Source organism: Leucoraja erinacea, chromosome 3, assembly GCF_028641065.1.
Source record: "Leucoraja erinacea ecotype New England chromosome 3, Leri_hhj_1, whole genome shotgun sequence".
NCBI classification, from domain to species: domain Eukaryota; kingdom Metazoa; phylum Chordata; class Chondrichthyes; order Rajiformes; family Rajidae; genus Leucoraja; species Leucoraja erinaceus.
This window is the reverse complement of record NC_073379.1, coordinates 11108673-11252851: the sequence shown is the minus strand read 5'-3', so window position 1 is coordinate 11252851 and position 144179 is coordinate 11108673. Positions and strand designations below refer to the sequence as shown.

General features: G+C 50.2%; 3 protein-coding genes across 4 annotated transcripts in view; all 3 read right to left on the bottom strand.

Moving 5' to 3' along the window:
• LOC129695276 (FYN-binding protein 1) overlaps positions 1-11613 on the bottom strand; it is a 99071-nt gene extending 87458 nt beyond the window's left edge. For both annotated transcript variants that reach the window (XM_055632071.1, XM_055632072.1), the window contains exon 1: positions 11443-11613. In XM_055632071.1, the coding sequence (XP_055488046.1) occupies positions 11443-11445 (3 nt within the window). In that variant the 5' untranslated portion in view covers positions 11446-11613. The remainder of the gene's footprint in view (positions 1-11442) is intronic.
• A 20725-nt stretch (positions 11614-32338) lies between these two features.
• Positions 32339-57260, bottom strand: LOC129695273 (complement component C9-like). The gene is given in 12 exon segments (XM_055632065.1): positions 32339-32398; positions 32400-32482; positions 33169-33400; positions 37552-37730; positions 39736-39858; positions 44930-45170; positions 48778-48951; positions 50393-50531; positions 50787-50928; positions 54096-54237; positions 56312-56438; positions 57108-57260. Coding segments are annotated over 12 exon segments (1734 nt in total). The 5' UTR covers positions 57200-57260.
• A 5132-nt stretch (positions 57261-62392) lies between these two features.
• Positions 62393-121436, bottom strand: LOC129695272 (disabled homolog 2-like). Its single transcript, XM_055632064.1, is given in 16 exon segments — positions 62393-62860; positions 65384-65455; positions 67917-68002; positions 71420-71711; positions 71713-72011; positions 74458-74575; positions 75260-75778; positions 81460-81522; positions 82210-82260; positions 84048-84065; positions 84431-84517; positions 85236-85367; positions 86133-86231; positions 89237-89376; positions 99276-99439; positions 121232-121436. Coding segments are annotated over 14 exon segments (2049 nt in total). The 5' UTR covers positions 99355-99439; positions 121232-121436; the 3' UTR covers positions 62393-62860; positions 65384-65389.
• Positions 121437-144179: the final 22743 nt, after the last annotated feature.

Here is a 144179-nt window from a genome sequence, read left to right as displayed (position 1 = left end):
TGCTCCACTGAGAGCATACTAACATACTGTGTATGCGTGTGGTACACCAGCTGCACAGCGGCTCAGAGGAAAGCGCTCCAGAGGGCCATTGACAACGCCCAGAGGATTGTCGGCTGCCCTCTCCTTACCTTGGAGGACTTACACAGTTCCCGCTGCACCAAAAAATCCCAGAGCATCATAAAGGACATTTCCCACCCCGGACACTCCCTGTTTGAACTGTTGCCGTCAGGCAGACGGTACAGATCCACAAGGACAAGGACGAACAGACTAAAAAACAGTTTTTACCCCACTGCTATAAAAGCACTATATGTAGCCGCCAAGGAACGCAGGGGCGAGACATACTAAGGGACTGTGGTACACTGTGAAATCGACAGAAGGATGGAGGGTTGGGTGTTTATGCGTGCTATTTTCGTGATATTTATTTAGTTGTTTATCTTTTAATATTTTACCTTGTATGTATCGTTAGCTTTTAGAAATGTTTGAATGGTGCACTGACTGGCTGACATTTTTAAATTTCGTTGTACATGGTTCATGTTACAATGACAATAAAGAAACTATTCTACTATTCTAAGGTCTAAAGTTTAATGGTTTGAGGAATCTCCATACTTCAGAGATACACAGGCCCTTCGGCCCATTGAGTCCGCGCCGATCAGCAATCTCCCCATACACTAGCACTATCCTACACACTGGGGACAACTTACAATTTGCAGAAGCCAATTGTAGCCTACAAATCTGCACGTCTTAGGGAGTTCGAGAAGAAACTGGAGCACCCGGAGAAAACCCACGCGGTCACAGGGAGAACGTGCAAACTCCGTACAGACAGCACCTGCAGTCAAGATCGAACCCGGGTCTCTGGCGCTGGGAGGCAGCAATTCTACCGCTGCGCCACCGTGCCGCCCCTGGTCTTACAGCTCCAGTGATCTTGCATCAACATCTTGTACAGTAGGAATTTAGTGCCCAAACGCTGGCACTCACAGTGAAGTAGCGGGTAGAGCCGCTGCTTCACAGCGCCAGAGTCCCGGGTTCGATCCTTACCTCTGTGTGAAGTTTGCACGTTCTCCCAGAGACCATGTGGGTTTCCTCCTGGTGCTCCGGGTTTCCCCCTACATCCCAAAGATGTGCGGGTGCGGGTTTGTGGGTTAATTGACCCTCTGTAATTTTCCCCTAGTGTGTCGGGAGTGGATGAGAAAGTGGGCTAACATGGAACTAGTGCTATCCCTCTAAATTAAAAACTTTAAATGTGGAATTGGTTGATGTACTGGTGTGGATTGAGAATCGATGTTCAGCAGAAAGGGAATAAATGATTGTTCTCAGGATGAGAATGAACAGGCGCGGATTAGTGAAGCCCCTGTCCCACTGTACGAGGTAATTCAAGAGTTCTGCTGAGTTTTCCCCTGATTCGAACTCCGAGAATGTCCGTAGCGGGTCCGTAGAAGTTCGTGGATGGCTCATAACGGCTCATACGAGTAAAAAGTAACAGTATTTTTCATCACGAGTATTTTTTTACTCGTGGTCATATTTTTACAGGGATGAAAAAAGTTTACCGGACGTCCTGAGTACCTACAGTTAGCATTACGAGCCGCTACGAGACATCCACGACTCCTACGGACATTCTCTGAGTTCGCATCAGGGGAAATCTCGGGAGGACTCGTGAATGAACTCGAACAGGCTATAAGACTGCTAAACGGTCTTTGCCCCCTGCCAAAGTAGCGCGCACCAACCACCAACCTGGACACACTGCAGCAGAGCCACTGTCGTGCCGCTGCCAATCGGAACGCCTGTTGAATGTTTAGTAGAGTGTTAAATTTGTTCATGATATATGTATTTTTATTTCTATTTATTTTTAATGCACACTGAATGGACACTGGTTGAGCAACGTTTTTTTGTTTCCTCTGGGTATGTGAATACTCAGGAAATGACAATAAAGATATACAAAACTGTGGGACAGGAGCTTAAGTTTGCAAATGACATTAAAGTGGGTGGTGTCGTAGACTAAGAAGACCGTTATCAGAAATTACAGCAGGATCTTGATCAGCTGGGCAAGTGGGCTGAGGAGTGTATTAATGCAGTTTAGTGCAGATAAGTGTGAGGTGCTACATTTTGTTAAAATATACCAGGGTAGGACCTTCATAGTAAAAGGCTGGGTCTTAGGGAGTATTGATGAGCAGAGGGATATAGGAATGCATGGACATTGTTTCCTGGCAGTGAAGACATGGGTAGATAGTGTGGGCAGAAAGACTGTTGCTACATTGGCCTGCATCAGTCAGAAAATTGAGTGTAGAAGTAGTTTAGAGATACCAAGAGGAAACAGGCCCTTCAGCCCATCGAGTCCACGCCGACCAGTAACACTATCCCACACACTCTAGGGACAATTTACTCTTATACCAAGTTCAAGAATGTCCCTTGCAACCGCAGGAGATGCTACACTTGTAGCTTTACCTCCCCCCTCGACTCCATTCAAGGACCCAAACAGTTGTTCCAGGTGTAGCAGAGGTTCACCTGCACCTCCTCCAACCTCACCTATTGCATCCGCTACTCTAGATGTCAGCTGATCTACATCGGTGAGACCAAGCGTAGGCTTGGCGATGGCTTCGCCCAACACCTCCGCTCGGTCCGCATTAACCAACCTGATCTCCCGGAGGCTCAGCACTTCAACTCCCTCTCCCATTCCGAATCTAACCTTTCTGTCCTGGGCCTCCTCCATGGCCAGAGTGAGCACCACCGGAAATTGGAGGAGCAGCACCTCATATTCCGCTTGGGCAGTCTGCACCCCAGCGGCTTGAACATTGACTTCTCCAATTTCCGATAGCCCTTGCTGTCTCCTCCCCTTCTCAGCTCTCCCTCAGCCCTCTGGCTCCTCCTCTTCCTTTCTTCTTCCCGATGTTGGCGGAAGGATGGAATGAAACTGGAAAGAGTGCAGACAACATTTATGAGGATGTTGCCAGGAGTTGAGGGCCTGAGCTGCAGGGTAAGGTTGGGCAGGCTAGGACTTGCCTTGGAGCACAGGGGTGATCTTATAGAGGTGTATAAAAACATGAGGGGAATAGATTGGGTGGATACACAGAATCTTTATCCTGCAGTAGGGGAATCATGAACTAGGTGAGGGGAGGAAGATTTAATAGAAACTCAAGAGGCAACTCTATTTACACAGAGGGTGGTGGGTGTATGGAATGAGCTGTCAGCGGTGGTAGTTGAGGCAGGGACAATAACAACATTTAAAAGACATTTGGACAGGTACGTAGATAGGACTGGTTTGACAATAGGTGCAGGAGTAGGCAATTCGGACCTTCGAGCCAGCACCACCATTCAATGTGATCATGGCTGACCATCCCCAATCAGTACCCCGTTCGTGCTCCCCATATCCTTCTCCCCATATCCCCTGACTCCGCTATCTTTAAGAGACCTATCTAGCTCTCTGTTGAAAGTATCCAGAGAACCGGCCTCCACCGCCCTCTGAGGCAGAGAATTCCACAGACTCACAGCTCTCTGTGTGAAAAAGTGTTTCCTCATCACCGTTCTAAATGGCTTACCCCTTATTCTTATAACTGTGGCCCCCTGGTTCTGGACCCCCCCAACATCGGGAACATGTTTCCTGCCTCTAGCGTGTCCAAACCCTTAATAATCTTGTATGTTTCAATAAGATCCCCTCTCAACCTAAATTCCAGTGTATACGAGCTCCATTCTCTCAGCATATGACAGTCGCGCCATCCCGGGAATTAACCTTGCGAGAGATATGTGCCGAACTCGGGCCAGCTGGGACTGGTGTAGGTGGGACATGTTGGCCAGTGTGGACACGTCGGGCTGAAGGGCCTGTTTCCACGCTGCATCACTCTATGACTCCAGATTCAACCCCTCAGACACACACTCGGGGGGCAGTTTACAAAGGCCAACTAACCTACAAACCCGCACGTCTTGGGATGTGGGAGGAAACCAGGGCACCCGGAGGAAACCCACGCAGTCACAGGGAGAGCGTGCAAACTCTGCACACACACCCCGTCAGCAGTCGGTATCGAACCCGGGTCACTGGCGCTGCGAGCAATGGCTTTACCCGCTGTGCCACCGTCCCGCGGTTGATGTGTTATCCGAAACTGAATCTGAAGTGGTGCAGATTTGGAGGCTAAACCAGGCCAGGACCTTTACAGAGAATGGGTACGACCTTGGAGAATGTTGTAACAGGGCGAAGGCTGCGCACGTCAATAGGATCAACAAGCTAATCAGGAAGGTACACAAAAATGCTGGAGAAACTGAGCGGGTGCAGCAGCATCAATGGAGCGAAGGAAATAGGCAAAGTTTCGGCCCGAAACGTTGCATATTTCCCTCGCTCCATAGATGCTGCTGCACCCGCTCAGTTTCTCCAGCATTTTTGTGTACCTTCGATTTTCCAGCATCTGCAGTTCCTTCTTAAGCTAATCAGGAAGGCTGGCTCCGTCCTGGGGGCAGAGTTGTAGTTGGATTCACGGGGAGGTGGGTCTTGGAGGGGAGGATGCTCCTCAAACTGCGGAGCATCCTGGACAATACAGCTCACCCACCCCCCTCCATGGCACACTGGTCAACCTGAGGAGCTCCTTCAGCAACAGACTGGTTCGACCAAGATGCAGCACAGAACGCCACAGGAGATCCTTCTTCCCTGTGGCTATCAAACTGTGCAACTCCTCCCCCTTCTGTCGTGGGGTAGACCGAGTCCCCCCCCCCCAATCTTTGCACATCCTCAATCCTTTCCATATAACCATATAACAATTACAGCATGGAAACAGGCCATCTCGGCCCTACAAGTCCGTACCGAACACTTATTTTCCCCTAGTCCCATCTACCTGCACTCAGACCATAACCCTCCATTCCTTTGCCATCCATATACCTATCCAATTCATTTTTAAATGATAAAATCTAACCTGCTTCCACCACTTCCACTGGAAGCTCATTCCACACAGCTACCACTCTCTGAGTAAAGAAGTTCCCCCTCATGTTACTCCTAAACTTCTGTCCCTTAATTCTCAAGTCATGTCCTCTTGTTTGAATCTTCCCTACTCTCAATGAGAAAAGCTTATCCGCGTCAACTTTGTCTATCCCTCTGATCATTTTAAAGACCTCTATCAAGTCCCACCTTAACCTTCTGCGCTCCAAAGAATAAAGCCCTAACTTGTTCAACCTTTCTCTGTAACTTAGTTGCTGAAACCCAGGCAACATTCTAGTAAATCTCCTCTGTACTCTCTCTATTTTGTTGTCATCCTTCCTATAATTGGGCGACCAAAATTGTACACCATTCCTCTTTCCACTCGTCACTTCAATGTCATGATTCATGTATCTTGTTGTGTTTTATGACTGTTGGCCGATCGGTTTCCCTCCTGGGATAAATAAAGTTCTATCGTATCGTATCATAGTTTAGCTGTTTAAAGCTTACCGTTCCACCGACCGCACCACTGTGCTTTCGAGTTCACCAACGCTTTCGATACCTGGCTCTGTACCTAACACAAGGCTTCTTCACTTCCTCCTTCTTGCCCCTTGGGAACGAGGACAACTTCCTTCACTCTGGCCCCATGGGTGGTTGGTAACGGAAGAGGTTAATGTGGTAACCGCAGACTAAACCACCCCCCCCCCCGGGACAGGAGACATCTGACTGGGGGTGGAGTGATTCTAAAGACACAGTCACAGAGACACAGAGAGTCACAGTCACAGAGACACAGAGACACAGTCACAGAGACACAGAGACACAGTCACAGAGACACAGAGACACAGTCACAGCGACACAGAGACACAGTCACAGCGACACAGAGTCACAGTCACAGAGACACAGACACAGAGTCACAGACACAGTCACACACAGAGACACAGTCACACACAGAGACACAGACAGTCACAGAGACACAGAGTCACAGCGACACAGAGTCACAGTCACAGAGACACAGAGACACAGAGTCACACAGAGTCACAGCGACACAGAGACACAGAGACACAGAGACACAGCGACACAGCGACACAGTCACAGAGACACAGAGTTACAGTCACAGAGACAGAGACACAGACAGACACATAGACACAGAGTCACAGTCACTGAGACACAGAGTTACAGAGTTACACACTGAGACACAGTCACACATAGACACAGAGTCACAGTCACAGAGACACAGAGACACAGAGACACAGAGACACAGTCACACAGAGAGACACAGAGACAGAGACACAGAGACACAGAGACACAGAGACACACAGAGACACAGTCACAGAGACACAGTCACAGAGACACACAGTCACAGAGACACAGTCACAGAGACACAGTCACAGAGACACAGTCACAGAGACACAGTCACAGAGACACAGTCAGATACAGTGTGAAAACAGGCCCTTCAGCCCAACTTGTCAACACCAGCCAACATGTCCCATCTACACCAGCTCCGCCTGCCTGCGTTTGGCCCATATGTGACTAAAATTTACAGGAGCAAGCATATGCAACATAGAACATAGAACAATTTGAGTTTAGAAGGATGAGGGGGTGCCTCATTGGAACGTACCGAATAGTGAAAGGCTTGGATAGTGGATGTGGATGTTTCCTCTCTCCCTCCTCACTCTAACCCCCTCCCCCCTCCTCCCCCCCTCCTCTCTCCCCTCTCCCCCTTTCCCCCCTCCCCTCTCCGTCTCCCCTTCCCTCGCTCCTCCCCTCCCCTTCCCTTTCTCTCCTCCCATCTTTCTCTCTCCCTCACCCCTCTCCTCCCGCTCCTCCACCTTCCCTCTCTCCTCTCTCCCTCTCATCGCTCTCCCTCCCCTCCCTCTCCCTTCCCCCCCATTTCCCCCCCATCTTCTCCCTCCCCCTGCCCCCTCATCCTCTCTCCCCCTCTCCCTCTCTCCCCCCTCTCTCTCTCTCTGTGAGGGGAATCCAGCACGGTACATCCCAGAGCAGTGTGTGATCAACTGGGATAATTGAGGGTGTGAAGCTGTTCCACAGAGAACTATCAGCACCTCTCGTCTCACCTTCCAGCTGGGAGGCTGTGAAATGCTTCCTGTGATGTGGTGGGTGGATGGAATGAGCTACTGAAGGAGATAGCTGAGGCAGGGACTATAGCAACATTTAAAAGACACTTGGACAGGTCCATGGATAGGAAAGGTTTAGAGGGATACGGGACAAACACAGGCAGGCGGGACAAGTGTAGATTTAGACGAGATACAGCACAAAAACAGGCCCTTCGGCCCACCCATTCCGTGCCGACTTTAGAGATACAGCGCTGAAACAGGCCCTTTGTCCCAACGACTCAGCTCCGACCAGCATCAAACCATGCACTACTTCTGTCCTACACACACTATGGATAGTTTACAATTCACAGCAGCCAGTTAACCTACAAACGTGCACTTCCTCAGAGTGTGGGAGGAAACTGGAGCCCCCGTAAAACCCACGCTGGTCACGGGGAGGACGTGCAAACTCCGTACAGACAGCACCTGAGGTCAGAATTGAACCGGGGACCTCTGGCGCTGTGAGGCAGCAACTCTGCCGCTGCGCCACCGTGCCGCCCCAACTTGGTCAGCATGGGCGTGTTGCGCTGAAGGGCTCGTGTCTGCGGCTCTATGAGTGTACTGTGGGTGTGAATCTACAGCTTTCCAGGAGTGTAAAGTGAACCAGGGGGCAGCAGAGAGAGCCGGTGACTGTGTCAGACACCATAAGGTGGGTAGGTGATGTTTCAGCTCAGTATAAGTGATAGGTCATAAGAGATATCTCTAGAATTAGGCCATTCGCCCCATCATCTACTCCGCCATTCAATCATGGCTGATCTATCTCTCCCTCCAAACCCCATTCTCCTGCCTTCTCCCCATAACCCCTGACACCCGCACTAATCAAGAATCTATCTATCTCTGCCTTAAATATATCCACTGACAAATATCCTCCACAGCCTTCTGTGGCAAAGAATTCCACAGATTCACCACCCTCTGATGAAATAAATTCCTCCTCATCTCCTTCCCAAAAGCACGTCCTTTAATTCTGAGGCTTTGACCTCTAGTCCTAGACTCTCCCACTAGTGGAAACATCCTCTCCACATCCACTCTACCCAGGCCTTTCACTATTCCGTAAGTTTCAATGAGGTGACCCCTCATCCTTCTAAACTCCAGCGAGTACAGGCCCAGTGCCGACAAACGCTGATCATTGGTTAACCAGAGGATATAAGTTTAAGGTGGTGGAGGGGGGGGGGAAATATTTAATAGGAACCTGAGGGGCAACATTTTCGCACAGAGGGTGGTTGGTGTGGTGTGAGCAAGTTGGGCCGAAGGGCCTGTTCCCATTTTGTAACGCTCTAGGATGGGGGTGGCACGGTGGTAGACTTGCTGTCTTACAGCGCCAGAAGACCCAGGTTCGATCCTGACCTAGGGTGCTGCCTGTGTGGAGTTTGCACGTTCTCCCTGTCACCATGTGGATTTTCTCTGGATGTTTCTTCATGCATCCTAAAGACGTGCGGATTTGTAGGTTAATTGGCTTCTGTAAAATTGTCGCTAGTGCGTAGGATATTGCTAGTGATCGGTGGTAGGAGCGGACTCGGTGGGCAGAAGGTCCAGTTTCCACACTGTATTTCTAAAATCTCAACGTTCTGGCTAGAAGTCTCAAGTAAACACTAGAGGGGGCAGGGGAGCAGGAAGTATTGGTTAGCCCATCAAGGCTAGGTTGAATGGCCTCATACTATGTCACAGAAAGCCCCACAGATTAACGATAGAGACTCCACAATTACGGCACTGCATGAGTGTTTACTGTGACTAATGTAGACTCCTCAAGATTGCACTTGCAAACGTTTATACGGATGTTGTCAGGACCCGAGGCCCTGAGCTACAGGGAGAGGGTGAGCAGGCTGAGACTCTATTCCTTGGAGCGCAGGAGGATGAGGGGTGATCTTACTGAGGTGTACAAAAATCACGAGGGGAATAGATCGGGTAGATGCACCGAGCCTCTTGCCCAGAGTAGGGGAATCGAGGACCAGAGGACAAAGGTTCAAGGTGAAGGGGAAAAGATTTAATAGGAACCAGAGGGGGCAACTTTTTCACTCAGAGGGTGGTGGGTGTATGGAACCAGAGAAAGTAGGGATTCCAGATTCAGGGACAGGTTCTTCCCGGCTGTTATCAGGCAACTGAACCATCCTACCACAACCAGCGAGCACTCCTGAACTACTATCTACCTCATTGGTGACCCTCGGCCAATCTTTGATCGGACTTTACAGGCTTTTTCTTGCACTAAATGTATAAGCTCCCTTATCATGTGTCTATACACTGTAAATGGGTCGATTGGAATCATGTATAATCTTCCCGCTAACTGGTTGGCACGCAACAAAAGCTTTTTACCTCGGTACACGTGACAATAAACTAAACTGAAACTGAACTGAAATAGATGGGGCAAGTATCGTAACAGCATGGAAAAAGGCCCTTCGGCCCATTTTCAAATTCCCATCCCACTCCCAATCTGACCGCCCTACAATCTGTGGATCCCTCTGAAGGTGGTGGGTGTGTGGAACGAGCTGCCTGAGGAGTTAGTTGAGGCAGGGACTATCCCAACTTTTATAAGACATTTGGATGGGTACATGGATAGGCCAGGTTTAGAGGGATATGGGCCAAATGCGGACAGGTGGGACTAGTGTAGATGGGACATCTTGGTTGGTGTGGGCAAGTTGGGCCGAATGTATGACTGTGTCTCAATGAGCTAATCATACCTTACGCATGATCAACGAGTCCAATAGGTTTCAGGTGTATCAGTGTAATCAGGTGTATCAACAACTTCATCAACAAGTTCGCTGATGACACAACAGTGGTGGGTCTCATCAGTGACAATGATGAATCGGCGTACAGGATGGAGGTGGAGCTGCTCACAGGTTGGTGCAAATCCCACAACCTCATTCTTAACGTGGGAAAAACTAAGGAGATGGTGGTTGACTTCAGGAGGGCGGGGAAACAACACCATACACCTCTGCACATCGACGGAGCTGATGTGGAAAGGGTCAGCAGCGTGAAGTTCCTAGGACTACATCTGTCTGATGACCTGATGTCCACGGCCAACACCACAGCACTGGTCAAGAGAGCCCACCAGCGACTACACCCTCTCCGAAGACTACGTAAAGCAGGTCTCCCCACTACACACCTACGGACTTTTTATAAGGGGACAATCGAGAGCACATTGACCTACGGCATCACTTCCTGGTTCGGGAGCTGCAAGGCGTACGAACGGCACCAACTAGACAGGATTGTGAAGACCGCCAGCAGGATTATTGGTGCTCCACTCCCTTTCCTGCTGGACATATACAGGAAGAGATGTATCAGCAGAGCCATCTCCATCATCAAAGACCCCTACCACCCATCGCATGACATTTTCTCCATCCTGCCATCTGGGAAGAGGTACAGGAGCATTAGCTGCAAAACCAATGCTCCTCAGCTTCTTCCCACAGGCTATAAGACTGCTAAATGGACTTTGCCCCCTGCCAAGTATCGGGCACCACCTACCAACCTGGACACACTGCAGCAGAGCCATTGTCGTGCCGCTGCCGATCGGAACGCCTGTTGAATGTTTAGTAGAGTGTTAAATTTGTTCATGAAACATGTATTTATATTTCTATTTATTTTTAATGCACACTGAATGGACACTGGTTGAGCAACGTTTTTTTGTTTACAATAAAGATATACAATACAATACAATAATACACCCTCTGGGTGTAATAAGTCTTTAGACATTAGAGATGCAGGTGGAACAGACCCTTTGGCCCACCAAGTCCACGCCAACCAGAGACCAGTCACTGAAAGTAAGCATGCAGGTACAGAAGGCAGTGGAGAAAGCGAATGGCATGTTGGCCTTCATAACAAGAGGAGTTGAGTATAGGAGCAAAGAGGTCCTTCTGCAGTTGTACTGAGCCCTAGTAAGACCACATAGTGAGACACTGGAAGTGCGGGAAGGGGAATGGGGGGGATGAATTTGGGGCGAACATTTCAATTCCACCCCCCTCTCCACCCCCACTTTCAGTCTGAAGAAGGGTCCCGAGCCCAAACGTCACCTATCCATGTTCTCCACAGATGCTGCCTGACCCGCTGAGTTACTCCAGCACTCTGTGAAATGTTACCTATCCATGTTCTCCACAGATGCTGCCTGACTCGCTGAGTTACTCCAGCTCTCTGTGACCCGCTGAGTTACTCCAGCTCTCTGTGAAACGTCCCCTATCCATGCCCACTGAGTCCGTGCGTTTGTGTGCGCTTGCATGTGTGTGTGTGTGTGTGTGTGTGTGTGTGTGAACAAGCCTTGGCATTTGGCTCGGCTTACACTCTGTCATTCTCGATTTGAACACGGCATGCAAATCCCAGCCAGCCCCTTGGATCTGTGAGTATAGACAGAGGTGGGGAAGGGTGGGTCAGCGGGCAGGGGGTTAATGACCAGGGGGTGTGCCAGCAGTGCACCACCACGCCTCAGGACAGCCAGCGTCCGTGTCGACACACACTCACCATGGCTGCAGCCGACCAGAGTTCCTGCTTCCACCTCCTCCTCTCACTCCCAGCTCAGCATTTCACAGTTCCTCTTCGAGTACAGTCTTGCCGACACTTGCAGGAAACTATCTCAGCGCACCGTGACTTTGGTGGAGGCTTCCCGGCAATAACATCACTTGGAATTGCCCACTGCTGTGTGGGCTGATGTGGAGGCGGGGTTATAGGAGGGGCAGAGTTCTACATTCACCAGCAAATAGGCTCTGTGATAAAACACTACCCACATGTTGACACAAAGACTGATGCATAAACTTAGTGTAGACTAATATAAAAACTCGTTTAGATTAGAGATACAGCGCGGAAACAGGCCCTTCGGCCCACTTAGACCAGCCAACCCCCGCACACTGACACTATTCAACACACACTAGGGACAGATGCTGCCTGACCCGCTGAGTTACTCCAGCACTTTATTTTTTTTTTCGTAAACCAGCATCTGCAATTCCCTGTTTCGACACATATAGACTTGCAGGCACAAACACACATACATTCAGAGATGCGTACAGTACACAAACACACAGCTGGTGGAGTCATTGACTCCCACAACCCTGGTTCGATCCTGACCTCAGGTGACGTGTGTGCGGTGTTTGTACTTCTCCCTGTGACCATGCGGGTTACTCCAGGTGCTCCGGTTTCCTCCCACATCCCAAAGACGTGCAGGTCTGTTGGTTGATTGGCGTCTGTTTAGATTCAGATGAGGTTATAGTCCTGTGCGCCAAGTTCCTTGTCGGTGTGAATGCCCCCCCCCCCCCAGGGTGAGGGGTAGGAACTGGGGGGAGTTAATGGCAGAGTGGGAGAGTTAAAAAAATGGGTCAGTGTTGAGTGTGTGGGCCGAAGGGCCTGTTTCCCTGCTCTTTCATTCTAGGACCACGCTTGTGTGAACGCACACACATAATCACACCCTTGTGCAGACACAGGCATACAGGAGAATTAAGATGAATTCAATACAGCTCATTATGTCTACTCTCAATCACATGTAAGGCATTGATATCAGCTTATTATCGTCACGTACCCTGAACTGCAAAGAGAAAGAAAAAAACAATATATGCATTATATAGTGTTACAGCGGCAGAGTAAGTGCAGATTTAAAAAAAAGTGCAAGGGCCGCAATGGGGTAGATTGGAAGATCTGGACGACACCCTCAGCAGATGAAAGGTTCGTTCAGAAGCCTGATAACAGAGGGGAAGACGCTGTTCCTGAGTCTGGTGGTGCGCGTTTCAAGCTTCTGCACCTTCTGCTGGACGGGAGTGGGGAGAAGAGAGAATGACCAGGGTGGGACAGGTTTGCTGTTTTCCCGAGTGCTGATGGGGTCAATGGTGGGGAGTCTGGTTTGTGTGATGGACTGGGCTACATCTACAATAGTGGGGAGTGTGACAATAGACAATAGGTGCAGGAGTAGGCCATTCAGCCCTTCGAGCCAGCACCGCCATTCAATGTGATCATGGCTGATCATCACCAATCAGTACCCCATTCCTGCCTTCTCCCCATATCCCCTGACTCCGCTATTTTCAAGAGCCCTATCTAGCTCTCTCTTGAAAGCATCCAGAGAACCTGCCTCCACCGCCCTCTGAGGCAGAGAATTCCACAGACTCACCACTCTGTGAGAAAAAGTGTTTCCTCGGCTCCGTTCTAAATAGCTTACTCCTTATTCTTAAACTGTGGCCCCTGCTTCTGGACTCCCCCAATATCGGGAACATGTTTGCTGCCTCTAGCGTGTCCAAACCCTTAACAATCTTATATGTTTCAATGAGATGCCCTCTCATCCTTCTAAACTCCAGAGTGTACAAGCCTAGCTGCTCCATTCTCTCAGCATATGACAGTCCCGCCATCCCGGAAATTAACCTTGTAAACCTACGCTGCACTTCCTCAATAGCAAAAATGTCATTCCTCAAATTAGGGGACTAAAACTGCACACAATACTCCAGGTGTGGTCTCACTAGGGCCCTGTACAACTGCAGAAGGACCTCTTTGCTCCTTATATTCTATTCCTCTTATTATAAAAGTCAAGTCAAGTCAAGTCAAGTCAAGTTTATTTGTCACATACACATACGTGATGTGCAGTGAAATGAAAGTGGCAATGCTCGCGGACTTATTGTGCAAAAGACAAACAACAAAACAACCAAACAAATTATAAACACAATCATAACACACATATTCTTTCACATAATAAATAATAGAAGGAAAAACGTTCTGTAGAGTTAGTCCCTGGTGAGAAAGGCGTTTACAGTCCGAATTGCCTCTGGGAAGAAACTCCTTCTCAACCTCTCCGTTCTCACTGCATGGCAACGGAGGCGTTTGCCTGACCGTAGCGGCTGGAACAGTCCGTTGCAGGGGTGGAAGAGGTCTCTCATGATTTTGTTTGCTCTGGAGTTGCACCTCCTGTTGTATAGTTCCTGCAGGGGGGTGAGTGAAGTTCCCATAGTGCGTTCGGCCGAACGCACTACTCTCTGCATAGCCTTCTTGTCCTTGGCAGAGCAATTCCCGAACCAGATGGTAATGTTCCCGGACACGATGCTTTCCACCGCCGCTGCGTAGAAGCACTGGAGGATCCTCGGAGACACTCTGAATTTCCTCAATTGCCTGAGGTGGTAAAGACGCTGCCTTGCCTTACTCACCAGTGCTGAGGCGTGTGATGACCATGTCATATCCTCAGAGATGTGGACTCCCAGATATTTAAAACAGTTCACCCTATCCACAGGATCCCCATTTATACTCAATGGAGTGTAAATGGTAATAATTTACACTCCATTGATAAAAGCCAACATGCCATTCGGCATGTTAAAAGCCAACATGCCATTCGCTTTCTTCACTGTCTGCTGTACCTGCATGCTTACTTTCATAGACTGATGTACAAGGATCCCCAGGTCCCATTGCACTTCCCCTTTTCCCAACTTGATGCCATTTAGATAGTAATCTGCCTTTCCGTTTTTGCTACCAAAGTGGATAACCTCACATTTATCTGCATTAAACTTCATCTGCCATGCATCCGCCCACTCTCCCAACCTGTCCAAGTCACCCTGCATTCTCATAGCATCCCCCTCACAGTTCACACGGCCACCCTGCTTTGTGGTCTGTGTGATGGAGTGGGCTACATCTGCAATGGTGGGGAGTCTGCTCTGTGTGATGGACTGGGTTACATCTACAATGGTGGGGAGTGTGGTCTGTGTGATGCACTGGGTTACATCTACAATGGTGGGGAGTGTGGTCTGTGTGATGGACTGGGTTACATCTACAATGGTGGGGAGTCTGATCCGTGTGATGGACTGGGCTACTTCGACAACTCTCTGCAGTTTCTTGCGGTCTTGGGCAGAGCTGTTCCCAAACCAAGCTGTGAAGCAACCCGAGAGTATCAGTATCAGTATCAGTATATCTTTATTGTTATTTCCTGAGTACTCACATACCCAGAGGAAACAAAAAAACGTTGCTCAACCAGTGTCCATTCATTGTGCAGTACAAATAACAACAAGTAAATAGAAATAAAATACATATATCATGAACAAATTAAATTAAACACTATACTCTCTACTAAACATCAACAGGCGTTCCGATCGACAGCTGCTGCAGTGTGTCCAGGTTGGTGGTTGGTGCGCGATACTTTGGCAGGGGGCAAAGTCCGTTTATCAGTCTTATAGCCTGTGGGAAGAAGCTGAGGAGCATCCTGCTGGTTTTGCAGCTAATGCTCCTGTACCTCTTCCCAGATGGCAGGATGGAGAATATGTGATGCGATGGGTGGTAGGGGTCTTTGATGATGGAGATGGCTCTGTTGATACATCTCTTCCTGTATATGTCCAGCAGGAAGGGGAGTGAAGCACCAATAATCCTGCTGGCGGTCTTCACAATCCTGTCAAGTTGGTGCCGTTCGTACGCCTTGCAGCTCCCGAACCAGGAAGTGATGCCATTGGTTAATGTGCTCTCGACTGTCCCCCTATAAAAAGTTCGTAGATGTGTAGTGGGGAGACCTGCTTTACGTAATCTTCGGAGAGGGTGTAGCCGCTGCTGGGCTCTCTTGACCAGTGCTGTGGTGTTGGTTGTGGACATCAGGTCATCTGACAGGTGGAGTCCTAGGAACTTCACGCTGCTGACCCTTTCCACATCGGCTCCATCGATGTGCAGAGGTGCATGGTGTTGTGTTCCCGCCCTCCTGAAGTCAACCACCATCTCCTTAGTTTTTCCCACGTTGAGAATGAGGTTGTGGGATTTGCACCAACCTGTGAGCAGCTCCACCTCCATCCTGTACGCCGACTCATCATTGTCACTGATGAGACCCACCACTGTTGTGTCATCAGCGAACTTGTTGATGAAGTTGTTATTGAGTCTAGCAGTACAGTCGTGTGTAAGCAGACTAAACAACAGGGGGCTTAGGACATAGCCTTGGGGCGAGCCAGTGCTCACAGCTATGGTTTTTGATGTCCTACTGCCCACCCTGACTGTCTGCTGCCGTTGTGATAGAAAGTTCAGGACCCAGTTACATGTGCCAGCATCAACCCCCAATAGCTCCAACTTCTCCACCAGCTGCTGCGGAATGATTGTGTTAAACGCAGAGCTGAAGTCTATGAAGAGGATCCTGGCACAAGTATTTTTCCGATCGAGGTGTGACAGTACGAGGTTCAGTGTTGTTGAGACTGCGTCCTCTGTGGATCGGTTGGCTCTGTAGGCGAACTGCAGTGGGTCTAGGTCGGCAGGTAGACTATTTTTGATGTGCTGCATAACCAGTCACTCAAAACACTTCATTACAATGGGTGTTAGAGCCACTGGTCGAAAGTCATTATGGCAGGCTGGGTTTGGTTTCTTCAGGACAGGGACGATGGTGGCACTCTTGAAACCCCCTTTTCACGGGGCGACTTGACGCAAGAGGTAACCAGAGTTTAACATCGTGGGAACCTCGTGCGATAACAGTACGGCATTCGTGGACCACCGTGGCGCTAACGGCAGGTAATCGTGTAACTTGGGTACTCGGGAGAAAATTCAAACATGTTTGAATTTGTCCAAGAGTGACTTGTACACTTGTGGTTGAGCATTGCAACATTTTATGAACGTAGTGGCCAGTGCGATATCCGTAGTAACTCTTGCGGTCACCGTGGGAACTCCTGCGAACGGTGAACCCGGAAGTTGGATAGAGTGAATCCAGCCAGTTTGCTATTTACATACAAATCTAACAAAACTAGCTAACAAGCATTTCATTAATGTCAGTGTGTCTCTTTTTGTCTGAAAGCACTTTCTAACTGGAGGAACTCCACGGGCCATGCAGCATCTACGGAGGGAAATTGACAGGCGAGCCGTTCCTCAGGCTGCCTTATCTATCTACCCCCCCCCCCCCCCCCCCAACTCCCACCCACACACACAAATGCTGGAGAAACTCAGCGGGTGCAGCAGCATCTATGGAACGAAGGAAATAGGCAACGTTTCGGCCCGAAAAGTTGCTTATTTCTTGTGTATGTGTCGGAAGGAACAGCAGATGCCGGTTTAAAGAGAATGAGTTCGACGGCAGGCAGCATCTGTGGGGAGAAGGAATGGGTGACATTTCGGGTTGAGACCCTTCTGATATGCTGCTTGTCCCGCTGAGCTACATGTTGTGTCTATCCTCGTTTTAATCCAGTATCTGCAGTTCCTTCCTGGCCGAACCCGATTGAAAGATGAGAGGCTGGGCGATAGAAATCATTAATTGAATTTTACTTCGGAGTCACGTGAGTGATTCCGTGAAGACCCCAGCTCCAGTGCGCAGGTGCGGCATTACGCACAGCGTGCAGAACGCGGCCAGCGGGAGTCGGGCTAGCTCCCGCATCCAGGGACGAGAGGTAAGTACTTACCTTAATCGGGCCTTGTGATTTTTGCTCCAGGGGGAGCAAAGTGAGGCATGGTGAGCGGGCCCCGTTTCGACTCCAGCGTGGGGCCGACAGTGACGGGGAAAAGGTGCCACCCGGACCGCTAACGCTGCGGACCGCTGCTAGGAGCTGCGCTAATGCCGGTCCGCTGAACAGCTGTTCCGTACAGCCGCGGACCGGCGGGAAAATTTTAAAAAACCCGACCGGCAGCCCTGCAGACTCCTGACCAGGAGAATCACCGCCCGGGAACCGCCACAACGCCGCCTGGAAAACGGCAGGCAGCCTCTACTTACAGGTAAGGGGAAATCTTACCAATTTACAGGTTCTACAGGAGCCATCTTCCTCCAAGCTGGAACAGGTTGGAGAAGGCAAAATAAGTATGTCTGTCTCCCCAAGCCAGAGGAGGTCATGAAGTTCACCTCCAGGAGAAGGACTGCCTGCCCAACTCCACACGAGCGTCCTTATCTGGGAGGCAGCCACCGGTAGCGGTGGAGCTATTTCAATGCTCCCGCTCACTCGACACCGAGCCGCTCCCTGTGCCGCCGGTGTAAAGGGGCACTGGCTGAATGCCAAGGGAGCTGACTCCTACCCCAGTGCTATTGCACTAGCCATCTCCCTTGTCGAGGGATTGATGCAACAGCGGAGTGGAGTGCTTTGCCTCCTCCCATTTAGCGCATCCTTTATGCTCCTTTTTTAAGGGCTAAGGAGGCCAGGGCTGGGCTGGCTTAAGCGCTGGGCAGGCGGACGAGAACAGCAGTATGCCAGGGGAGCAGGATCAGGAAGAGCCACTGGGTGTCGTGGGCCACTACATGGCTCCTCCACGCGACCATCTTCCCAACAAAAGCCCTGCAGGAGCAGGCCTTTCCAGAGGCAAATCCGCAGGCAGCTGGGTCTCGTAGACTCACAGACAAGCAGCGAATTCTACAGAAGGTCAAGATGTTACCACCTTTGCTCGCCTTTGGTGCTGACGCCTAAGATGTTCCCATATTTGGGATACTCGACTGAACGATGGTGCATATAGACCTGCCCGCAACCCCGAATATATGGGGCTATGCAAACCGCTGCTGCAGGGAAGAGGGAGCAGGCTATGGGACGAGCAGGACATCACATCCAACACCCAGCTGGCAGCACCCCTCGGCATCCACCAGCAATATCAAACAAGGACTGGTGAAAGCCTGGTGACCGCTGCAGATCCCCCATAGTTCTTTTTAGACGGGGCCCAGAGCGGAGCCGTGGGAAGATGCGCCGCCCCACCGACAGCACCAGCATGCCAGCAAACTACGCCTTCATGAAAAACAACAAGCATGGAGGTAGGTAGTCTGGTTCCTCCCAGTTTACACTAAAACAAGGGTGTTCTACTAAACTGCATGGGGAGTGGGCTAAGCATGGGATGCTGTCACAATTAACCAAAATATACTCAACAGCATTAGAGGATAAAAACGAATTCAAATTGGGCATTTTACTGCCAGTTCAGCAATGCGCCCAAAGGGCTGTTTCTCCCTCTAAGAAAAGAGAAGTGAGAAGGCAAGCTGAACTAAACAGGCACATTACTAAACTGATTGGAATTTGTATCGAATATATTCACCAAAACTATAAAAGATGATGAATGTAGCATCATCATTGATCTAATATCACTAAATAAATCTGTTGAGTATATCCACTTTAAGATGGAGGTGGAGTTTTGTCACTGCCAGACATCTGATCTCCCTAGGATACCTATGGGGAGCATTGATATGGGAGATGCTAACTATCTTATACCATACACTAGGATCATTATAGATACCTAAATATATTTACCTGGATCATGGATATCCCGGTTAGGGCAACCATGGGAGCATATAGCATTTCTTATGGTCTAAACCTCAGCCCTAAACTATTATAAATGGCCATGAAAATATTAAGAAAACAAGCATAATCATGGCACATATTGGATGAGATCCTCATATTAGGGGAAACAAAGGAATTAGCTGTGGAGCAGTTCTAGCTACGAAACAGCTCCCTAAAGCTGAGGTTCATCCCACGCCCAGATAAACCAGAATTGAAGCGTTACTACCAAGGATTATCTGGGCTTCAATAATAATTCCGTCCATATGACTGTTACTTTGCCAAGATACTTGGGTCACTATAATCAAATCATGAATGTACCCACTGAAGCTATATCACAATTAAGGTGGTGGGCAGACATATATTTGGCATAGTTTTCAGCCCTATTATCATCACCAATCCCAACTTGGTTATTTTAAAAACCAATGCCAGTACTTTAGGCTGGGGAGCAACTAAACTCCATATCCAGCACAGGTAACAGATGGACCAAGTCACAAACATCGTTACTACACATACCGGGCATCAACTTCTTGGGATTGGTGATCGCCTATTGGGCTAAAAAGCATATGCATTTCAAATGCAGCACGTACATATGTGGTTACGGATTGATAATACTATGGTGGTGGCTTATATCAACCATATGGGGAGCATAATAATCATTATTGTGCAACAAATTGGTCAAACAAATCTGGCAATGGTGTGTCAAAAGACATTTTAACTATCAGCTCCCTATGTCCTAGGAAGCTAGAACACAGTGGGAGACACCATGTCACGGGGTAAAATTTATGATTACATTGAATAGATGTCATAACCCAAAATATCTGCTAAATTTATTAAGCAGTTTGAAAGCCAGATATCAATTTGGTTGCACAAGACGGAATCACCAGTAACCCATGTATGTGACTTAGGAACCAGATTAGAGGCAGCAGCGATAGATGCCTATATGCTGGAAGGGGGAATTTCTGCTTTGCCTTCCTCCCTTCTGCCTCATCAGTCGGGCACTTCGCAATACAGATGGGATCTGTCTCCGAGATATTGAACGTGCCCGACCGGCCTACAGCCATGGTTCCCAGTTCATCACGACACGGTGGGCGAGTCACCTATGGATTTCCCTAGTGGACCATGGTTGCTGACTCAACCCAGTATCAGGCATAAGCCACCCATGCCAGGGAAACATCAAACTCCTGGGTGCAGGTTTTGAATAGACCTTACCAGGGACTGGGATTATCCAAAGGAACCATTACCACCATGTCGGCATCCCTGCGAACAGTCACTAAAAGCTAACATGGGTAAAATACTGCCACGACGCAGGGACAACGAACTATTCAACCACTGACGTATTGGAGTTCCTGGAACATCTACACCATGACTAAAAGGTGAGTTACAGTGCCGTAAATACAGCATGGAGCGCCTTATCTGCTTATCTAAAACCGCATGTCAGCAGAGCATGGGATCCCATCCACTGAAGGTAAACTTATGAAGGGCAACTATAATATAAGCCCCAAACACCCAGGTATATACCCATGTATGGGATATTGGTGTGATATTGACATACCTCAGAGAATGGCACCAGCCAGATCCCTCAGCTTGCTTAATCTATGTTTTAAAAAAGGCTCATGCTTATGGCTCTCGTACACGCTCAAAGAGTCCGGTCACTCCATAAACTAGACTGGATACATGGTGATTACCCCAGACGCATCAAGTTCATATTTAGTTCTGGTGAAATCTAACTCGCAGGTATATGGATTCGGCACGAACTAGCAGGGTCGAGATCGCCTGTGTTTTCCGTGCTGTAGTCGTTATATGGCTATATGGACCAGGAACGCCCGATTCACTGGTGGGATTCCGGGCCTACCCACCAGAGTCCAGGTTGAGTGTGGTGACCCATTTACTACTATATATAGACACAACCCACTATCTTAGAGGGAGAGGAAAGCCTATGGGTCAACCACAGTAACCCAAGACGGGGTACGAGCCAAACCACTCCAAGGTGGCTCAAACAGGTACTGAAAGCTGCCGGAATAGATAATAATACATTTAATCCCATTCCACTAGGGCAGCATTGGTATCAGCGGCTGAACGAATGGACATCCCGGTTGACCACATTTTCAATACAGCAGAATGGTCAAGGGAACCGCGTTCAGAACATTTTTTATTATAAACCGTTGATAAACCTGATTTAATTGCAGGAGAATATTACAAACTGCAATATTAATTTAAGCTCAGAGGAGCTCTTTTATGTTGTTATTGTTAACAAATACCTTTCTGTTTCTTTTGAAAGCAGATCCACTGGTTGATTACGATAACACTTCCTCCCTCATAAACTTCGGCAGTGAGTGAAATAAAAACTGTTACACGGTTTGAAATCACAGACCTTTGAAGTCTTCACGGAATCACTCACGTGACTCCGAAGTAAAATAGTAAGATTAAACGAGTACTTACCAGTACGAAGTTTGATCTGTATTTTATGAGGAGTTACGGTGAGGGATTAAGTGCCCGCCGCTCCCACCCTCATTATACAGATCAAGCTAATAAACTGATGTCTCGTGATCTTTACTATCTTACTTCAAATATTGTGTCTATTCTGTGATTTCACACCGCTGCTTCGAAGTATGCCGCACCTGCGCACTGGAGCTGGGGTCTTCACTTAATCCCTCACCGTAACTCCTCATAAAATACAGATCAAACTTCGTACTGGTAAGTACTCGTTTAATCTTACTATTAAATAACTAGATACCTGTCTAATCGTATCTACAGGATTGTACAGGCTAGATGGAGGAAGAATGTTCCCGATGTTGGGAGAGTCCAGAACCAGAGTCCCAGTTTTACAGTCTACCGTGGGAACTCTTTAATTACAGCGGGAAACCTTCAGTTTCCCAGGGGGTCGGGACGGGACTGGAGTTGGGAGGGAAAGGTGGGGGAGTCGAGGGAGAGGAGGGGGAGACAGATGGTGGTTTCTTCATTTACTGGCGGTGGGTGTCTGTCACTGAAACAGGCAGGCGAGATTTCACATCCACCTTGTGTGTACCTCTCTCTCTATCTCCCTCCCTCACTCTCACACAGGCATGAATGGAGGAACTCCGCGGGCCAGGCAGCATTTACGGAGGGAAATGGACAGGCGACCCATTCTTCAGGCTGCCTTATGTCTCTCTCCCCCCAACTCCCACCCACACACACGAATGCTGGAGAAACTCAGCGGGTGCAGCGGGGCCGAAACGTTGTCTATTTCCTTCGTTCCATAGATGCTGCTGCACCCGCGGAGTTTCTCCAGCATTCGCGTGTGTGGGTGGGAGGAGGGGGGGGGGGGAGAGACATAAGGCAGCCTGAAGAATGGGTCGCCTGTCCATTTAGAGAGGGAGAGAGGGAGAGAGGGAGAGAGGGAGAGGGAGAGAGAGAGGGAGAGGGAGAGGGAAGAGGGAGAGAGAGAAGGAGGGAGGGAGGGAGAAGGAGGGGAGAGGGAGGGAGAGGGAGAGAGAGAGGGAGAGGGAGAGAGAGAGAGAGAGAGAGAGAGAGAGAGAGAGAGAGAGAGAGAGAGAGAGAGAGAGAGAGAGGACTTCTTGCACATATTGAGAGAAGGTGCATCACACCAAACAACATTTGTCTAAAAAAACACAGATTATTCTTCAGCTCATTAAAGAGCTCGGGTGAAAAAAAACAATATAGTGTGTGACAACAAAGTAACATCATTTGTGCCACGTGATTAACTACACTACAGTCCACGATGTTCATTCACGATTAACGGGAAAGTCACTCGCACAAATGACAGAATTGCCGAGTACCGTGGGAACTCTTTACTCTACCCCCGTTATATCGTGTGATATCGTGCTAGACCACGACCACTCCACTCTGGCTACATCTTGCGTCAAGTCGCCCCGTGAAAACTAGCCATAAGACAGTTGGGCACTACTGCCTGGCTGAGTGAGATGTTAAAAATGTCTGTGAAGACATCTTTCAGTTGCTCGGCACAGTCTCTTAAAACGCATCCAGGAATGTTGTCCGGCCCTGCAGCTTTGCGTGGACTGATGCTGGCAAAGGCCTTTTTAACTCCGGCTGCGGACAGCCTGAGCGACTGGTCACTGGGAGATGGCAGTAGTGCACGTGTCTGGGTGCTGTTTTTAACCTCAAACCGCGCGTAGAACTCGTTCAGTTCATCTGGTAGAGAGGGGTCGTTTTGGCCTATCCGCAGCGGGGGGGGGGGGGGGGGCCTTTGTAGTCAGTGATGGTATGAAATCCCTGCCACAAGCGACGTGTGTCTTTGTCATTTTCGAAGTGGCTATTAAGTTTTTTCACATACAGCCTCTTCGCTTCCCTGATCCCCCGGGATAGTGTACTCTCTACGGGGCATCTGTAGATGTTGATAAGGGTCATTGGAGACGTGCTGAAGTTGCTTACTCTTCTGAGGATCTAGAGACGTTGGTGTGACTTCTTGACCACATCGTCAATGTGGTTGGACCAGGACAGATATTTGGTGATATTTATGGCCCAGAAGTTCTCAACCATCTCCACTCCATCTCCATCTCCATGGCCATTGATATAGGCTGGGGTGTTTACTCCACCATACTTCCTGAGGTCAATGACAACTCTTTTGTCTTCCTCTCATTAAGGGGGAGGATGTGGTCTTAACACCAAATTTACTAAGCTTTCGCTATCCTTCCTGTAGTGGGTGGACAAGTAACGTCCACAAGTTTAAGGAGTAGAATTAGACCATTCGGCCCATCGTGTCCCCTCCGCCATGCAATCATGGCTGATCTGCCCTAATCCATTTCTTCAACCTTCTCCCCATAATTCTTGACACCCGTTCTAATCAAGAATCTGCCCATCTCTGCCTTAAACATATCCACTGACTTGGCCTCCACAGCCGTGGCAATGTTCTGCAGATTAACTATCCTCTGGCTAAAGTAGTTCCTTCTTTCTAAAAGAGCGCCCTTTTCGAGCTATTAAAATGTCAGGCAAAGTCCATCTCCAACAAGGGTGAAAGTGCTTTGTTCCGCACCTCTTCTCTTCCAAACCCCCCCCCCCCCCCAACCCCCCCCACCCCCCACCCAAAACATCCCACCACAATCAATCTGAAAAATGGTCCCAATCCAAAACATCACCTACCCACATTCTCCATAGATGCTCAAGAAAGACACAGAATGCTGGAGTCACTCTGGGGGTCAGACAGCACCTCTGGAGAATAAGGAATAGGTGACGTTTCGGGTCGGGACCCTTCTTCAGACTGAGAATGGAGGGGAGGGAGGGGGAGGGGATTGGATGTAGGAAAAGGCCGGGTCAAAGCAGGGCCGGCAACAGATGACCAAGGAAGGGTGGAGCCCACAATGGCCCATTGTTGGCTGGGGAAGGGGTGATAACAAAGGGTTACAGGTATGCAAACATCCCTCCAGAGATGCTGCCTGACCCCCTGCATCTATATATATATATATACACACACACACTAACGTATCCTCGTTTATTGTATTGTTTACAGTGTACTATGTTTACATATTTTACATCGGTAGCAAAAACAGGAAGGCAGATTACTATCTAAATGGCGTCAAGCTGGGAAAAGGGGAAGTACTACGGGATCTGGGGGTTCTTGTACATCAGTCTATGAAAGTAAGCATGCAGGAACAGCAGGCAGTGAAGAAAGCGAATGGCATGTTTACCTTTATAACAAGAGGAATCGAAGATAGGAACAAAGATGTCCTTCTGCAGTTGTACAGAGCCCTAGTGAGACCACACCTGGAGTATTGTGTGCAGTTTTGGTCCCCTAATTTGCGGAAGGACATTCTTGCTATTGAGAGAGTGCAGCGTAGGTTTACAAGGTTAATTCCCGGGATGGCGAGACTGTCATACGTTGAGAGAATGGAGCAGCTGGGCTTGTACATTCTGGAGTTTAGAAGGATGAGAGGATATCTCATTGAAGCATATAAGATTGTTAAAGGGCTTGGACACACTAGAGGCAGGAAACATGTTCCCGATGTTGGGGGAGTCCAAAACCAGGGGCTGCAGTTTAAGTATAAGGAGTAAGCCATTTAGAATGGAGACGAGGAAATACTTTTTCTCACGGAGAGTTGTGAGCCTGTGGAATTCTCTGCCTCAGAGGGCGGTGGAGGCAGGTTCTCTGGATACTTTCAAGAGAGAGCTAGATAGGGCTCTTAAAAATAGCGGAGTCAGTGGATATGGGGAGAAGGCAGGAACGGGGTACTGATTGGGGATGATCTGCCATGATCACATTGAATGGCGGTGCCGGCTCGAAGGGCCGAATGGCCGACTGCTGCACCTATTGTCTATTGTCTATTGTCATATTCTGTTGTGCTGCAGCAAGCAAGAATTTCATTGTTCTATATGGGACGCATGCCAATAAAACACTCTGGACTATTTACTCTTTTCCAGCTCTTTGCATCTTTCCTCTTGGGAAATCCAGTCCACTTCCCTTTACTATTTAATGGCATTCGCTTGCTCTCTGCCAGCCTGCCACGCCAATGTGGATGAGCCTCACATTAACTGTGGGCATCAAGAACAAGGTTGAGGCTGGGGCTCCTGTGGAGAGAGAAGCTTATCTCTTCGTAGCTCGAGAGAGTGGAGATAGTTGGTTGAGACAGCTCCTATTCTTAGACTTTAGAGATGCAGCGTGGAAAGAGGCCCTTCGGCCCACCGAGTCCACACCGATCAGCGATCACTTATCCTATGCACACTAGGGACAATTTACAGTTTTTACCGATACTAATTAAACTACAAACCTGCACGTCTTTAGATGTGGGAGGAAACCGGAGCACCCGGGGAAAACCCACGCTGTCACAGGGAGAAGGTGCAAAGTCAGGATCGAACCCGGGTCTCTGGCGCTGTGAGGCGGTGACTCTGCCGATGCGCCACCGTGCCGCCCCACCATCAGATTCAGGATCTTTATAAAAGGACTGGACAAGCTAGACGCAGGAAAAATGGTCCCAATGTTGGGCGAGTCCAGAACCAGGGGCCACAGTCTTAGAATAAAGGGGAGGTCATTTGAGACTGAGGTGAGAAAAACCGTTTTCACCCAGAGAGTTGTGAATTTGTGGAATTCTCTGCCACAGAGAGCATTGGAGGCCAAGTCACTGGATGGATTTAAGAGAGAGTTAGATAGAGCTCTAGGGGCTGGTGGAATCAAGGGATACGGGGAGAAGGCAGGCACGGGTTATTGATTGGGGACGATCAGCCATGATCACAATGAATGGCGGTGCTGGCTCGAAGGGCCGAATGACCTCCTCCTGCACCTATTTTCTATGTTTCTATGTTTCTATCTCCTCTTCTAGACCTGGCCTTGTCTTCACCGTGCCTTGCACGACATGTCCACTGCATTTTCAATCAAATACCTCCTTTTCCTTGTCTCAAATCCAACACGGCTGAGATGGTTTAGAGGGATACGGACCAAAAACAGGGAAATGGGACGAGCTTAGATGGGGTATCTTGGTTCGGATGGACGAATTGGGCCGAAGGACCTGTTTCCGTGCTGTATGACTGAATGAGTGTGTGTGGTACACTTTGCCTGGATAGCACGCACACGATAGATTTACACTGCGTCTCGAAACACGTGACTGCGAGAAACCAACACTAATAATTGGACCAAGACCCAAACCCCTTTTATCTGTAGGCTTTGCAATCTATTTACATCTATGGAGTCACACATTGTGGAAACAGGCCCTTCAGTCCAACTTGCCCACGCCGACCAACATGTCCCTTCCACACTAGTCCCACCTACCTGCACTTAGCCCATATCCCTCCAAACCTGTCCGATCCATGTACCTGCCTAAATGTTTCAAATGTTTCTCCCCCCCCCCCCCCCCCCCCCCTCCCTCCCACCCCCCCCCCCCCTCACCTTAAACCTATGTCCTCTGGTTCTCGATTGCTCTGGGCAAAAGACTGTGTATTTACCCTGCCTAATATCAAATTAATCCCTTTATCATGTATTTGTACACTGGCTGGATTGTAATCATGGACTCAGCTCAGTTGCAGTTTAGTTTATTGTCACGTGTACCAAGGTACAGTGAAAAGCTTTTGTTGCGCGCTAACCAATCAGTGGAAAGACAATACGTACAAGATAAGAAGATCTTACAACCGATCCATTTACTGTGCACAGATACATGGGAAGGGATCTTACACGCAAGGGAATAACGTTTGGTGCCAGGTAAAGCCAGTAAAGTCCGATCAAGATTAGTCCGCGGGTCCCCAATGAGGAAGATCGTGGTTCAGCACTGCTCTCTGGTTGTGGTAGGATGGTTCACTGCCTGACTTTCTGCATTCCATGTTTAGTCTTTCCGCTGTCTGGTTAGCATGCACCAAAGGTTATTCACCGTACCTCAGTTCACGTGACAATAAACTAAACTCAAACTCAAATTATACACCTTGATAAGATCGCCCCTCATCCTCTTGCGCTCCAAAGAATAAAGTCCTAAGATGACATGTTGCATTTTGGGAAGTCTAACATGGGCAGGACCTACACAGTGAATGTTAGAGCTCTGTGGAGTATTGCAGAACAGAGGGATCTAGGAGTACAGGTGCATGGTACTTTGAAGGTCGAGTCGCAGGTAGATAAGGTGGTCAAAAATACTTTTGGTACATTGGCCTTCATCAGCCGGAGTATTGAATATAGAAGTCGGGAGGTCATGTTGCAGTTGTATAAGATATTGGTGAAACTGCATTTAGAATATCGTGTTCAGTTCTGGGCACCATGTTATAGGAAAGATGCTGTCAAGCTGGAAAGGGTACAGAGAAGATTTATGAGGATGCCACCAGGACTAGAGGGTGTGAGCTACAGGGAGAGGTTGAGTAAGCTGGGACACTATTACCTGGGGTACAGGAGGATGAGAGGTGATTTTATAGAGGTGTGTAAAATCACGAGAGGAATAGATCGGGTAGATGCACAGAGTCTCTGGCCCAAAGTAGGGGAATCGAGGATCAGAGAACATAGGTTCATGGTGAAGGGGAAAAGATTTAATAGGAATCTGAGGGGTAACGTTTTCACAGAAAGGGTGATGGGTGTATGGAACAAGCTGCCGGAGGAGGTAGTTGAGGCTGGGACTATCCCAATGTTTAAGAAACATTTAGACAGACAGACAGACGATCAGAGGGGACTGTGTAGAGAGGGTGGCGGATCTCCGCTTCCTGGGAATCCATATTGAGGAGGACCTGACGTGGAGCGTGAACACCACTGCGCTGCTGAAAAAGGTCCAGCAGAGACTGCACTTCCTGAGGGTGCTCAGGAAGAATAACATCACTCAGAGACTGCTGCTGTCCTTTTATCGGTGCTCCATTGAGAGCATCCTAACATACTGTGTATGCGTGTGGTACACCAGCTGCACAGCGGCTCAGAGGAAAGCGCTCCAGAGGGCCATTGACAACGCCCAGAGGATTGTCGGCTGCCCTCTCCTTACCTTGGAGGACTTACACAGTTCCCGCTGCACCACAAAATCCCAGAGTATCATAAAGGACATTTCCAACCCCAGACACTCCCTGTTTGAACTGTTGCCGTCAGGCAGACGGTACAGATCTACAAGGACAAGGACGAACAGCCTAAAAAACAGTTTTTACCCCACTGCTATAAAAGCACTAAATGTAGCTGCCAAGGAACGCAGGGGCGATACATACTAAGGGACTGTGGTACACTGTGAAATCGACAGAAGGATGGAGGGGTGGGTGTTTATGCGTGATATTTTTGTGATATTTATTTTAGTTGTTTATCTTTTAATATTTTACCTTGTATGTATCGTTAGCTTTTAGAAATGTTTGAATGGTGCACTGACTGGCTGACATTTTTAAATTTCGTTGTACATGGTTCATGTTACAATGACAATAAAGAAACTATTCTATTCTGTTCTATTCTATGGACAGGCCAGGTTTGGAGGGATATGGACCAAGCGCAGGCAGGTGGAACTAGTGTAGCTGGGACATGTTGGTCAGTGTGGGCAGGTTTGGCCGAAGGGCCTGTTTCCATGCTGTATCACTCTATGACTCGATTTAGATAATATGTTTTAGTTTTACTGTGAATGTGGCGTTACATAATCTTTCACTTTAGAACACTGGTCAAACTTCCTCACATCCTATTTATATCCTATCTGTGATCTCCCTACATCCACGGCTCACTTCCTCACCCACAATGACTCACCAGCCAAGTTAGCAACTGGGTTATCAGTGTTAAAATAAGCCGGGCAGAGTTGCGTTCCCCAATACCCATCCCTTTAACAGAACGACAGCGTGGAAACAGGGCCCAACTCGCCCACACCAGCCAACATGTCCCAGCTACACTAGTCCCACCTGCCCACATTTGGTCCATATCCCTCCACACCTGTCCTATCTGTACCTGTACCTGTCTAAATGTTTCTTAAACATTGCGATAGTCCCAGCCATTGCGACATTGTGATAGTCCCTGCCTCAACTACCTCCTCTGGCAGCTTGTTCCATACACCCACCACCCTTTGTGTGTAAAAGTTACCCCTCAGATTCCTATTAAATCTTTTCCCCTTCACCGCAAATCTACTTAAAATACACTCTGCTTAAAGTAGAGTGATACAGCATGGAAACAGGCCCTTTGGCCCAACCCGCCCAAGCAGACCAACATGCCCCATCTACACCAGTGCCATCTTCCCGCATTTGACATATTCCTCAAAAGCTCAATGGTACAGTGAAAGTCCTTTTTTTTGCATCCAATTCACTAAAAATAATCAGCATAATCAATTATTGGGAGAAGGCAGCAAAATGGGGTTGAGAGGGAAAGATAGATCAGCCGTGATTGAATGGCAGAGTAGAGGGGCAGGCGGGACTAGTGTAGCTGGGACATGTTGGCTGGTGTGGGCAAGTTGGGTCCTGTTTCCACGCTGTCGTTCTGTTAAAGGGATGGGTATTGGGGAACTCAACTCTGCCCGGCAGAGAGGTGTTCCTTTGAATAAAATTCAAGAGAATATTTCTTGAACTCACTGTCAGGGCTACCGGACCGCAAGCACGGGCTCAGGTAAAGTCACATTATTTTATGATTCCTCCCCCATTGGGTCTCCCTCCCCCTATTCCATCCCCTCCCCAAGCATGACCACTCCTCCCCACTGTGAGCCCCTCCCCCACTGTGACCCCACCCCACAGTATTCCCTCTCCCCCACCCCCCCCCCCCCCCCCCAGCAGTGACCCCACAACCTGCCACTGAAACCTTGAGCAAGGAGCAGAGACCTGGGTGATTTTGCAACATTCACCCTACGGTCAACAGTTTATTGAGGGGACGGAGCGGTCACGGTGGGCGTTTCTCCATCTGTTGACCGTGGGGGGGGGGGGGGGGTGTTGTGGGTGGGGGGACAGACCGACTCCTCGCTGGAGCTCTGCGGCGCTCAGCATCTGAAATGGAAGAGATGTAATGATAATGAAACATCCAGCCACCGAGGTAGACCCCAAGGGGCATGTAGGTCAGCATGGGCAAGTTGGACCGAAGGGCCTGGTTCCGCGTTCTACGGCAAGAAAACAGGCCCTCCATGCTCACCAACATGCCCCATCTACACTAGTCCCACCTGCCCACGTTTGGCCCAGATCCCTCTAACCCTTTGCTATCCAAGCACCTATCCAAATCCTGTTATAGTACCAGCCTCAACTACCTCCTCCAGCAGCTCGTTCCATGTACCCACCACCCTCTGTGTGAAAAGGTTGCGCCTCAGGTTCCTATTAAATGTTCCCCTCTCATCTTAAACATATGTCCTCTGGTACTTGATTTCCCTACTCTGGTTCAAACACTCTCTGCATCTCCCTGATCTATTCCCCTTGTGATTTTGTCCACCTCAATAAGATCACCTTTGTCCTAATGGGACGGGCTGTTTTGTATATGTTTACTTTAGTTTAGAGATACAGCGCTGAAACAGGCCCTTCGGCCCATTGCTCCCGCACCGACCAGCGATCCCCGCACACTAATAATACCCTACACAGGGGCAATTTACATTTACATCAAGCCAATTAACCTACAAACCTGTACGTCTTTGGAGTGTGGGAGGAAAGCAAAATTCTAAGAGAAAACCCACACAGGTCACGGGGAGAACGTACAAACTCCACACAAACAGCACCCATAGTCAGGATCGAACCCGGGTGTGTCTGACGCTGTAAGGTAATAGCTCTTCTCCCTGCGCGCCCCAGTCTGTAACCTGGTGCTACGGTTTCCTCCCACACTCCAAGATGTACAAGTTTTGTAGGTTAATTGGTTTTGGTAAGAAATTGTAAATTGCCTCTACTGTGTAGGATAGTGTTAATATACGGGGGTCGATGGTCGGCACGGACTCGGTGGGCCGAAGGGCCCGCTTCCGGGCAGTATCTCTGAAAAAAAAACCTTGTTTCGCAACACACTGGGCAACATAAATCTGTAGATTGGGAGGCTCCAACCAAACTATTCAGCACTCTCTCTGTAGAAGGAAGCCCCCTCCCCTTCTAGACTGACCCCCCCCCCCACACCCCCCAACCACCTCCCCCCCCTCCAGTCTGACCACCCCCCCTCCCAAAATAACCTCCCCCTCCCGACCTGACCCGACCTATCACTCCCCCTCCCAGCCATGAACCATGAACTCTCATCGTGAACCAACCCCTCCCCCTCGCGATCCATGCCTTCCTCCCACCCTCAAACCCAAAACCCCCCCCCCCCCCCCATTCTGCACCTCCACCCCGCCCCCCCCATCCAATTGACCCCCTCCCCCCCCCTGGCCCACCCGTCCCGTTCCCGACCCAGCCCCCTCCCCTTCTGCCCTACCCCTCACCCGCAGGGCGAGAGGGAGAGGGGATAGGGAGGTGAAGAGAGGGATGGAGGGAGGGATGGAGGGAGGGATGGAGGAATGGAGAGAGGGATGGATGGATGGAGAGAGGGTGAGAGAGAGGTGGCAGAGAAAGGGAGATGGAGGGAAAGTGAGAGTGGGAGAGAGAGGGATGGATGGATGGAGAGGGGGAGGGAGGGATGGAGGGGAGGGATGGAGGGATGGTGAGGGGGGAAGGAGAGGAGAGAGGAAGGAGAGGGAGAGGGATGGAGGGGAGGGATGGGAGGGAGGGATGTAGGGAGGGATGGAGGGAGGGAGGGAGAGAGGGAGGAATGGAGAGAGGGAGGAGGGAGGGAGAGGGAGGGAGGGATGGATAGAGAGATGGATGGATGGAGAGGGGGAGGGAGGGAGGGATGGAGGGAGGGATGAAGAGAGGGATAGAGAGAAGGATAGAGAGGAGAGGGACGGAGAGGATGCAGGTGTGGTCCTACCTCAGCAGTACATGGAGCCAGTGTTCTCCCCCAGGCAGGTGGCGCCCCCTCCCTGCTGCCCCATGGCACTGCCGCTGCCGCCGCTGCTGCCCCCCCTGGCACACGCTCCATGTGCCCCAGCACCCCCATGCCCCATCCGTGTAACCTGCAAACACGGCACATGCTTAGTGCACGCCTCCTCACCCCACCTCACTCCCACCCCTCACGTCTCTCACCCCCCATCCAATCCCCCTCTACTTCCCCCTTGCATCCCATCTCATTCCCCCAACCCCCTCTCTCTCCCTCTCCCCCTCCCTCTCACACCCCCCCTCAGCCCCTCCCCCATCCTCTACCTCCTCAAACCCCCCCTTCACCTGCCCTGTCCCCCTTCCCCTCTCCCCCTCCTCTCAGCCCCCACCACCATTCTTTTCCCCCATCATGCCCAATCCACCTTGTGCCCCTTCCCCCTGACCCCCCCAATCCTCCCTTCCCTCCTCCTCCCCTCTCTCACCCCCCCACCCCGTCCTCGTCCCCCTCACACTCACCGCCCCATGCCCCTCTCCTTCCCCTTCAGCCCCCCCCCTCCCCCATCCCACTCACCCCTTCCCTCTGACCCCGCGCCCTCCATCATGCCACCCACTCATGTCCGCCCCCTCCCCAAGCCACCTCCCACACGATGGGCTGGTGGGACAATCAATGGGTTGGTGGAGGTGACAGGTCCATGGGATGACCCTCTACAGTCTGGTGTGACAGTCAACAATGGGATGGTGGGACATTCAATGGATTGGTGGGACATTCAATTTGTTGGAGTAACCTCCCAAAGGATGGCTTCCCCCCCACACACACACTCACCTGGGCGGGCCTGGCTGTTCTTTGGGGTCTGGCAGGCATCCCCCTGGAAGAGAGGGGGGCAGAGGCAGAGGCAGCGGCCGTGGAGGAGGGTGGTAGTGCCCCCATTACGGCAGAGCTGGCACTTGCACACGTCGTACTCCGCCACGTACTCGCCCAGTGCACGGTCCAGGTTCCCACGGACACGCGGGCTGTGGGGCAGGGTCAGTGGCACCAGGGCGGAGATGGGCTGGAGCTGGGGAGGGGCGGGGGTGGGGAGGAGGGAGGAGGGGAGAGGGTAGGGGACAAGAGGGGAGGGGAGGAGAGTGGTAGAGAGTGGGTAGGAGAGGGGTAGAGAGGGGAGTGGAGGAGGGGATGAGAGGGGAGGAGGGGAAGGTAGTGGAGAGGAGAGCGGTGGTGAGGAGACGCGGAGAGGGGAAGAGAGGGGAGGAGAGGGAAGGAGAGTGGAGAATGGAGGAAAGTAGAGGAGAGGGGAGGAGGGGAGGAGGGGAGGGGAGGAGGTAAGGAGAGGGGAGTGGGAGGAAAGGGGAGGAGAAACAAAGGAGGGGAGAGGGGAGGAGAGTGGAGAGTGGAGGAAAGTGGGGGAGGAGAGGGGAGAGGAGGGGAGTGGTGGGATAGATGGGAGGCAGGAGTGGGAGAAGGGTGAGGTGGTGGGGTGGGGGAGGGGAAAGAGCATCAGTTAACCATGGAAAGGTTCCATCAACACCACCCATGCACAAGTCCCTTCCCTGGGCGATATGACAGCCTAGCGACAATTTACAATTTTTACCAAGCCAATTAATTGGCAAACTCGCACGTATTTGGGAATGTGGGAGGAAACCAGAGCATCCGGAGAAAACCCACGCGGTCACATGGAGAACGTACAAACATAGAAACATAGAAATTAGGTGCAGGAGTAGGCCATTCGGCCCTTCGAGCCTGCACCGCCATTGAATATGATCATGGCTGATCATCCAACTCAGTATCCCGTACCTGCCTTCTCTCCATACCCTCTGACCCCCTTAGCCACAAGGGCTACATCTAACTCCCTCTTAAATATAGCCAATGAACTGGCCTCGACTACCCTCTGTGGCAGAGAGTTCCAGAGATTCACCACTCTCTGTGTGAAAAAAGTTCTTCTCATCTCGGTTTTAAAGGATTTCCCCCTTATCCTTAAGCTGTGACCCCTTGACCTGGACTTCCCCAACATCGGGAGCAATCTTCCTGCATCTAGCCTGTCCAACTCCTTAAGAATTTTGTAAGTTTCTATAAGATCCCCTCTCAATCTCCTAAATTCTAGAGAGTATAAACCAAGTCTATCCAGTCTTTCTTCATAAGACAGTCCTGACATCCCAGGAATCAGTCTGGTGAACCGTCTCTGCACTCCCTCTATGACAATAATGTCCTTCCTCAGATTTGGAGACCAAAACTGTACGCAATACTCCAGGTGTGGTCTCACCAAGACCCTGTACAACTGCAGTAGAACCTCCCTGCTCCTTTACTCAAATCCTTTTGCTATGAAAGCTAACATACCATTCGCTTTCTTTACTGCCTGCTGCACTTGCATGCCTACTTTCAATGACTGGTGTACCATGACACCCAGGTCTCGCTGCATCTCCCCTTTTCCTAGTCGGCCACCATTTAGATAATAGTCTGCTTTCCTGTTTTTGCCACCAAAATGGATAACCTCACATTTATCCACATTATACTGCATCTGCCAAACATTTGCCCACTCACCCAGCCTATCCAAGTCACCCTGCAGTCTCCTAGCATCCTCCTCACAGCTAACACTGCCCTCCAGCTTAGTGTCATCCGCAAACTTGGAGATATTGCCTTCAATTCCCTCATCCAGATCATTAATATATATTGTAAATAGCTGGGGTCCCAGCACTGAGCCTTGCGGTACCCCACTAGTCACTGCCTGCCATTGTGAAAAGGACCCGTTTACTCCTACTCTTTGCTTCCTGTTTGCCAGCCAGTTCTCTATCCACATCAATACTGAACACCCAATGCCGTGTGCTTTAAGTTTGTATACTAATCTCTTATGTGGGACCTTGACGAAAGCCTTCTGGAAGTCCAGATACACCACATCCACTGGTTCTCCCCTATCCACGCTACTAGTTACATCCTCGAAAAATTCTATAAGATTCGTCAGACATGATTTACCTTTCGTAAATCCATGCTGACTTTGTCCAATGATTTCACCACTTTCCAAATGTGCTGCTATCCCATCTTTAATAACTGACTCTAGCAGTTTCCCCACTACCGATGTTAGACTAACTGGTCTGTAATTCCCCGTTTTCTCTCTCCCTCCCTTCTTAAAAAGTGGGGTTACGTTTGCTACCCGCCAATCCTCAGGAACTACTCCAGAATCTAAAGAGTTTTGAAAGATTATTACTAATGCATCCACTATTTCTGGAGCTACTACCTTAAGTACTCAGGGATATCTGGCCCTGGGGATTTATCGGCCTTTAATCCATTCAATTTACCCAACACCACAACACAAACTTCACACAGACAGAGCCCGAGGTTAGGATCGAACCCGTGTCTCTGGCGCTGTGAGGTAGCAACTCCGCAGAACGAAATGGACAGGCAACATATCGGGTTGGGGCCCTTCTTCATTCTGTCCAATTCCTTCCACAGACGCTGCCTGATCCGTTAAGTTCCTCCAGCACTTTGCGCTTTGCTCAAAATTCTGGCACCTGCAGTTCCTAGTGCCTGTAACATGCTGAGGGTGATGTTAAGATGTGTTGCGTTTCCATGCTCAGCCTCCGGAGGCTGCACCATGACAACAGAATGAAACCATTCCTCACCAAATGTGTAGGAAGGAACTGCAGATGCTGGTTTAAACCGAAGACAGACACAAAGTGCTGGAGTAACTCAGCGGGCCAGGCAGCATCTCTGAAGAGAGGGAATGGGTGACTTTAGGGGTCGGGACCCTTCTTCAGACTGACTCCAGCATTTCGTGTCTATCCTCAACTGAAGCCACTTGCTCTAATTGTGGCACAGAGTCTTGACTACTAAATGTTTAACATGCACTGAACAATGTCGCTATTATAGGACGGTGCAGCGGTAGAGTTGCTGTCTTGCAGCGCCAGAGACCCGCGTTCCATCCTGACTACGGGTGCTGTCCATACGTAGTTTGTACGTCCTCCCCGTGACCTGCGTGGGTTTTCTCCGGGTGCTCTGGTTTCCTCCCGCACTCCAAAGACATGCGGGTTTGCAGGTTAATTGGCTTTGGTGAAAAAAATTGTAAATTGTCCCTAGTTTGTAGGACAAACTGTTAGTGTACAGGGAGATGGCTGGTCGGCATGGACACGATGGGCCAAAGGGTCTGTTTCAACACTGTGTCTCTAAAGTCCAAAGGAAGTCCCAGTGGATGGCCCCAGACTCCCTTTCTCTCATCCCCCCACTCTTTCTCCTCCCCTGTATCCATTACCACACTTACCCCCCCCCCCCCCCCCCCCCCCCCCCCCCCCCCCCCTCATTATAGTGTGAATTCTCCATCCAGTGACAACTCAACCCACTGCCAGAATCCCATACAACATCAGGTTGGAGACACAAGGAAATGCAGATGCTGGCTTACACAAAAAGACACAGAGTGCTGGAGTAACTCAGCGGGTCAGGCAGCATCTCTGGAGAACATGGACAGGTGACGTTTTGGGTCAGGACCTTTCGTCAGAACAGACACAGTTCATAGAAGATCATGGTTGCTGTGGTTAGTGTGGTGTTGTATTTATGAGTTTGGTTTGCTTTAATTTTCTCCAGTTACTCCAGCACTCTGTGAAACGTCACCTATCCAGCACTCCACCTACGTTCTCCACAGATGCTGCCTGACCCGCTGAGTTACTCCAGCACTCTGTGAAACGTCACCTATCCATGTTCTCCAGAGATGTTGCCTGACCCGCTGAGTTACTCAGTTATGTGACTACATGAGATTCCTCCCACGTGACTTTAGTTCAGTTTAGAAGCAAGCCCTTTGGCCCATCGAGTCGGCGCTGACCAGCGATCACCCCGTATACTATCACCATTTCACAAACCAGGGATAATTTACAATTTTACAGAAGCCAATTAACCTACAGACATGTATGTCTTAGGGACGTGGGAGGAAAGCGGAGAAAACCCACGCAGGTTCACGTTCACAAATTATAGTAGAATTAGGCCATTCGGCCTATCGAGTCTACTCCACCGTTCAGTCATGGCTGATCTCTGCCTCTTAATCCCATTTTCCTGCCATCTTCCCATAATCCTTGACACCCGTCACGGGGAGAACGTGCAAACTCCGTACAGACAGCAACGGTAGTCGGGATGGAACCCGGGTGTCTGGCCCTGTGAGGCAGCAGCTCTACCCGCTGCACCACTGTCCAGCTGCGTCATGATGTCACGACCCTTGGACCCAACGCCTACCGTGGGCCTGATGAGAGCGGGGGACCTGACCAGCGAATCGACCCATTCGCTGTAGACGGAGCCATCGATGGGCTTCTTCCCCGCGGACAGCATCGCTTTCAGCTTAGTCAGGTATTCCACGTCTCCACCAATCACCAACGCCACCACGTCCTGAATGACAGATGGCACCCGGCTTGATGCTGACGAGAGAGAATGTTGGAAACAAGAGGCTGAGACAATCCCGCGAGTGTGTGACGGGATAGTGCGGAGGAAGCATCACTCTGTGTCTGACTCCAGGAGTATGTGTGAGGGGTAAAGGGCCTGTCCCACTTACGTGTCCTTGGCGTGCAAATTACGCGACCTTGTGGTCGCGTTGAGGCGCACAGGCATCGTGTGGCCGCGCGGGCTCCGGTCCCACTTAGAAGCGCGGAGGGGTATGTAGTTGTGCGCGACATCGCACGGGGCTCCGAAATTTTTGTAGCGAACGCAATCTTCGCGCGCCAACGGTCTGTTGCGTAACTGACGGCCAAAGTGGGACAGGCCCAAGACACTGGCGCGACACAACGTCTCACCTCCAACAGCAGCAGAAGCGGGCAAACTATCGCCAAACTCAGCCTGGGGTTCATGGCCGTTGCGGTCCGGGTCCGCCCCCACTCAGCGGGGCCAAGAAAATTGAAGATAGACACAAAATGCAGGAGTAACTCAGCGGGACCGGCAGCATCTTTGGATAGAAAGAATGGATGATGTTTCGGGTCAAGACCTTTCTTCAGTCTGAAAGAAGGGTCTCGACGCGAAACGTCATCCATTCCTTCTATCCAGAGATGATGCCGGTCCCGCTGAGTTACTCCTGCATTTTGTGTCCATCTTCAAATGACGTCACGCGGTCCAGACGGCTGTGTGGACGCATGAAATCGCATGCAACCTTGGCGGGACCGTCGCACCTCAATGCGACCACGAGGTCGCGTAATTAGCGTGCCACGGACACGTAAATGGGACAGTGGCTTAAGAATGAATTGATAGGAACCTGAGGGGCAACATTTTGTACACAAAGGGTGCTGGGTGTCTAGGATGGGCTGCCAGAGGAGGTAGATGGGGCAAGGACTATCACTACATTTAAGATACATTTGGACAGGTGAATGGATAGGACAGGTTTAGAGGGATATGGGCCAAACATGGGCAGGTGGGATTGGTGCAGATGGGACATGTTGGTCGTCGTGGGCAAAATGTGCCGAAGTGCCTGCTTCCACATTCTATGTCTCTGTGACTCGGTCCAAGGCTGTTTGCTGTCAAGTAATTTCGTTTAGAAACATAGAAACATAGAAACATAGAAAATAAGTGCAGGAGTAGGCCATTTGGCCCATCGAGCCTGCACCACCATTCAATATGATCATGGCTGATCATCCAACTCAATATCCTGTACCTGCCTTCTCTCCATACCCCCTGATCCCTTCAACCACAAGGGCCACATCTAACTCCCTCTTAAATATAACCAATGAACTTGTCTCAACTACCTTCTGTGGCAGAGAATTCCAGAGATTCATCACTCTCTGGGTGAAAAATGTTTTTCTCATCTCGGTCCTAAAAGATTTCCCCCTTATCCTTAAGCTGTGACCCCTTGTTCTGGACATCCCCAACATCGGGAGCAATCTTCCTGCATCTAGCCTGTCCAACCCCTTAAGAATTTTGTACGTTTCTATAAGATCCCCCCTCAATCTTCTAAATTCTAGCGAGTACAAGCCGAGTCAATCCAGTCTTTCTTCATATGAAAGTCCTGACATCCCAGGAATCAGTCTGGTGAACCTTCTCTGTACTCCCTCTATGGCAAGAACGTCTTTCCTCAGATTAGTTTAGTTTAAGCTGAACTACAGCGCGAGAACAAGCCCTCGGGCCCACCGAGTCCGCGACGACCAGCGATCCCTGCACACTAACGCTGGTCCTAGGGACAAAGTACAATTTTTACCGAGGCAAATAAACCTACAAACCTGTGGGGGGGGGGGGGAAGTGAAGCACCCGGAGAAAAACCCACGTGGGTTACGTGGAGAACGTGCAAACTCCGTACAGACAGCACCGAACGGTGGTCGAGATCCCTGGCGCTGTGAGGCAGCCATGCGCCACTTTGCCACCCTGAGAGTAGTGGGCCTTACATGCTGGTGTCCCAGGGGGGGACTACCCCACCCCACCCACACGTTAGACCTCCGTACGTACTTTCTTGTTGTGCCCCGGTCAGGTCACACACCTCGGGGTTGGTTTTCTTGGGTTCCCCCGCAATCTTCGACCTGGAGTTGGTGCCTTTGCTGAGGCAGCCCTTCAGGTGTTCAGCTGTGATACCTGCACGCATACACGGGGAGAGGGAAGAGAGTTACGTTCGTTGGACTGCGTCAGACATGTATCGGAATGAACAAGCTTTTTGGTCAAGCATGCACCCATACAAGGAATTTGCCTTGGTGCTCCGCCCGCAAGTGACATCATAACAAACAGTGAACAATTATGAATAAAGAATAAAACATTAAACCATTAAGAATAAAACATTATAGTTTAAACATGTGAAGAATGAAATAAAATACCAGAGCAAAAGGAGGCTACAGACTTTTGTTTATTGAGGAGAGCTACTGCTCGTGGAAAAAAGCTGTGGTTATGTCTGGCTGTGGCAGCTTTGACAATCCGGAGTCGCCTTCCAGAGGGAAGTGATGCAAAGAGTTTGTGGCCAGGGTGAGAGGGGTCAGAGATGATCTTACCCGCTCGCTTCCTGGTCCTTGCAGTGTACAGTTTGTCAATTGGGGGGGGGGGGGGGGGGGGGGGGGGGGGGGGGGACCAGGAACAGGCCCTTCGGCCCACAATGTCCATGCCCAACACAATGCCAGATTAAATGATGAAGGTTCCCCACTCAAAGCATCACCCATTCCTTTTCTCCAGAGATGCTGCCTGTGCCTGACCTGCTGCGTTACTCCAGCATTTTGTGGCTGTCCAAGTTGAACTAATCTTATCTTAAACATTTCCATATCAGTATCTGCTTTGATCTGTCATTTTCACATCTTACCCTTCCATATCTCTAGACTCCCTCTCCAAAGGGTCTCCACCCAAAACGTCACCTATTCCTCTGCCGAGGTGCTACCTGTCCCACTGAGTTACTCCAACATCAGGTTAAACTGATTTCCTCTGCCTGCATGTGATCCATATCCCTCCATTCCGCACATATCCATTTGTTCAAACCTTGTCTGTTTGAATGACAATAAAAGGTATTCTATTCTATTCACATATTGTGTTGTGTTGCAGCAAGTAAGAATTTCATTGTCCTATCTGGGACACATGACAATAAAAAACTCTTGACTCTCTTGACTCTTGATTTGCCCTCAAAACGTTGACATATCAAATGGGAAAATAGTTCAGACAGTCTACCCTGTCTCTGCCTCATCATTTTCTACACTTCTATCAGGTCTCCCCTCAACCTCCGATGTCCAGCAAAAACGATCCATGTTTGCCCAATTTCTCCTTATACTGTAGCTAATACCTTCTATGGTAAACCACCTTTGCACCTTCTCCAAAGCCTCTTTATGCCTGCAAAGGGGGCGACCAGAACTGCATGCAATCTCCAAAATGCGGCCTGACTCAAGCGTTATAATTGCGTGTAAATCAACTGTCCGTGCTGTTTTCAGCTCCGTTTTCCGCTCCTCCCCCTGCTATTTGTTACATTTAAGGGGCTGTCCCACTGCGGCGACCTAATTTGAGAGTTTAGAAGAGCTTGGGCCTCAACTCAAACTCGCAGCATGGTTGACACGTGGTACTAGGAGGTCACTGTAACTCTCCTTCATACTCGAGGGAAGTTCCCGCATACTTGCGGCCTCAGTTTGGTCGAGGAAAATTTTCAGCACGGTGAAAAATTTTCCACGAGTAAAAATTGGTCGGCATGGTTCTTTTGAACTCGTAGTGCAGTGGAGTGGGGTCGCCATGTAGTTACAGGCAGTCGAGGGCAGCCGTAGGCAATCTCCTTCGCTGACCGGGCATTTTAATTGGCTCATTGGAGTTTTCAGAACCAAGTAAAAACCTACTGGTAGGTAAAATGCCCGTTAAACTTTATTATAAGTTGTCTGGCTTCTTAAAAGTGTCTCCACTCCTCCTCCCCCCCCTTCCCCCCCTTCTCGCCCCCTTCTCTCCCCCCCCACCCCTCCGCGCTGTGTGTGTGTGTGTGTGTGTGTGTGTGTGTGTGTGTGTGTGTGTGTGTGTGTGTGTGTGTGTGTGTGTGTGTGTGTGTGTGTGTGTGTGTGTGTGTGTGTGTCGTGTGTGTGTGTATGTGTGTGTGATTGTCGATCCAGCTCGAGGTTTTTCAGGCAAGTGCCCTCGAGCATGAAGATCGAAGACAGTCGTTGAAAAGTCGCGTTAGTGGGACAGGCCCATTAGGTTTAGTTCAGAGATACATTGCAGAAAACAGTCCCACCGTGACCGCGCCGAACAGCGATCCCCGTACAATAGCACGCCCTACGCACTAGGGACAATTTACAATTTTACCCAAGCCAATTAACCTACAAGCCTGTACGTCTTTGGAGTGTGGGAGGAAACCGGAAGATCTCGGAGAAAACCCACGCAGGTCACGGGGAGAAGGTGCAAACTCCGTACAGACAGCATCTGTAGTGGGGATGGAACCCCTGGTCTCTGGCGCTGTGAGGCATGAACTCTACCGCTGCGCCACCGTGCCGGCCTCAGCCTTTGTCTAACACCACCGACTGCCCCGTGGACAAACTTCCCGCCGGCACTTTGACCTCATGCTGTCAGTGTCTCTTCCTCTGGCCCATCCACACCTCCCTCCCTCCCTCCCTCCCTCCCTCTCTCAGCAACCCCACGCCAACCAGCTTCCCCCACTCCTCACCTTGCAGTGAACCTTGTAGCGTGTTCCGCTTTTGAAAACTCTCTGCCCGGCTCTTCACATCAGCTGAGCAGAAGTTAGACCTGGGATCGAACCGCTTCTTGCACTGCCATGCACCACTCGCATTCATCTTACAAACTTCTACATATGCAGCGAGTTGTGGATGCAGCCCAGTCCATCACGCAAGCCAACCTCCCTTCCGTTGACTCCATCTACACCTCACGCTGCCTCGGCGAGGCCAGCAGCATCATCAAGGACCAGTCTCACCCTCGGCCACTCCCTCTTCCCTCCTCTCCCATCGGGCAAAAGGTACAGAAGTGTGAAAAGGCACACCTCCAGATTCAGAAGGTAGACACAAATGCTGGAGAAACTCAGCGGGTGAGGCAGCATCTATGGAGGGAAGGAATAGGTGACGCTTCGGGTCGAGACCCTTCTTCGGACAGTTTAATAACCACAAAGTTCTCCTCCAGATTCAGGGACAGTTTCTTCGCAGCTGTTATCTGACAATCGAACCATCCTTTCACAACCAGAGAGCAATGCTGAACTACTATCTGCCTCATTGGTGACGCTCGGACTATCTTTGATCGGACTTTACTGGCTCTACCTTGTTCTAAACGATATTCCCTTATCAGGTATCTGTACACTGTGGATGACTTGATTGTAAACATGTATTGTCTTTCCGCTGCCTGGTTAGCACCCAATAAAAAAAGTTTTCACAGAGCCTCGGTACACGTGACAATAAACTAAACAGAAACGTGCCATAGAAAGCACACTGTCGCATTGCATCATAGTGGGGGCGCTGCGAACCAGCTGTCCTGCCATCAGCATATTTGTTTTTTCTATTCTTTTAGTTTTTTTAGTGTGCCTCAATGTGTGCTTTTAATGTCTCTCTGTGTGTCTCTGTGTGCGTGGGGGGTGGATAGGGGGGTAAGGGGAAAACCGCTTTGGTCGCCTCCTCCACGAAGAGGCGACTTTTTCCATGTCGCCTCACTCGTGGCCTAACATAGAGGATCAGTGCGACCTTTCCCGGAGACGCACCTGGGGCTTCAACCGTGGGCGCAGCGAGGACTCTTTCATCGCGGAGCGGGCGATCCCTCGCCGGGGGTTCGCTGGCCCGCGGCAGCCTGAGGCCGCGGTCTGTGGAGCTCCAGCTGGCGTGGCGCCCTAGGCCTGGGATCCCTCGTTGGGGGCCCGGGAGGAAAAGAGCTCCGACCACCGGCCCGCGGCCTACATCATCCAGAAGCCGCGGACTGCGGTGCTTCCGGCTGGCGCGGCGTCCGGACCCTGGTCCCCCTCGTTGGGGACCCCAGAGGAGAAGAGCTCCGACCGCCGACCCGCGGCCTACATCTAACCGCGGGCGCGGCGGGGACTTACCATCGGCTGAGTTCCTCGCCGGGGATCCCTGGAGAGGAGCTCCGACCGCGGTCTGCAGCCTACGGTCTGCGGTGCTTCTGGCTGTGGCGCGGTGGGGACTTTAGATCTTCGACCGCCGGCTTGCGGCCTACACCATCTTGAAGCCACGGTCTCCGGTAGGGAATCACCGATTCGGGACTTACCTTGTCTGAACGTCTGGCTGCCAGCAGTGGCGGCTGCAGAGGGCGTGGTCCTGTACACGGAGGAAAATGGAGGAGGACTGGCCAAATTTTTGCCTTCCACCACAGTGATGAATGTTGTGGCGGATGTTTGTGTTAAATGTTTATTGTGTATTGTGTGTTCTTTTTTATTGTACCGCTGCTGGCAAATTCATTTCACTGCACTTGATGTGCAAGTGACGAATAAATCTGACTTGGCATGACTAGGCTTGGTTTGGGAACAGCTCTGCCCAAGGCCGCAAGAAATCACAGAGAGTTGAAGATGTCACAGTGAGACAGAGGGAGAGTCTAGGACTAGAGGACATAACCTCAGAATTGAAGGACGTTCCTTTAGGAAGGGGATGAGGAGAAATGTATTTATTCAGAGGGTGGTGAACCTCTTTAGGTACACAAAATTGCTGGAGTTTGGAGATACAGCGACGTTTCGGGCAGAAACAGGCCCTTCGGCCCACCTATTCCCCTCCGACCATCGATCCAAGCATATTAACACTATCCTACACAATTTTACATTTAGACCAAGCCAATTAACCTACAAAACCTGGACGTCTTCGGAATGTGGGAGGAAACCAAAGATCTCGGAGAAAACCCACATGGTCACGGGGAGAACGCACAAACTCCGTACAGACAGCACCCGCAGTCAGGATCGAACCCGGGTCTCCGGCGCTGCAAGCGCTGCAAGACAGCAACTCTACTGCTGCGCCACCATAGTCGTCCGTGCCGAGGCAGCGATAGATAGATTATTGATTAGTACGGGTGTCAGGGGTTATGGGGAGAAGGCAGGAGAATGGGGTTAGGAGGGAGAGATAGATCAGCCAGGATTGAATGGTGGAGTAGACTTGATAGGCCGAATGGCTCAGTTCTACTCTTATCACTACCTATGACCTTGTGACCTTATGAGACAGTGACCCTAGGACCCCTCTATCCGACTACACCCCAAGAGCTGACTTACGAGCTTTGCGCATTTCGGACTTATTGAGCACGTAGACCATCTGGTATTTCCCTCCGAGGGTTCCCGACGAAGCGTAGTGGGTGCCGTAGTCCTCCAGGATTTTAAAATACGCTCCCTTGTCGTATTCGATCGGAAGTCCTTTCAGATCCCGTATAAAATCCCCGCTCAGTTCAAGGCCACTGCTCCGCAGCTTGAACCTTGCCAACTCCATCTGGCCTTTGACCCGGATATACTCGTGAGTCTGCAGCGGACAGAGGAAGTGGTTGAAATCAGGGAATTATTTTCCGTAACTAAGGGAACCACGCCCGCTCTCCTGAGAATAAAAGGAGATTCCTTTGAAAGTAAGCGTGCAGGTACAGCAGGCAGTGCAGAAAGCAAACAGCATGTTGCCCTTCATTGCCAGAGGATTTGAGTAGGAGCAAGGAGATCCTACTGCAAAAAACAATAGACAATAGGTGCAGGAGTAGGCCATTCGGTCCTTCGAGCCAGCACCGCCATTCAATGTGATCATGGCTGATCATCCCCAATCAGTACCCCGTTCCTGCCTTCTCCCCATCTCCCCTGACTCCGCTATTTTTAAGAGCCCTATCTAGTTCTCTCTTGAAAGTATCCAGAGAACCGGCCTCCATCGCCATCTGAGGCAGAGAATTCCACAGACTCACAACTCTTTGTGTGAAAAAGGGTTTCCTCATCTCTGTTCTAAATGGTTTACCACTTATTCTTAAACTGTGGCCCCTGGTTCTGGACTCCCTAACATCAGGAACATGTTTCCTGCCTCTAGCATGTCCAAACCCTTAATAATCTTATATATTTCAATAAGATCCCCTTTCATGCTAAATTCCAGAGTATACAAGCCCAGCCGCTCCATTCTCTCAGCATATGATAGTTTCGCCATCCCAGGAATTAACCTTGTAAACCTACGCTGCACTCCCTCAATAGCAAGCATGTCCTTCCTCAAATTAGGGGACCAAAACTGCACACAATACTCCAGGTGTGGTCTCACTAGGGCCCTGTACAACTGCAGAAGGACCTCTTTGCTCCTATACTCAACTCCTCTTGTTATAAAGGCCAACATGTCATTCACTTTCTTCACTGCCTGCTGTACCTGCATGCTTATTTTCATAGACTGATGTACAAGGTCCCCCGGATCCCGTTGTACTTCACCCTTTTCCAACATGACAACATTTAGATAGTAATCTGCCTTCATGTTTTTGCTACCAAAGTGGATAATCTCACATTTATCCACATTAAACTGCATCTGCCATGCATCAGCCCACTCACCCAACATGTCCAAGTCACTCTGCATCCTCATAGCATCCTCCTCACAGTTCACTGCCACCCAGCTTTGTGTCATCTGCAAATTTGCTCATGTTGCTTTGAATCCCTTCATCTAATTTATTGATGTATATTGTAAATAGCTGCGGTCCCAGCACCGAGCCTTGCGGTACCCCACTAGCCACTGCCTGCCATTCTGAAAGGGACCCGTTAATCCCTACAATTTGTTTCCTGTCTGCCAACCAATTTTCTATCCATGTCAGCACTCCACCCCCAATACCATGTGCCCTAATTTTGCCCACTAATCTCCTATGTTAAATGCTTTCTGAAAGTCCAGGTACACTACATCCACTGACTCTCCCTTGTCCATTTTCCCAGTTACATCATCAAATAATTCCAGAAGATTAGTCAAACATGATTTCCCCATCGTAAATCCATGCTGACTCGGACTGATCCTGTTACTGCTATCCAAATGTGCCGCTACACCTTTTATGATTGATTCCAGCATCTTCCCCACCACCGATGTCAGGCTAACTGGTTTATAATTCCCTGTTTTCTCTCTCCCACCTTTCTTAAAACGTTGGATAACATTAGCTACCCTCCAATCCACAGGAACTGATCCTGAATCTATAGAACATTGGAAAATCATCACCAATGCATCCACAATTTCTAGAGCCATTTCCTTGCTCTGGGATGCAGACCATCAGGCCCTGGGGATTTATCAGACTTCAGTCCCATCGGTCTATCCAACATCATTTCCTGCCTAATGTGGATGTCCAGTTCCTCCATCACCCCAAATCCTCTGGCCACTAGTACATCAGGAAGTTTGTTTGTGTCCTCCTTAGTGAAGACAGATCCAAAGTACCTGTTCAACTCATCTGCCATTTCCTTGTTCCCCATAATAAATTCACCTTTTTCAGTCTTCAAGGGTCCAACTTTTGGTCTTAACTAATGTTTTCCTCTTCACATACCTAAAGAAGCTTTTACTATCCTCCTTTATATTCTTGGCTAGCTTACCTTCGTACCTCATCTTTTCTCCCTGTATTGCCTTTTTAGTTATCTTCTGTTGCTCTTTAAACATTACCCAATCCTCTGGCTTCTTGCTCATCTTTGCTACGTTGTACTTCTTCTCTTTTATTCTTATACTGTCCCTGACGTCCCTTGTCAGCCACGGTCTCCCCTGACTCCCCTTGGAATCTTTCTTCCTCTTTGGAATGAACTGATCCTGCACTTTCTGTATTATTCCTAGAAACACCTGCCATTATTATTCCACTGTCATCCCTGCTAGGGTCTCTTTCCAGTCAACTTTGGCCAACTCCTCCCCCATGGCTCCATAGTCCCCTTTATTCAACTGTAACACCGACACCTCTGATTTACCCTTCTCCCTCTCCAATTGTAGATTAAACCTGACCATATTATGGTCACTACCTCCTAATGGCTCCTTTACCTCGAGTTCCCTTATAAAATCCAGTTAATTGCACAACACTAAATCCTGAATTGCCTTCTCCCTGGTAGGCTCTAAGAATTGCCTTCTCCCTAGCTGGTCTAAGAATCCATCACAGAGGCACTCCACAAACTCCCTTTCTTGGGGTCCAGTACCAACCTGATGTTCCCAGTCTACCTGCATGTTGAAATCTCCCATAGCAACCGCGGCATTACCTTTACAAGATACCAATTTTAACTCTTGATTCAACTTGCACCCTATATCCAGGCTACTGTTTGGTAGATAAGTCCCATTAGGGTCTTTTTACCCTTACAATTCCTTAGTTCTATCCATACTGAGTCCACATCTCCTGTTTCAATATTACCCCTTGCAAAGGACTGCATTTCCAGTTCCCAGCCCTGGCCCTCTTGCAGCCATGGCTCTGTAATTCCCACAACATCATAATTGCCAATTTCTAACTGAGCCTCAAGCTCATCCACTTTATATCTTAGACATGGCCTTGTACAGGGCAGTTCTTATACAGGGCAGTTGTACAGGGCCCCGGTGAGACCATGCCTGGAGTATTGTGTGCAGTTTTGGTTTCCTAATTTAAGGAAGGACATTCTTGCTATTGAGGGAGTTCAGTGTAGGTTCACGAGGTTAATTCCCGGGATGGCGGGACTGTCATATTATGAAAGAATGGGTCGACTGGGCTTGTTTTCACAGGAATTTAGAAGGATGTGAGGGGATCTTATCGAAACACATAAAATTCTTAAAGGATTGAACAGGCTAGATGCAGGCAAAATGTCCCCGATGTAGGAGGAGTCCAGAATCAGAGGTTTAAGAATCAGGGGTAGGCCATTTAGGACTGAGATGAGGAAAAAGAAATTCACGCAGAGAGTTGTGAATCTGCGTAATTCTCTGCCACAGAAGGCAGTGGAGGCCGATTCACTGGATGTGTTCAAGAGAAAGGTTGATTTAGCTCTTCGGGCTAAAGGAATCAAGAGATATGTGCGAAAAAGCAGGAATGAGGTAGTGATTTTAGATGATCAGCCAAGATCATATTAAATGGTGGTGCTGACTCAAAGGGGTGAAAGGCGTACCCCTGCACCGATTTTTCAATGTTTCTATGTTTCTATCCACATCCTACCTCTGAAGTGTTGTAGCTCCATATAGCTTCAATTCCTGCTTCAACCATCGCTTTGCCATAAGCCCCAGAAGTGGATCCCGCTCTCAAATCTCTGGTGAGTTCCAAGTACAGCTTCTTCACCATTTCCGACGACGTTTCATAGACCTCGGTGGAGACCAGTTGCTGGGCTTGAGTCTGGAGGTTTAGGACCAGGCGTAGATTCACAGAGTCATGGAGGCACAGGTAACCAGAGATGGGGAGGGAGGCAGGAGAATGGGGTTAGGAAGGAGAGATAGATCAACCATGATTGAATGACTTGATGGACCAAATGGCCTCATTCCGTTCCGATCACATTAACTTATGAACACAGTGTCACAGAGATACAGAGTCACAGAGTCACACAGTTAGTCACAGAGACACAGAGACACAGTCACAGAGACACAAAGAGACACAGAGACACAGCACAGAGTCACAGTCACAGTTACAGAGACACAGTCACAGAGACACAGAGACACAGTCACAGAGACACAGAGACACAGTCACAGAGACACAGAGTCACAGAGACACAGTCACAGAGACACAGAGACACAGAGACACAGTCACAGTTACAGAGACACAGTCACAGAGACACAGAGACACAGACACAGAGACACAGAGACACAGTCACAGAGACACAGAGAGTGACAGTGACACAGACACACAAAGTGCTGGAGTAACCCAGCGTGTCAGGAAGCATCTCTGGCGAACATGGACAGGTGACATTTAGGCCCCGACCTGAAACGTCACCCATCCGTGTTCTCCACAGATGCTACCTGTTACTCCTGCTCTCCTTGTCAAACTTGGCATTGTGTTCAGCATGGACATTGTGGGCCGAAGGACCTGTTCCTGTGCTGTATGGAGTCACAGTCATAGCTACTGAGTCATATTGCATGGAAATAGACCGTTCTGGACAAGACCGTCTACCCAATCTATTCCGCTCATGCTTTTACCCCCCAACGATCTTCTGCACATCCATAAGCCGAGGGGCGAACGCTCTCCCTCCCGTCCCCCTCCCTCGCATCTCCTCCCTACCTGCCCCTACTTGAGCGCCCAGGAGCGGAAAAGACCACAAAAAGCAGTAAACACTGCCCAGTCCATCATCGGCTCTGATCTCCCTACCATCGAGGGGATCTATCACAGTCGCTACCTCAAAAAGGCTGGCAACATCATCAAGGACCCACACCATCCTGGCCACACAACCATCTCCCCACTACCTTCAGGTAGAAGGTACAAGGGCCTGAAGACTGCAACGTCCAGGTTCAGGAATAACTACTTCCCCACAGCCATCAGGCTATTAAACTCAACTGAAACAAATCTCTCCACATTAATAGCCCATTATCTGTTTATTTGCACTTTATCAGTTTATTTATTCATGTGTGTATATATTTATATGGACACACTGATCTGTTCTGTATTCATGCCTATTATGTTCTGTTGTGCTGAAGCAAAGCAAGAATTTCATTGTCCTATCTGGGACACATGACAATAAACTCTCTTGACTCGACTCGATCTTTCCCCACCCCTCCTTCCCCTTCCTCCTCCCCTCTCTCTCTCTCCGTCCCCTCCCGCCACCCCCACCCCCCCTTCCCCGTGTCACCTGGAAGATGAAAGTGGGGATGTTCCAGGCTAGCCGTACCCGTCTCCGGGCTGTGCCGTCCATCACGGTCTCACACCGACCGTTGTAGCGCTCGTTGTCCAGGGGCCTCGCCCGCACCTCCCGCCCCAGCACGTTCACACTGCGGGCACCGGGGTAGCAGCACTCAGAAGGGGGAATGGCCGCAGAGGGCCCCGTGCCCCACAACCTGACAACCAACTTCCTCCCCCACACTCCCCCACCCCGACCTCTCCCCCCCCCTCATGACCCAATCCCCTCCCGACCCTCCCGCTCACACCTCCCCTTGTGACCAACCCTTCCCTCGCCACAAGCCCCAAGCCCCCTTCCCTCTCCTTCATCCCCCTCCCTGCTCTCTCCGGAATCTGCTGGCACTCACCCTGATCCGATGGCCTCGGTCAGGGACAGGGGCTGCAGGTACCCTCGGCAGGTGGGCCGAATGGCCACACACTCATCCTCATCACTGTAATCTCCACAATCATCATCATCATTGCAGGCCAGTCTCTCATGGATGCAGCGCCCTGTGGTGGGGGGAGAGAGGGGCAGAAGGTTGAGTTCTTCATTAGGATGGAGAGTGACATTGTTAATTCAGAAACAATGGTTCTGAACTTAAAGAAAGGTAACTTTGAGGGTATGAGACGTGAATTGGCCAAGATTGACTGGCAAATAATTCTAAAAGTGTTGACGGTGGATATGCAATGGAAGACATTTAAAGACTGCATGGATGAACTACAAAAATTGTTCATCCCAGTTTGGCAAAAGAATAAATCAGGGAAGGTAGTACATCCATGGATAACAAGGGAAATCAGGGATAGTATCAAAGCGAAGGATGATGCGTACAAATTAGCCAGAAAAAGCAGCATACCGGAGGACTGGGAGAAATTCAAAGACCAGCAGAGGAGGACAAAGGGCTTAATTAGGAAAGGAAAAATAGATTATGAAAGAAAAAGGGCAGGGAACATAAAAACTGACTGCAAAAGTTTTTATAGATATGTGAAAAGAAAGAGATTAGTTAAAACAAATGTAGGTCCCTTGCAGTCAGAAACAGGGGAGTTGATCAAGGGGAACAAGGATATGGCGGACCAATTGAATAACTACTTTGGTTCCGTCTTCACTAAGGAAGACATAAATAATTTGCCGGAAATAGCAGGGGACCGCGGGTCAAAGGAGTTGGAGGAATTGAGTGAAATCCAGGTTAGCCGGGAAGTGGTGTTGGGTAAATTGAATGGATTAAAGGCCGATAAATCCCCAGGGCCAGATAGGCTGCATCCCAGAGTACTTAAGGAAGTAGCTCCAGAAATAGTGGATGCATTAGTAATAATCTTTCAAAACTCTTTAGATTCTGGAGTAGTTCCTGAGGATTGGCGGGTAGCAAACGTAACCCCACTTTTTAAGAAGGGAGGGAGAGAGAAAATGGGGAATTACAGACCAGTTAGTCTAACATCGGTAGTGGGGGAAACTGCTAGAGTCAGTTATCAAAGATGGGATAGCAGCACATTTGGAAAGTGGTGAAATCATTGGACAAAGTCAGCATGGATTTACGAAAGGTAAATCATGTCTGACGAATCTTATAGAATTTTTCGAGGATGTAACTAGTAGCGTGGATAGGGGAGAACCAGTGGATGTGGTGTATCTGGACTTCCAGAAGGCTTTCGACAAGGTCCCACATAAAAAATTAGTATACAAACTTAAAGCACATGGCATTGGGGGTTCAGTATTGATGTGGATAGAGAACTGGCTGGCAAACAGGAAGCAAAGAGTAGGAGTAAACGGGTCCTTTTCACAATGGCAGGCAGTGACTAGTGGGGTACCCCAAGGCTCAGTACTGGGACCCCAGCTATTTACAATATATATTAATGATCTGGATGAGGGAATTGAAGGCAATATCTCCAAGTTTGCGGATGACACTAAGCTGGGGGGCAGTGTTAGCTGTGAGGAGGATGCTAGGAGACTGCAGGGTGACTTGGATAGGCTGGGTGAGTGGGCAAATGTTTGGCAGATGCAGTATAATGTGGATAAATGTGAGGTTATCCATTTTGGTGGCAAAAACAGGAAAGCAGACTATTATCTAAATGGTGGTCGATTGGGAAAGGGGGAGATGCAGCGAGACCTGGGTGTCATGGTACACCAGTCATTGAAGGTAGGCATGCAGGTGCAGCAGGCAGTAAAGAAAGCGAATGGTATGTTAGCTTTCATTGCAAAAGGATTTGAGTATGGGAGCAGGGAGGTTCTACTGCAGTTGTGCAGGGTCTTGGTGAGACCACACCTGGAGTATTGCGTACAGTTTTGGTCTCCAAATCTGAGGAAGGACATTATTGCCATAGAGGGAGTGCAGAGACGGTTCACCAGACTGATTCCTGGGATGTCAGGACCCTTATGAAGAAAGACTGGATAGACTTGGTTTATACTCTCTAGAATTTAGAAGATTGAGAGGGGATCTATAGAAACTTACAAAATTCTTAAGGGGTTGGACAGGCTAGATGCAGGAAGATTGTTCCCGATGTTGGGGAAGTCCAGGACAAGGGGTCACAGCTTGAGGATAAAGGGGAAATCCTTTAAAACCGAGATGAGAAGAACTTTTTTCACGCGGAGAGTGGTGAATCTCTGGAACTCTCTGCCACAGAGGGTAGTTGAGGCCACTTCATTGGCTATATTTAAGAGGGAGTTAGATGTGGCCCTTGTGGCTAAGGGGATCAGGGGGTATGGAGAGAAGGCAGGTACGGGATACTGAGTGGATGATCAGCCATGATCATATTGAATGGCGGTGCAGGCTCGAAGGGCCGAATGGCCAGCCTGCACCTAATTTCTATGGGGAGAGAGGGTCTATGTTTCTAAGGTGGGGAGAGAGGGAGATAGAGTGGGAAGAGAGAGGGGGGAGAGAGGAGAGAGAAGGAGAGGGGGAAGGGGAGGGAGAGGGTGAGGGAGGGAGATGGAGAGAGGAAAGAGGGGGGAAAGAGGGAGAGAGAGGACGAGGGAGAGAGGGGAGGGAGCGGCGGGGAGATGAGATGAAGCACTCTCTCTCCCTCTACACAACCACCCTCTCCACCCTCCCACTCACACTTACGTATACACACACAGACATATACACACACAGACACATACAGACACACACTCTCCCACCAGGGTTGCCAACTGTCCCGTATTAGCGGGGACATCCCGTATTTTGGGCTAAATTGGTTTGTCCCGTACGGGACCGCCCTTGTCCCGTATTTGACCGCTACAACTCGGGTCGAGGGGACTGTCGGGTCGGAGCACCGTGTCCGGCCCCGCCTCACCCGTCCCGACGTAGTGCAGCCCATGGAGTGCAGCAGCAGCAGCAGCAGCAGCAGCGCCTCGCCCGTGGCCCCGTCGGTCAGCAGCCCGGCCAGCTGTCCGACCTTCGGACCTTCGCTTACGGCCGACACCACCACCCCCCCTCCTCATGGCCGATCATCGGTTCATGAGTTGGATGGGGTGCTGGGCCAAAACTCCTCAGCTGGCCCGCCGGCTGGGCTTTGTGTGCAGTCCAGCACCCGGGACAACTCATCATTCACCCAGCCACGGCCGAGTCGGTCAACGAATTGCCCTCGGGAATTTGTCCCTTATTTTGACCTTTTGTCCCTTATTGGGGAGTGAGAACGTTGGCAAAACCAAACCCCCACCCACACTCCCGGTGCCCACCACGCACGGGCGTGTAAGGTGTGTTTACCGTTGGTGCAGCTGAAGCCGTTGTCACAGGGTGTGTTGGCCTGGCATGTGTCCAGGGCTGGGCATGGCTGCCCCTCGTACAGGAAGTCGGTGCAGGGCCTGCCCCCGAACTGGCCGAACTGGATCACGGATCTGGACCGGTACTGCGGGGGGAGCGGAGCAGAGAGGAGACGGTCAGCGTGCAGACCGAGAGGCTCGGAGATTGCCGGAACCTTCCGCGATCACCGCCTCTAACCCTAGTCCTCCTCATCCACACATAGCGGGCAGTGCCAACTGAGATGCTCAGCGAGTGCCGGAACCTTCTACAGTCACCCACTCTACCCCTTGCCTGCCCGTCCATGCCAACTGAGAGCCTCGCCGAGCGCTGGTACCTTCCGCGGTCACCCCCTCTACCCCTCGCTGCCCCCTTTGGACAGACCAGGGCACACCACCCCTCCCCTCCGCCTCACGCTCTTCACATCTCATGGTCTAACTAGGCATCTGGTACAGCACGGACAGTGCGGGCCGAAGGGCCTGTCGCAGTGCTGCACTGTTCTTTGTTGTGTGTTCACTGGACATGCAGAGAAGGGAGGGATGTGGATCTCTGGCAGTGGAGTTCAACTTGGCAGCACGGACATTATGGGCCAAAGGGCCTGTTCCTGTTCTACCTGTGGAGTCAGAGTCACACAGCACAGAAACAGGACCTTCGGCCCAATTCACTCACGTCAACCAACATGCCCAATCCACACTAGTCCCACCTTTCCATGTACCTCCCAAAAGTTTCTTAAACATTGCGATAGTCTTTTGGGTTCCTAATTTGAGGAAAGACATCCTTGTTCACCAGCTTAATCCCCGGGATGGCGGGACTGTCATGTGAAGAAAGATTGAAAAGACTGGCCTCGTATTCACTGGAATTTGGAAGGTTGAGAGGGGATCTTATAGAAACGTATAAAATTATAAAAGGACTGGACAAGCTGGATGCTGGAAAAAAGTTCCCACTGATAGGGGAGTCCGGAACCAGGGTCCACACAGTCTCAGAATAAAGGGGTGGCCATTTAAAACTGAGATAAGAAAATTATTTTTCACCCAGAGACTTGTGAATTTGTGGAATTCTCTGCCACTGAAGGCAGTGGAGGCCAATTCACTGGATGGATTTAAAATAGAGCTCTAGGGGCTAGCGGAATCAAGGAATATGTGGAGCAGGTAGGCACGGGTTACTGATTGTGGATGATCAGCCATGATCACAATGAATGGCGGTGCTGGATGGAAGGGCCTCCTGCACGTATTTTCCATGTTTCTATGTTTCTAACTACCTCGTCCAGCAGCTTGCATCGTACACCTACCACCATTGGCGTAAAAATGTTAAAATTAAACGATTCCCCCATCTCCAATATTTAAGAAGCATTTAGACAGGAACATGGATAGGACAGGTTTGGAGGGATATGGACCAAACGCAGGCAGGTGGGACTAGTGTAGCTGGGACATGTTGATCCGAGGAGCCTGTTTCCACGCCATATGGCTCTCCTTAAACCTTTCCTACCCATTGCACCTGTCCAAGTGTTCAAAGCTGTTAGAGTCCCAGCCTGAACTACCTCCTCCGGCAGCTCGTTCCATACACCCACCACCCTCTGTGTGGAAAAAGTTGCCCCTCAGATCCCTATTAAATCTTTCCCCTCCCCACAGTGGAGAAGCGGTAGAGTTGCTGCCTTACAGCGCCGGAGACCCGGGTTCGATCCCGACTACGGGTGCTGTCTGTACGGATTTGTACGTTCTTCCCGTGACCAGCGTGGGTTTTCTCCGAGATGCATTTTGTTGTCTCTGTACTGTACACTGACAATGACAATTAAATTGAATCTGAATCTGAATCTGAATCTGAGATCTTCCATTTCCTCCCACACACCAAAGACGTGCGGGTTTGTAGGTTAATTGGCTTGGCATAAATGTAAACAATTATCCCTAGTGTGTGTAGAATAAAGTTTGTGTGCGGGGCTCGCTGGTCGGTGCGGACCCGGTGGGCCGAAGGGCCTGTTTCCACGCTGTATCTCTAAACTAAACTAAACTTAACTAAACAACCTTAAACTCATGACCGAGGTTTAGATTCCTGGATCTATGCCCCACAGTATTTTATGAATCTCGATATGGTCACCCCTCATCCTCCTTCGCTGCAAGTCAGTCTATCTAATCTGTCGCTCTGCCTTCAACCCTGCGTTCCATGGTAAACCGTTGTGGCTCTAGTACCTTGTTGTCTTGGCAGGGCTGGCAAGAGCTCCACTGACTCCAGGGTGACAGCTCACAGGAGATCTTGCTTGGAGCACTCGCATCTCTCCTCATCCTCAGCACATGGATCGTCTGGTCCTGCCCAAACCTGCGTCAACACAGCCCGTGAGAAGCCAGATCGCATCCGGAGCCAACTAACCCGATTCCAAGCGTGTGAGAAAGTTGGGCCGAGGGCTTGTTTCGTGCTGTGTGAATATACGACTCTACCAACACCCCTGGTGGAGCCTTCCATGTTCCTCGGTGTATGAGGGAGTGCAGCGTAGGTTCACCAGGTTAATTCCTGGAATGGCGGGACTGTCATATGTTGAAAGGATGGAGCGACTGGGCTTGTGTACTCTGGAATTTAGAAGGATGAGAGGGTATCTTATTGAAACATATAAGATTATTAAGGGATTGGACACACTAGAGGCAGGAAACACGTTCCCGATGTTGGGGGAGTCCAGAACCAGGGGCCACAGTTTAAGAATAAGGGGTAAGCCATTTAGGACTGAGGTGAGGAAAAACAATTTCATACAGAGGGTTGCGAGTCTGTGGAATTCTCTGCCTCAGGAGGCAGTGGAGATCAATTCACAGGATGCTTTCAAGAGCGAGCTAGATAGGGCTCTTAAAGATAGCGGAGTGATGGGGATATGGGGAGAAGGCAGGAATGGGGTACTGATTGTGGATGATCAGCCATGATCACAGAGAATGGCGGTGCTGGCTCGAAGGGCCGAATGGCCTTATCCTGCGCCTGTTGTCTATTGTCTATAAACCTTACCCGTCTCTCTCCTCCGCCCCGGACAAAGGTGTAGCAGAGAGGAGTGCCAGGAGGTGCAGAGCGGCAAGGGTTCGAGTCCAGCTTCGGCCCATCGTACCCAAGCCCCACGGTGGAGGAGTCTTTACTGAGGTCCAGACACCCAGAGTGGGCAAAGAGCGGCTGCTAGTCAATCATTGACAGGCCGGCCGGCCCTGCCAACGTCACTGACCTTTGGAGGCTTGACCCACGGGCTGCTGAGACCACTGCCAGGCCACTCAGCCCCTCTAGACTATCCTACCACTCAACCTGTCAGCGTAACTTGGGCAGCACAGCGCCAGAGACCCGGGTACGATCCGGCCTATGGGTGCTGCCTGTACGGAGTTTGCATGTTCTCCCCGTGCGTGGGTTTCTCCCGGTGCTCCGGGTTTTCTCGCACACTCCAAAGACGTGCAGGTTTATAGGTTAATTGGCTTCTGAAAATTATAAACTGTCCCTAGTGTGTGTGGGATAGTGTTAGTGTACGGGGTGATCGCTGGTCGGCGCGGACTGGATGGGCCGAGGGGCCTGTTTGGACATTGTATCTCGAAAGTAAAAATCTCATATGCACAAGCATGGGGTGTACGGTGGGATCGCAGGTCTGCGCGGACTGGATGGAACGAAGGGCCTGTTTCCATGCTGTGTATCTAAAGCCGAGGGTCGCCAACTTTCTCACTCCCCAATAAGAGACAAAAGGTCAAAATATGGGACAAATTCCCCACGGCAATTCGTTGACCGACTCGGCCGTGGCTGGGTGAATGATGAGTTGTCCCGGGTGCTGGACGACACACAAAGCCCAGCCGGCGGGCCAGCTGAGGAGTTTTGGCCCCAACACCCCATCCAACACATGAACCGATGATCGGCCATGAGAAAGAGGGATGGTGGTGTTGGCGGTAAGCGAAGGTCGGACAGCTGGCCGAGCTGCCGACCGACCGACGGGGCCACGGGCGAGGCGCTGCTGCTGCTGCTGCTGCACTCCATGGGCTGCACTACGTCGGGACGGATGAGGCGGGGCTGGACGCGGCGCTCCGACCCGACAGTCCCCTCGACCCGAGTAGTAGCGGTCAAATACGGGACAAGGGTGGTCCCATACGGGACAAACCAATTTAGCCCAAAATATGGGATGTCCCGGCTAATACGGGACAGTTAGCAACCCTACTAAAGCCCAAATGCTGAGGGATATGGGCCAAATATGTGCCCCTGATGAGCAAAATATATACAATTCTTAAGGGATCGGACGGGCTAGATGCGGGAAGAATGTCCCCCATGTTGGGGGAGTCCAGAACCAGGGTTCGCACAGTTTAAAAATAAGGTGTAGGCCATTTAGGACTGAGACGAGGAAAATCTTTTTCAGCCAGGCAGTTGCAGGCTGGTGGGCTGAAGGGCCTGTTCCTGCGCTATACCTCTAAAGCCTAATTTCTAAAGTGCTCCATGTTGTGTTGTGACATCATGGTGAATATCTTCTGCATGCTTTCCAGTTTCATGACATCCTTGGTATAACTAGGCAACCAGAATCACACACTATGAAGCTCCCCTTAAGTGTCCTTGGCTCCAAAGGTGAACCCTGGCTAGATCTTCGATTACTGTTTTGCTGACATTGAATGGCCTTTCCCGTAATCCTGCTCCTTTGTTTAATGTATTGATCTAGACAGGGTCACAGCCGGAGGAACAGCACCTCTCGTGCCCGCAGTGACCATAATTACCCCACTGACTCTGCCGTTTAATGAAACACAGACTCGATGAGTTACTCCAACTCCTCATCGCCCCAGATGCAGGTTAATAATTTGCCACAGTTCCAACAAATATTCAAGTGTACACTGGCATTATTTGTGTCCCGTGTGAAGTTCGGGTGAAGGTTCAAAGGGGGGGGGGGAGGTCTGGGTAAATGGACAGACAAGATCAGCACGAAGATAGACACAAAATTCTGGAGTAACTCAGCAGGACAGGCAGCATCTCAGGAGAGAAGGAATGGGTGACGTTTCGGGTCGAGACCCTTCTTCTGACCAAAGGTCCTATAGCGAGCAAGATAGATCACTCGGCGGTCCAAGGAAGATTCAGGAAGAGTTTCCTTCCAGCTGTTAACAGAACAATTGAACCATCCTATCACCAACAACAAGAGCGGTCCTAACCTCCCATCTACTTCCGAAGAGTCTGAAGAAGGGTCTTGACCCGAAACGTCGCCCATTCCTTCTCTCCAGAGATGCTGCCCGTCCCGCTGAGTTACTCTAGCATTTTGTGTCTATCTCCCATCTACCTCATTGGAGAACTCCAAACTATCTTTAATGGGATCTTACCATGCCTTACCTCATTCCCTTTACTCTCTTTCAGTTCACTGCGGGCGGCTTGATTCTAATCATGTATAATAATTCTGCTGACTGGACAGCACGCAATAAAAAAAACTTTTCATTCTACCTCGATACACGTGAAAATACTAACCTAAACCGCCCAAACCAACCATCCTGAAGTCTGCAGAAGGGCTCCAACCATCCTTCGTCTCCAGAGATGCTGCCTGACCCGCTAAGTTACTCCTCCTGTACTTCGTGTCCATCTTCAGTGTAAACCGGCATCTGCAGGCACCCACTTTGGGATGGTCTGTGTTAACTCAATAACATGGCAAACCCATATTGAGTTACATAGAAACGTAGAAAATAGGTGCAGCAGGAGGCCATTCGGCCCTTTGAGTCAGCACCGCCATTCATTGTGATCATGGCTGATCGTCCCCAATCAATAACCCGTGCCTGCCTTCTCCCCATATCCCTCGACTCCACTAGCCCCTAGAGCTCTATCTAACTCCCTTCTTAAATCCATCCAGTGACTTGGCCTCCACTGCCCTCTGTGGCAGGGAATTCCACAAATTCACAACTCTCTGGGTGAAAACATTGGGAACATTTTTCCTTCATCTAGCTTGTCCAGTCCTTTTATAATGTTATATGTTTCTATAAGAACCCCCTCATCCTTCTAAACTCCAGTGAATATATCTTTTCGATCTTTCCTCATATGACAGTCCCGCCATCCCAGGGATCAATCTCGTGAACCTACGCTGCACTGCCTCAATCACAAGGATGTGGTCTCACCAGAGCCCTGTACAACTGCAGAAGAACCTCTTTACTCCTATACTGAAATCCTCTTGTTATGAAGGCCAACATTCCATTAGTTTTCTTCACTGCATGCTGTACCTGCACACCAACTTTCAGTGACCGGTGTACAAGGACACCCAGGTCTCGCTGTACCTCCCCCTTACCCAACCTAACCCCATTGAGATAATAATCTGCCCCCTTGTTTTGCCACCAAAGAGTTGGAAAGGCTACAGAGAAAATTGACACGGCTGTTGCCAGGACTCGAGGGTCTGAGCTACAGGAGAGGTTGAGCAGGCTGGGACTCTATTCCTTGGAGCGCAGAAAGATGTGGAGTGATCGTATAGATGTGTATGAAAGCAAGGGGAGGAATAGATTGGGCAGATGTGCAGTCTCTTGCCCAGAGCTGTCGGAGGAGGAGGAAGTTGAGGCAGGGACTATCGCAATGTTTAAGAAGCAATTCGACAGGTACATAGATAGGACAGGTTTAGAGGAATGTGCCAAATGCTGGCAAGGTGAGACTAGTGTGGCTGGGGCATGTTGGTCGGTGTGGGCAAGTTGGGCTGAGGAGCCCTGTTTCCACACTGTATCACTCTAGTGTTCCCCTCTCCTCCCCCTTCCCTCCCGCCTCCAGAATCTTTGAACAATGACCAAGACCACCCTATTTAATGCTGCATTAATACATTTAATAAAAGATCACATTAGACTGATTACATTTGCATTACAGATAAAGCTTAGGCAATCTAGGGTGTCCAGTTTGCTGAGCCATTGGAGTGGAGATTGGATGGGTCAGAGCTGGGCCGGTGCAGACTAGTGGACGGAGTGTCGGCAAGGTTAGGCGGGTGTGAGGGCAATGCTGGCGTTGCCACCAAATCAAGCCTACACACCCTGGGTAGAACTTCCCCCCCTCCCCCCCTCCCCCGTGGTCCACAGAGGGAACCATTGCATCTGCAGTGAACACGTGTCAGTGAGGGGACGCGTTGGAGCGTGAAGCACACTGGCTGTGTTGTGGTGCGTGTGTGCTGGGTTTCAAAACACTACTTCAGTGGGCAAGGCTTGTAGCTACAGGAAGCAAAACACTACACTGGTGAAGGGGTGTTTGGGGACTAGTTTGAAGTGAATTATTATATAAGCGTGCGAGTAGTGTATGCAGACACTTTGTAAGTGTGTGTGTGTGTGCGTGTGCGCGTGCGTGTGTGTGTGTGTGCGTGTGTGTGTGCGTGTGCACATGTGTGTGCGTGTGTGTGTGTGTGCGTGTGTGCGTGTGCACATGTGTGTGTGCGTGTGCGTGTGTGCGTGCGTGTGTGCGTGCGTGTGCATGGGACCTCTCGTGTGAGTGCAAGTGTGCAGCAGCAATGTTGGTCCAATTCATGAAGTGATTCCATGCCGGGGTTTTGCAGGGACCCGTGGGACAATTCCACATAGTGCGCCATAGTGAACCGTTGTACATTGCCTTGTGGTTCCCCCGGGGGCTTTCATTTGGCTTCATTCAGGCCCTTATTCATCTTAGTGCTAAACCTTCCATTGGAACCGGAAGTTTAAAAAAAAAGTGTGCAAAATTAGCATTTCTTCATTTCAGGCTGGGCTCCCCCTCCCCCATCATTCTAGTGCTTGCATCGCCGCCTGTAGTCTAGCCCCACGCCCAACCTCACGGCTGGAGACAGCACCTAGTCTTGGACACCAGGACCCCATGGAGAAGGGGGGAAGATAGAGAGAGGGAATGGGGAGAAAGGGGGGGTGGGGGGGGGGGGGGGGGGTGTGGGGGGGGGGGGGGGTGTGGGGGGGGGGGGGAGGGGGTGGGGGGGGGGGGGGGGGGGGGTGGGGGGGGGGCAAGGGGTTGGGGGGGGGGGGAGGGGGGGGGGAGGAGGAGAGGGGGGGAGAAAACGGGGGAGGAGAAACGGGGAGGAGAAAGGGGGAGGAGGAAAGGGGGGGGAGAGAAAGGGGGAGGAGAAAGGGGAGGAGAAAGGAGGGGGGGGGAGGGGGGGGGAGGGGGGGGGAAAGGGGGAGGAGAAAGGGGGGGAAAGGGGGGGGAGAGAAGGGGGAGGAGACAGGGGGGGAGAAGGGGGGGAGAGAGAGAAAGGGGGGGAGAGAAGGGGGGGGGGAAGAAGGGGGGAGAGAGTAAGGGGGGAGAAAAGGGGGGGAGACAAAAAAGGGGGGGAAGGCGGGGGGAGAAAAGAGGAAGGGGGGCAAAAGGGGGGGGAAAGAGAAGGACGGGAAGGGATGGGAAGTCACAGTTTGGGAGATGCACTTCCCAATGTCCAAGCCTCCTTTCACATGGGTCTATAAATCCTCCATTGCCAAGATAGCAGATACTTCCCAATAAAGGCACTGAATGGTCGGGAATGAGTGATCAATATGAGACACAGGAAACAAAACAAAAAGCAGACAATTCAAAACACAGAAAAGAAAGGTGCACAAAATACACGGAAAGATGCTGCCAACAGGAGCCAAACCCTTCCACCAGCCCAACACCCGCTGGCAGCTTAGACCGGCCTCCATCTCCTGGACACTGGGCAACATTCACGGTTGTAATCAATTGAAGTGAACAGCCAAGGGGATGGGTACAGTCCCAGCTTTGGTCAGTCGGTATGGACGGGGCTGAAATCCACAGGTATAGTCAATGCGGTCCACGGTGAGCCAGTTCCACTTGTCAAGTCATCTGCCCTGTGTGCAGACAAAAGCCAGAGGGTCACTGTCGGACACAGTGGGTCCCGGAGAAAACAGAAACTCACAACGTCAAGGCAAAGGTCCATTGCATAACACGCAGGCACAATAGCCCATAGAGTCATAGAATGATACAGTATGCAAACAGGCCCTTCGGCCCAACATGTCCCAGCTGCACTAATCCCACCTGCCCGCGTTTGGGCCATATCCCACCACAACTGTCCTATCCATGTACCTGTCTAACTGTTTCTTAAACGTTGGAATAGTCCCAGCTTCAACTATCTCCTCTGGCAACTTGTTCCATACACCTCTGTGTGAAAAAGTTACCGCTCAGATTCCTATTAAATATTTTCCCCTTCACCTTAAACCTATGTCCTCTGGTCCCCGATTCTCCTACTCTGGGCAAGAGACTCTGTGCATCTACCCGATCTATTCCTCTCATGATTTTATACACCTCTATAAGATCACCCCTCATCCTCCTGCGCTTCAAGGAGTCCCAGACTATTCAACCTCTCCCTATAGCTCACACCCTCGAGTCCTGGCAACATCCTTGTAAAAGGAACATTTTTAGTGTAGGAAGGAACGGCAGATGCTGGTTTTAACCAAAGAGAGACACAAAAAGCTGGAGTAACTCAGTGGGACAGACATCATCACTGGAGAAAATAAATAGGTGACGTTTCGGGTCGAGACCTTTCTTCAGATTGAGAGTCAGGGGAAAGTGAAACAAGAGATATAGACGGGGATGTAGAGCGATGTAGAACTAATGAATGAAAGATATGCGTGAAGAAAGCGAAGAAAGCAAATGGCCTTTATAACAAGAGGAGTCGAGTATAGGAGCAAAGAGGTCCTTCTGCAGTTGTACAGAGCCCTAGTGAGACCACACCTGGAGTATTGTGTGTAGTTTTGGTCCCCTAATTTGAGGAAGGACATTCTTGCTATTGAGGGAGTGCAGCGTAGGTTTACAAGATTAATTCCCGGGATGGCGGGACTGTCATATGCTGAGAGAATGGAGCGGCTGTGCTTGTACACTCTGGAGTTTAGAAGGATGAGAGGGTATCTTATTGAAACATATAAGATTGTTAAGGGTTTGGACACACTGGAGGCAGGAAACATGTTCCCGATGTTGGGGGAGTCCAGAACCAGGGGCCACAGTTTAAGAATAAGGGGTAAGCCATTTAGAACGGAGATGAGGAAACACTTTTTCTCACAGAGAGCTGTGAGTGTGTGGAATTCTCTGCCTCAGAGGGCGGTGGAGGCCAGTTCTCTGGATGCTTTCGAGAGAGAGCTAGATAGGGCTCTTAAAGATAGCGGAGTCAGGGGATATGGGGAGAAGGCACGAACGGGGTACTGATTGGGGATGATCAGCCATGATCACATTGAATGGCGGTGCTGGTTCGAAAGGCCGAATGGCCTACTCCTGCACCTATTGTCTATTGTCTATTGTCTATATGCCAAAAAGTAACAATGATAAAAGAAACAGGCCATAGTTAGCAGTGGGCTAGGTTAAAACGAGTTACAGACAATGAGACTCAACAAGACGACTTTGAAGTTAGAGAAGTCAATGTTCATACCACTGGGGTGTAAGCTGCCCAAGTGAAATATGAGTCGCTGTTCCTCCAATTTGCGCTGGGCCTCACTCTGACAATGCAGGAGGCCCAGGCCAGAAAGGTCAGTGTGGGAATGGGAGGGGGAATTAAAGTGTTTAGCAACCCTGTGATCATGTAGGCCCAGGCAGACTGAGGGAAGTTGTGAGCAGCACAGTGGTGCAGCGGTAGAGTTGCTGCCTCACCGCCCCAGCGACCCGGGTTCAATTCCGACCGCGGGCGCTGTCTGTACGGAATGTGTACGTTCTCCCCGTGACCTGCGTGGGTTTTCTCCGGGTGCTCCGGTTTCCTCCCACACTCCAAAGGCGGGCAGGTTTGCAGTGTGGGAGGAAATCAACGTTGTCGGAGAAAACCCACGCAGGTCACGGGTAGAATGTACAAACTCCGTACAGACAGCACCCGTCGCCAGGATCGAACCCGGGTCACTGGAGCCGTGAGTGCTGTACGGCAGTATCTCTACCGCTGGGCCACTGTGCGATCTATTCTCCTGCCTTCTCCCCATAACCCCTGACACCCTAATGGCCCTCTCCCACGGTACGAGTTCATTCCAAGAGCTCTCCCGAATTTGCCCTGATTCGAACTCGGAGATTTACGGTAATGGCCGCTCGTCGGTGCTCGGGGCTCTCGTGGACATTTTTCAACATGTTGAAAAATCTTCACGAGTCTTCCCGTGCTTACCTGCCATTGGTGAGTCTTCCCGAGTACCTGCCGTTAGCGTTAAGAGCCGCCAAGATATGTTCCCGAGCTCCGACGTACCAGCTACGTTCATTCTCCGTGCTTACCATGAGTTTGATTATTTTTTAAACCCGGGAGAGCTCTTGGAATGAACTCGTGCCGTGGGACAGGGCTATTACTAACCAACAACCTATCAATCTCCGCTTCAAATATTGACCAAAGATCCAGAAGATCTCACACTTACCGAGTGTTAAGCAAATGGGTTTCCAAAGTGATCTTCGAATGGATCCGAAGATTGCTGTGAAATTGGAGCAGCCTAAACAAAATATAAAGTCACTTTAACCAGGTTTTAAACATCAATGGCTTAGCTTTATCGACTCAAAGACAGACGAGTGTCATCTCCCTCTCTCTCTCTCGCACTAGTCCATCATGGACTGACTGACCTTCCCATCAACGAAGGGATCTACAGTACAAGAGTGGCTGCCTCAAAAAGGCAGCCGGCATCATCAGGGACCCACACCACCCCAGCCACACTCTCAGTTCACTCCTGCCATTGGGAAGGTGGTACAGGAGCCTGAAAACTAACATCCAGGTTCAGGGGCAGCTTCTTCCCTGCAGTTACTAGGCCATTAAACATAAGATAGACACAAAAAGCTGGAGTAACTCAGCGGGTGAGACAGTGTCTCTGGAGAAAAAGAATGGGTGACATTTCGGGTTGAGACCCTTCTTCAGACCCGAAGTCACTCAACCCGAAATGTCACCCATTTCCTTTTCTCCAGAGATGCTGTCTGACCCGCTGAGTTACTCCAGCATTTTGGGTCTATCTTCGGTTTAAACCAGCATCTGCAGTTCCTTCCTACACTGGCTATTAAACGCTACACCCTCCAAATACATAGGCTTGAGGACATAATTTTTGGCTTAGTAGCATTGGAGTCATAGAGTCAGAGTGATACATTGTGGAAACAGGCCCTTCAGCCCAACTCACCCACACATGTCCCAGCTACACTAGTCCCACCTGACTGCGCATGGCCCATCTCCCTCCAAACCTGTCTTATCCATGTATCAGTCTAACTGTTTCTTAAATGTTGGGATAGTCCCAGTCCCAATTACCTCCTCTGGCAGCTTGTTCCATACACCCACCTCAGGTTCCTATTAAATCTTTTCCCCTTCACCTTGAACCTAAATCAGTATCCTGTTCCTCATTTTTCCCCCATACCCCTTGATTCTGTTAGCCCTAAGAGCTCTATCTAACTCTCACTTGAAAACCTCCAGTGAATTGGCCTCAACTGCCTTCTGTGGCCGAGAATTCCACAGATTCACAACTCTCTGGGTGAAAACGTTTTTCCTCATCTCAGTTCTAAATGGCCTACCCCTTGTTCTTAAACTGTGGCCCCTGGTTCTGGACCCCCCCCCCCCCCCCCCCCCCCCCCCCCCCCCCCCCCCCCCCCCCCCCACATCAGGAACATGTTTCCTGCATCTAGCCTGTCCAATCCCTAAATAATTTTAATATGTTTCCATAAGATGCCCTCTCATCCTAAATTCCAGTGAATACAACAAAGGAATTTTGCCTGGGGCTGGTGGGTCTGGACAAGGCTAGCACTCAGTCACTGAGTGCAACAATGCCTCAGGAAGAACTCAACAGGTCAGGCAGCATCTGTGGAGGGAATGGAAAGATGGCGTTTTGGGTCAGGACCCTTCTTCACACTTGCTCACCGCTGGGTGAGGTGTCATCTCTGTTCAAACCACCTCAAAGGACCTCATCCGTGGAACTGATGCGCTACAATGCTGACAACTATATTCTGCACTCTGTATCTTCCCCTTTGCTCTACCTGTTGTACTTTAGTTTGATGTGGTTGTATTTATGTCTGGTATTTTCTGATCTGATCTGTTCCCGTCCGGCAGAAGGTACAGAAGCTTGAAAGCGCGCACCACCAGACTCAGGAACAGCTTCTTCCCCTCTGTTATCAGGCTTCTGAACGGCCCTTCCACAAGCTAGGGTGCTGTCCGATTCACCTCTACCCCATTGCGGACATTAGACAATAGACAATAGGTGCAGGAGTAGGCCATTCGGCCCTTCAAGCCAGCACCGTCATTCAATGTGATCATGGCTGATCATCCCCAATCAGTACCCCGTTCCTGCCTTCTCCCCATATCTCCTGACTCCGCTATCTTTAAGAGCCCTATCTAGCTCTCTCATGAAAGCATCCAGAGAACCTGCCTCCACCACCCTCTGAGGCAGAGAATTCTACACACTCACAACTCTCTGTGAGAAAAAGTGTTTCATTGTCTCCGTTCTAAATGGCTTACCCCTTATTCTTAAACTGTGGCCCCTGGTTCTGGACTCCCCCAACATGGGGAACATGTTTCCTGCCTCTAGTGTGTCCAAACCCTTAACAATCTTATATGTTTCAATAAGATGTCCTCTCATCCTTCTAAACTCCAGAGTGTACAAGCCCAGCCGCTCCATTCTCTCAGCACATTGGACTTTGTCTGTGGAACTGATGCGCTACAATGCTGAGAACTATATTCTGCACTCTGTATCTTCCCCTTTGCTCTACCTATTGTACTGGAGTTTGACTTGATTGTATTTATGTGTAGTATTATTTGATCTGTTTAGATAGCGTGCAAAACAAAGCTTGTCGCTGTACCTCAGTAACATGTGACATTAATCTTCACGGCACTTCACGGCACCTCAGTGACTAAAGGGACAAGTACCAATATTAACCTTATCCCCGCCATCCCCAATCAGCGTTCGATCATTGAAGGCTGGTACTCACTGCGGGAGGGGCAGCAAACGGGTCTCCACTCAAGTTAAAGAGATTCTGCACGGGAGCACTCGGACTAGCAGAGGCTGCTGGCACTTCTGCAGAAGCAACAAGATCAGTCGTCAGCATCGAGCCAAACCGTGCCTCGTGTTGAAGTGCGCGCATGCACAACGTGTGTTTGCAAGTGTGCAATAGACAATAGGTGCAGCAGTAGGCCATTCGGCCCTTTGAGCCAGCACCGCCATTCAATGTGATCATGGCTGATCATCCCTAATCTGTATGCACGCATGCATTCACACAACCAAGGTTCTGGAATCAAAGAGCAGGGAAACAGGCCCTTCGGCCCGCACACTCTGCCCTCACCATCAACCACACACTTACACCTATCCCATTTTCTATTCTCCCACATTCCCATCAAAGTGGGCGGCACGGTGGCGTTGCGGTAGAGCCGCAGCCTCACAGCACCAGTGACCCAGGTTCGATCCTGACTATGGGTGCTGTCTGTACGGAGTTTGCACGTTCTTCCCATGACCTGTGTGGTTTTTCTCCAAGATCTTCTCCAAGATCCTCTCACACTCCAAAGACGTACAGGTTTGTAGGATAAATGGCTTGGTATAAAATGTAAAAATTGTCCCTATTGTGTGCAGGAGAGTGCGGGGATCGCAGGTCGGTGCGGACTGTGGGCTGAAGAGCCTGTTTCCATGCTGTATCTCTAAACTAAACTAAACACCCCCTGTTCCTACCCCTCACCCACACACTGGGGTCAATTCACACCAACAAGGAACTTGGTGTACATGACTATAGCTTCATCGCAATCCGCTTTGCAGACACCAATTATCCTACAAACCCGCACGTCTTTGGGATATGGATGGAAACCGGAGCATCTGGAGGAAACCCACGCGGTCACAGGGAGAACGAGAAAACTCCACACAGGCAGCACCTGAGTTCATAAGTGATAGGAGCAGAATTAGGCCATTCGGTCCATCAAGCCTACTCCACCATAGATCACCATGGCTGATCTATCTCTCCCTCTTAACCCCATTCTCCTGCCTTCTCCCCAAACCCCCCGACACCCGTACTAATCAAGAATCTATCTATCTCTGCCTTAAGTATATCCACTGACTTGGCCTCCACAGCCTTGTGTGGCAAAGAATTCCACAGGACTTCAGATTTCGTGTCTATCTTCGGTGTAAACCAGCATCTGCAGTTCCTGCGTGCACATAGAGCATGCGTTTGTTATTTCTCCACAGCCCACACCAAGACGTTCCATCTGACGGGCTGCTTCTCGACAGGTTATATCCCCTCTGGTCTCTGACTGATTGCTCACGCTTGCCCCCTGCTGGTGCCTCCGCCCAACATCACCACCACTGCCGGCCCATCTTCCGGCCCCTCAGATTTAGCCACATGGAGCATTGAAGATCCAAGGACCCAAAGAGCTGGAGTAACTCAGCGGACCAGGCGGCATCTCTGGCGAGAAGGAATGGGTGACGTTTCGGGACGAGACCCTTCTTCGGACTGAGAGTCGGGGAGGAGGGTTTAACGAGAGACATGAAAAGGTACAGAACATATCAGAGCCGGCACCGATGAACCAGGTGGAGCCCACAAGTGTCCATTGTTAGCTGTGGAAGAGGTGATAATGAAGGGATATGAACAGTCACACTAGCAGGATGACTAGGGTGGGGCAGGGACTGAGAGAGAGGGAAAGCAAGGGTTACTTGAAGTTAGAGAAGTCAATGTTCATGCCGCTGGGGTGTAAACTGCCCAAGCGAAATATGAGGTGCTGTTCCTCCAATTTGCGCTGGGCCTCACTCTGACAGTGGAGGAAGCCCAGGACAGAAAGTTCAGATTGGGAATGGGAGGGGGAGTTGAAGTGCTGAGCTACCGGGAGATCAGGTAGGTTAAGACGGATTGAGCGGAGGTATTCAGCGAAACGATCGCCGAGCCTGTCCCTGTTGTGATTAGGGAGAGGGGGAGCAAGAGCGGAGCTGTGGGATACCAATTAGACACGAGTGAGCGCCTCATCTATGATGGGAGAGGGGAACCTCCCATTCACTCTAAAGAAAAGGAGACTTCCCTGATGTTCTGGTATGGAACACCTCATCCTGGGCGCAATGCGGCGTAGACGGAGGAATTGGGAGTAGGGGATAGAGTCTTTACAGGAAACAGGGTGGGAAGAAGTGTAGTTGAGGTAGAAACATACATAGAAAATACGTGCAGGAGGAGGCCATTCGGCCCTTCGAGCCAGCACCGCCATTCATTGTGGTCATGGCAGATCGTCCCCAATCAATAACCCGTGCCTGCCTTCTCCCCATATCCCTTGATTCCACTAGCCCCTAGAGCTCTATCTAACTCTCTCTTAAATCCTTCCAGTGATTTGGCCTCCACTGCCCTCTGTGGCAGGGAATTCCACAAATTCACAACTCTCTGGGCGAAAAAGTTTTTTCCCACCTCAATCTTAAATGGCCTCCCCTTTATTCTAAGACGGTGGCCCCTGGTTCTGGACTCGCCCAACATTGGGAACATTTTTCCTGCTTCTAGCTTGTCCAGTCCTTTTGTAATTTTATATGTTTCTATAAGATCCCCCTCATCCTTGTTTGATCCCGTGTGCTGTATGTGTGGAGTTCGCACGTTCTCCCTGTGATCTTGTGGGTTTTCTCCGAGTGCTCCAGTTTCCTCCCACACTCCAAAGACGTGCAAGTGTGCAGGTGAATTGGCTTGGTATAACTGCAAATTGTCCCTAGTATGTACGGGGTGATCACTGGTTGGTGCGGTCTCCGTATATGTATCCGCGCTGTATCTCTGAACTAAACTGCCCAATCGAGCCACCAGAGGGAGCAGAAATTGAAATTACAACAAATGTATTTAGGGTGTAGGGTACTGTTAATGTGCGGGGATCGCTGGTCGGGGCAGACTCGGTGGGCCGAAGGGCCTGTTTCCACGTTGTATCTCTAAACTAAAACAGGTTTTTAACTAGTACGGGTGTCAGGGGTTATGGGGGGGAAGGCAGGAGAATGGGGTTAGGAGGAGAGATAGATCAGCCATGTTTGAATGGCGGAGTAGACAGGATGGGCCAAATGGCCTAATTCTGCTCCTATCACGAACTAGTTCTAACTGAATAGTGAAAGGCCTGGATAGAGTGGATGTGGAGAGGATGTTTCCACTAGTGGGAGAGTCTTGGACCAGAGGGCACAGCCGCAGAATTAAAGGAAATACCATTCTGAAGATGAGGAGGAATTTCTTCTTCTCAGACAGAGGGTGGTGAATCTGTGGAATTCATTGCCACAGAAGGCTGTGGAGGCCAGGTCAATGGATATATTTAAGGCAGAGATAGATAGATTGTTGATTAGTACGGGTGTCAGGGGTTATGGGGAGAAGGCAGGAGAATGGGGTTAGCAGGGAGAGATAGATCAGCCATGATTGAATGGTGGAGTAGACTTGATGGGCTGAATGGCCTAATTCTGCTCCTCTGAGTTATGGCCTTGTTCTAACCGCGCGGCAGGAAGTCTAGCCGTTACCGTTTGTGGCCGCTGAAGGGATTTGGTTGATGTCAAAGTCATCGTGGTCGGCGATGTCCTGGGCCACCCCCACTTTGTTGCCGAAGTATTGTGCGAAGGCCCCGGAGGTGCCGGGGAGGGTGGGCTGTTCACTCCGGCGTGCCGGGATGGCCGGCGGCTTGGCTATCTGGAAGTCCTTGAACATCTCCTTCACGCTCTTCTTCTCCCTGTCCCCCAGCGGGTCTAGGGCGGTGAAGGCCCCGGTCTGGGGACTGGTCGCGGGGGCCGGCCGAGGCGGGGGAGGGGGCGGGGGGGGACGTGCCCGAGGGCGGCATCAGCGGATGCGAGGGGCCGAAGGGGTTGGAGCCGAAGGGGTTGGCCTGGGGCAGGGCCTGGGTCCACACGGGGGGTGGCAGGGACAGCTGGCCCCAGCCGGTGGGTGGAGGGGCAGCCCCGAACGGGGGTGGCTGGCTCCACACCGTGCCCGCGTGGCCACCAAACACCACCGGCGGCACAAAGGGGCCGGCACCCCCGAGGATGGGCCTGGGGGGCAGAGGGCCGCCGGCCTGGCCAAGTGGTTGTCCCCAAGTGGGCTGAGGTGGTCCGGGTATGCCTGGAGAACAAACAGAGCACAAACAAAGTCATACAGCAGTGAAACAGGCCCTTCAGCCCAAACCCAACATGACCCCTTCTACACTACACAAGGCACTCCCATCTACACTAGTCCCACCTGACCGCATCCCTATAAATCTTCCTTGTCCATGTCTAAGTGATGATTGATTGAGAGGATTAGTCAGAGTTATATAACATGGAAACAGGCCCTTCAGCCCAACACACCCATGTTGGCCAAGAAGCCCCTTCTACACTACACAAGATGCTCCATCTACACGAGTCTGCATTCGGTCCATATCCCTCTAAACCTGTCCTATCCACGTACCTGTCCAAATGTCTAAGTGTTGGTTTAGTCAGAGTTATACAGTATGGAAACAGGCCCTTCAGCCCGACCCTTCCATGCGTGACGAAACAGGAGCACCCGCAGGGAATCCACGCGGTCATAGGGAGAAGGTACAAACTCCATACAGATAGTGCCTGTAGGAGTGGTTAGGATTGAACCTGGGCCTCTGGCGCTGTGAGGCAGCAACTCTACTGCTGCACCAGCATGCTGCATGAATGCAGGCAGTCAGTTTAGTTTATTGTCACGTGTACCAAGGTACAGTGAAAAGCTTTTGTTGCGTGCAATCCAGTCAGCGGAAAGACAATGCATTATTACAATTGAGCCATCCACAGTGTACAGATACACTATAAGGGAATAATGTTTAGTGCAAAGTAAAGTCTGATCAAGGATAGTCCAAGGTACACAAAAATGCTGGAGAAACTCAGCGGGTGCAGCAGCATCTATGGAGCGAAGGAAATAGGCAACGTTTCGGCCCGAAACGTTGCCTATTTCCTTCGCTTCATGGATGCTGCTGCACCCGCTGAGTTTCCCCAGCATTTTTGTGTACCTTTGATTTTCCAGCATCTGCAGTTCCTTCTTAAACAAAGGATAGTCCAAGAGTCACCAATGAGGTAGTTAATAGTTCAGGACTGCTCTCTGGTTGTGGTGGGATCAGTTGCCTGATAACAGCTGGGAAGAAACTGTCCCTGAATCTAGAGGTGTGCACACTTTCCAGATTCCATTTTCACACTTCTGTACCTTTTGCCCGATGGGAGAGGGGAGAGGGGAGAAGAGGGAGGGGCCAGGGTGTGACTGGTCCTTGATGATGCTGCTGGCCTTGCCGAGGCAGCGTGATGTGTAGATGGAGTCAATGGAAGGGGGGTTGGGTTTGTGTGATGGTCTGGGCTGCGTCCAGGATTCTCTGTTCCTAAACAGGTGCAATGGGGAGGTCCAACTGTTTTCCGTACTTGGCCCCAACCCGACCAGTGTTGTGCCAAGTTGGGAAGTTCTCCCAATGACCGAGCTTCCCCTACTAGGGTCACACACGCCGACCCTTTGGACCAACTTGCCCATGACACCCAAGATGCCTTGTCTAAGCTAGTCCCATTTGCCCAGAGTTTACAAATGTTACACCACAGTTCATAGGCGCAGAAATAGGCCATTCGGCCCATTGAGTCCACTCCGCCATTCAATCATGGCTGCATTTTCCATCTCAACAACATTCTTCTGTCTTCTCCCCATAACCCCTGACACCTGTACTAATCAAGCATCCATCAATATTCATTAAAAAAATATCCACTGACTTGGCCTCCACAGCCTTCTGAGGCAATGAATCGCACAGATTCACCACCCTCTGACTAAAGAAATTCCACCTCGTCTCCTACCTAATTCTGAGGCTGTGCCCTCTGGTCCTAGACTCTCCCACTAGTGGAAACATCCTCTTCACATCCACTCTATCCAGGCTTTTCACTTGGGTAAGTTCCAATGAGGTTTCCCCTCATCCTTCTAAACTCCAGCAAGTACGGGCTCAGTGCCGTCAAATGTTCATCATATGTTAACCCATGGTCATTCTTGGAAACCCCCTCAGGGGCGTGAAGAATGCCCTCCGGAGCTTGCTCTAGGGGTAACTGACGGGTCTTGCAAATATGCACAAGTCTATCATTGTTACGCCACAGTTCAGTAACAGCCTCTCACAAATGTTGATTGCTTAATCACAGATGAGGGGGGACCTCATTGAAACTCACCGAATAATGAAAGGCTTTGGTAGAGTGGATGTGGAAAGGATGTTTCCACTAGTGGGAGAGTCTAGGACCAGAGGCCACAGTCCCAGAATTAATGAACATTCCTTTAGGAAGGAGACAAGGAGGAATCTCTTTAGTCAGAGGGTGGTGAATCTGTGGAATTCATTGCCACAGACGGCTGTGGAGGCCAAGTCAGTGGATATTTTTAAGGCAGAGATAGATAGATTCTTGATTAGTGTGGGTGTCAGGGGCTATGGGGAGAAGGCAGGAGAATGGGGTGAGGAGGGAGAGATAGATCAGAGATGAATGAATGGCAGAGTAGATTCAATGGGCTGAAGGGCACAACTTTGCTCTTGTCACCTGTGACCTGATGAAGGTGTTACCTGGGCTTGCCAGTGTAGATGTAGAGGCGGGCACGTTGAACAAGTCCAAGGCTCCGAGACCGGACGGGGCGGAGGGCTGGGCCATGGAGTTGTTGGGACCAATGCCGTCGCTCACGGTCTGCAAGAGATGAGGAACATTAAGGCTTCTCCAGAGGCAGGAAGGAGAACGCGGAGGGTGACAGGAAGGAAACGTTGACCATGGGGGTCTACGGGGTGGGGGGGGGGGGGATATCACAACACCCCGCTTCGCACTCATTCCACGCGCAGCCACATAAACTGCCCGCAACCCTACCGCCCGCGCACAAGCCACATATTAAATCGCAAACGGCATTAGTCCGGCGTTAGTTCACGTGGCAAGCAGCCTCCCATAGTGCAGCGTTGCTCCCCCAACAGGAGCGATCCCAACCCCTCCTGAACTCCAGGAGGAGAAGCAAGGCAGAGGTGGAGCGAGGTCTAAGCATGCACGTGCCAGTCCGCGGCATTGAGCGACGGACAAAGGTTGTCCACCAGACACGCAACCAAGGACTCCTTCCAAGCAGATTCCAAATTCCGAGGTCTTCCCAACGCGGGGACCTCGGGAAGCAATTTGGGAATCGCAAGGGAGACTCCAAACCTTCAGCAGGTTACATCCCCTGAACTTCACCTCCTGGAGGTTGGAACTTGGAAGATCTAGGAGCTTGAAAGGAGGGGGGAGGTTAGAACGTGGAAACTGTAGGAAGCTAAGAGCTTGAGAAGCAGTGGGTTACAGCAGCCTAGAGCGCTGGTTATTGTGGGGTTAGTAGTTATTGCGAGGGTCGGTCACCTGAACGCCTCTCCTGCCCCGGCTTCCTTTGCTGCTCTGCGGAGGAGGGGAGAGCGTGATGGAGTCGAGACCTTGTGCCAGGAGGTAGTTTGCAGTAGCCAGAGGGTCTGGTCGGAGCCCATTCGACACGGCCGCTACAGTGACGGGGTGGGCCGGCTTGCTGACCGAGTCACTCGGGCCGGGGGCCAGTGGCAGTCCGTTTAGCGGCCAGGGTGCGGAGTCGAGGTTGGGGCCGGACAACTGGTCAAAGTCAAGGCTGTTGCTGGAGTCGCCGAGGAAGGCAAGGGCTCCCTCTGTCTGGCTGCGAGGAGCGGCGGAGTCGGCCGGTGGAGGTGCTGACTGTTTGGGCTCAGAGAAAGGATCATTGCCAAAGGGATTAGGGTCAGGCGTGGGGAAAAAACTGAGCGAGGACGCAGCTGTCTCATCTTGAAAGGGTTTGCCCGGCGCACAGGTGGTGAGGGGGTCCAATTCGGGAGAAGACAAGTCCAATAAGCAGCCCGAAGAGCCGTCATTACTTTCCTAATCATCGACAGAGAGGGAGAGAGAGAGAAGGGGGAGAGAGAGAGACAGAGACATTTAATCACAGGATCAATAGGCGCTAGAGAGACTACACAGAAATAGAGGTTGGTCATCGTTACAGAGCCCTTCGTTCCAACTTGCCCATGCTAACCCATACAATACAATACAATACCATTTATTTATTGTCATTTCAACCCAGAGGTTCAAACGAAATTTGGTTTCTGCAGTCATACAAACAAGTAGAAGAACCAAGACACAACACAATTTACACAAAACATCCATCACAGGGAATCTCCTCCTCACTGTGATGGAAGGCAAAGTCTTATCTCTCCCTTGCACTCCTCGTTCTCCTCCCGATGTCAGAGTCAAAGCCCCTGGCGGGTGATGGTAAATAAGTTCCGCGGCCATTTAAAGCTGTGCCGGGCGATGCAAGGCCGCGCTCCGGGTCTTGGAGCCCCCGGCGTGCGCTAACAAGTTCCGCGGCCATTTAAAGCCGCGCCGGGCGATAAGGCCCGTCCAGGTACTCCTCAACCCCGCAACTCGGGCGGGAGAAGTCGCCGTTGCGGAAGCCCCGAAAAGCGGTCTCCCAGCAGGGACCCGCGGGCTCCCGGTCACCGTCCACCGGGCCCACGGCTCACCATTAGTCCACATCTCTCTACGCCCTTCTCATCCATAAGTGATAGGAGAAGAATTAGCCCATCGTCTACTCCACCATTCAGTCACGGCTGATCTATCTCTCCCTCCCTCTCAACACCAGTCTCCTGCCTTCTCTCCTGACACTCCCACTAATCAAGAATCTGTTAATCTGTGGTTTAAAAATATCCATTGACTTGGCCTCCACAGTCTTCTGTGGCTACAAATCTGCAGATTCACCACCCTCCGAATAAAGATATTCCTCCTCATCTCCTTCCTAAAAGAACGTCCTTTAATTCGGAGCCTGTGACCTCCTAGTCCTAGACTCTCCCACGAGAGGAAACATCCTCTCCACATCCACTCTATCCAGGCCTTTCACCATTCAGTTAGAACAAGTTCATAGGTTGTTATGGAGCAGAATTAAGCCGTTCGGCCCCATCGTAAGCAGAGGATTTTGTGTCTAGCCTTCATCAGGTAAAATACTGGTTCACCAGGGACGTCAAACCTGCAACACCCAAGGCCTTTAGTGGTTCAGTGACTGAATAGTATTGCAGCATTTGCCTCAAGCTGCCACCGCATAGCCCACGTGCATAACGCAAGACAAGATGCCAACCGTCCTAAAGTGAAGGCCACTTCAGGTCAAGCTTTGTCGCTGGCCCAGAGTGGGCAACAGGTTGGAATTTGCCCACTTCAACTTGGCCAGCTCAGCAAGCAACCAGTGTCACTTCCCACAGGGTAGAGGATTCTAAAACTAGAGGGCACAGGCTTAAGGTGAGAGGACTTAAGGTGAGATTAAAGCGGGAGCTCAGGGGCAATTTTTCCACTTGGGAGGCATCTGTATGTGGAACTAGCTGCCAGGAGAAACTTTAAATGGATATAATTACGACTTTTAAAAGATATTTGGACAAGTGTGGACAGGAAGGGTTTAGAGGCCACAAATGGGGGCAAAAATGTGACTGGCGCAGAACGGCAGAATTCAGTGAGGCACGGTGGCACAGTGGTAGAGTTGCTGCCTTACAGCGCCAGAGATCCGGGTCCGATCCAGACTACGGGTGCTGTCTGTACAGAGTTTGTATGTTCTCCCTGTGACCTTTATGTGTTTTTTCTGGGTGCTCCGGTTTCCTCCCACATTCCAGGGTTTGTAGGTTAATTGGCTTCCTACATACTAGAGACATTGATCGCTGGTTGGCGTGGACTCGGTGGGCTGAAAGGGCCTTTTTCCACGCTGTATCTCTAAAGCCATCTTGGTCAGCACTGACAAGGTGGGCCGAAGGGCCTGTTTCTACGCTGTATCGTTCTAGAACTTTAACATTACACAGCAGCGAGCTCACAAGGCCAGGTTTAACACTGTCAAGAGAAGGCTGGCGTAAACAATGGAATTGTAAAAGTCCTCTAATCCTCCCGGAATGAGAACAGCTTCTAGCAAACACTGGTTGGAGGATTCCTGCCGGAGACATTTCTGGCCACAGCCCTAATTCAAGTCTGGTATGGTGGCCAATTCATCCGGCATGCCGGCAACTCCAATGTGGACTGGAATAACCCACAGTGAACTCCACAACATTCCCAAGATAGACACAAAAGGCTGGAGTAACTCAGCGGGACAGGCAGCATCTCTGGAGAGAAGGACCGGTGACGATTTGGGTCGAGGCCCTTCTTCAGACTGGGAGTCGGGGAAGGGGGAGCCACAGAGATATGGAAGGGTGAGGTGAGAAACCAGGAGATCAAAGAGGACAAAGTGCAAGGAAAACGTAGAATAGTATAGCGCCGCCTGCTGGCGCACGCAGGTATGGAACCCGGTGCTTGGAAGCCGCGGTCACGTGACTCGGGAGGGGCTGCGGTTTCGCTTTCGCGCCACAGTTGTTTGCTGACCACCGTTGTAGTCAGACGTGTTTACAGAGGCCTGTATGCAAAGGAGTGATTGTGTTAATCAATTAGTTCAGAAATTAGGTTACACAAAAAAGCTGGATAAACTCAGCGGGTGCAGCAGCATCTATGGAGCGAAGGAAATAGGCAACGTTTCGGGCCGAAACCCTTCTTCAGACTGATCGGGGGCGGGGGTGGGCGGGGACAAGAAAGGAAAAAGGAGGAGGAGCCCGAAGGCTGGGGGATGGGAGGAGACAACAGGGGGACTGAGGAAGGGGAGGAGACAGCAAGGACTAACAAAATTGGGAGAATTCGATGTTCATGCCCCCAGGATGCAGACTCCCCAAACGGAATATGAGGTGCTGCTCCTCCAATTTCCGATGCTGCTCGCTGTGGCCATGGAGGAGACCCAGGACAGAGAGGTCGGAGACGGAGTGGGAGGGGGAGTTGAAGTGCTGAGCCACCGGGAGGTCAGCTAGGTTATTGCGGACCGAGCGGAGGTGTTCGGCGAAACGATCGCCCAACCTACGCTTGGTCTCACCGATATAGATCTGTGCCCAACCTCCGCTCTCAATTAGTTCAGAAAACTTGGTTGTCGGCTTTGCCAAAATAGATCAATAAAGATAAAGATAGATAAATGTGGAATTGTTAGCTCGGGGAAGCTGACAACGAAGCATACGGAGATAAAATGTAATCAAGGAGACAGTCTGACTGGTCGGTGAACACGGGTGGGAAGGGATGGAGAGTGTGGAAAAGCAAAGGACACTTGGAGTTAGAGAAGTCAATATTCATAACATTCCTGCTTGTTCTGGCAAACATTAACTGTACGCCTTCCCACTCAAATATCTGATGCAACAGGATTTGATCACTCAACACAGACCTGATCTAAATGTGTAGGAAGGAACTGCAGATGCCGGTTTACACTAAAAATATGCACAAAATGCGGGAGTAACTCAGCTGGACAGGCAGTATCACTGCCGAGAAGAAATAGGCGTCGGGACCCTTCATCATATTGAAAGTAGGGGCTGGGGAGCAGGAGGTGAAAAGTTGGAGGCGAGAAAAGGCCACTCCTTCATCCCCGCCCCTTACTTTCAGTCTGAAGAAAGGTCACCCATCCATGTTCTCCAGAGATGCTGCCTGACCCGCTGAGTTACTCCCGCACTGTGTCTGTCGTACACCCGTCTCAACTCCATTAGAATCCAGTCTCATGTGACCTATAGCATATCATTGTGTTGAATCATGCATGACTCTTACAAACATCTACAGATGCCCCGTAGAGAGCACACTGTCGGGATGCATCACAGCTTGGTTTGGGAACAGCTCTGCCCAAGACCGCAAGAAATCACACAGAGTTGTAGATGTCTTACAAGCCCAGTCCATCACACAGACCACACTCCCCACCATTGTAGATGTAGCCCAGTCCATCACACAGACCACACTCCCCACCATTGTAGATGTAGCCCAGTAGATGTAGCCCAGTCCAACACAGACCACACTCCCCACCATTGTAGATGTAGCCCAGTCCATCACACAGACCACACTCCCCACCATTGTAGATGTAGCCCAGTCCATCACACAGACCACACTCCCCACCATCGACTCCATCTACACTTCACGCTGCCTCGGGAAAGCAGCCAACATAATCAAAGACTTGTCCCTGTCCCACCCCGGTCATTCCTTCTTCTCCCCGCTCCCGTCCGGCAGAAGGTACAGAAGCTTGAAAGCGCGCACCACCAGACTCAGGAACAGCTTCTTCCCCTCTGTTATCAGGCTTCTGAACGGTCCTTCCATAAGCTAGGGTGCTGTCCGATTCACCTCCACCCCATTGCAGATGGGAGAGGGGGAAGAGGGAGTGACCGGGGTGCAACTTGTCCTTGATTATGCTGCCGGCCTTGCTGAGTTAGCGTGAGGTGCAAATTGAGTCAATGGAAGGGAGGTTGGTCTGTCTGTGTGATGGTCTGGGCTGCCTCCACAATTTGCTGTGATTTTAGCATCACGGGGGCACGTTTGCTGTGTAAAAGCAAACCATCACTGGCCACCCTTGGGAGAGGACAAGGGCTTGCTCAGCTGGCAATCCAACAAGCCATCGAACTGGCCGCAAAGGTCAGGTAGAACTGCAGCCAGACGCACAAGATCCAGTGGGTCACGTGGCCTGTAGAGGGAGCCACCGAGCCAGTCCCTGCTCGTTGGCCTCAAGACCAGAGATGGAGCGGGCGATGGTGGATATGAGGAGCAAGGCCAGGAGGAGAGGCAACTGGGGCCTTGCCTTACGCGCCCCTCAAAACAGGTGCCCCCCGCAGGCACAAAGCTGGACGGGCGAGGAGAGGGACATTGGTTCACTGGTCGACCCACACGTTTAAGGGATGGCGATGACTGGAAGCCCTGCAGCAGCCTGGAGCTCGCCTGGAACGAGGGTTGCCAACTGTCCTGTTTTAGCCGGGACATCCCGTATTTTGGGCTAAATTGGTTTGTCCCGTATTTGACCGCTACTGCTCGGGTCGAGGTCGAGGGGACTGTCGGGTCGGAGCGCCGCATCCAGCCCCGCCTCACCCGTCCCGACGTAGTGCAGCCCATGGAGTGCAGCAGCAGCAGCGCCTCGCCCGTGGCCCCGTCGGTCAGTCGGCAGCCCGGCCAGCTGTCCGACCTCGGACCTTCGCTTACCGCCGACACCACCGCCCCTCCTTCTCATGGCCGATCATCGATTCATGAGTTGGATGGGGTGTCGGGCCAAAACTCCTCAGCTGGCCCGCCGGCTGGGCTTTGTGTGCAGTCCAGCACCCGGGACAACTCATCATTCACCCAGCCACGGCCGAGTCGGTCAACGAATTGCCGTCGGGAAATTGTCCCGTATTTTGACCTTTTGTCCGTTATTTGGGAGTGGGAAAGTTGGCGACCCTAGCTGGAGCAGGAATCGCTCATAAGACCTCGAGCGTGGACTGGACTTGGAAAACGGAGCCAAAACCTGGCGACTCTTGCTCGCGGTCTCAGTGGGCCTTCTCTGTCCACTCTGCCAAATCGGGGATCGTGCTTAGAGATGGCAATACTTTATTGAACTGTACGCAATAAAAGAACTTCATCGCGTGTTTCACCAATACTGCGCCATTGAACATTGAAGGATGGTACAGGCCGAGAACAGTGGCCTCAGCGTCGTGTACGCTGCCCAGGCCAGCAGAGACTTTGCTTACCGTAGGGGAGTGGATGTCAGGAGGTGTGGACATGTCGCCAAACAACTGCAGTTGGTCAATATCCTGCGGAAGGAAAGGAAACAATACAAGTTAAAATTCACAACAGGTTGGTTCATAAGATCATCAATGAGAGGAGCAGAATTAGGCCATTCTGCCCATCAAGTCAGGCACGGTGGCGCAGCGGTAGAGCCACTGCCTCACAGTGCCAGACACCCGGGTTCGATTCCGACTGCCGCCGCTTGCCTTTACAGTGTTTGTACGTTCTCCCATATTGGACTTTACTGGCTTTATCTTGTACTGAACATTAACCCCTTATCAAGATAGACACAACATGCTGGAGTAACTCAGCGGGACAGGCAGCATCTCTGGAGAGAAGGAATGGGTGACGTTTCGGGTCGAGACCCTTCTTCAGACTGTTTGGACAAGGGTCTCAACCCGAAATGTCACCCATTCCTTCCCACCAGAGATGCTGCCTGTCCCGCTAAGTTACTTCAGCATTTAGTGTCTATCTTCGGTTTAAACCAGCATCTGCAGTTCCTTCCTACACAATCCCCTAACATGTGTATGTACAGTGTAAATGGCTCGATTGTAATCACGTATTGTCTTTCCGCTGACTGGAGAGCACGCTACAAAAGCTGTTCACGGTACCTCTGTACATGACAATAAATGAAACTGAACTGAGATGCAGCAGCTTTAATTATTAGCTAACCACAGCCCCCACCCCAAAAAAAACAAACAAATCCGACTCACATTCTTAATGCCGGACACTGCATCATCAAACTTCAGCAGTGGACTGCCATTCTGTTGGGGGGGAGAGAAACATGGTAAACACTGTGCCACTATCAGTCCACTCCATAAGTCCCAGATGGTACGCACATGGGTTGAAATAATTGCATCTCCTTAGAATAAAGGGAAGGCCATTTAAGACTGAGGTGAGAACAAACTTTTTCACCCAGAGAGTTGTGAATTTGTTGAATTCCCTGCCACAGAGGGCAGTGGAGGCCAATTCACTGGATGGATTTAAGAAAGAGTTAGATAGAACTCCAGGGGCTGGTGGGATCAAGGGATATGGGGAGAAGGCAGGCAGGGGTTATTGATTGGGGACGATCAGCCATGATCACAATGAATGGTGGTGCTGGCTCGAAGGGCCGAATGGCCTCCTCCTGCACCTATTTTCTATGTTTCTTTGGGCGGCACGGTGGCGCAGCGGTAGAGTTGCTGCCTCACAGCACCAGAGACCCCGGTTCGATCTTAACTACGGGTGCTGCCTGTGCGGAGTTTGTACCTTCTGTGACCACGTGGGTTTTCTCCGGGCGCTCCGGTTTCCCTCCACATTTTCGAAGAAGTGCAGGTTTGTAGGTTCATTGGCTTCGGTAAAGTGCAAATTGTCCGTGGCGTGTAGGATCGCGCTCATGTACGGGCCTGTTTCCGCACAGTATCTCTAAATTCTGAAGTAAATCTTCAAAGGGGCAGGTTTCATAAAAACATAATCAAGAAACATTGTGTCAGATATGAAAGGGGCATTTGAGGGACGTTGGGATAGGCGCATGGCTATGCTGAGAATGGGGAGGGGAGGGGGGGAATAAGGATTACGGAGAGGTAGGTAAGAGTTGATCTGGGCATCATGTTGTTCGTAGACACTGTGGGCCAAAGGGCCTTATCTGAAGATAGACACAAAATGCTGGAGTAACTCAGCGGGACAGGCAGCATGTCTGGAGAGAAGGAATGGGTGACGTTTCAGATCGAGACCCTTCTTCAGACTGAGAGGCAGGGGAGAGGGAGACACAGAGATATGAAAGGGCAAGGTGTGAAAACGGGAGATCAAAAGGGACAAGGCTCAAAGGAAATGTAGAGTGGATCATTGTTAGCTAGGTGAAGGTGACAACGAGGCATGCAATGTAAAATTGAATGAGGACAGTCAAACTGGTCGGAGGACAAGGGTGGGGGAGGGGATGGAGAGAGAGGGAAGGCAAGGGTTACTTGTAGTTAGAGAAGTCAATGTTCATACTGCTGGGGTGTAGGCTGCCCAAGCGAAAGATGAGGTGCTGTTCCTCCAATTTGCGCTGGGCCTCACTGTAGAGACAGTGGAGGAGGCCCAGGACAGGAAGGTCAGTGTGGGAATGGGAGGGGGAGTTGCAGTGTTGAGCAACCGGGAGATCAGGTAGGCCTGATACTCCGCTGTAGTGTTCCATGTTCTGATATTTATGTCCAGAAGGTGGGATGTAAGTTTGATGAATCAATGGCTTGGGTTTCGTTGAGAGATCCCTTCTCTCCAGATACTGCGTGGGGACAGGCCCTTCGGCCCACTGAGTCCTTGCCGACCAACGGTCACCCCGTACACTAGTTCTATCCTTCACAGGAGGGACAATTTGCAGAAGCCTATCAACCAATAAAACAATATGTCTTTGGAGTGTGGGAGGAAACCTGAGCTCCCAGAGAAAACCCACGCAGGTCACGGGGAGATGGTCCAAAAACTCCGTACAGACAGCACCCGTAGTCGGGATGGAACCCCGGGTCTCTGGCGCTGTGAGGCGGCAACTCTACCGCTGCGCCTCTGTGACGCCCTTCCAGAACATTGGAGATCTTACCTCAGTGGGCTTGTCATCCTGAAAGACAAAAGAAAACGAGGAGTTGAGTTCTGGCAGCACGTAGAATGGAGCGGTGTTGTGTCGCTCATTGGCAGAGTTAGACTGGCTGCATTGAGTTGGTTTTCATCATGGCATCATCTTGCACTAAACGTTATTCCCTTTATTCTGTATCTGTACACTGTGGGATTGTAATCATGTGTAGTCTTTCTGCCGACTGGATAGCGCGCAACCAAAATGCTCTTCACTGTTAACCAACCGACCAACACATTGATATCCGAGCCCACACCCACAAGCCTCCCCCACCCAATGTTCCACCCACAGCCAGACCACCCCACTGGGAGGATAGGGGGGGGCTCCCTCCTTGCCCTGAAGAGCTTCCTCACCGCAGCCTGATTCTCCACTTCCTCCTTCTTCTTCAAGTTGTAGACCAGCTGGAAAAGGTCCTTCAGATCCACGACCAGCGGCTCTGCCTGGGAAACAACAGCTCACATGAGGGGAATAGCACAGGGTCCCACGAGGTTCAAGTGGAAACCATTCACACCGACCAGGACAATGCTCGGCAGCTATAATAGATAGCGGCGGAGCAGCGGGACACACGCAGCACCAGACACCCGGGCTCAACGCTGCCCTCGGGTGCTGCCTACGCGGAGTTTGCACGTTCTCCCCGCTGACCACGTGGGTTTCTTCTTGTTTGAGACTTTATTTTAGAGATACAGCATGGAAACAGGCCCTTCAGCCCACTGAATATACGGCAACAGGCCATCCCCATACACGAGCACTATCCCGCACACTAGGGACAATTCACAATTTTACTGACACCAATTAACCTAAGAACGTGTAGGGATGTGCCAGCATTGGGGGACATTTCGGGTCGGGCCTCTTCTTCAGACCAAGAACAGACACACAGAGTGCTGGAGTAACTCAGCGGGTCAGGCAGCATCAGGCAGCATCTCCGGAGAACATGGATGGGTCGGTGAACCTTCTCCGATCCCGAAACGTCACCTATTCCTTTTTCTCTGGAGATACTGCCTGAGCCACTGAGTTACTCCAGCACTCTGTGTCTATCTTCGGTATAAACCAACATCAGTTCTTTGTCTCTACGTTGGTTATGGAACGTTTAGTTTCTGTCCCCCACACCCAAGTGGCCACCGCACCCTGTGCCCACCCCGTCATGGAGGGTCACCGTACCTGCTGGGCGGTCTTGATGGCGAAGAACTGGTGCTGGCCCTCTGCTCCACACACGTAGCCAAAGGCGCGGTTGTCGGTGACGTCGCGGGCGATGAAGGAGATCCTGTTGACCGTGTGTTCCTGTTCGATCACCTGTGTGGGGGCGAGTGGTACGAGGGCTGCAGTCAGTGACAGGAGCCCTTCACCCACACCCATCCCCGTCACCGTGTCTTCCACCATGGGAACAGGCCCTTCAGCCCAACATTGCCCACGCCGACCAACATGTCCCATCTACACTAGTCCCAACTGCCTGCGTTTGACCAATATCCCTCCAAAACCTGGCATTCATTGATCTTTTTCTCCCCACATCACTGTCTATATCTCTCCTTTCCCTCATCCCTAACCAGACTGAAGAAGGGTCTCAACCCGAAACGTCACCCATTCCTTCTCTCCAGAGATACTGCCTGTCCCTCAGAGTTACACCAGCTTTTTTTGTCTATCTTCGGTTTAAACCAGCATCTGCAGTTTCTTCTTACACAGTTTCCATGTACCCTGTCTAAATGCTTCTTAAACGTTGCGACACTACTGATATACTTAACTACCTCCTACAGCAGCTCGTTCCATACACCCACCACTCATTGTAAAAAAAAAGGTTGCCCCTCATGTTCCAATTAAATATCCCCCACCTTAAACTTTTGTCCTCTGGATCTGGATTCTCCTACTCATAAGATCACATGACAGGATCAGAATTAGGCCATTCGGCCCATCGAGTCTACTCTGCCATTCAATCATGGATCTCTCTCTCCCTCCTAGCCCCATTCTCCTGCCTTCTTCTCATACCCCTGACCACCACACTAATCTAGCACCTCGGTACATGCGACAGGAAACTGAACTGATTGTGCGCAGAAGAATACTCACTCCAGTCTTCTCGTCAATCAGCTTGATCCCAGACAGGGAGATAGTCAACCAGATCCTCTGCTTGTGCTGGCCCTGGGCACGGGCGGCGATGGCAATACCCTGGTCAGGAGAGCCAGCAGACAAGTGGTCAGCACAGAGTCACGTCAGCAGAGAACAGGCAACACAAGATCCCAGCCCACCTTACAGAAACCATCCCTGCACCAAAACATAACGTGACCCGTTCATCCCCCCCTCCCCCCCTCCCCACGTCACTGCCAGGAGATGGGCCGGAATTTCTTTAGTCAGTGGGAATTCTTTGCCACAGAAGGCTGTGGAGGCCAAGTCAGTGGATATTAGTACGGGGTTACGGGGAGAAGGCCTGGGAATGGGGTTAGGAGGGGGAGATAGACCAGCCATGATTGAATGGCGGAGTAGATTTGATGGGCCACATGGCCTAATTCTGCTCATATCACATGACCTTATGACTCTTTTCCCACATTGCTAGGACAACCCTGTTGGGCAGTAGCAGAGTTGCTGCCTCACAGCGCCAGAGCCCAGGTTCAATCCTGACTACGGGTGCTTTCTGTACTGAGTTTGTACGTTCTCCCTGTGACAGTGTGCGTTTTCACCGGGTGCTCCGGTTTCCTCCCACACTCCAAAGATGTACAGGTTTGTAGGTTAGTTAGCCTCCAAATTGTCCCTCGTGTCTGTAGGATAGTGTTAGTTAACGTGTGGGGATCGCTGGTCGGTGTGGACTCGGTGGGCCGAAGGGCCTGTTTCCACACTGCTTCTCTAAAGTCAGCTCACCTTCACACAGTGGGCTGGGTACACACGCACGCACACCTCACACTACAACCAGCATGGAACAAGACCATGTCAGAGAAAGACAGTACTGGAGTAACTTGGCATCCCTGGAGAATATATCCATGTTCTCCAGAGATGCTGCCTGACCCACTGAGTTACTCCCGCACTGTGTGAAACGTCACCTATCCATGTTCCCCAGAGATGCTGCCTGAACCGCTGAGTTACTCCCGCACTGTGTGAAACGTCACCTATCCATGTTCCCCAGAGATGCTGCCTGACCCGCTGAGTTACTCCAGCACTCTGTGAAACGTCACCTATCCATGTTCTCCAGAGATGCTGCCTGACCCACTGAGTTACTCCAGCACTCTGTGAAACGTCACCTATCCATGTTCCCCAGAGATGCTGCCTGACTCGCTGAGTTACTCCAGCACTGCACTTTGATTTGGACGCAAATATAGACTGGTTTGGTTTTGAGATACAGCGTGGGAACAGGCCCTACGGCCCACCAAGTCCGCACTGATCACCAATCAACCATACATTACTTCTACCCTAGACATCAGGGACAATTTACAGAAGCCAATTAACCTACAAACCTGCATGTTTTTGGAATGTGGGATAAAACTGGAGGTAAGGCACGCGTTCACGGGTCAAGAATGAACATGGGTCAGTCTTTGCAAATGACACCAACTTTGCTGGGGTCACAGACTGTCTATGTAAACCAGCATCTGCAGCTCTTAATGTCCGAAAAGATCATCCACACATTCATCTCCTCCCGCCTAGATTACTGTAACTCTCTTTACACTGGCATCAGCCAATCTTCCCTGTCCCGCCTGCAACTGGTCCAAAACGCCGCAGCAAGACTCCTGACGGGCACACGAAAAAGGGACCACATCACCCCGATCCTGGCCTCTCTCCACTGGCTCCCTGTGCGGTTCCGTATACATTTCAAGACCCTCCTCTATGTCTACAAAGCCCTCAATGGGCTTGCCCCCTCCTACATTAAAAGTCTTCGCACCCACCACTCCACCTCCAGGTCCCTCAGATCGGCCAACTTGGGGCTGCTGAATATCCTGCGGTCTAGGCATAAGCTCAGGGGCGACCGTGTCTTTGCGGTTGCAGCTCCTAGACTGTGGAACAGCATCCCCCTTCCCATCAGAACTGCCACCTCCATCGACTCCTTTAAGTCAAGACTAAAATCTTATCTATACTCCCAAGCCTTTCCTGACGTCCACTGAGTGAGGGCTATATGTATATATGTATGTAGCTTGTTTGTTTATACTATTCTTATAGCAAATGTAAAGCACTTTGGCCAACGAGAGTTGTTTTTTAAATGTGCTATATAAATAAATGTGACTTGACTTGACTTGACAACACTACCATAGAGGGTATAGGACAGGCCATGGCAGAGTCCATTATACAACATGGAAACAGGCTCTTCAGCCCAACTCATCCCTGCTAACCAAGACATCTCTCCATTTGCCTGGGAGGAGAACTGAAATGTATTCAAAAAAAGTAACGATGATGAAGGAAACAGGCCATTGTTAGTTGTGGGCTAGGTGAAAATGTGTCACAGACAATGAGACTCAACAAGACGACTGAAGCTGGTATAAGCACTTGGATGGGGGAGGGATGTCACCGATTCCTTCTCTCCCGAGATGCTGCCTGACCCATAGAATTACTCCAGCTTTTTGTCCCATTTATATAACCATATAACAATTACAGCATGGAAACAGGCCATCTCGGCCCTTCTAGTCCGTGCCGAACATGTATTCTCCCCTAGTTCCACCTGCCTGCACTCATACCATAACCCTCCATTCCCTTCTCATCCATATGCCTATCCAATTTATTTTTAAATGATACCAATGAACCTGCCTCCACCACTTCCACTGGAAGCTCATTCCACACCGCTACCACTCTCTGAGTAAAGAAGTTCCCCCCCTCATGTTACCCCTAAACTTCTGTCCCTTAATTCTCAAGTCATGTCCCCTTGTTTGAATCTTCCCTGTTCTCAGTGGGAAAAGCTTATCCACGTCAACTCTGTCTATCCCTCTCATCATTTTAAAGACCTCTAACAAGTCCCCCCTTTGCCCATGTTTTGGCCATATCCTCCCTGCCCATGTACCCATCCAAATGTCCAAACTACCCACCTCCTCTGGCAGTTCGTCACAGACACTCACCACCATCTGTGTGCAAAATGTTGCCCCTCAGGTTGCTATTAAATCTTTCCACTCTCTCACCTTCCGACGTTAATGTTTTAGCAATATCTAGTTTTGGACCAATGGTCCCCTGTGGGGGGGGGGGAAAGAAAACAGAGACCGTACCTTCAGTTTCATCATCGAATCCTGGCACATTTGATCTCCTCGGGCATCAGTCACATCATCAATACCAATTATCTTGGCCTTGTAGCGGATCCCGTCACCTTTGAACCTGGCCAGGAGGAATTCCTCGGTCTTCTCTGGACCTGGGAAGAGCAGAGTAGTGAAGCCATAGGTGTTACAACGGTTCCATCACGGGTACTGGCCTCCTCAACATTAAAGGGATCTACAGGAGATGCTGCCTCAATAAGGCAGCCAGCATCTGAGCCACACACCAACCCTGTCCACGCTCTCATCTCATCACTGCCTGTCCCGCTGAGTTACTCCAGCTTTTTGTGTCTATCTTTGGTTTAAACCAGCGCCTGCAGTTCCTTCCTACACCATTGGGAAAGTACAGGGATCTAAAAACAGTGGCCTCCAGATGCAAGAACAGCTTCTTCCCAACAAACAACAAATGATCTTGGGTGTGAAAGTACACCAACACCTCCACTTCCTGAGAAGGCTTAGGAAGTTCAGCATGTCCCCGACAACTCTCACCAACCTCTACAGATGCGCCGCAGAAAGCATTTTAACGGGATGCATCACAGCACGGTTTGGGAACAGCACCGTCCAAGACCGCAAGAAATTGCAGAGAATTGTGGACGCAGCCCAGACCATCACACAAACCAACCCCCCTCCATTGACTCCATCTACACCTCACACTGCCTCGGCAAGGCCAGCAGCATAATCAAGGACCAGTCTCATAGCAATGTTACAAAATTTTGAGATTTAAAAAATCAAGTCTGCAATTTATCCCATCAGATAAAGCATAACAATAAGTTTAATTTGACACCTAATTCACTTTCATATCTCAAGTAATAAAAAAAAGTTATGGCCATGTTCATACTCGGAAATTAGCATCTTGTTCCCTATTGAATTTCTATGGACATAACAAAAAAGCTGTGATCGTGGACAGTCAAAAGCCCACAACCTTCTTAAAAATTAAGAGAACTGAATGAAATTTTCAGTTATCATAGATTGAAGCATTCTGAAACAAATATAAAATAATCTTACTTGGATGACCTGAAATTAAAGCATATAATTAGTTAGTTTCCCAATTGTAGCTAATTTCAAACTTCAATTACTAGATCTAAACATCTATCCATTTCTTAATAAATGATTAACATTTTTAAATAGCCCAAGTGTCCAAATAATATTCACAAATAATTCACAATAAAACATGATTTTTAAATCTCATTTACATCAATTTATAGGCCAAATGGAAGGAATTTAGTGTTCATTTGCTGTAAATTAAAGTCAATTTAAATCGGCTTTCTAGTGGGTTCCTGTGAACGCGCTGGTTTAGAACGTTCACATTGCAGTGGATTTGTGCCCTCAAGTGCCCAGAAAAATACTGCGGGATATAAAGAGCCCAAAATGAACTACTCGCTATAGAAAACTTTATACACAGGGTTATACACAAGCCCCATTTAATGTAAAAATAAGGTACATACCTTTAATTGTTTGCTTTATAAAACCCTGGGGCTGCGAGAGGTTGCGGAGTGAGAGAGTGATTTTTAAACTACTATAAATATTATACAAGGCCATAAAAACTAATAATACCTTTTGCGACGGGGTCTTCCAGCGATTTTCCGTTAATGATTTACTAGGCTGAACATTTTCGATTGCAACAGCCTAGTAAAAATCGTGTTTTAAACCCGCCCCCTCTAAACAGCGCCAAAATCACACACACGGGGTGGGGCAGATGCTCAGACACGATTCAGGTAGGTTTTGTAACATACCTACCAACCTCACCCCTGGCCACTCCCTCTTCTCCCCTCTCCCATCGATACAGAAGTGTGAAAACGCACACCTCCAGATTCAGGGACAGTTTCTTCCCAGCTGTTATTAGGCAACTGAACCATCCTATCACCAACTAGAGAGTGGTCCTGAACTACTATCTACCTCATTGGGGACCCTTGGACTGTGTTTAATTAGACTTTACCTTGCACTAAGCGAGTCAGGGTTCTGATTTTGGATGATCAGCCATGATCATATTGAATAGCTGTGCTGGCTTGAAGGGCCGAATGGCCTACTCCCGCACCTATTTTTTATGTTTCTATGTGACATTTTATCTGCTGCTTTATCAAAGGGAGCTGAGGGAATGCTCTGTGTTCTGTTTCACAGAGACATGGCTCACCCCCAGCTCCCCAGACTCAGCGGTCCAGCCTGAAGGGTTCTCCATCCACGGTATGGACCGTACGCAGGCATCTGGGAAAGGGAGAGGAGGGGGCATCTGCCTCATGGTCAACTCTGCGTGGTGCTCAGACGTGGCAGTCCTCTCCAACTCCTGCTCTCCACACCTCGAACATCTGGCGGTGAAGTGCCGCCCCTTCTACCTTCCGAGGGAATTCACCTCCATCATCCTGACCGCGGTCTACATCCCACCCCAAGCAGACGTCCGTCTGGCACTGGAGGAGCTGCACGCCGTGGTCAACAAACACCAGACGTCTTACCCCGAGGCGTTTACCACCATAGCTGGGGACTTCAACAAAGCAAACCTCAAGAAATCGCTCCCTAACTTCCACCAACATGTCTCCTGCTGCACCAGAGGACCAAACACCCTCAACCACTGCTACATCACCATCAAGGATGCCTATCGTTCTATCCCTCGCCCTCACTTTGGTAACTCTGACCATACCGCGGTGTTGCTTCTTCCTGCCTACAGGCAGCAATTGAAGAGCGCACCCCCAGAGGTGAGGAAAGATATGTGTTGAGGACTGCATCCCTACAAAAACTTTCTGAGTGTTTCCCAATCAGAAGCCTTGGATGAACCATGAGATCCGCACTCTTCTGAAGACCAGGCACTGGGCATTCATGTCTGAAGATGCCGAGGACTACAAGAAGACCAGATACGACCTTAGGAAGGCCATCAAAAAGGCCAAAAGGGACTTCTGCTCCAAGTTGGAGGATGAGACAGATGTTCGGCAGCTGTGGCGGGGCCTGAATGCAATCACCTCCTACAATGCAAAATCAGGAGGCAGCTCACATGTCAGCGAAACATCACTCCCTGACGAGCTCAATGCGTTTTACGCACGCTTTGATAGGGAGAATACTGATGTGCCTTCCCGAGCCCCCATTCGCTGTGATGGTATTTCAGTCTCAGTCACAGAGGCTGACGTCAGGAAATCCTTCAGAGGAGTGAACCCTCGAAAAGTGCCTGGTCCTGATGGTATACCCGGTCGTGTTCTAAAAACCTGTGCGGACCAACTGGCTGGAGTTTTTATGGACATTTTCAACCTCTCACTTCTGAGGTCTGAGGTTCCCACCTGCTTTAAAAGGGCATCAATTATACCAGTGCCCAAGAAGAGCAAGGTGACGTGCCTCAATGACTATTGACCAGTGGCACTAACGTCGGTGGTGATGAAGTGCTTTGAGAGGTTGACCATGGCGCAAATCAACTCCTACCTCGACAAGAACCTCGACCCACTGCAGTTCGCTTACTGCCACAACAGATCAACGGTGGATGCGATCTCGCTGGCTCTCCACTCCGCTCTGGACCACTTGGACAACAAAAACTCATATGTCAGGCTGTTATTCATTGACTACAGCTTGGCATTTAATACGATCATCCCCTCCAAGCTGGTTACCAAACTCTCAGAACCGGGTCTCTGCGCATCTCTCTGCAATTGGATCCTCGACTTCCTCATCCACAGACCACAATCTGTCCGTATTGGTGATAATTCCCTGGATGGCGGGACTGTCATATGCTAAGAGAATGGAGTGGCTGGGATTGTATACTCTGGAATTTAGGAGGATGAGAGGATATCCTATTGAAACATAAGATTATTAATGGTTCGGACATGCCAAAGTAAGGAACCATGTTCCCGATGTTGGGGGAGTCCAGAGCCAGGGGCCACAGTTTAAGAATAAGGGGTAAGCCATTTAGAACAGAGATGAGGTAACACGTTTTCACACAGAGAGTGGTGTGTCTGTGGAATTCTCTGCCTCAGAGGGCAGTGGAGGCCGGTTCTCTAGATACTTTCAAGAGAGAGCTAGACAGGGCTGTTAAAGATAGTAGAGTCAGGGGATATGGGGAGAAGGCAGGAACTGGTTACTGATTGTGGATGATCAGCCATGATCACATTGAATGGCGGTGCTGGCTCGAAGGGCCGACTGGCCTACTTCTGCACCTATTGTCTATAGTCAAGCAACAAAATCTTTCACTGTACCTCGGTTCCACTTCTGACACCATGTGCAAAGTACTATTGATACAGAGTCATTATGTATCATAACAAGTACTTTAATTAGAATACATGCAGAAGCCATCGAAATGAGTACTGTACGCTCGGAGTCGTAAGTTGAACTAACTAACATGGCTGCCCGCATGCCACTAGGTGGTGCTAGTGTGGAAACCTGACAGAGATTATGGATCAGGTCAGCAGCAAAACCAGACACGGGTCAAATCAGCAATACTGCTTGATCTACACACGTGACAATAAACTAAACTAAAACTGAACTCTAAGATCACCCCTTCAGTCTCCTGCACTCCAAGGAATAAAGCCCTTATAGAAACTTACAAAATTCACCAGACTGATTCCTGGGATGTCAGGACTTTCACATGATGAAAGACTGGATTGACTCGGCTTGTACTCACTAGAATTTAGAAGATTTAGGGGGGATCTTATAGAAACTTACAAAATTCTTAAGGTGTTGGACAGGCTAGATGCAGGAAGATTGCTCCCGATGTTGGGGAAGTCCAGGACAAGGAGTCACAGTTTAAGGATAAGGGGGAAATCTTTTAGGACCGAGATGAGAAAAACATTTTTCACACAGAGAGTGGTGAATCTCTGGAATTCTCTGCCACAGAAGGTAGTTGAGGCCAGTTAATTGGCTATGTTTAAGAGGGAGTTAGATGTGGCCCTTGTGGCTAAAGGGATCAAGGGGTATGGAGAGAAGGCAGGCACAGGATACTGAGTTGGATGATCAGCCATGATCATATTGAATGGCGGTGCAGGCTCGAAGGGCTGAATGGCCTACTCCTGCATCTATTTTCTATGTTTCTATGTCATCGTCTGCCCGACATCTCCCTATAGCTCAGGCCCTCGAGTCCTGGCACCATCCTCGATAATCTTTTCCACATTCTTTCCAGCTGAACGACATCCTTCCTGTAGCAGTGTGACCATCACTGAGCACAGACAGAGGACAGTCACAGCATACCTGCAGGTGTTACTGAAAAGTTTACAACGGGAACTTTGTCCAAAAGTCAGTGATTTACCAGCTGCCATTAACTTGCGCAACCTGAAGAGGTCAAACAAGCCAAAGACCAGGAATTTACACGTTGCAACAGCAGCAGAAAGTCGCACAGGGATGAGTGGTTTAGTCACAGCCAAAACAAGCGCCAGATGACAACGGCACGAATGACTGCCAGTCGATCCATGCTCCCCAGACCCAGCGACCCTGGTGTGCAGTCTGCGTGCTCCCCAGACCCAGCGATCCTGGTGTGCAGTCTGCGTGCTCCCCAGACCCAGCGACCCTAGCTATGTACCTGTTCCAAGTGCGCAAGAAATTGTGGACCCAGCCCAGACCATCACGCAAACCAACCCGTGTAAGAAGGAACTACAGATGCTGGTTTAAATCGAAGATAGAAACAAAATGCTAGAATAACTCAGCGGGTCAGGCAGCATCTCTGGAGAGAAGGAATGGGCGACGTTTCGGGTCGAGACCCCTCTTCAGACTGATGTCAGAGGCAGGACAGAGATAGAATGTAGGTGGAGCCAGTAAGACTCGTGGGAGAACTGGGAAGGGGAAGAGGGGGGAACGAGTGGGAAAACAAAGGGCTATCTGAAGTTAGAGAAGTCAATGTTCATACCGCTGGGGTGTAAACTACCCAAGCGCTAACCAACATCCCTTCCATTGACTCCATCTACACTTCATGCTGCCTTGGCAAGGCCAGCAGCATAATCAAGGACCACTCACCCCGGTCACTCTCTCTTCTCCCCTCTCCCATCGGGAACGGGATACAGAATTATGAAAGTGCACACCTCCAGATTTAGGAACAGTTTCTTCCCAACTGTTATCAGGCACCTGAACCATCCTGCCACAACTACAGTGGTCCTGACGTACTATGTACCTCATTTGAGATCATCGGACTATCTTTAATTGCTCATTACCTTGCACTAAACGTTATGCCCTTGTACACTGTGGACGGCTTGATTATAATCTTGTATAGTCTTTTTGCTGACTGGATAACAGGCAACAAAAAAGTTATTTAATTTCCTCAGTATGAGTGACAATAAAAAAGTAACATAAATGTATTATTTAATCGCTGGTCGGTTCGGACTCAGGTTCTGTGTCTGTGCTGTATCTCTAAATTAAACTAAACTGCATTAAAAAATACATTTATTTTACTTTTTTATTGTCACTTGTACTGAGGAAATTAAATAACTTTTTTGTTGCCTGCTATTTAGTTTAATTTAGAGATACAGCACAGACACAGAACCTGAGTCCGAACTGACCAGCGATCCCCGCACACATTAGCACTATCCTACGCACGCAAGCAAAAATTTTTTTGTTGCATTTTTACCAAGCTAATTAACATACAAACCTGTTCGTCTTTGGAGTGTGGGAGGAAACCAAAGATCTCGGAAAAAAACCCCACGCAGGTCACGGGGAGAGCGTACAAACTCCGCACAGACAGCACCCGTAGTCAGGATCGAATCCGGGTCTCTGGCGCTGTGAGGCAGCAACTCTACCGCTGCTCCACCATGCTGCCATCAGTAATAGAACTTGTCTCCTCCGACACCTTGTTCCATATGCCCACCACCTCCTGGTAAACTTGTACCTCAGGTTCTGGGGCCTTTGGTTTCTTTCGGCCCACCGAGTCCACACTGACCAGTGATCCCCGCACACTAACACCACCCTACACACAGTAGAGACAATTTTGCATTGATACCAAACCAATTAATTGGTTTCATGTGAATCCATGGTACTTGCTGGCTGTGCAAGATCAAGTGTAGCGTCCTCATCTGACGGAGTTCTGGCCCAATGGAATTCAAATACCAAACTAGGAAGCTTCCACAAATCAAAGAAAACATCCCTCGCCCCGACTTTGCTTGTTAATTGAAAGAATAGATGATTAATGGCCCTGACCCCCTGTACGAGTTCATTCCAAGAGCTCTCCCGATTAAAAAAAAAAATCAAACTTGTGGTAAGCACGGAGAATGAACGTAGCGGGTACGTCGGAGTTCGGGGACGTCTCTTAGCGGCTCGTAACGCTAACGGCAGGTACTCGGGAAGACTCCCTAATGGCAGGTAAGCTCGGGAAGACTCGTGAAGATTTTTCAACATGTTGAAAAATGACCACGAGAGCCCCGAGCACCGACGAGTGGCCATTACCGTAAATCTCCGAGTTCGAATCAGGGCAAACTCGGGAGAACTCTTCGAATGAACTCGTACCGTGGGACAGGGCTTTAAGGAGAGTGTACTCATGGCCAAGTTTGTCCGAGGCACCAGATTCACCCCATTACAGGAAGGATGAGGGGGCTTTGGAGAGGGTGCAGAGGAAGTTCACCAGGATGATGCCTGAATTGGAGGGGATTAGCTACAGGGAGAGGTTGGACAGACTGGGATCGTTTTCTCTGGAACGCCAGAGGTTGTAGGGAGACCGGATAAATGTACATCAAATTATGAGAGGCATGGATAGGGTAGACAGTCAGAACCTATTGTGTAGGAAGGAACTGCGGATGCTGGTTTAAACCGAAGATAGACACAGAACGCTGGAGTAAAGGGCCTGTCCCACTTGGCCGTCATTTACGCGACAGGCCAGCAGTGACTGACGCGTGACGGTTACGAGTGTCATCATGCTTCCGCACAGCCGTCTGGACCGCGTGACGTCATTTGAAGATAGACACAAAATGCAGGAGTAACTCAGCGGGACCGGCATCATCTCTGGAGAGAAAGAATGCCTGATGTTTCGGGTCGAGACTCTTCTTCAGTCTGAAGACGGGTCTCGACCCGAAAAGTCACCCATTGCTTCTCTCCAGAGATGCTGCCGGTCCTGCTGAGTTACTCCTGCGTTTTGTGTCTATCATCAATTTTCTTGGCCCCGCTCTTTTTAAAAAAAAATTTAAAATTTTATATGAAACTACTATTATTCAAAATATAAAAATAAACATAGTATTAACACAATCAAAGACTGCCTATGTTGACAGTTTACAAACAAACTATCATCAAATTAATATAACGTCAACTTTATCAACAAAACACGCGACCTCCAACGGCGACCAGCATTCACGGAATGCCTCCAAAGTCCCCATGGACACCGTGTGTTCCCTCTCCAGGGACAGGCGGGCACGGACGTGGACCCGGAAAAAGCTCAAGCAATTTAAAAGAACACTTAAACAAAATTATCAAATTAAAATATTAATATTTTTATCTATAATATATTCAACCTCCTGTGGTGACCAGCGTTCACAGAAGGCCCCCACAGTCCCCATGGACACCGCATGCTCCTTTTCTAGGGACACGCGAGCTCCGACGTAACCCCGGAAAAGGAGCAGGCAGGCGACTGCTGTGCGGCCATCGACTGCCCGCTGCCTGGACCCGCGAATGGCCATCTTGGCCAGGCCCAGGAGCAGACCGACAGGGAGACCCCCTCCTCCCTCCCATCCATCGCCCCTCTGTACCGGGTGCCCATAAATTAAAAACATTGGACTAGCACAGACAAGCACCCGTAGTCGGGATCGAACCAGGGTCTCTGGCGCTTCAAGCACTGTAAGGCGGCAACTCTACCGCTGCGCCACCGTGACGCCCTGTACTTGATTCAAATACCCTAGGAAAGAGGGTATGCGATCACCCTATCCATTCCCCTCATTGCCTGAAGATCACCAGGAGAGGAATCAAACTCAGCACAACTTCTAACATGGATGAGTTTCCGATCTAGACCACCGCTAGGAGCTAGTGTCAATAAAACTGCCTTGCAAATTGGAGGAACAGCACCTCATATTTTGCTTGGGTGGTATGAATATCGACTTCTCGAACTTCAAGTAACCCTTGCTTTCCCTCTCTCTCTCCATCCCTCTCACACCCTAGTTCAGGGGTGGGGAACCTGCTGCCTTAAGGTCGCATGCAGCCTTCTAGGCCATTAAGTGCGGCCTTTTGAATGAATCAAAATTTTGTCGAACAAATCCTTTGATTTTTATTAATATGTTTTTGGTCGTCTTTTATTACTTTTATTTTAATCTTAAAATGAACGTATTTAAAATACCAAAGAGTAAAAGAAGTTTCAACAAAATAATCCTCCCCGACTGATGGCCACAATTAAAACATTAGTAAGTCATGAGGGCTATTTTAACACCTGTTATGCTGACGATTTATTTCTAATGCGACTCTAGAATGTACGTTAACTTTGACATGCACGAAATATGCTTTCTTGCTTTTCAACCACTTATCGCTGCGAATCTACATTCTCCTACCTAACCCAAATCAAGATGCCCTTAAGGTCACAAATGACGGATACCCATCTAGAAGATCAGCTGAAACTGCGACCCTCCGTGTTGCAACCAAATATTCAAATGCAGTCACAACAAAGTCATTAAAATGTTAGTTAACTTTAGAATTAACAAATGTTTCTTGAAGTTAGTACATAGGAGTTCGATTTTTACAAAATAATGTCCATTTTGAAGTATATCTAATTGAAGTTTCTTGGATGCGGCGTTATTAGATCACAGCTAACAATGCGGCATTCCAACATGAACAGGTTCCCCACCCCTGCCCAAGTTCTCTGACCAGTCTGACCATTTTCCAAGCTAAATGTTATCTCTGGATGCTTCATTGCCATCTTCTCTTAGCTGAAAATGACCTATTCTACATTCTCATTGAACCTCATCCCCTTTGATGTCTCATTTTCACATCTTCCCCTTCCATATCTGTGTCTCCCCCTCCCCCGAGTCTCAGTCTGAAGAAGGGTCTTGATCCGAAACGTCACCCATTCCTTCTCTCCAGAGACGCTGCCTGTCCCGCTGAGTTACTTCAGCATTTGGTGTCTGTCTACAGAGTTTCTTACCTTTTTTTTTGTCCTTTTTAGATGCTTTTGAGGGCGATGTCTCAGATTGAGTGGGACTGACCTCGACGGGGTCAGACATGTTGTTCTCTGGATGCGGAGGACACAAGGTGCGGGGAGACAGCTGGTCTGGAACTGGGAGAGGACCTCAGCTCACAGCATCCAACCTAGGGAAGGAAGGTTAGCAGCCGGGTCAGTGAGTTCAGTTTAGTTTTGAGATACAGCGCGGAAACAGGCCCACCGAGTCCGCACCGACCAGCGATCCCTGCACACCAGCCAACACACTGTACAATTACACCAAGCCAAGCAACCTACAAACCTGTACGTCTTTGGAGTGTGGGAGGAAACTGAAGATCTCAGAGAAAACATACGCAGGTCACGGGGAGAACATACAAACTCCGTGCAGACAGCACCCGTAGTTAGGATTGAACCTGGGTCTCTGGCACTGTGAGGCAGTAGCACGGCCGCTGCGCCACCGTGCCACGTGTCTAGAGTTGGCGGAATTGGCCCAAGTAGAGAGAGAGTCTACAGCACAAACAGGCCCTTCGACTCAACTTGCCCACGCCAACCAAGATGCCCCATCCAAATTGATCCCATTTGCCTGCATTTGGTCCATGTCCCTCTCAATCCCAGCACAGTGGTAGAGTTGCTGCCTTACAGCACCAGAGACCAGGGTTTAATCCCAACTACGGGTTCTGCCTGCATGGAGTTTGCACGTTCTCCCCATGACAGTGTGGGCTTTCTCCGGGTGCTCTGGTTTCCTCCCGCACTACAAAGGCGTACAATTTGGTATGCTAATTAGACAATCGACAATAGTTGCAGGAGGAGGCCATTTGGCCCTTCGAGCCAGCACCGCCATTCAATGTGATCATGGCTGATCATCCCCAATCAGTACCCCGTTCCTGCCTTCTCCCAATATCCCCTGACTCCGCTATTTTTAAGAGCCCTATCTAGATCTCTCTTGAAAGCATCCAGAGAACCTGCCTCCACCGCCCTCTGAGGCAGAGAATTCCACAGACTCAAAACTCGCTGTGTTTCCTCGTCTCCGTTCTAAATGGCCTACCCATTATTCTTAAACTGTGGTCCCTGGTTCTGGACTCCCCCAACATCGGGAACAAGTTTCCTGCCTCTAGCGTGTCCAAACCCTTAACAATCTTATAAGTTTCAATGAGATGCCCTCTCATCCTTCTAAACTCCAGAGTGTACAAGCCCAGCTGTTCCATTCTCTCAGCATATGACAGTCCCGCCATCCCGGGAATTAACCGTGTAAACCTACGCTGCACTCCCTCAATAGCAAGAATGTCCTTCCTCAAATTAGCTTTGGTAAAATTGTAAATTGTCCGCAGTGTGCAGGATAGTGTTAGTGTACGGGATGATCGTTGGTCAGCACAGACGCGGTGGGCCAAAGGGCCTGTTTCTGCGCAGTATCTCTAAAGTCAAATATTTTTTTTACAGCACCAACAGTCAAGTTCAAACCAGACTTCTTCACCACATCCCACCTCAACTCGAGAAGTTAAACGAATTTTTCTGGCACATGACACAAATCCATGTACCTCGCTAAAAGCCTCTTAAACACCACCTTTGTATCAGCCTCCACCGCCAACCCTGGCAGCACGCTCCAGGCACCCACTATTCTGTTTAAAGTGAACAACTTGCCCTGTGCATCTTGTAAGCGTTATTCCTCTCAGCTTCATCGATGCTCTCTTGTCTTTGATATCTCCACTCTGGGGAGAAAGGTCTGCCTACCCCATCAATAGCTCGTATTGCATGTGTTTCTATCAGCTCTCAACTCAGCCTTTGATGCAAGGGTTTCCCCATCCTTCCTGGAATGGGGAGCCCAGAACTGCACACTATACTCCAAATGTGGTCCAACCAAAGTCCTATACAGCTGCATCATGACTTCCTGACTCTTAAGGGCCTGTTCCACTAGGCGATTTTTTTTTTAGGCGACTGCCAGGACTGTCATAGTCGTAGCAGGTTGCCGACAAACCGGCGACTGGACTAATGGGCCTGTCCCACTTAGGCGATTTTTTCGGCAACTGCGACAATGGAATTCACTGGTCAGCACCGGCGACAACCCATGTCACCTGGAGACAACCTACACCATCCCGACAACAACCTACGACAGCACCTACGTCAGGAGAAGTCAAGCTACGATAAGCCCACGGTCACCGACTGTCGCAAAAACGTTTTGAACATTTCAAAACCCAGCTGCGATCAGCAAAACGCTTCGACTCTTTGGGCGACTGAGGCGACGACTCACGACCATACGGGCGACAGCCCGGTGACCATGTGGCGAAAGCCTCGTCGCCGCCAAAACAAATCGCCTAAGTGAGACAGGCCCTTTATACTCACTGTCCTGAACACTGAAGGCAAACATACTATAAGACTTGTCCGCAATGCCACTTTCAGGGAGCTATGGAGTCTCAGTGGTAAAAGACTGAGAACATTTTAAAAAAATGAAAACTCAAAACACTTGGCCCACGAGATAACAAGCAAGTCTCCAAGTACAAAACAAGGAACTGCAGGTGCTGGTTTACTAAAAAAAAAAAAAAAAAAAAAAAAAGTGCTGGAGTGACTCCGCAGCTCAGGGAGTATCTCTGGAGAACACAGATAGATGATTTTCGGTCAGGACCCTCCGAATTCTCCTAATCCAGTCCCCTAGTCTCTTCAGTTTGCAAGTCTCCAAATTAAGTTCATAATATTAAGTTCATTGGAGCAGAATTAGGCCGTTTGGCCCATTGAGTCTATTCTGCCATTCACTCATGGCTGATGTATCATTCTCTCCCAACCCCACACTCCTGCCGTCTCCCTACAACCTTTGATGCCCGTACTAATCAAGAACCTATTAAACTTTGCTTTAAAAATACCCATTGACTTGGCCTCCACAGTTGTCTGTGGCAATGAGTTCAACAGATTCACAACCTAAAGAAATTCCTTCCCATCTCCTTTCTAAAGGTACGTCCTTTTGTTCTAAGGCTAAGGCCTCTGGTCCTAGACTCTCCCACTAGTGGAAACATCCTCTCCACATCCACTCTACCCAAGCCTTTCACTATTGGGTAGGTTTCAATGATGTCCCCTCTCATTCTTCTAAACTCCAGCGAGTACAGACCCAGTGCCGTCAAACGCTCATCATATGCTAACCCAACCATTGCCAGAATCATTTTCTCTGGAGATGCTTCCTGACCCGCTGACTTACTCCAGCACTCTGTTTCTTTTTTTTGTAAGCCAGCATCTGCAGTTCCTCGCCTCTACAAACTGAGTGGTGCTTACCAGCTGCAATCCCACTGCTGACTGTGACAGGAATGAGACATAAGCCAGGGGCAGCAAGAGCCAAGGGTGCTGTTCAAAGGTTAAACTAATCAAGAGTTAAAACATTAGCTCCTAAACTGTAGAAACATTAACTCGGGACACCCATTAGTGAGAGATCGAGATGACTGGATTGTGTTGACTGCATCAGAGGCCAGTCACAGTGAGTAGTTTTAGTTTAGAGATACAGCACGGGAACAGGCCCTTCGGCCCACCGAGTCCGCGCCGACCAGCGATCCCCGCACACTAACACTATCCTGCGCACACACACACACTGGGGACAATTGACATTTTTACACCAGGCCAGTTAACCTACAAACCTGTACCTCTTTGGAGTGCGAGAGGAAACAGAAGATGTCGGAGAAAACCCACGCAGGTTACGGGGAGAACGTACAAACTCCGTACAGACAGCACCCGTAGTCGGGATCGAACCCGGGTCTCTGGTGCTGCGAGGCAGCAACTCTACCGCTGCGCCACTGTGTCCCGGTCAGGAACGTCACTAACTACTGCACTAACTACCATCCCAGGCATCTACACCTGGGATAATAATAGTCCTCTCTGTTCAGAGTCCACTTGTGTCACAAACAACATCTCATCTTTAAAAGCCAGCATCTTGATAATATCTCAAGGCTAGACCTATTGCAAAAATTCAAGGGCCATGAATTTTGCCCCGACCTTGAGAATCACTCAGAGTTCATGGCCAGAGCTTAGTTTTAGTCATCGCTAAAATAATCCCACAGAGGAAGTTTGTAAATTATAGGTTTGAAACCGTGGAGGAGCAGTATTGCTGCATCACCCTTCAGGAATAAGTGGATGGTTTTACAAAACTACTTATTGCCAGATCACAGGATCAGTTATAGGGCAAGGGATAGAGTCATGATCAGACTGAAGAAAGGTCTCGACCCGAAACCTCAACCATTCCTTCTCGCCAGAGACGTTGCCTGATCCGCTGAGTTACTCCAGCATTTGTTGCCTGATTTGCCAAATACTTGGTCTCAGTCCACCGAAGGCCTTCTGGATCTCCTGGTTCCTAACCAGTTTTCATTCCTGTTCAGCGTACTGACCTTTCTGTCCTGGGCCACCTCCACAACTAGAGCAAGGCCACACACAAACTGGAGGAACAGCACCTTATTCTGCTTGGGTAGCTTACAACCCCTACAGTATAAACATTGAATTATCTTGGGCAATCACCTTCACCCTTCCAGATGCCAGGGTCTGCCATCTCATAGTTTAGGTTAGTTTAGAGATACAGCGCGGAAACAGGCCCTTCGGCCCACCGGGTCCGCGCCGACCAGCGATCCCCGCACATTAACACCATCCTACATCCACGAGGGACAATTTTTATATTTACCAAGCCAATTAACCTACAAACCTGTACGTCTTTGGAGTGTGGGAGGAAGCCGAAGATCTCGGATGAAACCCAGGCAGGTCACATGGAGAACGTACAAACTCCCTACAGACAGCACCCGCAGTCAGGATTGAATCCGGGTATCCGGTGCTGCATTCGCTGCAAGGCAGCAACTCTACCGCTGCACCACCGTGACTGCCCGTCACCTTCCTGTTACCGTTCTTCCCCGAACCCCCATACATCTTAATCAAAGCACTGGGGGCTCACCAGAGGTCCACTCCTGCACTGCTCAATATCTCGGACGGTAGTGGGTAGTGAGCACTGGCTGTCTTTCACCAGTTAGGGCATCTAGCATACTGTTGGGATATTATGATACAGATGTAGAAGATGCTGGTGAGGCTGCATTTGGGAGTATTGAGTTGAGTTTTGGTCACCGTGCTACAGGAAAGCTGGAAAGAGCGCAGAGGAGATTTGAGGATGTTGCCAGGACTAGAGGGCAGGCTAGGACGGACGTCATCACTTGGAGCCCAGAAGGCAGTGTTAGAGGTGGATAAAATCATGAAAGGAGTAGATAGGGTGAACGCAGTCTCTTCCCCGACATTACAAAGAAACATAGACAATAGGTGCAGGAGGAAGCCTTTCTGCTCTTTGAGCCAGCACCGCCATTCATTGTGATCATGGCTGATCGTCCCCAATCAATAACCCGTGCCTGCCTTCGCCCCATGTTTGGTCGCCATGCTACGGGAAGGATGTTGCAGGAAATCCCAACATCCAGGATCGGGAGCAGCTTCTTCCCAACAACCATCAAGCTCTTAAACACGGATCCAAACAGTGAACTTCGAGCCACCTTGGTGACATTGAAGACTTCAGGCTTTTATTTTGCACCTATTTTGTTTCATGTTATTGAACTTTTGTTACTTATGTCATCTATGCGTACCGTGCTTGCTGACCCGTTACACGCTGCCGCAAGTAAGGATTCCATTGTTGTTTTCAGTATAAGAGTCAAGAGTGTTTTATTGTCATGTGTCCCAGATAGAACAATGACATTCTTACTTACAGCAGCACAACACAATTTGTAAACATAGTACACTGTAAACAATATGATGCTTTCAAGAGAGAGCTGGATAGGGCTCTTATAAATAGAGTCAGGGAGAAGGCAGGAACGGGGTACTGATTGTGGGTGATCAGCCATGATCACATTGAATTGCGGTGCTGGCTCGAAGGACCGAATGGCCTACTCCTGCATATATTGTCTATTATAAATGTGAGAAAAAGCTGTGTGTGTATATATATATATATATATATATATATATATATATATATATATATATATATATATATATATATATATATATATATATATACACACACACATATATATATAGATCACAAATATATATATATATATATATATATACATATACGTATGTGAGTGTGTATATATATATGTATATATACACACACACACACACACACACAATAAAACAAACAATAACAGTGCATTAATGACAATAGTCTATGTATTTCATAGCTTATTGGAGGTTGCAGTGTTTAATTGCCAAATGGCTGTTGGGAAGAAGTTGTCTGGACGTTAGTTGTTGGGCTCCTGTACGAGTGTGTGGCCAGGGTGGTGTGGGTCCCTGATGGTGCTGCCTGTCTTTTTGAGGCAGCGACTTTGTTAAATCCCTTCGATGGTGGGGAGGTTAGAGCCGGTGATGTACCGGGCAGTGTTGACAACTTTTTGCAGTTTTCTCCGCTCCTGGGCGTTGAAGTTGCCAAACCGGGCGGTGAAGCAACCCGTCAATATGCTCTCTACTGTACACCTGTAGATGTTCAGGTATGTCCTCTCTAACATACCAATGATGCACTTGCTTTGAGGCTGGGACTATTTCTCTTCGGAGCGTTGGAGGCTGAGGGGCGAGTTTTGGTGTCGAAGATAACGAGGGACGTGGATAAAGTGGACGGATACTTGATTGTTAAGGGTGTCAAAGGTTACGGGAAGAATGTGGTTGAGAGGGAAAGGCAGATCAGCCATGATTGAATTGGGGAGTAGACTTGATGAGCCGAATGGCTTAATTTTGCTCTTGCGACTTGTGACCATGCAGTTTTTGACAGCCCAGGGTAGAGGACTCAAACCTCTCAATGGTACAATGCAGTTACTTGAAAACTGAAGGCTCTAATCTACAAAACACACACACACACACACGAGAGGACACAGGGGGTTCAAGTCCACCGTAGGTTACCCCAGTAACCACTCGGTCCGGTTGTACATTAACAACAGGCTAAATGTGCAGCTTGGACTGAATCCTTGCATTCGAGGGTAGCCATTGTCCAAGTCTGGCACCCAACGCACCATGCCTCATCTACGCCAGTCACACCTGCCTGTGTTTGGTCCACATCCCTCTCAACTTTTCCTATGCACCCTCAAGGGCCCCAAACCTTGTCATTTGAACTACCTCCCCTGGCAGTAAGTTCCATACACAGACCATCCTCTGAAAATATTGCCCCTCGGGTTCCAAATCAATATATTCCCCGCAGCTCAAACGATCTGATTAGGTGCTGGAAGGTGGTACATGTTTACTAGAACAGCAAATAAACAGAACAGTTTAGGAACAGGCCCTTCAGCCCTCAATGTCTGTGCTGTGAATTATTCCAAGTTAAACCAATCTCACCTCCCAGATCCATATCTCTCCGTTCCCTGCATATCCACAAGTCTCAATCATCATCATCATTGTTGAAAACATCAACAGGCACGGTGCCTTACAATGCTGTGTACGACAGCGATCGCAACTTCTACTGAAGTGTGGATGGCCATTCACACATCACCCAACATCCAACGTCACAGAATTAGTGTGAACGGGAGATCGATGGTTGATGTGGGCTCATTCATCAATATTCCCTCCTGGGATAAATACAGTTCTATTGTATCGTAAGGGGCCCATTTCCATGCTGCATCTCAGAAGTAAACTCAAAAGGTTCCATTGCTAATCTAGACCAAGTCATTCATTGAATATTAAAGTGACTGAAATTATTCATTTCTCAAAATAAAGTGGTGCAGCGGCAGAGATGCTGCCGTCCAGCGCCAGAGACCCGGGTTCAATCCCGACCATGGGTGCTAACTTTGTGTGGAGTTTGCACGTTCTCCCCGTGACCTGCGTGGGTTTCCCCCGGGCGCTCCCACATCCCAAAGACGTGCAGGTTTGTAGGTGAATGGATTTCTGTAAACTGTCCCTGGTGTGTAGGGCAGAACTAGGGTACACAGGTGACCGCTGGTCGGCAAGGACACATGTGGGCCAAACGACCTGTCTCCACGCTGACTCTCCAGACTAAAATATTTACCACCAGGTAGTCAAGATTTAAAAAAGTTTACGCACACCGATTTCAGAAGTTGACTTTCATTGAGAAGTCGATCACTGGATTAGTTACAGCAGCGGAAAGCTGAACACCCCAGGTTAAACAAATACACTGTGCAATGAAGGGCCGAGAACAGGCCCTTCGGCCCACAGTGTCCGTGCTGAACACGATACTAACCTCCTCTGCCTGTACATGATCCATGAGTCTATCTAAAAAGCTTCCTAAATATTACTACCAGCCTCGGCGAGAAATTATAGAATTAAAATTTCAGAGAACACGTCGTTTGAGGAAAACATCACATAGGTGAATGGGCCATGGGTGGGGTTACAAGACGCAGGAAATCAAACGTTTAATAGTTGGAGGCAAGTGCCAAAATTCTATAAACAGCTCCAAAGTGGAGGTTATTTTAAACTGTGGAATGCAACATCCCAAAGTGGCGCAGCGGTAGAGTTGCTGCCTCACAGCGCCAGAGACCCGGGTTCGATCCACAGAACGTTTTTCCTTCCATTATTTATTATGAAAAAGAATATGTGTGTTATGATTGTGTGTATAATTTGTTTGGTTGTTTGTCTTTTGCACAAAAGTCCGCGAGTATTGCCACTTTCATTTCACTGCACATCTCGTATGTGTATGTGACAAATAAACTTGACTTGACTTGATCCTGAAAGCATCCAGAGAACCTGCCTCCACCGCCCTCTGAGGCAGAGAATTCCACAGACTCACCACTCTCTGTGAGGAAAAAGTGTTTCCTCGTCTCCATTCTAAATGGCTTACTCCTTATTCTTAAACTGTGGCCCCTGGTTCTGGACTCCCCCAACATCAGGAACATGTTTCCTGCCTCTAGTGTGTCCAAACCCTTAACAATCTTATATGTTTCAATGAGATTTCCTCTCATCCTTCTAAACTCCAGAGAGTACAAGCCCAGCTGCTCCATTCTCTCAGCGTATGTCAGGTCCGCCATCCCGGGAATTAACCTTGTAGCACGGTCACGGTGGGCCGAAGGGCCTGTTTCCACGCCAAATCTCTAAACTAAACCTAGGTTGTACAAGTTAATGATTGGTAGTTTAAGAACATTTGGTAGCCAGTTGATTATGAAAGAGATTCAATTGATACTGAACCATGTCTTTGAATCTAAACAGAGCAAAAATCACAAAGGCCTTGGCAAAGTTGGACTGGAAGAAAGTACATAGAAACATAGAAACATAGAAATTAGGTGCAGGAGTAGGCCATTCGGCCCTTCGAGCCTGCACCGCCATTCAATATGATCATGGCTGATCATCCAACTCAGTATCCCGTACCTGCCTTCTCTCCATACCCCCTGATCCCCTTAGCCATAAGGGCCACATCTAACTCCCTCTTAAATATAGCCAATGAACTGGCCTCAACTACCCTCTGTGGCAGAGAATTCCAGAGATTCACCACTCTCTACACTCGGTACAAGAGGCACAGCATCAAGAATGGCTTATTTATAGTTGCAAGTCTTGAAGTTTTGAAGCCAGAATAGTACAGAAAACAGCTGGTCCCACGATCGCATTGCATTAGAGGTGAATGTGTCAAAGAACAGCAAAACAAGGATCGGGGAAGTTCAGAAGTCAAAGGATGACGAACGATGAACAAAACACAGCTTGCAAAGACCTCACGAGGCAAGAAAAAGGAGACCTTAGTACCTTCACAGGGTGTTCCTTGAAGTGTCCACAGGTCTAGAACAAGTGATCACCACAAAATTAATGGGTTCAGTATAAATAAGCAGATCAGGAAATCCCTATGGTTAGGGCTGAAGGATCCCGACCCAAAACATCACATGTCCATGTTCTCCAGAGATGCTGCCCGATCCGCTGAGTTTAGTTTGGAGATCATAGCACGGAAACAGGCCCTTCGGCCCACCGAGTCCACACTGACCAGCGATCCCCACACATTAACACTATCCTACACACACCGGGGATAATTTAAATTTATACCAAGCCAATTAGCCTACAAACCTGTGCGTCTTTGGAATGTGGGAGGGAATCGAAGATCGGAACAAACCCCACGCGGTCGCAAGGAGAACGTAAAACTCCGCACAGACAGCACCCGTAGTCGGGATGGATCCCAGGTTTCTGGCGCTGTGATGAGTCTGTCCCACTTAGCCGGTTTTTCAGGCTACTGCCGGCAACAACACACACACGCACATCACTTCCTTCACCAGCCAGTTATGCAGGCGGGGGACAGGGCAAGCGGGGGGCGCGCTGTCTAAGTGAAACTCACACGATGCAAAGCCAATGTGATACAGACACACCGCGATGAACGGGGGGGGGGGGGGGGGAGAGAAGGGGGGGGAGAGAGAAGGGGGGGGAGAGAAGGGGGGGGAGAGAAGGGGGGGGGAGAGAAGGGGGGGGAGAGAAGGGGGGGGGGGAAGAGAAGGGGGGGAGAGAAGGGGGGGGGAGAGAAGAAGGGGGGGAGAGAGAGGGGGGGGGAGAAGGGGGGGAGAGAAGGGGGGGAGAGAAGGGGGGGGAGAGAAGGGGGGGAGGAGGGGGGGAGAAGGCGGGGGAGAAAGGGGGGGGGGGGAGAAGGGGGTGAGAAGGGGAAGAAGGGGGGGGTGGAGAAGGGGGGGGTGGAGAAGGGGGGGGTGGAGAAGGGGGGGGGAGAAGGGGGGGGAGAAGGGGGGGGGGTGGAGAAGGGGGGGGGGGTGGAGAAGGGGGGGTGGAGAAGGGGGGGAGAGAGGGGGGGGGTGGAGAAGGGGGGGGGTGGAGAAGGGGGGGGGGGGAGAAGGGGGGGGGTGGAGAAGGGGGGGTGGAGAAGGGGGGGGGGGGAGAAGGGGGGGGGGGTGGAAGGGGGGGGGTGGAGAAGGGGGGGGGGGAGAAGGGGGGGGTGGGTGGAGAAGGGGGGGGGTGGAGAGAGGGGGGGGGGAGAAGGGGGGGGGTGGAGAAGGGGTGTTGTACCACAGCAGAGTGACACTGGTACAACTTCAGACAATATCTCAAAAGGTCGATCAGGCAGGAGACAAATGACCCGTTCTGTTTTCCATTTCCAACGTAAAAGTTACACAGGTTCCCAAAGCAACAGACCGCCAAGTGACGTTCAGATCCACAGCCGAGATATTGTGGAGAATAACTCCAGTGTCCACAAAGCCCCTGTGTAATTTAGGATTCCGACTGGCTTAGTAGACCATGGAATATCAACGTGTTCTCCAAGATGCGATAATCATTTAGACTACATGCTCTGTACAAGCTGCATTAGGCTTTTCCACACAAAGCACTTGAGCAGAGATTCCCCAATGACAGTCTCATCCTGAGAGAGAGACACACACACACTCCCAATCAGACAAGGATCAAGGATTCCCTAACTGCTCAGAGGATGATGCTGACAATTGGCACGGTGGCACAGCGGCAGAGTCGCTGCCTTACAGCGCTTACAGCACCAGAGACCCGGGTTCGATCCCGACCATGGGTGCTGTCTGTACGGAGTTTGTACGTTCTCCCCGCGACCTGCGTGGGTTTTATCCAAGATCTTTGCTTTCCTCCCACACTCCAAAGACATACAGGTTTGTAGGTTAGTTCATGGCTTGGTGCAAATGTAAATTGTCCCCAGTCTGTGCAGGATATTGTTAATATGCGGGGATCGCTGGTCGGCGCGGACTCAAAGGGCTGAAGGGCCTCTCTCCGCGCTGTATCTCTAAACTAAACTAAATCCACACCTTTTGCCTGTGATACAGCCATGGAGAAGCTTCACTTGAGCCTCTGCATCTGCCAAAGGGAATAGCCTTAGTACTGCACAGGCCCTTCAGCCCACAATGCCTGTGCTGCACATAATGCCAAGACTAACCGTGGTCAGGTATTGAGTGTTGTGTTCAGTTTAGGGCACCATGCTATAGAAAATATGTTGTCAAGCTGGAAAGGGTGCGGAGAAGATTTACGAGCATGTTGCCAGGACTCGAGGGTCTGAGCTGTAGGGAGAGGTTGAGTCGGCTGGGACTCTATTCCTTGGAGCGTAGGAGAATGAGGGGTGATCTTATAGAGGTGTACAAAATCATGAGAGGAATAGATCAGGTAGATGCACAGTGTCTCTTGCCCAGAGTAGGGGAATCGAGGACCAGAGGACAGGTTAAAAGTGAGGGGGGGAGGGGGGGGGGGGGGGGGGGGGGGGGGGGGGGGGGGGGGGAGTGGGTGGGGGGGGAAGGACTTAATTGGAACCCAAGGGATAATTGTTCCACACAAAGGGTGGCGGGTGCATGGAACGAGCTGCCGGAAGAGGTGGTTGAGGCAGGGACTATCCCAACGTTTAAGAAACAGTTAGACAGGTACATGGATAGGACAGATTCAAGATTCAAGAGACATTTATTGTCATGCACCAATTGGTACAGTAAAATTTGTGGTCACCACACAGCCATACGAATAAAATAAAGAACACAGCACATGATAGACTTTAACATAGACATCCCCACACAGCGGAATCAAAGTTTCCCACTGTGAGGGAAGGCACCAAAGTTCAGTCCTCCTCCTCTTTGGTGGGATATGGGCCAAACGCAGGGTGGGTGGGTCTAGTGTAGATGGGACATGTTGGCCGGTGTGGGTAAGTTGGGCTGAAGGGCCTGTTTGTTTATGCTGCACGACTGGCTCGATGAACAACTCTGAACTACCTGCACAAAATCCACGTCCCTCCTTGCCCTGCATATCCATAAATGTGTCTAACAGGGCACTCTCGTATCCAGCTCCAACATCACCCCCAGCACTGTGTTCACGGCTGTTCACCCTCCAAAGATACTTGTCCCGCACATGTCCTTTAAACTTTGCTCACCTCACCTGCAAGCTATGCCCTCTAGTCTGAGATGCCCGCCCGGGGAAAGATGTTCTGACCGTCTCCGAATGCCTACGCGCCACCCCACGCCAACCAACTGCCCGTCCTCGCTGCCATCATCAGACCAGAAGCAGCCACGCTGGCCCTCTCTCGAAAGGCACAGGCCAGTGAATCCCAGCTCCTCCATCAGACCGTCATAGAGACACAGCGACGTGTGCGCCTCGAGTCACGGCGCCCCTTTGCCACGCGAGCCCAAGAGCTGCTCTGCACAACACCGCCTGGGTCAAGACGAGATGGAGAGACCAGTGGAAGTCAGCGGAACCATCCAGGCTACACCATTACATCGATGACCCCATGGACGTCCCTGGCCAGGACCTGCCCCGAAAGCAGTGGACAACCCTCAGCCGCTTGAGGACAGGCGTCGGGCGCTACGGAGGAGCGATGAAGAGGTGGGGCCTCGTGGACAGTGGGTGTGGGGACCCAACACAGACAGTGGAGCACATAGTCACCAGTTGCCCCAAACACCGGCCACCGAATGGTGAACGAGGTCTGATTAACCTGGACGATGACACGTGGGCCTGGCTCGCCTCAACGAAGCTGCAGGTCTAAGAGACACACGACAGAAGAAGAAAGAAGACTGTCTCCCACATTTATGCCTCTCAATTGGATAAACTATCTGGTCTCCTCTCAGTCTATGATACTCTAGAGCAAAAGATCCAACTCCCCTAATTAATGCCTTCCAATCCAGGCAGCATCCTGGTAGACCACCTCTGCACCCTCTCCAAAACCACATTGGTCGACTAGAATCACTCCCAATATACAACACGAATCAAAGAGTCATCTTACAGCATGGAAACTGTCCCTTCAGCCCATCTACACTAGTCCCACCTGCCTGTGTTTGGTCCACATCCCTCTAAACCTGTCCTATCCATGTACCCATCTATGCGTTTCTTAAGCGTTGCGATAGTCCCTGCCTCATTTACCTCCTCAGGCAGCTCGTTCCATACACCCACCACCCTCTACGTGAAAAAGGTACTCTTCAGATTCCTATTCAATCTTTCCCCCTTCATCTTAAACCCATGTCCTCTGGTCCTTGATTCCCCTAATCTGGGCAAGACTCTGCGCATCTACCTGATCTATTCCTCTCATGATCTTGTACACATCTATAAGATCTCCCCTCAACCTCCTGCACTCCATGGAATAGAGACCCAGCCTACTCAACCTCTCCCTATCGCCCACACCCTCTAGTCCTGGCAACATCCTTGTATATCTTTTCCGCATCTTTCCAGCTTGACAACATATTTTCCTATAACATGGTGCCCAGAACCGAACACAATACTCTATACGCGGCCTCACCGGTGTTTCATGCAATTGTGACACGACCTCCCAAATTCTGATTGATGATGGCCAATGTGCCAGAAGCCTTTTTGATCACCTTATCTACCTGTGATGACACTTGCAAGGAACTATGAGATTCCATGTGCTGTCACAGCTGAACGCACTGGTGATGGGCCCACTCATCGATGGACTAATAGGCATGCCCCAGGCATGAAGTCTTTCTTATTGACTACAAGAAACAAGAGGGATGCCCTCTCCAGGAAACCTTGGTGCCGAGATTGTTAGTTAGTCCTAGTCTATCTTAATGCAGCCTGGCCAGCCAAATTCCTCCAGCACTTTATGTTCTATTCAAGGTTCCAGCATTTGCAGTTCCTCGTGCCTTTAGACAGGTTAACCCAGACCAGGAATGAGTGGGTGAACACACGATGAGCGTTTGTCGGCACTGGGTCTGTACTAGCTGGAGTTTAGAAGGATGAGTGGGGGGGGGGACCTCATTGAAACTTACCGAATAGTGAAAGGCCTGGATAGAGTGGATGTAGAGAGGGTGTTTCCACTAGTGGGAGAGTCTAGGACCAGAGGTCACAGCCTCAGAATAACAGGACGTTCCTTTGGAAAGGAAATTAGGAATTTCTCTAGTCAGAGGGTGGTGAATCTGTGGAATTCATTGCCACAGACGGCAGTGGAGGCCAAGTCATTGGGTATTTTTAAGGCAGAGATTGACAGATTCTTGACTAGTACAGGTGTGAGGGGTTATGGGGAGAAGGCAGGAGAATGGGGCTGAGATTAAAAGATGGATCAGCCACGATTGAATGGCAGAGCAATTGGGTTGGCCAAATGGCCTAATTCTGCTTCTATAACTTATGAACAGCACACAATGTCTGTGCCAAACATGATGCCAAGACTAACTTGTGTATCTGCACAAAGTCCATATCCTTCCATTCCCTGCATATCCATACACTGACCTGAAAGCCTGTTAAATGACATTATAATATCTGCTTCCACCAGACCCAGGAGTGCCACCCTCTAAAAATATGTCCCGCAAATTTACTTAAATACTTTTCCCTCTCTCATCTAACACCTATGCCCTATGGTATTTGATATTTCCATTCAGGGAAAAAAAGTCTCCCCTCACTTTCCAGCGCTCCGTTCAGAAAACAATCCGTTTAGTTCAAAGTCACGTGTACTGAGGAACAGTGCGAAACCTTTTTGTTGCGTTCTATCCAGACAGTGGAAAGACAACACATGATTACAACATAGCCGTCCACAGTGTACAGACAAAGGTTGAAGTGAATAACTGTATTTAGTGCAAGATAAAGTCCGATTAAGGATAGTCTAATGAGGTAGATGGGAGGTCAGGACCGCTCTCTAGTTGGTGAGAGGATGATTCAGTTGCCTGATAACAGCTGTGAAGAAACTGTGATGGAAAGAACTGCAGATGCTGGACACAAGACACAAAATGCTGGAGTAACTCAGCCTGAAGAAGGGTCTCGACCTGAAACATCACCCACTCCTTCTCTCCAGAGGTGCTGCCTGTCCCGCTGAGTTATGCCCCTGTCCCAGTTAGGAAACCTGAAGGGAAACCTCTGGAGACTTTGCACCCCACCCAAGGTTTCCGTGCGGTTCCTGGAGGTTTTTGTCAGTCTCCCTACCTGCTTCCACTACCTGCAACTTCCGGCAACCACCTGCAACCTCCGGGAAACGCATGGAAATCTCGGGTTTTGTGTCTACCTTGAAAAGAAACTGTCCCTGAATCTAGAGGTACACAAAAATGCTGGAGAAACTCAATGGGTGCAGCAGCATCTATGGAGCGAAGGAAATAGGCGACGTTTCGGGCCGAAACCCTTCTTCAGGCTGATGGTGGGTGGGGGGGGAGAAGGTAGGAAAAAGGGAGGAGGAGGAGCCCGAGCGTGGGGGGATGGGAGGAGAATTGGGAGAATTCAATGTTCATGCCAACCCAGGCGGAATATGAGGTTCTGTTCCTCCAATATCCGGTGTTGCTCATTCTGACAATGGAGGAGACCCAGGACAGAGAGGTCGGATTGGGAACCTGAATCTAGAGGTGTGGGTTTTCACACTTCTGTCCCTCTTGCCCGATGGGAGAGGGGAGAAGAGGGAGTGACCGGTGGGGGGGGGGGGGGGCGAGGCAGGCCCCTTGGACTCTGTCCAACGTACCCCTGTAGCTAATGCCCCCAAATCCAGGCATCATCCGGGTAAATGGAAGATGGAGACTACAGGAGGTGCGGTGCAAAGTTGAGGATCAAGATGAAATATTTAGCAATAATGTTAGGATTTGCTGAAAAGCAGCATGTTGAGGAAGCATTCTCTAGAGTCATAACATCAGGGGGTGGAATGCAACACAAGATAAATGCCTCAATGTCGGCTGCCGAGGTCAATGCGAACAGCGAGGTCACCAAGTCTCGATGGTCATTTGTTGCTGTAATCAACAGCCAGGCAAGATTTAATCTCCCAGCTCTTAACAGAAGTGAAGATAAAGCAGGCAGCAGATCAATGCTTGCCTCAATGCACGGCTGCCCAGTCATGTTGGAACATGCTGGTTACTTATTTAACTGACATTAGCACAGAGGAGACGCACTGATTGAAACAGGAGGGATCGTGGCCAAGGCACTGGGGCTGCCGGGACTTTAACCTCAGCTCTGTACGCGCTCCACTGCTCGCAGTCTACCAGAGGCACTTCCAACGCAAACCCATTGCACTCCACCAGACTGGAGACACGCCAGTCCAACAGGCCACCACCATCCCACCTACACCTCACGGCCTCTTGCCATTCCTCAGCGTTCTAAAAGGCTGAAAGGTCACAGAGTGCTGGAGTAACTCAGTGGGTCAGGCAGCATCTGTGGAGAACATGGATAGGTGACATTTCACAGAGTGCTGGAGTAACTCAGCGGGTCAGGCAGCATCTGTGGAGAACATGGATCGGTGACGTTTCACAGAGTCCTGGAGTAACTCAGCGGGTCAGGCAGCATCTCAGGAGCGGGTCGAGTTACTCCAGCAATTTGTGTTTTATGCAAGATTACAGCATGTGAGAGTTATTGTGTGTCCAGTCCCATTAAGATGGAGGGGGGTTGGTGTGGTGGAACTAACCTCCACACAACTTGGACTGGGAAGAAGAGCTCCTCATTCTGCTGGGTAACCTGTTACCCCTGCCACTGCGTCACGGCACCAGGTGCTGTCCATGTGGAGTTTGCACGTTCTCCTTGTCACCGCGTGGGTTACCCAGAGTGGCCTCTGTAAATTGCCCCTAGTGTGTAGGGAGTGGATGAGAAAGTGGGATAACATAGAACTAGTGCGAACCAGTGATCGCTGGTCAGTATGGACTTAATGGGCCGAAGGGCCTGTTTCCATGGCTGTATCTCCAGACGCGAAACCCATGAACATTGAATTTGTCAATTTCAGTTCACCCTCAAATTTCTTCCCACTCATCCAGTTTCTTTCCCCTCTATCCATCCACTTACCCACCCACCCCTCTCCTCTTCCTTCCCCGCCCACCATCCCTCCCTCCGGTTCCACATTTCATGCCTCACCTCCAGATTCCACCCACTCCCTTTCGACGACACACGGACATCACCTCCTGCTGCGATTACCACCCCCACCCAACTCATGTCCCCATCAACCCCTCCTCACCAGAGCCACCTCCTCCATCGGTCTGAAGAAAGGGTCCCAACTTGGCATCAAGTTGGGAAAAGGGGAAGTACAACGGGATCTGGGGGTCCTTGTACATCAGCCTATGAAAGTAAGCATGCAGGTACAGCAGGCAGTGAAGAAAGCGAAAGGCATGTTGGCCTTTATAACAAGAGGAGTCGAATATAGGAGCAAAGAGGTCCTTCTGCAGTTGTACCATACCTGGAGTGTTGTATACAGTTTTGGTCCCCTAATTTGAGGAAGGACATTCTTGCTATTGAGGGAGTGCAGCGTAGGTTTCCAAGGTTAATTCCCGGGATGGCGGGACTGTCATATGCTGAGAGAATTGAGCAACTGGGCTTGTACACTCTGGAGTTTAGAAGAATGAGAGGGGCTCTTATTGAAACATATCAGATTGTTAAGGGTTTGGACACACTAGAGGCATGAAACATGTTCCCGATGTTGGGGGAGTCCAGAACCGGGGGCCACAGTTTAAGAATAAGGAGTAAGCCATTTAGAACGGAGACACTTTTTCTCACTAAATAGCAGTCACAGACTCTGAGGTGAGTGTGGAATTCTCTGCCTCAGAGGGCGGTGGAGGCAGGTTCTCTGGATGCTTTCAAGAGAGAGCTAGATAGGGCTCTTAAAAATAGTGGAGTCACGGGATATGGGGAGAAGGCAGGAACGGGGTACTGATTGGGGATGATCAGCAATGATCACATTGAATGGCGGTGCTGGCTTGAAGGGCCGAATGGCCTACTCCTACACCTATTGTCTATATATAACCCAAGACACCATCAGCCCATTCCCTGCACCAGATGCTGCCTGACCCGCCAAGTTCCTCCTGCACTTTGTTCATGCTCAAGATCCCAGCATCGGTTGCCCCTTGCATCTCCAACTGACTGCTATTTCACTGCTGCACAGGTTTAGTTTAGAGATACAGTGTGGAAACAGGCCCTTCGGCCCACCCAGTCCGTGCCGACCCGGGATTACCCCAGACACCAGCACTATCCTACACACACTAGTGGCAATTTACCATTTTTACCGAAGCCCATTCACCTACAAACCTGCACGCCTTTGGAGGAAAGCGGAGATCGCGGAGAAAACCCAAGCAGGTCACATGAAGAGCAGACAAATTTCATACAGACAGCCTCCAGAGTCATGATGGAACTCAGGTCTCTGGCGCTGTGAGGCAGCAACACTATCTCTGCCTCCGGGTTAGAGACGGACTAGTCAGGGGCAAAGTTAAAAAGATGTCCACAGTTTTCGTTGTGGAGACGTTGTAGGAACTCGGTCTTCAAAACTGGCTCTGGGTCATTGTACAGATCCAGAGTTAGCTAGCACAGGGCTGAATGGCCCTGGTGTAATAGAACAGGTACAGGCCATTCGGTACAGCAGGCAGTGAAGAAAGCTAATGGTATGTTGGCCTTTATAACAAGAGGAGTCGAGTATAGGAGCAAAGAGGTCCTTCTGCAGTTGTACAGGGCCCTAGTGAGACCACACCTGGAGTATTGTGCGCAGTTTTGGTCCCCAAATTTGAGGAAGGACATTCTTGCTATTGAGGGAGTGCAGTGTAGGTTTACAAGGTTAATTCCCGGGATGGCGGGACTGTCATATGCTGAGAGAATGGAGCGGTTGGGCTTGTACACTCTGGAGTTTAGAAGGTGAGAGGGGATCTCATTGAAACATATAAGATTGTTAAGGGTTTGGACACGCTAGAGGCAGGAAACATGTTCCTAATGTTGGGGGAGTCCAGAACCAGGGGCCACAGTTTAAGAATAATGAGTAAGCCATTTAGAACGGAGAGGAGGAAACACTTTTCTCACAGAGAGTGGTGAGTGTGGAATTCTCTGCCTCAGAGGGCGGTGGAGGCAGGTTATCTGGATACTTTCAAAAGAGAGCTAGATAGGGCTCTTAAAAATAGCGGAGTCAGGGGATATGGGGAGAAGGCAGGAACGGGGTACTGATTGTGGATGATGAGCCATGATCACATTGAATGGCGGTGCTGGCTCAAAGGGCCGAATGGCCTACTCCTGCACCTATTGTCTATTGTCCCACAATGTCCATGCCCAGCCTGTTGCTAAGTTAAACTAACGTCATCTACCTGCATGTAATCCATATCCATGTGCCTGTCTAAAAGCCTCTTAAACACCACTATCGTATCTGCCTCCACCACTACCACCCCTGGCAGCGCGTTCCAGGCACCCACCACCCTCTATTTTTAAAAAAACTTGCCCCGCACATCTCCTTTCAACTTTGCCCCTCTCACCCGAAGGATTTTCCCTCGAGCATGTTATTTCCACCCCAGCGGGGAACAAGGTTAGTGTGGAAATAGGCCCTTCGGCCCAACTTGCCCACACCGGCCAACATGTCCCATCTACACTAGTCCCACCTGCCTGCGCTTGGTCCATATCCCGCCAGACCTGTCCCATCCATGTACCTGTCCAAATGTTTCTTAAACATTAAGATAGTCCCAGCCTCAACTACCTCCTCTGGCAGCTCGTTCCATACACCCACCACTGTATGTGTGGAAAAAGTTGCTGCTGAGGTTTCTATTAAATCTTTCACCCCCCTCCTCACCTGAAACTTATCTGACCTTCTATCACCATATTTACCTCAACTCAAGAGTAAATCCCATCTGCTGGGGTGGTCATTAAGAGGGGGGGGAGGGGAGAAGAGAAGAGAAGAGAAGAGAAGATAAGAGAAGAGAAGAGAAGAGAAGAGAAGAGAAGAGAAGAGAAGAGAAGAGAAGAGAAGAGAAGAGAAGAGAAGAGAAAGCTTTTCCTAGCCGCCTGTAGCCCTCCCCAAGGGAAGTTTGTAATGGGGAGACAAGAGCTCAAAGCAAGACAGGGTATAAGGAATGTGACCGGGAGAGGGAGAGGGAACTCATTATAGACAGAGGGCAATAAATAACCGCGGTTACACAGTCAACAACAGGCCACAGCTGATGTCGGCGTTAAACCCTCTCGCTCCACCCGCTACCACATCTAACTCTGCTCATGGTACAGAGCAAGGCAAGGCTGCAGTGGGAGCGGGAGTGGGGGAGCGGGAGAGAGGGGGAGAGAGGAGAGAGAGAGGGGGGGAGAGGGAGAGAGAGAGAAGGGGGAGAGGGAGAGGGAGAGAGAAGGGGAGAGAGGGAGAGAGAAGGGGGAGAGAGGAGGGAGAGAGGGGGGGAGAGGGAGAGAGAGAAGGGGGAGAGAGAAGGGGAGAGGGAGGGAGAAGGGGAGGGGGATAGAGAGGGAGAGAGTGAGAGAGACTGACACACACACACACACACACACATATACAGAGAGAGAGGGAGAGGGAGAGATGGAGGGAAAGAGGGGGAGATAGAGAGAGGGGGGGCGAGGGGAGGGAAGAGAAGGGGGAGGGAGGAGAAGGGGGAGAGGGGGAGAGAGAAGGGGAGAGGGAAAGAGGGAGAGAGGGCGAGAGAGAGAGGGAGAGAGGTAGAGAGGGAGAGAGAGAGGAGAGAGGGAGAGGGGGAGAGAAGGGGAGAGAGGGAGAGAGAGAGGATGAGAAAGAGAGAGGGAGAGGGGGAGAGAGAAGGGGAGAGAGGGAGGAGAAAAGGGGGAGAGGGGGGGAGAGCCGCGAAGGGGGAGAGGGAGAGGAGGGAGAGGGAGAGGAGGAGGGAGAAAAAGAGAGAAGGGGAAAAAAGAAAAAAAGAGAAAGGGGGAGAGGAGGGGGGAGAGGGGGAGAGGGAAGAAGGGGGGGAGAGGGGAAGGGGGGGAAGGTAGAGAGAGGGGAGGGGGGAAGGGGGGAGAGGAAAGGGGGGAGAGGGAAGGGGGGGGAGAGGGGAAGGGGGGGGGGGAGAGGGGAAGGGGGGGAAGAGGGAAGGGGGGAGGGGAGGGGGGGGGGAGGGGAGAGGGGGAGGGGGGGGGGAGAGGGAGGGAAGGGGGGGGAGGGAGAGAGGGGAGGGGGGAGAGGGAGGGGGGAGGGAGAAGGGGGGGGAGAGGGAAGGGGGGAGGGGAAGGGGGGAGGGGGGGGAGAGGGGGAGGGAGAGGGAGAGGGAGAGGGAGGGGGGAGGGGGGGGGGAGGGGGAGAGGGGGAGAGGGGAAGGGGGAGAGGGAGAGGGGAGAGGGAAGGGGAAGGGGGGGGAGAGGGAAGGGGGGAAGGGGAGAGGGGGAGGAAAGAAGGGGAGAGGGGATGAGAGAAAGGGGAGAGAGTCGGGGGGGGGGGGAGAAGTTGTGTGGAAACTCACCGGTGACCAGGCAGGGTGGTGGCGCCGGCCCCAGGACACATGTCCCCCCTGCCCTGGTGTCCTGCAAGGCACCGAGGCGGGTTCGATCCCGGGTCGGGTCGGGTCGGGGAGGCAAGAACCGTTGTCTGTTCTCGGGTAGAAGTTCGCTTCTGATCAGATCAGATGCTGGCGGCTTGGCTGGAATGCGCCGTCAGCCTGTGGGCTGGAGCACAGCCCCCTTTTTGCTTTCCCCCACCCACCTTCCTTCCTTCCCAGGCCATTAACCCTCTACTCGCCTCCCGTCTAACCCCTCCTCTCCCAATACCCCGCAACACACACACACACAGGTCCGTGGCTGGACCCCCCTCCCCTCCCTTGGCCACCAGAGAAAAAAGTCGAAAAACCACACCATGGGACATGTTCCCCTCCGGGTGCCTGCACGTTGTTCCCTAGAGAAATCCAGCAGGAGGCCATTCGGCCCATCGTCCCACTCCCCTCCCTCTTCTTCGTTGACTTAGGAAAGGAATTCCTGACCTTTCCACAAGGGATCAGGACAGACCCTCCATCCAGGATCTCCCCACAAGTCATTGTTTTACTTTAACAAACTCTTTGGAAAACTTCACAAACTTGGGCAAAAAGTTTTTTTTGTTTTTATTTTAAAGGAGATTATAGACACCGATTGCTGGAGTAACTCAGCGGGACAGATAGGATCTCTGGAGAGAAGGGATGGGTCGAGACCCTTCTTCAGACTTTTTTTTTTAAAAAGAGAGCATTTTTAAATTTACAGCATGGAAACCAGATCCCTCGGGCCGCCGAGTCCACAACAACCATCCCGTTCACACTAGTTCTATGCTATTCCACTTTCTCATCCAGTCCCTATACACTAGGGGCAATTTACAGTGGGTGGCGCAGCGGTAGAGTTGCTGCCTCACAGCGCCGGACACCCGGGTTCCATCCCGACTACGGAGTTTGCACCTTCTCCCCGTGACCTGCGTGGGTTTTTTACGGGTGCTCCGGTTTCCTCCCACACTAAAAAGACGTACGAGGATTTGCAGGTTAATAGGCTTGGTGTAGGTGTAAATGTTCCCTAGTGTGTGTGTGTTGGATAGTGTAAGTGTGCGGGGATCGCTGGTCGGTGCGGACTCGGTGGGCCCCAAGGGCCTATATCTGTAAAACAAACACTAAAACTAAATTAAAGGACCTGTTAGCCTACAAACCCGCCTGTCTTTGAGATCATGGCAAATCTCTTTCGCCCCATTTCCAACTTCAGGACTTGAAACGACACCCATTCCTTCTGTCCTGAGATGCTGCCTGGCCCGCTGAGTTACTCCAGCATTTTGTGTCTGTCTCAGGATATCCTTCACTGGATAAAGAAAGCTGGAAAGGTGGAGGGTTTAGGACAGGAAGGTTTTAGGTGGTTACAAGACAGATAGTTGGACAACTAACCCCCTGAGTTACTCCAGCACAAAGTCTTTTGTAAACCAGCATCTGCATTTCCTCATTGCACATGCATAGCTCCTGTTTAGAAGGACGAGAGGGCATCTCATTGAAACACATAAGATTGTTAAATATTTGGACGCGCTGGAGGCAGGAAACATGTTCCCGATGTTGGGTGAATCCAGAACCAGTGGCCACAGTTTAAGAATAAGGGGTAAGCCATTTAGAACGGAGACTAGGAAACATTTTTTCTCACAGATAGTGGTGAGTCTGTGGAATTCTCTGCCTCGGAGGGCGGTGGAGTCCGGTTCTCTGGATGCTTTCAAGAGAGAGCTAGATAGGGCTCTTAAAGATAGTGGAGTCAGGGGATATGGGGAGAAGGCAGGAACGTGTTACTGATTGGGGATGATCAGCCATGATCACATTGAATGGCGGTGCTGGCTCGAAGGGCCGAATGGCCGACTCCTGCACCTATTGTCTATTGTCACTAGTCCCAACCTTTGTACTCAATGCCATTCCCAATGTAGTTTAGTTTATTATTAACACGTGTACCGAGGTACAGTGAGAAGCTTTTTTTGTTACGTGCTATCCAGTCAGTGGAAAGATTATGCATGATTACAATCCAGCCGCCCACAGTGTACAGATACAAGATAAAGGGAATAACGTTTAGTGCAAGATAAAGTCCGATTAACGAAGGGTCTTGATCCGAAAGGCGTAGTCTTGGCGATCGCTTCGCCCAACACCTCCGCTCGTTTCGCAATAACCAACTCCCCCATCCATTCCGAATCCGACCTTTCTGTCCTGGGCCTCCTCCATGGCCAGAGTGGGGCCCAGCACAAATTGGAGGAGCAGCAACTCATATTTCGCTTGGGTAGTTTACACCCCAGCGGTATGAACATTGGCTTCTCCAATTTCAGGTAGTCCTTGCTTTCTCCCTCCTTCCCCTCCCCTTCCCAGCTCTCCCACAGCCCACTGTCTCGGCCTCTTCCTTTCTTCTTCCTACCCACCACCCCCATCACCACCACGATCTGAAACATCACCTATTCCTTCGCTGCATAGATGCTGCCTCACCCGCTGACTTTCCCCAGCATTTTTGTCTTGTCTCGATCCGAAACGCCACCCATTCCTTTAATCCAGCGATGCCGCCTGTCCCGCTGAGTTATTCCAACATTTTGTGTCTATCACCGTTTAAAGGTAGTCTGAGACTCGCCAGTAAGGTGGGTTGGAGGTCAGGACCGCTCTCCAGTTGGCCAGATGATACTTCATGAAGGGGCAAATGTTCTCAAGACTTCGGAGAGCCTGGACAAAATGGAAAATAGTTGCAGGATACCATTAAAATCCAGTTAACAAATCTCCAAGGTTCTCGTGTGGAAACAAGGTTCTCAAAGCTAGAAATGGCTGAGTCAGGAATCTGTGTTGGAAGCTGGGGTGATGCATGGTTTGTTCAGGACAGGTGGCCATTGATCCAGCGCTGCCAGTACTCGAGTCAGATTCCCCCGGTTGCCAATCACTTCAACTCCCCCTCCCATTCCCACACTGACCTTTCTGTCCTGGGCCTCCTCCACTGCCAGAGTGAGGCCCAGCGCAAATTGGAGGAATGGCACCTGATATTTCACTTGGGCAGCTTACACCCCTTGCATTCCCTCTCTCCGACCCACCCCCCACCCTAGTCATCCTGTTAGTTTCACTGTGAGTCTCCCTTCGCCATCACCTCTTCCACTGCCAACAATGGACCATTGTGGGCTCTACCTTTCCGTGGTCATCGGTGCCGGCTCTGATTTGTTCCGTACTTTTTCATACCTCTAGTTTCCCTCTCCCTTGACTCCCAGTGTGAAGGGTTTCGACCCGAAACGTCACCCATCCATGTTCTCCTGAGATGCTGCCTGACCCGCTGAGTTACTCCAGCACTATGTGAAACATCACCTATCCATGTTCTCCAGAGATGCTGCCTGACCCGCTGAGTTACTCCAGCACTATGTGCAACGTCACCCATCCATGTTCTCCAGAGATGCTGCCTGACCCGCTGAGTTACTCCTGCACTCGGTGTCCAGTCAGACACAGGATTTCCAGGCATTTGAGACATGGTCAGTGGCCAACACATCAAGCTAAACTATTCTCCTCTGCCCGCACCCGATCCATCCCATGTGCCCCAAATCTAAAACCCTTCGGAATCACCCAGTGCAGCACGTTCCAGGCACCCACTCCGAAAAACCTTGCACTATGGGCAGCATAATGGCGCAGCGGTAGAGTTGCTGCCTTACTGTGCCGGAGACCCAGGTTCGATCCTGACCTTGGGTGCTGTCTGGGTGGAGTTTGCACGCTCTCCCCCTGACCTGCGTAGATTTTCACCGAGATCTTTGGTTTCCTCCCACGCTCCAAAGACGTACAGGTTTGTAGGTTCATTGGTTTCAGTAAAATTGTACCTGGTGTGTGTAGGGTTGTGTTAATGTGCGGGGATCGCTGGTCGGCAAGGACTCGGTGGGCCGAAGGGGCAGTTTCCGCGCTGTATCTCTAAACTAAACATGCAAGTCTGTAGGTAAAATGGCTTCTGTAAATTGCCCCTCATGTGTGGGATGTGAAACTGGGATAACATAGGTACAGGTATACAGGTGAGCGATGGTCAGCACAGACTCAGTGGGCTGAAGCACCTGTATCTCTAAACTAAACTAGGGTGGCACGGTGGCACAGAGGTAGAGTTGCTGCCTTACAACGCCAGAGACCCGGGTTCGATCCCGACTACGGGTGCTGCCTGTGCGGAGTTTGTACGTTCTCCCCGTGACCACCTGGGTTTTCTCCGGGATCATCGGTTTCCTCCCACACTCCAAAGACGTACAGGTTTGTAGGTTAATTGGCTTGGTATAAATGTAAATTGTCCCTAGTGGGCAGGGTGGTATAAGTGTGTGGGGATAAGTCGCAGGTGGGTGCGAAATCGTCGGGCCGAAGGGCTTGTCTCTGTGCTATATCTCAAACTAATCTAAAAGGGCAGGTTTATAGGAACATAGAAAATAGGTGCTGGAAGAAGCCATTCGTCCCTTCGAGCCAGCACCGCCACTCAATGTGATCATGGCTGATCATCCACAATCAGTAACCCATGCCTGCCTTCTCCCCATATCCCTTGATTCCATTAGCCCCCTAGAACTCTCTTTTAAATACATCCAGTGAATTTGTCCCTACTGGCTTCTGTTGCAGAGAATTCCACAAATTCACAACTCTCTGGGTGAAAAAGTTTTTTCTCATCTCAGTTTTGAATGACCTTCCCTTTATTCTTACACTGTGGCCCCTGGTTCTGGACTCCCCCAACATTGGGAACATTTTTCCTGCATCTAGCTTATCCAGTCTTTTTATAAATTTTATATGTTTATAGGTAAATTTCCTTCTGTAAATTTCCCCTCACGTATAGACAATAGACAATAGGTGCAGGAGTAGGCCATTCGACCCTTCGAGCCAGCACCACCATTCAATGTGATCATGGCTGATCATCCCCAATCAGTACCCCGTTCCTGCCTTCTCCCCATATCCCCTGACTCCGCTATCTTTAAGAGCCCTATCTAGCTCTCTCTTGAAAGCATCCAGAGAACCGGCCTCCACCGCCCTCTGAGGCAGAGAGTTCCACAGACTCGCCACTCTCTGTGAGAAAAAGTGCTTCCTCATCTCCGTTCTAAATTCTAAGTGTAAGATGTGAAACTGGGATAACATAGAACTACTATAGGTGATCGGTGGTCAGCATGGACTCAATGGGCTGAAGGGCCTGTATCTCCAAACTAAACTCATTCCCTTTAGACATCCCCTCCTCTGACCTTACAGCAATCACTAAGCTCTGACCACTGCCCAGCAGCTGAGGAATGTACTAAATTAAATAGCTCAGCCCAAATTAAACTTGGGCCTCGTCTGACTCAGTTACTATACTGGGGAGATTACCAAGCACAGGAACTGAAGTGTGGTTGTAAGCGATGAAAACTCAGTAAGAGTTAGCTTGTTTCCACACAGGTCATAGAGTCAGAGTGATACAGCGCGGAAACAGACCCAACTTGCCCACACCGGCCAACATGTCCCACCTACACTAGTCCCACCTGCCTGCGTGTGGCCCATATCCTTCCAAACCCGTCTTATCCATGTACCTGTCTAACTGTTTCTTAATGAGTTGGGATAGTCCTTGCCTCAACTACCTCCTCCGGCAGTTTGTTCCGTACACCCACCACCCTTTGTGTGGAAACGTTACCCTTGAGGTTCCTATTAGATCTTTTCCCCTTCGCCTCAAACCTCTGGTCCTCGATTCCCCTACTCTGAGCAGGAGACTTAGTGCATCTGGGCCAGGATTGTGGCTTGTTGCTATGGCATGCAAGACCATCGGGCACCACACTTCCCACTGATTGTGTAGCTACAAGGAACTGGAGGTGCTAGTTTACCACAACAACAAAAAAGACAAAGTGCTGGAGTAGATCAGTGGGTCAGGCAGCATCTGTGGAGAACATGGGATGAGCTACTCCACCACCGTCTGCATCCCACTAATTATCCTCTACTCCCATAGTTTAGTTTGGAGATGCAGGACGGAAATGGGCGCTTCGGCCCATCAAGTCCGTGCTGACCGGCGATCCCAGCACATTAACACACACCAGGGACAATTTTACATACTTGCCAAGCCAATTAACCTACAAATCTGCACGTCTTTGGAGTGCGGGAGGAGACTGGGGCACCTGGAGAAAGCCCACGCAGGTCACGGGGAGAACGTACAAATTCCGTACAGACAGCACCCGTAGTCGGGATCGAACCCGGGTCTCTGGCTCTGCGAGGCTGCAACTCTACCGCTGCTCCGCCCGTGTAGTTGTAAATCTTTAATCTCCACTTTGAACTTGTTCAATCAAGAGAAAACCACACCTCTTGTTCTGAATATTCCCAGCGAGCAAAAGATCTTCAGCATCCACGTCATCCCCTTCAGAATGGTTTCAAATGGTCCAAACTCTAACAAGCATGGGCCAAATTTATCCCTAGATTCAACCCTGAACTTTCTCTGCACCAACTCAGGTGTTTTCTCCCCTCCCACCTCACCTTAAATCCATGTGCTCTGCTTCTCATTCCCCTACTCTGGATAAATGACTGTGCATTCACCCTATCTAGTGCCCTCATGAGTTTACACACCTCTATAAGATCACCCTTCAGAACAAAGAATCAAGTCCTAGCCTGCTCAACCTCTCCCTATAGCTTAGACCCTTGAGACCTGGCAACATTAGTTTAGAGATACAGCGGTGAAACAGGCCCTTCGGCCCACCGGGTCCGCGCCGACCAACGATCCCCCCCCGCACATTAACACTATCCTACACCCACTAGGGCCAATTAAAAAAATAATAATTACCAGGCCAATTAACCTACAAACCTGTACGTCGTTGCGAATGCAGCGTCGGAGACTTGGGTTCGATCCTGACTACGGGTGCCGTCTGTACGGAGTTTGTACGTTCTCCCCGTGACCTGCGTGGGTTTTCTCCAGGATCTTCGGTTTCCTCCCACACTCCAAAGGCGTGCAGGTTTGTAGGTTAATTGGCTTGGATGCAAATGTAAATTGTCCCCAGTGGGTGTAGGATAGTGTTAATGTGCGGGGATCGCTGGTCGGCGCGGACCCGGTGGGCCGAAGGGCCTGTTTCCGTGCTGTATCTCTAAACTAAACTAAACTAAAAAACATTCAAAAGGTTTTCAGATAGGCCCATGGAATTGCAGGGAATAGATCACCTACAGGCAGAAGGGGTTAGTATAATTTGGCAGCATGTTTAGCACGGACATTGTGGGCCGAACGGCTGTTCCTGTGCTGTTCTATATTCTAGTTCAGTCATTGTTATTTGAGCCATACACTCTACCCTCACAGGGAGGCCCGGTGGTACAGTGGGTACAGTAGATGCCCGACAGTGCCAGAGACCCAGGTTCAATCCTGACTATAGGTGTTGTCTGTATGGAGTTTGCACGTTCTCCCCGTGACCTGCGTGGGTTTTCTCCTGGGTGCTCCGGTTTCCTCCCACACTCCAAAGGCGTGCAGGTTTTAAATTGTCAATTAAATTAAATTCCAATTAAATATAATGTGTGTAGGATAGTGTTCGTGTGCGGGGAACGCTGGTCGGCGCAGACTCGGTGGCCTGTTTCCGCGCTGTATCTCAAAACTAAACTAAGTAACAGCCCCTGCATGAGATGGGAAAATGAAAACGTATTTCCTCTGTTGCAGTCCAATTGAGTCAGGATTCTCGCAGTCAGCCACAGGCTGCTGCAGGCAAGGCTCCAGCAATTCCCACCAGTTTAACCCAAGACAACCCGGACTCGATGTCGGGTCGGGGGGGGCAGCAGTACTCACAAGTCACGTTACTAATGTGGAGCGGGCACAGTCAAGATTCTCCAGGATGTTACCTAGGCTTGAGTTATACAGTAGAGAGAGGTTGGATAGGCTGGGACTATGTGACTATGTGCGTAAGAAAGAATTGCAGATGCTGGGTTTAAATCGAAGATAGACACAAAATGCTGGAGCAACACAGCAGGTGAGGCAGCATCTCTGGAGAGAAGGGATGGCCAACGTTTCGGGTCGGGCTCGACCCATTCCTTCCCTCCAGAGATGCTGCCTCACCCGCTGAGTTGCTCCAGCATTTTGTGTCTACATTAGGCTGGGACTTTGTTCTTTGCAGCTGAAGGGTGACATTAGTGGTGTACAAGATGATGGTGAGGGGCGTGGAGAAAGTGAACACCCCCCCCCTTCCCCCCTCTCTTCCACCACCTGGGTCGAGGATACTAAAACTAGAGGGCACAGGCTTAAGGCGAGAGGGGGGAGGTTTAAGAGGGAGTTTTTTCCACTCAGAGGGTGGTCTGTATCTGGAATGAGCTGCCAGAGGAAGCTGGAGACGTGGATACAATCTCAACTTTTTAAAGATATTTGGAACAGATGTGTAGATAGGGAAGGGTTTAGATAGATACGGGGCAAATGGCTCAAAGGGCCGAATGGCCTACTCCTGCACCTATTGACTATTGTCCAAATGCAGGTAAATGGGACTAGCCCAGAATGCCAAAAGTGGGCCAGCATGGACAAGGTGGGCCGAAGGGCCAGTTTCCATGACGAGTCAGGCATTGATTGTAACTCAGCCCTCAGCTGGAAGGGGGAGTGTTGGGGATGGCCACCACACAGAGCCCTTGATGACAAGAGGAACGACAGAGGAACGGCAGAGGAACGACAACGCTACTACTTAAGCAGCTTGCGGGGTGGAGTGGCCAGGACAGGGCTCAGGAGGAGGCCAGAACACTTGGAAGAGTGGAAGGAAGGCAGACTCCAAGAGCCCGTTAGAAGGCCCGGAATCCTGCAGACCCCCAGCACAGTTGCCATGGATACTTTTGAGTCGACTCTTCTCGGAGCCAGCGCAGTGGGAGCAGGCCCATGGCAAGGCAGTCGGCTGTCCGCAGTGTTGTAGAATACACTTCCTGCCCCCAGGTCTCCATGGAAACGAGGTTAACCCATCCAAGTCTGAAGAAGGGTCTCAATCCGAAACGTCACCCACTCCTTCTCTCCAGAGATGCTGCCTGTCCCGCTGAGTTACTCCAGCATTACCTGTCTAGCTCTTGTGCTTAACCCATCGCTTGCCGGCTGCCAGCCTGTGCCGGCTACCATTAGCATTTGGGCGGACCAACACATTGGGTTGCTCAGTGGATGGGCCAGGGAGGGAAGGGGGGTAGAGCAGCGCCTCTACCCCACTACTAGAGCCATGGACAACTCTTCACCCCCCCACACCCATCCCACATCTTCCCCCATCCAGAATGAAGCCAAGCCCTGAATGAGGGGGAAATTAATAGCATTCATCTCAAGACGACTATACTATGAACACAGAGATGTAATGTTGAGACTCTATAATGCGCTGGTTAGGCCGCATTGGGAGTATTGGGAGCAAGTTTGGGCCCCATATCTGGGGAAGGATGTGCTGGCTCTGGAGAGGGTCCAGAGGAGGTTTACAAGAATGATCCCAGGAATGAGTGGATTAACATATGATAAACGTTTGACAGCACTGGGCCTGTACTCGCTGGAGTTTAGAAAGATGAGGGGGAACCTCATTGAAATGTAATGAAAGGCATAGATAGAGTGGATGTGGAGAGGATGTTTCCACTAGTGGGAGAGTCTAGGACCAGAGGTCAGAGCCTCAGAATTAAAGGGCGCTCTTTTAGAAAGGAGGTGAGGAGGAACTTCTTTAGTCAGAGGGTTGTGAATCTGTGGAACTCATTGACACAGAAGGCTGTGGAGGCCAAGTCAGTGGATATTTTTATGGTAGAGATAGACAAATTCTTGATTAGAATGGGTGTCAAGGGTTATGGGGAGAAGGCAGGAAAATGGGATTAAGACGCAGAGATCAATGGCAGAGTGGGCTAGATGTGCCGAATGGCCTAATTCCACTCCTGTCATGTGGACTTGTGAAAATGTGACAATTTGTAGACTTGTATTTCACATTAATTGGTTCAAAGAGGGACCGTGTGTGTGTGTGTGTGTGTGTATGTGTGTGTTGTGCAAGTGTGTGTGTGTGTGTGTATGTGTGTGTGCGTGTGTGTGTGTGCGTGTGTATGTGTGTGTGCGCATGTGTGTGTGTGTGTGTGTGTGTGTGTGTGTGTGTGTGTGTGTGTGTGCACGTGTGTGTGTGTGTGTGTGTGCGTGTGTGCGCGTGTGTGCACGCGCGCTCGTGCGTGTGTGTGTGTGTGTGTGTTTGTGTGTGTGTGTGCGTGTGTGTAACACAGCCGAAATAACACAGAGGGACTTGGGGGAGCAAGAAGGAAGAGCAATCATCAAGAATATTTTCAAAGTAAAGAAATGCTGGAATAACTCAGCGGGTGAGGCAGCATCTATGGAGATGAGGATTAGGCAACGTTTCGTGTCGAGACCCTTCTTCAGACTGATGTGGTGGGGGGGGGGCTGGAAAAAGAAAGGAAGAGGCGGAGACAGTAGGCAATGTGGGGGAGTAGGGTAGAAGGGGGGGGGGGGGGGAAGGAGGGAGAAAGCAAGGACTACCAAACTTAGTTGGTGCCCTTTATGTGGCAACTCTTTGCATACTCGTGTATTGTACGCAAAACAAAGAACCTGACTGTACCAAGTACATGTGACAATGAAGTATCAATCAGTATTCTTAGGATGGCACAGTGGGGCAGTTGATAAAGTTGCTGCCTCACAGCTCCAGACACCCCAGCTCCATCCGAACCTCAGGTGCCGTCTCTGTGTGGAGTTTGCATGTTCTCTCAAGGACCGCGTTGGTTTTGGACAATAGACATTAGGCCATTCGGCCCTTGGAGCCAGCACCGCCATTTACTGTGATAATGGCTGATCATCCACAATCAGTAACCCGTTCCTGCCTTCTCACCATATCCTTTTACTGCGCTATCTTTAAAAGCTTTATCTAACTCTCTCTTGAAAGCATCCGGAGGATCGGCCACCACTGCCTTCTGAGGCAGAGAATTCCACAGACTCACAACTCTAAGAAATTTAAGAATAAGGGGCAAGTCATTTAGAACGGAATCAAGGAAACATTTTTTCACACAGAGAGTTGTGAGTCTGTGGAATTCTTTGCCTCAGAGGGCGGTGGAGGCTGGTTCTCTGGATACTTTCAAGAGAGAGCTAGATACGGCTCTTAAAAATAGCGGAGTCAGGGGATACGGGGAGAAGGCAGGAATAGGGTGCGATTGGGGATTATCAGCCATGATCACAATGAATGGCGGTGCTTGCTCGAAGGGCCGAAGGGCCTACTCCTGCACCTATTGTCTATTGTTTCTGGGTGAAAAGTCTTTCCTCATCTCCATTGTAAATGGCCTACCTCTTATTCTTAAACTGCGGCCCCTGGTTCCAGACTTCCCCAAAATCGGGAACATTTTTCTTGCCTCTAACGTGTCCAATTCCTTAATAATCTTATATGTTTCAATAAGTTCCACTCTCATCCTAAATTCCAGCGAATACAATCCCAGCTGCTCCATTCTCTCAGTATATGACATTCCCGCCATCCCGGGAATTAACCTTGTAAACCTACGCTGCACTCCTTCAATAGCAAGAATGTCCTTCCTCAAATTAGGGGACCAAAGCTGCCCACAATATTCCAGGGGTGGTCTCACTAGGGCCCTGTATAACTTCAGAAGGACCTCCCTGCTCCTATACTCAACACCTCTTGTTATGAAGGCCAACATGCCATTTGCTTTCTTCACTGCCTGCTGTACCTGCATGCTTACTTTCAGGTTTTCCCCGGGTGCTCCGGTTTTCTCCCACATCCCAAAGACGTGTGGGTCTGTAGGCTGACTGGCCCTGTGGATTGCAACCCCCCCCCCCCCCCCCCCCCCCACCTGGTGTGTAAGGAATGCATGAGAAATTGTGATAACAAACCAAGTGTGGACAGGTGATCGATGGTCGGCATGTACCCGGTGGGCCGAAGGGCCTGTATCCACATTGTATCTTTCAATCAATCTGAAAAAGTGTAGACTCATCTGAAATATAATGGAGAGACAAGGAACTGCGGATGCTAGATTCTAGAGCAAAACAAAGTGCTGGAGGAACATTTAGTTTGAAATGGGTACCTGGATCGCGCTGCCAGGGGTGGTGATGGGAACAGATATGACAGTGGCGTTTAGGGAATTTTGGATATACAGGCAATGGAGGGATATGGCATCATGTTCAGCATTGTGGGCCGAAGTGCCTGTTCCTGTGCAGACACAAGGAATTGCAGGTTGCTGGTTTACAAACAAAGTGCTTAAGTAACTGGAGTAAAGGTCAGGCAGCATCCTTGGGGAACATGGATAGGTGACGTTTGGGTCAGGACACTTCTTCACACCAAGGAAGGGCTTCAACCTGAAATGTCACCTATCCATGTTCTCCACAGATGCCGCCTGACCCACTGAGTTACTCCAGCACTGTGTGAAACGTCACCTATCCATGTTCTCCACAGATGCCACCTGACCCGCTGAGTTACTCCAGCACTCTGTGAAATGTCACCTATCCATGTTCTCCACAGATGTTGCCTGACCCGCTGAGTTACTCCAGCACTGTGTGAAACGTCACCTATCCTTGTTCTCCACAGATGCTGCCTGACCCGCTGAGTTACTCCAGCACTGGGCTTGCTCTATGTTCTAACACAGCAGGACAGGCAGCATCTATGGAAGGAGTGGACCGGGGCTGATGTGGGTCGGTGATCCTGTGGAGAGTGGGCAGCTTAGATGGGTAACGGGAGAGCGATGCAAGGGTTCCTCACTCCAAGGCAAATCACGAGGGGTCCCACAGACAAGGATTCAAGTTTAGTTTAGAGATACAGCGTGGAAACAGGCCCTTCAGCCCACCGAGTCCATGCCGACCAGCGATCCCCGCACATTAACACTATCCTACACACACTGGAAACAATTTACACTTATATCAAGCCAATTGACCTGAACATTTCTACGTCTTTGGAGTGTGGGAGGAAACCAGAACACCCGGAGAAAACCCACGCAGCCTACGGGGAGAACGTACAAACTCCGTACAAACTGCACCTGCAGTCGGGATCGAACCCGGGTCTCTGGCGCCGTAAACTCTGCAAGGCAACAACTCTACTGCTGCACCACCCTAAGTCCCAGGAATGAGTGGGCTAACATATGATGAGCATTTTGTCGGCACTGGGCCTATACTCGCTGGAGTTTAGAAGGATGAGGGGATACCTCATTGAAACGTACCGAATAATGAAAGGCCTGGATAGAGTGGAGAGGATGTTTCCACTGGTGGGAGAGTCTAGGACCAGAGGTCACAGCCCCGGAATTAAAGGCCATTCTTTTAGAAAGGAGGTGAGGAGAAACTTCTTTAGTCAGAGGGTGGTGAATCTGTGGAACTCATTGCCACAGAGGGCTGTGGAGGCCAAGTCAGTGGGTATTTTGAAGGCGGAGATAGATAGATTCTTGATTAGAATGGATGTCAGGGGTTATGGGGAGAAGGCAGGAGAATGGGACTAGGAGGCAGAGATCAGCCATGATTGAATGGCGGAGTGGATTCGATGGGCCGAATGGCCTCATACTACACCTACAACTTGTGAAAGGGGTTAGACTCAATCCTACAGTCCCCCCCCCCCCATCTCAACGTCAGGGGGGTTCCGGGAGACAAAAAGCAAAGTGCGATGGATCTCTGTGCAAATCTCACCCCAGGGAGACAGCAGGAGGTTGGAGCAGGCGCAAGGCAGAGGCTACAAAGGAAGGATTGTGGCGCTCCTGGAGAATAGGTGCAGGGGGTTGGAGCGCTGCCAGGGGTACATAGTGCAGCCTTGTACAACCTTCCCCAAGGCAGACAGCCCTGCCTGCCCTGCCCGCAGCAAGCAGAGTAGCAGCCCGGCACCGCGACCTGCCTGCAGCTCACACACACACACACGGAACCAATTATCTAATTAGGGGCAGCGTTGCCGGCCGTTGTGCAGAGTCAGTCAGGAGAGGCAGTGTTGAAACAGCCCATTGCAGGCTTCCTTCCCCCGTCCTCTCCACACCCACTCCCACATTCCTGCACTTGGACGCATGCACGCACGACGCCAGTGGAAGAGTGCTCTTGCTGCCGACTCTGTTAACCCTGCGTGTGCCGGCAGCAACTGGCAGCAAGGAGCTGCAGGAGTTACTCCAGCTTCCTCTGGGTGTCCATGCTGTGGTCAGAGTCATACAGCGCGGGAACCGGCCCTTCGGCCCAACCTTCCATGCTGACCAATATACCCCCCATCTGCACTGGTTCCACCTGCCCACTTGGAAGCGGAGTTTTATAAGGTGGAAACAGGCCCTTCGACCCAACTTGCTCACACCGGCCAACATGTCCCATCTACACTAGCCCCACTTGGAGGCAGAGAGTTTTATAGTGTGGAAATAGGCCCTTCGGCCCAACTTGCTCACACTGGCCAACATGTCCCATATAGACTGGTCCCACCTGCCCAGATATCTCTCTAAACCAGGGATTCCCAACCTTTTTTTGTCCTGTTTACCCCTGGCAACTTTAATAGCACATAACAATGTTATTTCACTTATTTATGAGCAGCTAATGATGAACAGATACCGGTATAGGGAGGTTTCACGGCAGTACTGTTGCTACGCTACTCCAAATGGATTACACGCGATGAACTGCAGGTAGGCACCATTGTTTCCAGCGTAGCGGGCCCGTTAAAACCCGCTGAACTGGTCACTTTTTGCGCTGTAAATAATTATGGAAATCGGGATAAGCGTGTGAGACATTTATCCTACTTCACAATTCAGAGGAGAAATGACGGTAGATAGAAGCGGGAGCTGAAGGGACAACAACAGCCCGAGTGCTTGGCGAATATTGCCCGTTTGCTCACTGCATTTCATCAAGTAAGGCATTATTTGTGTTTTTTCTTGATTCCTTTGGCATCTAAAAAGTTTCAGAAGTGATAAATCTGGCTGTAATTTTTTTTAAATCGCCCATGGTTCCCAAGTGGGTTTTTACATACAAAATGAAAACGCATCTGAAGAAAAATTTACAACCAGATTTATCACTTCTGAGAATTTTTAGATACCAAAGGAATCAAGAAAAAACACAAATAATGCCTTACTTGATGAAATGCAGTGAGCAAACGCGATAATTCCCAATATTTTCAATTCCGATATCTGCACAGCCAATGTTCGCCAAGCACTTTAGCTGCTGTCGTCCCTTCAGTTCTCGCTTCTCTATACCTTCATTTCGCTTCACCTATGGAATTGTAAAGTTGGGTACATGTCTCTCACACTTACCCCGACTTTTTTTTCACAATTTTTTTCAGCGCAAAAATTCAACACTTTGGCGGTTTTTAACAGGTAGGAAAGTACGCGTTTCTTGTATTAATAACATATACCGGAAGTGACGGATGTCCTCCAGATGGATTGAGCCAAAGATGTATTGTGCGGCTCCGTGCGTCAAGCCCTATGACCCAGCGACCTTACGTGCAACCCCCCTATACCAGAACCAAACAGTCAGTCAATGAGAAAAAATATGTGCAACTCCAGAATCAACACATTTACCCCCTGGGTAGGTGAAATTTACCCCCCTGGGGATAAATTTATCCCAGGTTGGGAACCCTTGGTGTAGAAGAGTGGATGAGAAAGTGGAATGAGAGCGTAGAACTAGTGTGAATGGGTGGTCGATGGTTGTCGTGGACTCGGCGGGCCAAAGGGATCTGTTTCCATGCTGTAAAATAAAAATGCTCTTTTAAAAAGTCTAAAGAAGGGTCTCGCCCCGAAACGTCACCAATTCCTTCTCTCCACAAGTACTCTCTGTCCCGCCAGTTACTCCAGTATTCTGTGTCTATCTTCCATTTTTAAAAAACTTTTTGCAAAAGTTTGTGAAGTTTTGCCAAAGTGTTTGTTCAAAGAAAACAATGACTGGTTGGGAGATCTTGCACCCTTGCTCTAAACCTTTCCTATCCATGTACCTGTCCAAATTTTTTTTTTACATATTACTATAGCCATCTCCACTACCTCCTCCAGCAGCTCGTTTGACTTCCACAGTGAGGATGTCTGAAGAATGGTCTCGACGTGAAGCGTCACCCATTCCTTCTCTCCAGGGATGCTGCCTGTCCCGCTGAGTTACTCCAACAATGCGTGTCTATCTTCGGTGTAAACCAACATCTGCAGTTCCATCTCAAGCACCAGCTGAAAAAACTGGCCTCTTGGGTTCCTGTTAAATCTTTCCCCTCTCACCTTAAACCCAAGTCCTCTGGTTCTTGATTTCCCCCAGCCGAAGTAAAAGACTGTGCACCTACCCCATCTATCCCTCTCGTGATTTTGTACACCTCTTATAAGATTACCCCTCAGCCTCCTGCGCTTCAAGGAATGAAGTCCTACCCTGCCCAACCTCTCGCTACAGCTCAGCCACTAGAGTCTTGGCAACATTCTGATAAACCTTCTACTGTATAGAGTTAGTGGGACAAGGACTCACTATTCCCCCCCTCCCCCCAACCCCCAACCCCCATGAAGGGTGGTCACCACATTGTTGGCAGTGAAAACTAATACAAAGTGTCCTCCAATAAGGGGCATCACTGCAGGGGGGAAGTGGTGGTAGAAACATAGAAAATAGCTGCAGGAGAAGGCCATTCAGCACCGCCATTCAATGTGATCATGGCTGATCATCCAGAATCAGTACCCCATTCCTGCTTCCTCCCCATATCCCTTGATTCTGTCAGCCCTAAGAGCTAAATCTAACTCCCTCTTGAAAACCTCCAGTGAATCGGCCTCCACTACCTTCTGTGGCAGAGAATTCCACAGATTCACAACTGTCTGGGTGAAAAAGATTTTCCTCATCTCAGTCCTAAATGGCCGACCCCTTATTCTTAAACTGTACTCCCTGGTTCTGGACTCCCCCAACATGGGGGACATCTAGCCTGTCCAATCCCTTAATAATTTGGTGGTGGCAATACTGCTGGCTCTGGCACCTTCAATATTGAAAGTGATACTTCAATACAGGTATTCTGAGTGGTAGGATACGAGTAGGTTAACCCAGACCAGGAATGAGTGGGTTAACGTATGATGAGCGTTTGTCGGCACTGGGCCTGTACTCGCTGGAGTTTAGAAGAATGAGGGGGGGACCTCATTGAAACATACAGAATAGTGAAAGGCTTGGATCGAGTGGATGTGGAGAGGATGTTTTCACTAGTTGGGAGAGTCTAGTACCAGAGGTCAGTCTCAGAATAAAAGGACATTATTTTAGGAAGGGAATGAGGAGGAATTTCTTTAGTCAGAGGGTGGTGAATCTGTGGAATTATTAAGGCTGTGGAGGACAAGTCAATGGATATTTTTAAAACAAAGATAGATAGATTCTTGATTGACACGGGTGTCAGGGGTTATAGGGAGAAAACAGGAGAATGGGGTTAGGAGGGAGAGATTGATCAGCCACGATAGAATGGCAGAGTGGACTTGAAGGGCCGAATGGCCTAATACTACTACTATTATGACCTTATGAGGACATACATGCATTTAGATGGACAAGGGCTGATAGTCAACATGGTTTTGCATTTGGGAGGTCATTTCTTTTTCAAATCTGAATGGTTTTTTTTTAAGGTTGTGACCAAAAGGGTGGATGAGGGCAGAGTAGTAGATGCTTTATACATGGACTTCAGCAAAGCATTCGACAAGGTGCCACATGGTAGGCTGTGATGGGACGCAAGTTCCTATGGAATTCAAGCAGAGTTACTGTAGCTGAATGAATAGAAAATTGGCTTCATGTAAGGAAGCAGAGGGTGGGCCCATTGGCCTGTGTGCGCAAGTTGGGCCGAAGGGCCCGTTTCCACACTGTAAGACTGACTTTGTATAGATGCCATGCGTTAAAATATAGACACCATGTATTAAATAGTAGAACACAAAGTGCTGGAGTAACTCAGCAGGTCAGGCAACATATTCAGAATAACACGGAGAGCTGATGTTTCTGGTCAGGACCTTTCTTCAAACTGATTGTAGTAGGATCTCTTCTGCAGTTGTATAGGGCTCTGGTGAGACCACATCTGGAGTATTGCGTACAGTTTTGGTCTCCTAATTTGAGGATGGACATCCTTGTGATTGAGGCAGTGCAGCGTAGGTTCACAAGATTGATCCCTGGGATGGTGGGACTGTCATATGAGGAAAGATTGAAAAGACCAGGCTTGTATTCACTGGAGTTTAGAAGGATGAGGGGGGGGAGGGGGGTCTTATAGAAACATATAAAATTATAAAAGGACTGGACAAGCTAGATACAGAAAAAATGTTCCCAATGTTGGGCGAGTCCAGAACCAGGGGCCACAGACTTAGAATAAAGGGGAAGCCATTTAAGACTGAGGTGAGAAAAAACCTTTTCACCCAGAAAGTTGTGAATTTGTGAAATTTCCTGCCACAGAGGGCAGTGGAGGCCAAATCACTGGATGGATTTAAGAGAGAGTTAGATATAGTTCTAGGTGCTAGTTGAATCAAGGGATATGGGGAGAAGGCAGGCACGGGTTATTGATTGGGGACGACCAGCCATGATCACAATGAATGGTGGTGCTGGCTCGAAGGGACGAATGTCCTCCTCCTGCACCTATTTTCTATGTTTTTCTACTATGACCTTGACACTGTGTGTGATTCTTGGTGCACTTTGACCATTTTCTGGGACCAAGAGCCGCCACTGCAATTAGTCTGAACCCCCTGCTCCTACCGTCTCCCCATAAATCCCGACACCCAGACTAATGAAGAACCCATCTATCTCTGCCTTAAAAATACCCACTGACTTGGCCTCCACAGCCATCTGTGGAAAAGAATTCCACAGATTTACCACCCTCTGACCAAAGAAATTCCTCCTCATCTCAACAAAATTCTTTACTGGCGGCAGCATAACAGATTTCTAAACAGTACAGTTTATAGATACAGCACTGAAACAGTCCCTTCAGCCCAATGAGTCCACACCGACCAGCGATCCCTGGACATTAACACCACACACACACACACTAGGGATAATTTTATATTTATACCAAGCCAATTAACCTACAAACCTGCACGTCTTTGGAGTGTGGGAGGAAACCGAAGATCTCGGAGAAAACCCACGCAGGTCACGGGGAGAACGTGCAAACTCCGTACAGACAGCACCCGTAGTCAGGATGGAACTCGGGTCTCTGGCGCTGTAAGGCAGCAACTCTACTGCTGCGCCACCCTATATAGACAATAGATAATAACAAAATTCAATAAATAATAAACCCTATAAAAAGCAAGATTCTAGCATCTGGAGTTTGCTGGGCCTCTAGCAGAATTCGTTGAGAGTTTTGCATGTTTTTTAAATCCACAAATGAAGTTTATTTTTGAAGTAAAGTCTAAAAGCGAGTGCGGGGACAATCTCGTGAGGATCGTGTTGTACATGGAGCTCGAATGCTGAACATGCTGTGCTCTTTATATTTTTTTCAACTCCAAGCCAGTTTCTCATTTCTTCTGGACAAAAGGACTCGGAGTCAGGAGGGGGGTGGCGGGGTGGAAAATCACGAGACAGCCCCCCCGATTGAGAGCGAAGGCTTTGGCTGCTTTGTCAATGAGAACAGGAAATTCCCTCAGCCCAGGCATTCAAAGGAGATTGTTTCCTGTCCGTGCAGGAATCTTGAAGAGTTTACAAGAACTTTCCCCCCCCCCCCCCCCCCCCCACCCCCCCCCCCCCCCAGTCGATTTGCTGAGCAAGGAAACTGAACAGAGGTACCACAGGGGCCATTGGCAGGGCCGAGAGTGAATCGGATACAAACTAATCCTTCCTGCCATTGTACCAAGGGGTTTTGCAGTCCTGATGCCAGGCAGAAGAGGCAGGAGTTAAGGGCCTACTCCACTTGCCGATTTTTTTTTTTCGGCGACTGCCGGAGTCATATCAGTGTTGCCAAAAGATTTTGAACATTTCAAAATCCAGTGGCGACCAAAAAAAATACTTGAAATAAAACGCGCGTCAATACGTCCTCACCGCCGCAAATTTTTCGGTAACCTGATACGTCAGTCAATGATGCTGGCTGGGGCAGTTGCCGAAAAAAAAATCGCCAAGTGGGACAGGCCCTTGACTCAGCAGGACAGGCAGCAACTCTGGAAAGGAGGAATGGGTGACGTTTCGGGTCGAGACCCTTCTTCGGACTGAGAGTCTGGGGAAAGGAGAACGAGAGATATAGACGCTACTTAGGACAAATAAAATGAAAGATGTGCAAAAAAGCAACGATGATCAAGGGAAGGTGGAGCCCACAATGGTCCATTGTTGGCTGTGAGCTAGGAGATAACGAGTGATACAGACAGGGGAACACAATGGGATGACAGTGAAACTAGTACGACGACTAGGGTGGGGGAGAGGGCCGGAGAGGGAGGGGAGGCAAGGGTTACTTGAAGCTGGAGAAGTCAATGTTCATACCATTAGTCTGAATTAGTCTGAAGAAGGGTTTCGGCTGAAACATTGCCTATTTCCTTCGCTCCATAGATGCTGCTGCACCCGCTGAGTATCTCCAGCTTTTTTGTGTGTGTACCTTCGATTTTTCAGCATCTCCAGTTCCTTCTTAAACTCAATGTTCATACCATTGGGATGTGAGCTGCCCAAGGAAAATGTGAGATGCTGTTCTTAAAATTTACATTTGGCCTCACTCTGGCAGTGGAGGAGGCCCAGGACAGAAAGGTCAGTGTTGGATTGGGAGGGAGAGTTCAAGTGTTTGCCAGCCAGGAGATCGCGTAGGCCCAGGCGGACGGAGCAAAGTCGTTCAGCAAAACGATCCCCGAGCCAATGCTTGGGTTTACTGATATGTAGGAGACCACACCTGAAACAGCGGATACGGTGGATGAGGTTGGATTGCAGGTTGCATTTGCTCCAGAATTCAAGCTTGGCAGGTACGCTGACAGCGATTAACTCTGTCACCTGCAATGTCCAGCTCTTGGGATCAAAGATGGCCTGATCAGGGCCACTGAGAATAGAAGTTAGAGAGTCATAGAGTGATACAGCATGGAAACAGGCCCTTCGGCCCAACTTGCCCACACCGGCCAACATGTCCCAGCTATGCTAGTCCCACCTCATAGTCATAGACTGATACAGCATGGAAACAGGCCCTTTGGCCCAACTTGCCCACGCCACCCAACATGTCCCAGCTACACTAGACCCACTCGCCAGCATTTGGTCCATACCCCTCCAAACCTGACCTATCCATGCACCCGTCTAACTGCTTCGTAAACGATGGGATAGTCCTTGCCTCAACCAGCTCTTGCAGCTTGTCCCATACTCCCACCACTCTTTGTTGGACAAAGTTACCCTCTGATTCGTATTAAATCTTCTCCCTCCCCCCCCCCTTTCCGGAACCCACTGTCAATAACGCAGTGAGGAGAATAAAAAGATGAAGGGGCGGAGTGTGTTGTGCAGCCCACGTGTAGTGTGCAACTTGCGGGGAGTGCGCAGCCTGCAGATTGCTTCTGTGGTGACCAGCAGCTGTTGAACCTGAAGCCTCTGAGTGAAGCCGGAGTGGGACCGGGATCTAATGCATGAGGCCGAAAGCTGAAGGTGTGGGGGTGTGCATGCCTTCCCAACCCTCCCTTCCCCCTCCCCGTTCCCCACCAGTCCCCCTTCCCCCTCACCCACCCCCCTTCCCCACCCCCCCCCCCCCCATCCCCCTCACCTCCAGGCCCCTTCCCCACCCCCCCCTTACCCCACTCTCCCCCTCACCACGCCCCACCCCCTCCCCCCCTTCCCCCTTCCCCTTCCCCCTCCCCCACCTTCCCCTTCCCCCCTTCTTCCCACTCACCCCCCCACCCCCCACACCTCCCCCCCCCTTTCCCCACACCCCCCCTCCCCCATCCCCCTCACCCCCCCCCCCCCCACAACCCCTCCCCCCCCTACTCCCCCTTCACCCACCCCCTCCTCTCCCCACACCCCCCCTTCACACAGCCCCCCTTCCCCACACCCCACCTTCCCCATGCCCCTTCTTCCCCCTCCACCACACCCCATCTCCCCCCCACCTCCCCCCCCTTTCCCCACACCCCCCTTCCCCTCACTCCCCTTCCCCTTCAACCCCCCCCCCCCATGCCCCCTCTTCCCCCTCCCCACCCCCCCCCCATCCCCATGCCCCTCTTCCCCCCCTTCCCCACACTTCCCCATCACCCCTTCCCCCTCCCCACCCCCCCCTTCCCCATGCCATCTTCTTCCCCCTCACCCCCCACCCCCCCCTCCCCCTCCCCACACCCCCCTTCCCCCTCCCCTCCTAGTCTAGTGCTTATTTTAAAAAGGAATGAACTTATAGGCATTAAATCAAAATGGGGTTACTTTCACCCAAGAAGCATTCAGGTCAATGAGTTGCCCAGCGGTCCCCAGTGGCCATGGTCCCCGTGGACACCCCACACTTTGGAGTACTGTGTTCACTTTTGGTCAGCCCTTATAGAAACAATGCCATTCAGCTGGAGAGAGTGACAGAGAAGATTTACGATGGTGTTGCCAGCGTTCGAGGGTCTATAGGGAGAGGTTGGGAAGGCTTAGAGAGGGCGAGGGGTGATCACTCAAATCAGGGGGGGGGGGGATTAGATAGGGTGGACACCAGGTCGATGGGTTGTGACTGTGGAGACCCTCGACCCCACTGGACATTCCCCTACCTCACCCCACCTTTTTATTAAGATCCCGTCCAATTTCCGCCATCTGTATGGTCTTATTGGGATCACACCACACTCAGATCGGAGAGAGTCCACAGCCCAGTACCCCCCTTCCCCACTGATCTGGTGCAGAGCCCCAGTGCTCCCCCCCCCCCTGCCCCCCCCTATTTATATATTATTATATATATATATAGGATTAGAGGTGCGGATGTATATTGTGCAGCCCGGTGAAACTAGTGTGTGCAAACTCGATGAGGTTTGGACAGGAAATAGGGAGGGACGAGGGAGAAGATTTTAGGCAAAGCCCCTTCTGCCCCCACAAAGAACAAAATTCAACTAGGATACCCTTCCCCCACACCCCCTTTCCCCTTCCACACCCCCCCTTCCCTGCCAGCCCTCTTCCCCCTCACCCACCCGCCCACCCCCTTCCCCATTGCCCCCCCTCTTCCCCCTTCCCCTGATCTTCCCCCAATTCACCCCTCTTCCCCCTGCCCCCCCT